The 144,179-nt window shown below is 41.7% G+C and overlaps 1 pseudogene; it reads left to right on the plus strand.

Annotated features, from left to right (window-relative positions):
- The first annotated feature begins 9,479 nt into the window (after positions 1–9,479).
- LOC132416042 (mitochondrial import inner membrane translocase subunit Tim29 pseudogene) lies at positions 9,480–106,042 on the plus strand (annotated as a pseudogene).
- The last annotated feature ends 38,137 nt before the right edge of the window (positions 106,043–144,179 follow it).

Below are 144,179 nucleotides of genomic sequence, written 5' to 3' on the forward strand. Positions count from 1 at the left end.
CCGTGTCCCCTGCGTTGGCAGGCGGACTCTCAACCACTGCGCCACCAGGGAAGCCCCATAAAAAATTGAGCAGAAGGGAGAGAGGGGAACAGAAGACCAGAGCAAGAGTGACACAGGGGAGGTTCCAAGGGAATGGCTTCTACATGCATGCTCAGAGGATGGGTGAGCCCCAGGTCACTGTTCTCTCTGCTGGCTTCCCAAAGCACCCTGTGACAGGGCATCGAGGAAAGGGCCTGATACAGAACCTAAAGAGCCCTGGGATGTACAGGGGCAGAAAGGAAACTATAATGGGGACTACTGCCTTCGAGGGCATCAGCAATCAGTGTGGGCCACGTTCCTCCATCAGAAGGACTGCCCTGGATCTCCACACACAGTCCACACAAGCAAGAGGAAAGGAAGTTGGCACTTTATCCCAGAGCATCTAGCAGGGGCCTCATGGAACGCCACTCTGAACAGTTCGTCTGTCTGAGAGCAAACAGCTCCTCGCTTGTTAACTGCACTTGGGTTCAGCGGTGCTGTCCACACGCAACCAGACGGCGACCCGGAACCTTTCTTCTCCTGGTGCTGAAAGCCAGTGGGTAGATAATTATTCAAGGTCAGATTTTTCCGAGGTGGATGCCAGGGGAAAAAGAAGCCAACCTTAAGGGTGAGTCAATACTTTGCAAACACTTGTTTAAGGATTTCCTAATTACTCTAAGTGGTTCCTCCAGCTCTTGCACTTAAAAGGCTGCTGTTTTGTATGATGTCATCCTTTGCCCATTATCTCTGCAGTCAATTTGCAGTATTAGGAGAGGCAGCTAGAAAATATTTGCAAACATCAACATTCTCCGGTCTTAAAAGATAATCCCCCTTTCAACTCCCTATGAGCGTATCAACGGCACAGTTAGGTTTTCAGATGCCTCTAAACGGTAACACCACCAGCTGGATTGTACAGAAAATCTTTCTTCTGAGGAACTCAAAGAAATTTCTAAGTGGTATCACATCAATCACCGAGCAAGTCCTCAGAGGACTGGCCAGGCAGGTAGTTAGAGGGTAATTAGAAATGCAAATTGATAAGCCCCTTTAAAATAGCTCCCAGAGGCAGCTCCCACCTGAATAAATCTGGTGTAAGATTTTAGTTTAAGGGTAGCTAGTGCCAGTAGGTTCTGACCCATTGGATGTGGCCTTACTTCACTAATTCTTCACAATAACAATAGTATCATTAGCATCTCCATACTGTAGGTGGGGAAACCGAGGCAGACAGAGGTCAAGCAACTTATACAAAGCCATGCAGCTGAAATGACAGCCCCAGAGCTGGAACTTAACCAGATCTGTCTGACTTTTAAAGTTGGCCCTCTCACCCACCACCTGGCTACATAATCTCCTTTCCCTTCCGCAGGACGAGAGATTGTGGGGGTTTTCACAAACACTGCACAGAGGAGCATTCCTCCATAGGCGGAAACCTTGCTAAAGTAGAGGCTTGCGAGGTGAAGAATGCTTTGAGGCCAGACTGCTTTTAAATCGCCGTTCCTCCACTTATTCGCTGGGTGACCCTGGCCAAATTGCTTAACTTCTCTGAGTCTCTGCTTCTTTATTTGTAAAATGGAGATTGTAGTGGTTCTTACCTTGGAAGGTTGTTTTGGAGATTAAATGAGATAACATGTTAGATACTTAACATAGTGCCTGGACCCAGTAAGTACTCCATAAGTATTTGAATAATAATAATATTATTATTACAATATAAATCCTATATATTAGTATAATATATATATATTTATTATTATATATTAGTTATATGTAAGTAATAAAGAAAGATTATTATTAAATACTATTACTATTATTAGGAGATGTCTGGCCTGTGAAAAGAAAGAGGTCATTGTCCCTAAACTCACATTATGCTCTCAGAGGTGCCGCCCAATTAACCCCCAAACTGACACAAGAAGGCTTGGTGGGCACACTCCTGTCTGTCTTTGAGATCTGCTCACCTGATCCTTCACCTCTTCAAAGCTGGGAGAGAAACACTTCTGTACCGCACTTCCTTCAGCCTGGTTCTCCCTCTGCAATCTCTGGACAAGTGTTTACTAAGCAAATCCTCAACTGACTCTACTTTTCAAAGCAAGGAAGCTGTGGTTAATTTCATATGCAAAGAAAGAGCCCAGGGCTCCGCATTAGTATCCTAATTTATGAAGAGTGAAATAAACTCCAGACTTGGCCAGCTGGTTCAGGTAAGGGGATAATAGAATAGCAAGCAACACCCAAGCAAAGTAGCTCAAATTGTATAAAGTAAAATTCAGCAATATTTAAAAGCAATTCAGCTCATCTGAAGCTGCTAAACATTCCCAAACTTAGTAATAACTAAAGCACAGAGTGTCATGAATGAAATGAAAATGTGACCCAGGGATCTCACCATTTATTCAGACCTCAGAATCTGAAAATTGCCCTCTAACTGAGAGGCTTAAAGTTATTACTTCATTCACTTAAGCATTTTACATAAGGCAGTTCTCCGATGATAAATCACATTGAAATTGATTTCGGTTTAAAAACGAAAAAAAAATTCCACATTAACATGTGAAAGCGTAAAGATCTGCAGATCTGAATTATTGGGGTGCTCGTGCTAAAAATGGATGACAAATTGAAAAATAAGCATGTACTCACTTTTGGAAAATAAATCTGGTCCTCAGAACCACCCCTTAAGCAAGGAAAAATAAACTGCCTCTCATTTCATTAAGAAAACTCATTTGCATCAACATTTATACTTACATATGTAATAATGCATGGTCCCAGCCTGAATACAAGGTGGTAATTCAATCAAAAAGCTCCGTTGATATGCTATCATAAACAGCAAAAATGGAAACAGAGCCTTGGGAATAAATCACCCTCTTACTATTCAGCTGGGACCACACTGGCCTATTTTACACTACATGCATTGGTGCAGTATTTCACAAACATAAAAAACTGTCTTTTCCTTTTATTCACTGACATGCGGCTGTTTGAACTGGCAGCTTATGGAACTCCAGCAGGTGCAGGATGGATCCCGGTGGTGGAATCAGACAGCAAACGATGAAGACAATAAGGCAATTAAGATTTTTAAATTCAAATAATCCTAATCAAAATTTAAAACACTTGAAATTTTAATCCGAAGCATAAGGTTTGCACACATACATCTCCATTTGGACAGAAGAAACCCTACTGAAAATCAGCATCATTTTCAAAGCAGCAATATTTTCAGTTGCTAATTAGACATCTTCTCTTGGCTGATCCGATCATTCAGAAAATGTGTAAGTGGCATTTTCCAAGGCTCTACAAGGTTATTTCTTAGATAGAGTTGAGTAATCTTGGTGATGTACTTGCTGTTCCCTATGCCTAGAATCCCCCTCCCCTCTATCCCCATGTGGCTGGCTCATTGCCATTGAACTTCAGAGAGACTTCCCTGATTTCCCTCTCCATCACTAACCCTGCTCATTCTATTACATTATTCTGTTTATTTTTAAATTTATTATAGAAAATTTCAAGCATATATAGAAGTAGAGAGAATAATCAAATAAGTCTGCTGTTCTCAGCTTTAATGCCTACCAACACCTAGTCATTGTTTCAATCTTCTCTGCCCACTGTCCACCCCTTCTTCACGCCCGGTCACTTCAAAACATATGGAACAACCACAATGCTATGAGATTAGAAATCAATTACAGGAAAAAAACTATAAAAAACACAAACACATGGAGGCTAAACAATATTGCTACTAAATAACCCAGAGATCACTGAAGAAATCAAAGAGGAAACAAAAAAAAATACCTAGAAACAAATGACAATGAACAAAACCTATGGGATGCAGCAAAGGCAGTTCTAAGAGGGAAGTTTATAGCAATATAATCCTACCTCAAGAAACAAGAAAAATCTCCAATAAACAACCTAATCTTATACCTAGAGCAACTAGAGAAAGAAGAACAAACAAAACCCAAAGTTAGTAAAGAAAGCATAAAGATCAGAGCAGAAATAAATGATATAGAAATGAAAAAAAAAACAATAGCAAAGATCAATAAAACTAAAAGCTGGTTCTTTGAGAAGATAAACAAAACAGATAAACCTTTAGGCAGACTCATCAAGAAAAAAAGGGAGAGGACTCAAATCAACAAACTTAGAAATGAAAAAGGAGAAGTTACAACTGACACCACAGAAATACAAAGGATCGTAAGAGACTACTACAGACAACTCTATGCCAATAAAATGGACAACCTGGAAGAAATGGACAAATTCTTAGAAGAGTACAAACTTCCAAGACTGAATCAGAAAGAAATAGAAAATATGAACAGACAACTCACAAGTAATGAAACTGAAACTGTGATTAAAAATCTTCCAACAAACAAAAGTCCAGGACCAGATGGCTTCACAGGTGAATTCTATCAAACATTTAGAGAAGAGCTAACACCCATCCTTCTCAAACTCTTCCAAAAAATTGCAGAGGGAGGAACACTCCCAAACTCATTCTATGGGGCCACCATCATCCTGATACCAAAACCAGACAAAGATATCACAAAAAAAGAAAATTACAGACCAATATCACTGATGAACATAGACACAAAAATCCTCAACAAAATACTACCAAACTCAATCCAACAACACATTAAAAAGATCACACACCTTGATCAAGGGGGATTTATCCCAGGAATGCAAGGATTCTTCAATATATGCAAATCAATCAATGTGATACACCATATTAACAAACTGAAGAATAAAAATCATATGATCATCTTAATAGATGCAGAAAAAGCTTTTGACAAAATTCAACACCCATTTATGATAAAAACTCTCCAGGAAGTGGGCATAGAGGGAACCTACCTTGACATAATAAAGGCAATATCTGACAAACCCACAGCAAACATTATTCTCAATGGTGAAAAACTGAAAGCATTTCCTCTAAAAGCAGGAACAAGACAAGGTTGCCCACTCTCACCACTATTATTCAACATAGTTTTGGAAGTCCTAGCCATAGCAATCAGAGAAGAAAAAGAAATAAAAGGAATCCAAATTGGCAAAGAAGTAAAACTATCACTGTTTGCAGATGACATGATACTATATATAGAAAATCCTAAAGATGTCACCAGAAAACTACTAGAGCTAACTGATGAATTTAGTAAAGTCACAGGATACAAAATTAATACCCAGAAATCTCTTACATTCCTATACTCTAACAACAAAAGATCAGAAAGAGAAATTAATCCCATTTACCATTTCAGCCAAAAGAATGAAATACCTAGGAATAAACCAACCTAAGGAGGCAAAAGACATGTACACAGAAAACTATAAGATACTGATGAAAGAAATCAAAGACAACAAAAACAGATGGAGAGACATACCATGTTCTTGGATTGGAAAAATCAATATTGTGAAAATGGTTATACTACCCAAAGTAAACTACATATTCAATGCAATCCCTATCAAATTACCAATGGCATTTTTCACAGAACTAGAACAAAAAGTTTTACAATTTTTATGGAAACACAAAAGACCTCGAATAGCAAAAGCAATCTTGAGGAAAAATACGGAGCTGGAGGAATCAGGCTCCCTGACTTCAGACTATACTATAAAGCTACAGTAATCAAGACAATATGGTATTGGCACAAAAACAGAAATATAGATCAATGGTACAGGATAGAAAGCCCAGAGATAAACCCATGCACCTATGGTCACCTAATCTATGACAAAGGAGGCCAGAATATATAATAGACTAAAGACAGCTACTTCAATAAGTGGAGCTGGGAAAACTGGACAGCTAAATGTAAAAGAATGATATTAGAACACTCTCTAACACCATACACAAAAATAAACTCAAAATGGAATAAAGACCTAAATGTAAGGCCAGACACTATAAAACTCTTAGAGGAAAACATAGGCAGAGCACTCTTTGAACACATAAATCACAGCAAGATCTTTTTTACCCACCTCCTAGAGTAATGAGAATAAAAACAAAAATAAACAAATGGGACCTAATGAAACTTAAAAGCTTTTGCATAGCAAAGGAAACCATAAACAAGGCAAAAAGACATAAACAAGCCCTCAGAGTGGGAGAAAATATTTGCAAACGAAGCAGCTGATAAAGGATTAATCTCCAAAATATACAAACAGCTCATGCAGCTCAGTATCAAAAAAAGAAACAACCCAATCAAAAAAAGAAACAACCCAATCAAAAAATGGGTGGAAGACCTAAATAAAATGGGCAGAAGACCTAAATATGTCTTCTTTCTCCAAAGAGGACATACAGATGGCCAACAAACTCATGAAAAGATGAGCATTACTAATTATTAGAGAAATGCAAATCAAAACTACAATGAGGTGTCACCTCACACCAGTCAGAATGGCCATCATCAAAAAAATCTACAAACAATAAATGCTGGAGAGGGTGTGGAATAAAGGGAACCCTCTTGCACTGTTGGTGGGAAAGTAAATTGATACAACCACCATGGAGAACAGTAATGGGGATTCCTTAAAAAACTAAAAACAGAACTATCATATGACCCAGCAATCCCACTACTGGGCATATACCCAGAGAAAACCATAATTCAAAAAGACACATGCGCCCCAATGTTCATTGCAGCATTATTTACAATAGCCAGGACATGGAAGCAACCTAAGTGTCCATCAACAGATGAATGGATAAAGAAGATGTGGCACATATATACAATGGAATATTGCTCAGCCATAAAAAGGAACAAAATTGGGTCATCTGTAGAGACATGGATGGACTTAGAGACTGTCATACAGAGTGAAGTAAGTCAGAAAGAGGAAAACAAATATCGTATATTAACGCATATATGTGGAATCTGAAAAAATTGGTATAGACGCTCTTATTTACAAAGCAGAAATAGAGACACAGACGTAGAGAACAAACGTATGGACACCAAGGGGGAAAGGTGGGGGTGGGATGAATTGGGAGATTGGGATTGACATATATACACTATTGATACTATGTATAAAACAGATAACTGATGAGAACCTACTGTATAGCACAGGGAACTCTACACAGTGCACTGTGGTAACCTAAATGGGAAGGAAGTACAAAAAAGATATATGATATATGATATATGTATAAGTATATAAGATATATGTATATAAGATATATGTATACGTATAAGATATATGTATATAAGATATATGTATACATATAGCTGATTCACTTTGCTGTACAGTAGAAACTAACACAATATGGTAAATCAACTATACTCCAATAAAAATTAAAAAAAAACCAAAAAACACATGGTTGGGCTTCCCTGGTGGCGCAGTGGTTAAGAGTCCGCCTGCCGATGCAGGGGACATGTGTTCGTGCCCCGGTCCGGGAAGATCCCACATGCCGCGGAGCGGCTAGGCCCATGAGCCATGGCCGCTGAGCCTGCGCGTCCGGAGCCTGTGCTCCACAACAGGAGAGGCCACAGCAGTGAGAGGCCCGCGTACCGCAAAAAAAAAAAAAAAAAAAAAAAAACATGGATGACATCATGTCCTCTCATCTGAAAATATTTTGATGTGTTTCCCTACATAAGACTATGGTAAATAAGTTCCACTTTTATGACGACTCAATGTTAGACAGTTCTTTCTTTTACTGATCTGAAATCCATATTGGCTCAGCGGAGCCAAGCAAGGGCGCCAAGTTTAGAAAGTCCTGAGTTTGGTGCCCATTATCATTTAGGCCATGCCCTAGCCATGCTGTCTAGGGAGGTTACTTCCTCTTTCCTTTCCTCATTTCTAAAATGGGTACCCCCCCAATAAAATAAAATAAAATGGGTACCCCAGTCCAAATTAGCATGCAGAAACTCATCTTGAATCCAGTGGTGACAGACCCTCTCTGAGCCAGGCTCTTGCTAACTTTATACACAGCAGATACTCTTCAAGAAACTTTATAAATATTCCCTCACTTAATCTTCATAAAAGCTGTATGGTCGGGACTATTATTATCCCCATTCTATGGATGGAGAAATAAGGCAGAGAGAGTTTAAGTAATTCATCCAAGGTCACACAGCTGTAGAGCTGGGATTCAAACATGATTAGCTCATACTCTTAACTACTCTGCTATGCTACATTTTAGTAGAAATCTTATGATGTAGTGGGCTCCCAGCCACCAGAAATTTAAGCCAAGGCTGGCCATTTACTAAATGAGACAGGACATGTGAAAACACAAAGTATGGCGTTTACTACATACCAGATGCCCAATCCATGGCAACCAACCTTTCAGCGGATTCCAGCATAGATGCTGGGAGCACTTGAAGTCCCCCAAGGCCCACTGAAACTGATGCTGCTCTCAGCCTCCTGGAAAGGGGTGAGTATAGCCTTGCACGCTCGAGGTCTAGTCTTGCCAGGAGAAAGCCAACAGCTTGGACAAATACCACAGCACAGAAATGATAACAGCTTACATCGTGAAGCACCTGCCATGCACCAGGTCCTGGTCTAGGCATGTTGCATATATGAACTCGTTCAATCCTCCAACAACCTGACTCGGGTACTATTATCATTTGTGGTTTACAGATAAGAAGACAGAGACTTAAGAAGATTAAGCAACTTGCCCAAGTGACTAATTGGAGGAACTTGGATGAGACCCAATTTTTTACCCAATGAGACTGAAGTTAACAGACTCAAATCCTAGTGCTGAAGCCACCATCTCATTTCAAATGGAAATAAAGTGGGCCAGGAGGTTACAGGGCTAACAGAGAGAGAAGGCGGAGGAAGTCAGAGACATTCAAGAACGGTGTGTTCTCCTGTCAGTGATGCAGGGAGGGGCCCCCTTGGCCAGGCCCTGAGCCAGAGGTCCTGGGGGCTGCAGCAGCAAAGAGGCCCCGTGCCTATTTTCAAGGAGCTCAGATCCAGACAGGGAGGAAGGAGACATGGCAAACTCTCTCAGAGAGAAGGAGGAAGCAGCTGGTGCCTTTACAGAGTGCAATGGGGCTTTCGTAGGGCACCACCTCTCGGCATTTCAGAGGTCTACTGCACCTCCAATCCACTTTCCTTCTTCTGACTCTATAAGCAGCAAAGAACAAAGTCAATTTTACAAGTGGAGTTCTGAGTGGCCTCAATATTTCGAAGAGGCTCTATTACCGTGGAGAACAAGAAACGCTCAGTTTATTAACTATATCTCCCGTAAACACAGGCACACGCATGCATGTATGCACGTGTGCACACACACATGCAAGTTTCCATCTCAGGAAAAGGAATCATTAGCACCCATCTTTTTGAGGACCCTTGATGGGATGCTGATGGCCAAGCAGGATGAGCAGAGGTTTATGAGTCTGGACATTTCCACCATCCCCCTGTTTGAGTACCCATTGTGCGTCAAGCACTGGTATTAGGTCTGAAGCTAAAGGTTTAAACTGGAGGCGAGCCCAGGGAGAAGTGAGTGAATGTGTCTATAACCTGCAAGGTCAGTGGAGGCAGAAGTCTGTCCTATTCACTCTTCAGGCCCCCAGGGCCCGCAGTGTCTACTGCCCTGAGTAAGCCAACAGTAAGTGTCTCTTGAACAGATGCATGAAGAGGTAAGTGACCTTGGCCAAGGTCAGTTTCTTCCTTGGTAGCGTGAAGCTCCTACAACCACCGAGAGGGATGCCTTGAAGAAGGATCCAGCATCCAATGTACACGAGAGGCCTCCAGGTTCTCAAGGCGGGATCCATTTCCTAGGGAAAGAATCCGCTTTCTGAAACCGTACAAGCTCACCAGAGCTTCTGCAGAAATAAAGGAATAAACTTCATGGTACGGTTTTTAATTTTTGTTTGTAATTTCTGTCTTGCTTCTAATAAGCAAAGCAAAGCTTCCTCCTTCTCCGACACCCTCCTCGTGGTCTCCCAGAGCATCCCTGAGTTTGTCCAGGGCTCCCCTCTCACTGCAGCTCAGCCCATAGGCGCGCAGCACGGCTCTCCTTCCTCCTTTCACCTCTTCAGCAGATGCAATAAAAACCTTTCACTGGCTGACATCGAAAAGGCAGCGCTGCCTCAACTGCTGGGTAATTCAGGAAGCCTCTTTCTCATTTTAATTGGTTCCCTAATTGGAATGTTTATGGGTTGTGCAACAGCCTGGGATAAAAAGGCCGGGTGAGCAATTACGTGCCTGGCATTCCTATCTGGCAGGAGTTAATAGTTTAATAACAAGAAGGAGAAACATCCCGAAGTTCAGTGGAATGCCATGGTTTTGTTCTCAAGAAATACCTCGATGCAAAACAATCCCCCAAGTCAGAAATGATGTCACGCAGTGCTTACCCAGTAGCAAGCTGGTGCTTTGCGAGTCTCCGGGTCCCTTTTTGATTTAGTGGGACCTGCAGAACGGGGGTTCGCTGGGGCCTGTCAGGTTTATAACTGTGCACTCCTTCACTGGCTGGAGATAAGGGGGGAAGCAGGGCCCCTGATGGGCCTGATTGATTCTCTGGAACGAAGGTTTGTCTTTCCTGGCGGGTTGGATGACTTCATTCTGGTAGATGAGGTCACCTGAGTCAAGGCAATAAAGCGTCTGATATTCACATGAAAGCCAGGGTTCAAAGCAACCTCTGAAGGAAAGTCTCGCGATGCCCCCATCCCCTCCATGCCATCAGGAAACAGCATCTGCGCTAAGACCCTTCTTTCCGTGGTACAATTTTTTCTGGAATGAAACTCGCCGCCCCCCGCCCCAAGCAAACTCTGAAGCCTAGTTGGATGGTTCTAATTTATAAAAATTTGGGAGTGGGTGGGTTGTGCAGAAAAATTGTCCGTAACGACTTGGGCATTTGGCTGAAATAAGCTGAGTGCCGTTTTCCCAAAGGAAATCATATTCTAATTGTTGCCACATCGTGGCAACTGGGTCCTTGGTTGTTTTAAACAAGCTCACTGGTCTCTTTCGGCTCGGAAAATCCCTGGTATCAATTTTCTGGTAGAGAGACAGCAGACTGGGAACACAGCTTTCATCTAATCCTGTAGATTACAAGTAACTTTTTCATGATGCTACTGTACTGAGATGGCATTATCTAAAGCAGCAACACTAACGGAAGGTTTGGATTTGGGAAAGGACAGAAGCAAAATTTTTTTTTCAATACAGGAATAAGAAAAGATGACCTCTGCCTACGATCACAAATTAGAAATCTTTCCCCAGAGGGCAAAGTCCATTTTTGATTTGAGTTTTGAACTGACCTAATTTGGCCCAGTTTTATGTGCTTTATACACATTGGTTCAGCACTTGGCACTTGGTGGTGGATTTGGGTAATTAGCTAACTTCCCCAAGCATTGGTTTCCTTAAATGTAACACAACACCAAGACGAACACTAAATAAGGAAATCTTGTATTTTGTAGAAATGGAGATGTCATCAGATGCAACGTTATTTTGTTTCTCCAAGAAACGAAAAACACTGGTGATGGAACCATATCGCAAAGCTTTCTTATCATTTGGAATTTTTGTTGAAAAAGTATTTTGAAGATTTATCTTGACGTAGACTTTCACCACGTATCACGCTTGGTATTCATACAAAATGGGAGTGGGATATATTGGTTAAGGTAATGACAACCAGGTCATGACCACTGCTTGGCTGGAAGCAGTTGTATGAAGTCATCAAAGGGAAGATGAAACCTGATTCCTGAGATGTTCAAATGGGAAATGATGTGCGTTAGAACTGAGGAGACCCAGGAGCTTGGCACATAGTAAATAGTCAATAAAACACAGTCATTGTAGTATTAATGATTATTCCGGAGAGGAACCGTAATGTAATTGCAAATTTTCTCTTTCCCCACTTTTTATCAGAACGGAGGTTTCAACGAGTTTGATGTCCCCGGACAAAGGCAGCACTCTCCACGGCTCCACACTCCGCACCCCGCGACCAGCCAGGCTCTCTTCCCATGGTTCCACCCAGTCACCTCATTGAACCACTTAGGTCACATGTCCTTTTCTGAAGCAGGGAAATGGGATGTTTTGATTGGCCAGACCTGGGTCATGTGCCCAGTCTGTTGCCAGGGGTTACAGTTGGCCCTACCTAAGCTACAAAGCCAGGGAGTGGGAAGGAGCGGTTTCCCAAAGGAAGATCAAGGTGGTTTATTACCAGAAAAAGGAGACGTAGCTGTGGGACAGTTAAAACCACTTTATTTGACTCAACTCAGGACCCAGGTATCCACAGGTATTTAAGTAGCCACCTTGAGCCCAGACCTCTCCAGGGATTCAGGAAGCCCCTGACACCCTCAAGTCTCTATGAGGAGCTAAACAAAAATTATGAGCAGCTTCGCAGGGGTAAACAAGCAACAGAGCTTCTGTCATCAGGAGCCGGAAGCTCCCTACCAGAGATGGAGGCTCCTGACCGCAAAAGGAGCTTTGCATCTCTTCCTGAACATGCCTGCAAGGATGGCAGAACGAGTGCTGAGTTCTCACAAAAGGACACCCACTAAACTCAGCAAGATCACCACCCACCATGAGAAACAGTAGATTTTTTTCAAACTCATTTGACACAAAACCCTCCTTTTATAGGATCTCATGAAGTGAAGCTTGCATACATCCCATATTGGAAAATGCTAGCCTAAAACAATTGCCCATTTTTCTAAGTTCCTCTGAGCCAACATTTATGGACTATAAATGCCTAGGACATTCCAGGAGCCCTGTTTATGGCTGGGAAAGGGCAGGATTACGGCTCTAGGGGAACCCACCATCCAAAAGACAAGGTGACGGACATTTTGGTGCTGTGATGGACCTGAGAATAACAGACTATGCGCAAGTAGAGAGGCAGGGGTATTCAACAATCCCTGGAAGTACCCTGAAATACTTCAAAGAGGAGATGTGCTTGAAGTGTGGGCATTAAGGGATGAGTGGAGTCTGTCAAGCACAGAGACATTGCAAGCAGAGGGCACAGCACAGCTACCTCTACTCCTGACATAGAGATGTTCCAGAAAATATTAAATGGCATTTGGAATGCTAGAGGAGGCCTCAGACTTGCTTATGCACTTTTCCCTCAAAGCCCCTATAACCAAAAAAATGTCACTACAGGAGATGCTACAAGTTCCTGTCCAGGTAGGAAGGTGGCTTGCCAAACCCCACTCCCTCGGTTGCTTCCAAAAGATGCTAATTGAGTTTTGAAAGGTCTCAGGCACCACCCAGAGTAGATCTCAACACCCATAGGGGCAAGTTTGCTCCCCACAATGAACCTATGTGGTGGTTTTAAAATAGGTCTGCACGTTCATTGACACTTTCAAACGGTGGAGTCTAATTTCCTTCTGCTTGAATGTGGGTCAGACTTAATCAAGCGACTTTATTTTAATGAACAGGAAGTGACAAGTGATTTTCTATGACTTCCGAGGCTAGGTCATAAAAAGCTTATAGCTTCTGCCTAGTTTTCTCTCTCTCTCTCCCACTGCCCCTCTGTTTCTCTTTCTGTCTCTTTTTCTCTGTCCCTCTCTCCCTCCCTCTCTTCTCTTTCCCTCATTATGCTTCTGTTTCTTTGTCTCTGTGTGTGTGTGTGTGTGTGTCTGTCTGTCTGTCTGTCCGTCTCTATTTGCCCCTCTCTTCCTATCCTTCTCTCCCACTCTGGACACTCACTTTTGGACCCCGCCAACACATTGTGAGGACACCCAGGCTACCTGGTGAGGCCATGTGGTGGTACTTTCCCAGAAAGCCCTAGCTCAGGTCTCAGCCAATGCAGTCGTATGTGGAATCACATTATTTTGTGCATTGAAGCTACCCAGATGCAGCTATACAGCCTGATAGGTGTGGTGGTCAGAGACGGCAGAGTAGAGTATGCCAGATAATCCCCCTATCTTTTTTTTCAAAGCTTATTTGTGTGTTTCTCTTATTCTCTATGCCTCATGGGAAGAGAAACCACAGTAAATGCAAAGAACAGCACATTTCTTTGGCGGCTTTGGGGCCTAAGAGGACTCAGGTGGTAAAAGTTATAAGGTTTCACTTTACACAGAGATTAGAAAGTTTCTAGCAGGTACCATGCAAATTTCACCCATGCTCCAAACACAGCAGTGATTAAAAGTACTTAAAAAGGAGTTGGACACCTTCATGGCTCTCGCAGGCCCTCATCTGCATATTAAATCTGCTCTGCTGAATCTTCTCAACTGGAGGAAGTTTCTCTCTCTGCCAGCTCAGCCACTGCCTGGGAGGATTAATGACAAGGCAGCTCCAGTCTAGGCTGGAGAAATCCTGACCATGTCATCTGCCAGTTTCAGCACCTGGCTCCACACAATGCCAGGTGCTGGGTGAAGTCTGCACAAGGAGTGGGGAAACTATTCAAGACCTTCCAACCCAGCTGCCTTTCCACCGAGGGCCGGGTAAACAGTCCTGGAGGCCGCTGCCTGGTGGGGACATGGCAAAGCTGTCAGTTTTCAAGTACACGTTGGATCTTTCTCCTTGCAGGAGGGTAAACTGGGTATACCTTTTCTGAAGTGCGTTACCAGCCAGGGTTGAAATTAGGCCGGTTTTCTTTTTACCTATCAGTTAAGCAGAAAGCTGAACTAACTGGAAAGGTGATAGGCTAAAGCATTCTGGGAAAGGGAGGTTTTTGTCTTCATCGACGGAGGGTTTCTTGCTTCTCAGGCTCTGTGGAGCTACAGTCGTGAGCCAGGAGATGCAGCCCATTGCTGGACACAGCTTGTAAATAAGTCAACGCTGAAATCGTTCATTACTGCAGCAATAAGTGTTGCAGAGAAGTATGGGTATTCTAATGAAGGTGGCTAATAGGGGTTGAACCCACGTGGGGAGAGTCACGATTCCCAACCTTGTCTGAGCTCGGGCCAAAAGTCCCTCCCTGAGCTCCGTGGCATCTGTATGAGACTGCTCACTGCTTGGAAGAAAGAAGGTTGCAGCCAGCCAGCTCCCTTTCTTTAAACCAGCATCGCTATCATTCCCCACAGGGCGTCTTCAGCAAGTGCATGAATCCTCTCTCCCACCCGCACCGTGGTCCACACGAATAAAATCCTAAGAATGGCCAATATATTCTGCGCCAAGTCACAATAGCCTGCAAGAAGAAATGCATAAACTCATAGCTTCGAACCTAGGCTATTTAGCATCCCATTAAAAATATTCAAAATATAAATCAAAATTCATGGGAATAAGTAATATTCAATTTCGAATTTATGGCATTTTAAAATAGGATGATTTCCTCAAATGTGCAATAAATTTGGTTTTGTGGAATTGCACTTGCCACCTTATCATGACAGTTGCTTTATCTACACAGCCCACCAAAGCAGAGTCACTTTATAGAATCTAAATTCACAAATCAACTGTCGTCTTCACTTCACTGATTCATTGCTGATGGGCCTTTCACAAGGTAAAAAAAAAAAAAAAATCCCTTCTGAGTTGACAAGAGTAATAAATGGGGAGCTGAGCACTGCCCATGCATCCACTGGCCTGCTGACCCGCCTGTAGTGATACATGGCAGAATAAACTCATAAACCAGACGCATCTTTTGGCCTCTCAGAATAAATGGAAACAGAAGAGCATTTATGATTATCATTGTGTTTAAGGATCATGGTCCGACCAGAGGATGATACAAACTCAAGGAACATCTTGAAAACAGGAACCCAGGCCAGGCCATTGAGAGTCAAAAATCCAGAAATTTTAGAGAAGTTTTCGCTTTGTCAGTTTTTATGGCCCCTGCTGTCCTGTTGTTTAATCAGGTGAGAGAGTGCTGGTGGAGGACATGTAACAGGGAAAGGGCATCTTTGAGTCTGCAGAGAAAACATTATAGAAACACTAGGAAGAAGGAAAGAAAATGAAGGAAACTGACCAAATTAGAGGATGTGGTCAGATACACTGCAGATATTTTTAGAGCGGCCTGTGTAACAGCTTTTCTGAATGCCAAATTTTAGCCTCAGATAAGCTAAGGAAAACCCTGACATTGCCAGCGTAAGAAATTAGTATGATTGGCAAATACGCAGTGATTAAGTTCTTTCTTAGAAATGTAAACTTGTTTTTTTTGTGTTCTTTTGCGGTACGCGGGCCTCTCACTGTTGTGGCCTCTCCCGTTGCGGAGCACAGGCTCCGGATGCGCAGGCTCAGCGGTCACGGCTCACGGGCCCAGCCGCTCCGCGGCATGTGGGATCTTCCCGGACCGGGGCACAAACCCCCGTCCCCTGCATCAGCAGGCGAACTCCCAACCACTGCGCCACCAGGGAAGCCCGTAAACTTGTTTTTTATGTAGCAAAAGCCAAATCTTTAAAAACATGTCCCCAGTTAATTTAAGCACGGCCCATGCTTTATAAACTGTTTTTTTCAAAAGCACAATTTGTAGAATGGAAATGCATTTTTCAGTTCCTAATTGACAATATTCAAAGCCAAACTCTTAATTGTGTTTGAGAGAAAAGCAAGAAACAGATTCGGGGCATCTCAGTCATGATACAAGCACATGGATTTCAATTTTCTGAACTCAGCTCTGGGACAGAAATAACATGTATGGATTCAAAATGACTAATAAGATTTTGACTATCAGCATCCAGAAATGGATTTCTGCTTGCTAGAAGTATTCAACAGGAGGGACATATTTAAGCAAGTGCTAATTCTGACCTCATATTTAGCATCTGTACTCAGACATTCTATTGAGAAGTTGAATGTGCTTTAAGGGACTATTTTTAATAGTAAAAATAATGCAACATTGTTATAGAAAGGTTGGAAGAGGAAAAGGTCATCTCCAATGAAATCACCCTACTGCAACTATTATTATCTTGTGTATTCACTTTTACCTTTGCATATGTTCACAAGGATAGCATACATATAATTTTATATTTTTTTAATTTTAATAAGTTTTTGTACTGTTTGCTTTCAGGCTTTTTGTAATTATAATTTTAATGGCTACATAATTATCTATCAAATATATGCACTGTGATTTAGTTGATCATCATTTATTTTATAATTGTTGGATATTTAGGCAGCTTCTAAATTATAAATAATTCTCTGATTAATAACTTCTTATTTGTGAATAATATACTCATGGACAGTTAAACTTCAAAGGACTAGTTAAATAGCAAATTAAATACAGCTGAGGAGAGAATTAGTGACTCAGAAGATAGATCTGAGAAAGTTTCTCAGAATGGAGTGTGGAAGCAGAGAAACACGGATCATATGGAAGAGAGATGAAGAGACAGAAAGGAAGGAATCAGAAGATCCAAATACAACTAATTGGAGTTCCAGAGATGAGTATAGGAAGAATTGGAGAAAACATGATGTGTCAGTTGTACATGAAGGCTGAGGGTTTCCTAGAATTAGTCATGAGACTCCAAATAAAAGAAGCACATTAGGGCTTCCCTGGTGGCGCAGTGGTTGAGAGTCCGCCTGCCGATGCAGGGGACATGGGTTTGTGCCCCGGTCCGGGAAGATCCCACATGCCGCGGAGCAGCTGGGCCCGTGAGCCATGGCCGCTGAGCCTGCACGTCCGGAGCCTGTGCTCCGCAATGGGAGAGGCCACAACAGTGAGAGGCCCACGTACAGCAAAAAAAAAAAAAAAAAAAAAAGAAAAGATTTCTGATAATAGATGTATGGATGTAGTTAGATATAGACAAAAAAAAAATACAAGGATCAATCCCTGTTGATTCATGACTATTTATTGACCTTCTACTATATGCCAGGCACTGCATTAAGACTTCAACATAAATTATCTTATCTAATTCACTAAAACAACTCAGCATGGGAAGTATAAACCAGTCCAATTTTATGGATGGAAAATGAGGACCCAGAGAAAAGAGGTGACTTACTTGTCTCTACATCATTAACTGTTGGAGTTAATATTTAAACTTGACCTGGCTCCAAAGCCACATGCTCCTTTCACCATCCCACACTGTCTTGAATTGGTTGACAGACACCGTTATTTCTGACAGTGGCTTCTGGTCGACTTCAGTGGAAGGCTTTTGTGGATGTGAACCTTCTCTGAGCTGTCATCTTGACTCCTCTTTACTCTTAAGCAAATTGTGTGGAACAAGAGTCAGTCAACTTTTTCCTAAAGGATCAGATAGTAAATAATTCAGGCTTTACAGCCATATAGTCTCTGTTGCAACTTCTCAGCTCTGTTTTTTTTTTTTTGTTTTTTTTTTGCGGTACGTGGGCCTCTCACTGTTGTGGCCTCTCCCGTTACGGAGCACAGGCTATGGATGCGCAGGCTCAGCGGCCATGGCTCACGGGCCCAGCCGCTCCGCGGCATGTGGGATCTTCCCGGACCGGGGCACGAACCCGCGTCCCCTGCGTCGGCAGGCGGACTCTCAACCACTGCGCCACCAGGGAAGCCCTCAGCTCTGTTTTTGTAGCATGAATGCAGCCCTAGACAATACCCAAACGAATGGGTGGGGCTGTGTTCCAAGGGAAGTTTCTTAATAAAAACAGCTGGACTTGGCCTCTGGGCCATAGTTTGTGGACCTCTGATGTAGAGGCTGAAAGAATGGCTTTAGGATCTAGGTTGACTGGGTCCAGTCCTGGTTCTACCACCAACTGAATGTGCAACCTTCAGGAAGTTATCTAATTTCACTACGTAAAATTGGGATAGAGTTGTTGTGAGGATCAAATAACTGAATATGGATGTTATTTAGAAACTCATGAAATGAAAAGTATTGTGTGCCTCCACCTTCAAGATTTTTAAAATTAAAACCAACCCAATCAAAAAAATGGGTGGAAGATGTAAATAGACATTTCTCCAAAGAAGACATACAGGTGGCCAAAAAAAGCACATGAAAAGATGCTCAACATCACTAATTATTAGAGAAATGTAAATCAAAACTATAATGAGGTATCACCTCACACTGGCCAGAATGGCCATCATCAAAAAAATCTACAAACAATAAATGCTAGAGAGGGTGTGGAGAAAAGGGAACCCTCCTCCGATGTTTTTGGGAATGTAAATTGGTACAGCCACTATGGAGAACAGTACGGAGGTTTCTTAAAAAACTAAAAATAGAGCTACCATATGATCCAGCAATCCCACTCCTAGGCATCTATCCTAAGAAAACCATAATTTGAAAAGATACATGCACCCCAATGTTCATTGCAGCACTATTTACAATAGCCAGGACATGGAAACAACATAAATGTCTATCAACAGAGGAATGGATGAAGAAGATGTGGTACAATGGAATATTACTCAGCCTTAAAAAAGAACAAACTAATGCCATCTGCAGCAACATGGATGGACCTAGAGATTGTCATACTGAGTGAAGTAAGTCAGACACAGAAAGACAAATATCATATGATATTGCTTATATGTGGAATCTAAAAAAAGGGTACAAATGAACTTAGTTACAAAACAGAAGTAGAGGCGCAGATGTAGAAAACAAACTTATGGTTACTGGGGGTAAGGGGGGGGGTAGGGATAAGTTGGGAGACTTGGATTGACATATACACACTACTATATATAAAATAGATAACTAATAAGGACCTACTGTATAGCACAGGGAACTCTACTCAATACTCTGTAGTGGCCTATATGGGAAAAGAATCTAAAAACAGAGTGCGTACACGTATAACTGATTCACTTTGCTGTACACCTGAAACTAACACAACATTGTAAATCAACTCTACTCCAATAAAAATTAAAAATAAAAAACAAACCAAGATTGAGTTTAGCACTGAATGAACTTCAGTCAAGGCAAGCCTGTGGACTTGAAGATCTCAAAGGAAAGAGCATATTGCTTTGGATCAGATCATACTGAGTTTCTGAAAACACTCTTTACGTACTTAACACAGTACATTTACTGGGTACCAGCTATGTGCCAGGCACGGGACAAGAATGGAAGATGCGAATACCCTGCCGTGCTCTGTGCTAACGTCTGAGATTGAGGGAGCACCCATTTTGGAGATCACTGAAAAAAAACTTTCAGACAAAACAATTATTTTAATTTAGTGCTTTTGTGTTTCAAAACCAATCCACTAAGAAGTGACTCTGAGGTCCTTAAGTACAATTCACGTCTGAATGTGATGCCAATTGAGTTTGGTCATTATAGTTTAACCACCAGGGTATTAATTGAAGCACTAGAAAATACCTCTGGTCAGTTTCATTATCTAATGGCACTTGTGTTTTCTAATGCATCTTAATAAGAGCTGTTGCATATGCATAGACCAGTCTAGATTTTACAAGGAACAGTTTATGCTGATTAAGAAAAATTAAAACTGGCCACGTTCTCCTTAGACTTCAAGTACGGTTATTTTTCCTATTAATTTTTCCAGATATGATGTGTGCTTTAAAATAATGGCTGGATTTCATTGAAAACTATTCATATTGTTTTGTTTATCTATAAAATTAATTGCTATAAAAATTCTCTGCTGGCTTAATTTATATATCTGAATTGAGTTCCCTAGTATTAGTGAGTACAAGAGAGGCATTCCCCTGAATGTTAAATAATTTCTCAAAAAATGGTAGCTTTATACTAGAAATAAGATTTTGTTTTCCTTAACTTGACTTACTTTAAGAATTAAGGATACCATTTGCTAATTAAATTACTCAGTATTGACTCTAAAACTTTTGGTTTAAAACTTGATTTGATAAAAAGCCATTTGAAACATTAGCTCATGTTGTCCTCAGAGTGTGGGAACACTGATATTCCATGCCCGATATACGATCTGGATTCCACAAGATTTTATTTTTGTTTTAAAACATACTGAAAGCATATTTTTAAATAAAAATACTTTAAGCTGTAATCATATCAATGTATTAACTACTGACTGGGTTTGATTCAAATTTATGGGAGAAAAAAAAAAAGGAAACAAGAAATAACAAAGTCCTAACCTAATAGAAAGGAATTGTGAAAAGACCACTTTTCTCAAAGCTGGCCCTCGTTCAAGGTACATATGGTCACATAATCTTTTAAAAAGCACAGTTCAAGTCTCGATTTAATTTTGTAATAGCATAAATGGAATTACACTGCTGATGAAGTTCAGCGCTTAAGCTGAAGCGCACATCAGGCTGGATGAGTGACCCTGACTCAGTGTACTTGGCCAGCAAGACAGCCAGGGCACCTCTATGGGTTGCCTTCCCTGAACTAAATCGCAGTCACTGGGCTGGATGGGATCCTTCTGATTAATGGCATACCAGTCACCTTGTAAACACAATCATAGTGCAAGGTTAATAACTACTCTACAGGAATGGATTATGTACTCTGTTTCCCCTCTTTGTATTTTTTGGGTACCAGGGATTAGCTAATGGCAAAGCATTGGCTCTCATAGAAGAGTTCCAGGGTGAACTCTGGGTGGAGACGGGGTAAATTTTCTAACGCTCAAATCTGCCTGAGTTCTGTAATTTTCTCAATGTCTATCTTGAAGGCCAGTCTCCCTATGGCTACTAAGGAACCTAAGGGACCTCCTGATGACCTTCCTTTCTTTTATAGATGAGGCAACTAAAATATAAGTGCTTACCTTCGGCCATGGCTCATACCCTAGGCAGCTAGAGACTGTTTCTTCTGCTTTCAGCCATGGCCTTTGGGTCAGCACCGTCCTTTGGTGTACAGATCAGCAACCGAGACTCCCTCCTTCTCTGGCACTGTCAACACATGCTTCAGTAATAGCACGTGTCACAGTGTCTTGGTGTTTCCCCTGTAGACCTGGAACTCTTCAAGGGATTGTGTTTTATTGTCTCTGTATTCTCAACGTCTAGAACAGGGTCGATCACATATTTAAAAATGGAACTATGGCCAGAGGGCTGTCTACACACAAGGACAGACCCTGATGCTTTACACTTATTAACTCACGGAGACTTGTTTTTCAGATGAGAAAACTGACTCGACAAAGTTAGATAATCTACCCAGGATCTCATAACCAGTAAGTGGCAAAATGGGATTTGGACCCAAATCTGTCTCCCAAACCCAAGCCCTTTGTATCACACCCAGAAATAATGTAACGTAAGGCAGAAAATGACACATTCCTGCAGGATTTGTATTTGAAGTACCTTGAGACTTGGAAAAGGGATCAGCATCGGTCAGGAAAATTCCTTGGCGTATCTACCCTCCAGGAATTTCGAATAACAGCCGAGTCCAGGAGCTTTCTCCTTGCTGATTTTCCAGTGGGAGTTGGTCCATGGCAGTGCGCTGCACCTTTCTGCCATTAGACCTGAGAGCCATAGGAGATTAGCCCCGGGAGTTTCAGGGGAGGAGCAAGAGAACATTGTGGTCTGCTTAATCAGCAAGCGTGCCAAAGTCCTTTCAGTAAGCCCCAAATAGCTGCGCTAATGCAGGGCAGGCAGCAGCCCATGAGCCACTTAGTGACCGAGCTTTACCCTCACAGCAGTGGGGAAATCCAACCGTGGCTCATGCAGCAAGCTGACTGCCAGAAAGCCACTCGTTGGTCACAGTGCCGTCCCCTGCCTGCCGCCCTGTGCCCTGCTCTCTCCTCAGAAATCACTGAACTGCCCTTCAAAGTCACGAAGCCAATATTTGATCCTTCAACCCCATTTCGGCCAAGTGCATGCTGACTGGCCATGAGCCACGACACCAACTTACATTGTGAAAAAAACTAGATTTGTGGGGATATTTCTGGCCTTTGCGACTGATATCACAAGACGAATGGACACCTTCTCAAAACTTGCTGATGTGGTTTCATCCAGACAAAAGTCTTCTGGTCCAAATGAAGCAGGGTAATTTACAGAGGAACTATTTTTGTGTTTCTGACACTATTACCTTGCCTTTTTTTTTTTTTTACAATCAATGCTTGTGTTCACTTTCTTACTCTTGTTAAAAAAATATCCTCTTAGAAATTAAAAGTCATCTCTTTTCTACTTTAAATAAGATAATAAGAGGTAATCACTCACTATGCTTCCCTTGTTGCTCTGATTGCCAGGAAGCTCCAAATCAAAAAATATTTTTTAGTTGCAAACATTTGCCCTTAGCTTAGATTGAGCCACCGTAATCCTAACTCACCACCCTCTTATTACTCAGCTTTGCTCTTTTTCTGTTCTGTTTACTGTTTCTGTCCTTTTTTTGAGGGGGGGGGGAAGCTACCTATTTCCTTTTTGAAAGGCAGAGGGGTATAAATAATTGAATCATTCTTAACCGCAATACACACTGCAGATAAATGTAGCCTTTCAGAAATGATCCCTCTTTTCACCCTGCTGCTCTCAAATTCCCGATGGCACATGCTTCATCTGAGCAGAGAATCACTGGCTGATTCTGTACCTTGCATTTGGCCTCCAGCCTAGACCTCAGACACACAAGCTGAATTAGGGCCTTTCTTTGAGTACTCAGGAGGATCAATGTCATTGCCACTGGCAGTTCCCTGGCTCCTCCTGCAGCCTCCTTCCAACAGGTTATGGGATCAAGAAACTTTGATGGTTGTTATTACTTATTATGGTTGACATACAAGCATCTGAGAATAGCATCTATTTTAATGTCTGAATTATTTTTTTCTCAAATTAATGGGTAAGATCCTAAAACTCTCCCTATTACAAAAGACGATTTGATGAATCACAAATAAAACCCCTTTGAGCATAAATGAATAAGGTTTGAGCCACTTCGAGTTATTTTTCTTGTCTGATAAAACCATTATCACGTTTACAGCTTTGACAATGCTGAACCACATTCCTTTGATCATCTTATAAAATTAATTGATCTTGCTTATCTGTTGTTCTATTTTAAATCATTTAATTGAGGATATTAAGAGAAGTAATGGTAACAACTAAGGCATTTATTAAGCACTGATGTTCAAACTTGCAACGTGATTTTCATAATCTGAATTTCTCTATCACCAAATTCTTTTCTTGTGGGAATTTACATATAGAGCACCTCCAGCCACAGATAATTTTCTGTTGCTTAACATTCTAAAGGACAGACATACGCTGTGGCAAATCACTGCAGCTATACCTAATTTTAATTATTCTTTTAAATCAGATAGATACCCTGCAGTGAAATTCTTATAGTTAAATAGAAATTAAAAGTTTCTAAAAACCTTAATTTCAACTTCAAATTTAAATGCAAATGAATGCATGGGTATGGAAAGAATCTCCCTCCAAAATTAGGAGGGAATTCTCTAGAAGCCTAGGTTGATCACAAAACCTTATTTTGGTCCCCAAAAGGCCCTTGGGCCCCAAAGCCACTCCATTTTGCACTGCCTGGCCAATGACACCAACTAGATAAGCTGGAAGACTCAGTTTTCCCAAGTGACAGGTGCCCAAGAGAATTATTTTAGTGTGGGTTCCCCTGGAAATAGACCCTGAGACAAGAATTCACGTGTTAAGTCGTAGGGAAGTGGTCTCAGGAAACAGGGCGGTAGAATGGAGGAGTGAGACAGGGGAAGGAAGGCAGCCAGCCAATAAAGGGTGTGTTACTGAGCCAGTCAAACTGGGGCTCCATCCTGCTGGAGAGTATGGAGAACCAGTATAGAACATCCACGGGTCTCAGAGTTATCCTGTCTGATGGGCGAGGGAGCTGAGGTATTTATCCACCACTCCCATCAGTTATTAACGTGAGCTGCTTCTGAAAAGGGTCAACTCCCTGGCACTGAAATCCTTGTGTGTGAACTGAGTGGATGCTTTGGCCTGAGAAAGACCCCAGGCAAAGGGACATAGGGGCTGAGCATCCCTGAGGGCCCTGAAGTAATAAGCCCCCCCAAGCGCCACTAGCATCCACTACAAAGAGCTAGCTTAGAAGTTTCAAACTAGCAGTCCACTGGCTGAATGCAGCCTGCAGGTATGTTTTAGTTGACCCATACTAAGTTTTTTTTAACATTGGAAAGTTTTACCTGAGAATTAGGATTTCTGCATTCTCTTGAAATTTTTGATCTAATTGATCTTGGACAAGAATGGAGACTTTGAAGTGAATTAACTAGCCAATATTTGGTGAGTAAATCATATATACCAAGTATTTACCCTGTGGCAGGCACAAAAGACCCTAAGACTAGGTCCTTATCTTCCAGGAAGTGACAGACCATACCGTGCAACAAAGCTGTATCAAGGCCTTATCTGCAGCTCAAAGAGAAGATGTAGCACAAGCAAGACCAATTCTCAGAGTCTTAGACGACTGCACCAAGCTTCACGCTCCCAGGGACAAGTCTGCCCTCAAGGCCTACCCACATTCTGACAATCGTAGCAAGCATTTATAGAGCACTAGCCGGGCACTCTTTTCAAGTGCAGTGTATGCACTTAGACTCACTGAACTCTCCGTATTTCACATAAAAACCGTATTTCACATAAAAAAGTTGATGCTCAGCAAATTTAAGTAACTTGCCCAAGGTAGCACAGCAGGAAGCAATCTGAATGCAGTGGGATTTGAATGCAGAGGTTGGCCCTTAAGAATTCGACTGCACTGCCTCCCAAAGCTTACCAGATGCAGTACTAAATTCTCTCTCCTCTCTCAGGTTCCCGTTGCTCCCCGCAACTAGAGCAGTCCTTTGTCATCCTGGCATTCTGGGAACCAGCTTCCTGGCTCCCTTGAAGCCTCCTCTGAAATCCTCGTCCACTCCAATCTCAAAGCTTTGCTGAATTCCTTACAGCACTTTTAGTCTGAACTCTACAACCTGACCCTGAACCCCATGCGGTCACCTCCTGTTGCTGACAGGGGTTACAGTTCTAGGGGGGTAGGAGAAAAATACGTAACAGTTGTACGAAACCACAACTAGCAAGACTAAAGTCTCATCCCAAAATAATAAAATACATTAACATATTTTATAGCACACATCCAAGTCAAAGTTTTAAAAGGCATCTGTTTCTGAAACAAATCAGCTTCTTTGCTATTAAAAACTACCCTGGAAGGAGACATTGGCTGTGACATTGGCTCAAAGTGCCCTGAGAAAGATATGCCCTCAATTTTTATGCCATAGATCCATAATGAAGTTTTCAAATTTGCTTTTACTGATTCAAAAAATTTAATGGCATCTGTTCCTGAAATCCTGCTGCTTTGTTTTCCTAATCAACAAAATGTTGCCTTTTCACAAATTATCAAGGTACTCAGGACACACTTTTCTGGACTGTCCTACACCCAAAATTCACAGGGACATAATTCTCTCTGCATAATACCCTAGGGCTCCCTGAAGCAAATTCAAAAGTCTTCAGGGGCAGGTAGGTTATGAGAGCAAGGGAGGTGACCCAGGCACCTTCAGCAAATTGGATGTCACAGGATGGCTCCTCTCATGGGACCATCCCATCTCAGCGCCAGCCAAGTGTTACCCTGCAGGAAGGCGAGTGCCATTCTACTACTGAGGGAAACCCAGCAATTCATATTGTAATCTAAAAGCTCCCAGATTTTAAACATTGCCAACTAGTTTAATTGTACTTTAAATGCAACACAGGCTGGATTCACACTAGTGTGAGCTGCAGGGACCCAGCCCACAGGCCACCAGAACATGGAGTGTTATCAGCAGACAGTCATTATGCGGTTTAAGAGTGTGAACTTGTCACATACCAGTGATGGCAGAGTTTCCAGTCTTGAAATCTACATGTAAAACAAAGGCTGTGATTGCAGAGGGACATTATCCTTCTCTTGGGGGATCTCATAATTAGTCCTTGTGCATTGTATTTTTCCTTCTCAATATGTAAACACCCAAAGGAGACTTGAGTCTGTCGATTGAGTGATTCTTTTCTTCAACAAAAATTTACAGGCACCTACCACATGCCAGGTACTGCTCCAGACACTGGGGAAACAACAGTTAACAAAAAGACCGAAATTCTCTGCCTTTGTGGGACTTACCTCTTAATTCAGAAGAGGAAGTCCACCACCCCCGGGGGAAAATAGGAGTCAGGGCAGGTCCTGGATACAGACACATTGAAAGGATTGATGTTCCTTGGTGCTGAATTCATTGTGACCTGGCGTTACCAGCTGCCCAGTCTGCTATCCACTTCTGCATCAAAATCGGGAACCTCACAGTTATTTCTGGAGCTGCATTTTGCCTACACGTAGCTATAACCCAAGCCAGATTGCATATCAACCCTAGCACTTTCCCTGCTTCGTCCCTGCCTGTACTTTGGAGCTGTACACAGTAGCTTTGATTGTTTCACTGAAAACAATTTAGCAGATGAAATATCTCCCCGCAAAGAATGATGGTCCCTTAACCTGTCCTTTCAGGCTGAAGTCACCGGGAGATGCTAAAGGAGCATGTGTTTTATTGGACAAGAGTCACATCTGCTACCACAGCGGAAACCCAACCTTAAAGCTCGCTGCCTGGCGCCACTTTGAACTCAGTGTGCTGGTGAGATGGCACTGGGGGTAATAGTAAACCTGATAGCTCAGAGCTGAAACACAAGGCTGTACACACAGCAAAATAGCAAAGCGGTTATTTGCTGTGATTATGATCATAACCCAAACACGCGACTCAGACCTTCATTTTGCTCCACAGATGGGCGCATACAGTGTGGGAGTTTTTTAGCTGCTTTTTTGGCTGACAGCGCTAAGACATTTCAATGACACATAGCAAATCAAAGTGACTCTCTCCCCCACCCCAGTTACCATCTTTGCAGAAATAACACAGACTCATGGACACTGCAACAGAACAAGGAGTCAAGGAGTAGTGTATCTACTAAAAGGAATTTGAGAAATTGTTGGTTAAGGCATATCTTCTTTCCTCATGGAAAATACTGGATGTGGACATACTAAGATAAAAAAAATCAGAGTTCAATTTTTAGCTCCATCCATGCTGCATAAACAGAAGGTCGTTTTACTTGTTTTGTGATGTTGATTTCTTCTCCTTGCCATGGGCTGTCCGTGCATCATTCCCACTGCAGAATACACAGCCTTAGCGAGCATCTCCATGGGGGGTGGGGGGGTGGCATTTTATGGCACAAGGAAGCTAAGCTATCTCCCCAAAGTCACACATCAAACATCTCCTCTGTGCCAAGCAGTGCCCTAAGTGCTGAAACTGAGACAGGACTAACACATGGGTCCAGTGAGGAAGCATGAAGCATCACTATGCCGTGGAGTAGAGACTGAACAAGGTGCGGGGAAGCCCACAGGTGAGTGACACTAACTTCAGGGATGCTGATGGCACACCCAGTGCCCTCTGTCTGCAGCAACATCCCATTCTCCTTTTAAAATAATTACTTATTTTTATTCAGGAGCCATTGAGTTTCACTAATCTAACATGGGTACTTGAAAGAATATTGGGTACTTGAAAGAATAGTGTGTATGTTCTGGGGATTTAGGACATATCAGTTAGGAGTTTTTCAGTTGTTGAGTGACAGAAAACACAACTCAATCTACTGAACAAAAAATAATAATTTTTAAATACATTCTTATAGTTAAAAAATTGAGATTACTGCCTTCAGGCATGGCTTGATCCAGTGGTTCAAACAATGTCATTAAGACTCCGTTGATTCCACTTTCCTCTGTGCTGGCTTTACTCTCAGGCAGATTTTCTCATGTGCTGGTCGTGGGCAACTCCAGGCTCACTCTTCAAAGCTCCAAGCCCTGCAGAAAGAGAGAGCTTCTTTTCTCCAAGCAGCTTAAAAAACATTCCCAGGCCTGACTCTCATTGGCCCAAATTGAGTAACACGCCTATCTCTGAACCAGTCACTGGGGCTAGAGGAATGTGATTATTTGATTGGCCAGATCAAAACACAGGCTGAGGGTGGAGTCAACCCCACCCAGACTACCACTGGCTGAGGATACGGGAGGGACAGTTATCCTGGAGGAAAATTGAGATAGTTTGTCGGAGAGGTGATCCGATGAAAGAAACAAAAGATATCCACCAAACTTGGCTAGCTTTTGGAGAGGAAGCTGAGAATATAAGGAACCCTGGGATGGGTGGTAAGGCTGGGGAAAGGTGGGGAGGAAGTCTCCCTGAATTGTTTGTGGTTCATTCAGGAAAACATGTGGGTCATTTTAATTCAAAAGAATTAACCAGAGTTAGCAATTTCCTGTACTGGTCCTCTGAAAAACGACACCAGCCCAACACCAGGCGCTAGGCATTCGATTCCTGCTGCTAGCACGCTGACAAATTGCCAATATACATGCAGCGAGCGTTGTTAAGTACTTCGCATATTTATGCTGACTTCACGGGGGCAATAGATTCCGTGGCGGAGACACTCTTGCATATTTATTGGAAAGGTGCTTTGCGTGGTGTGCTGTGCTTTGCCTTCTGACCTCTCCGTCTCTATTTCCAAGCTTCGTTTAAGTATTGATTTGAATAAAGTCATAATTGCAACAGAAGCCTTTGTAACTTAACTGGAAGTGATCCACTCCACAGTGTACAATGTACCATTTTATGCCATTCCAGATTGTTCTTAACTCTCTGTCGTCTCTGGGTAACTGATAATATTCTGGATTGCTTGGCTTTCTCCCTTTGCAGATGCCAGATGGAATGATGCAGATTAAGAGGGCAAGAATAATCAGGGTTTACAGCGGGGGAGACGGTGACCCCACACGCTGCACTGGACCCAGATTCGCCTGTGGAATTGTAAGCCCTTCCAAACAGCTCCCCCAGTTCAGTGAGAAAGACCTTGGGATCGTTCTTGTCCTCAGTTTCTCCTGTTGGAGAGAAAAGGGGTGGAGGAGTGGATATAGGAGACAAGCCAGAGTCCAGCTGTGTGAAAACCTATGTCAGTTTCAGAGTTTCCCACAGGGCTTGAAATAAACAGCATTTGGAGGTGAGTCACCAGCCAGCAGCCCCAGAGATGGGTCTCCTGATGGATTCATCCTCCACCAAACAAAGATGCACACTGTTCTACGGTTCTAAAGATGACGGGCCATTCGTGGGGCAAGAGTCTGGGCATGTGCCCCCAGGCCTGGAAAACCTGTTCCCCCCCAACGTTGGCCCCCTCGTGACCAACCTCACGGGCTGTGAGAAGCTGGGCAGCATGGAATCTCAGTGTGAGGGTCACTGGCATACAGAGAGACAGAAGCCACAATCCCGGTCCTCTTCAGAGGAATGGGAACCTGGGATCCTTCAGTATTCCCAGTGGGCAGGCGCGGATAGCAGGGGATGGCAGATAGGCCAGGAGTGACAAGCAGGACAATGAAGAAAGAAAAGAGGCTTGCTTTCTGCTTGGAAGTATGCAGTGTTTCCTAGATAGTTCAAGCCACTAAAGGAACAAACAAACAAACAAAAAGGTTAGCTACCTAGATGGGTTTCTGTATAAACTTCTCCCCAGCCCCCCAAATGTTCACCTCTGAGGGTGTTTCCTTCTCTGAGCATTTCTGCTCTTCACGGGCTACATACTCATTTTGCCAGCAAACTGGGCTTCCCTGAGACCAGGTACGGATGCTGCTGGAATCTGCACCTCCTTCCTCCTCCCCCTGCCGCAAGTTTCAAATTCTGAAGCTTGACAACCAGGAGTCAGGGTTACATGCCCTCCGGGGCGGGAGGGGCTCTTAGACCTGGCCTTGAACAAGAGTAGCAAATAAATGTTCATTCAACCTGTTTTCAGGGAGGACACCCTCTTTGTTGGGACCTGGGTTAGGGCAGGGGATGCTCAGGTTTAGATGTCCTCAAAGTGCTCTTGTCTAGTAGAGAAAGTGACAGATGCATCGAGTGCCATGAGAACTGTACACCTCAGTACTATTAGGGGTGCCATTTGTTCAGAAGAGGACAGTGGCAGCAGGGGTCCAAGGAAGAGGTGGGCCTGAGTTGGAAGTGCTGGCAGAACAGGTATGAACTAAGCCTTGAGCCACTTGACAAATGAAGATGCTGCGCCAGGAACTGGTCCCAGTGGTTTGCATCCATGAAATCATTTCATCTCTGTAAGCCTATGACCCAGGCCCAGTAATTATCCCAGATGAGGACACTGAGAGACCAGGCCAGTGTAACAGATCAGGACCCTATGGGGCCTTCCCAGGACAGGCCCTCCCCCATATTCTCTGCTTTAGCTCCTCTCTGAAGTATCAAGATAATAGTATCCGATCCATATTTCCTGAGTTTTTTACAGACGCTAAAACCCCCACCAACAGGAAGATGTTTATTACTTGATGACCCCCAGGCCCCCAGGCCTCCTGGAGCCTAAGGATTGATAATGTTCCCCCCTGTGACACTGCCCTGATACCTCACCGTCAACCAATCAGAGAATCATGCAGGAGTTGATCACGTATGCAGCCTCAACTCCCTTCCCTCACCTGGTCTGTAAAAATGTTTTGCTGAAACCCATTGGAGAGTTCAGGTGTTTTGAGCACTAGCTGCCTGGACTCCTTGCTTGGCCCTGCAATAAACGCTGCACTTCCCTTCCCCACAGCCCGGTGTGGGTAGACCGGCTTTACTGCACGCGGGTGAGCAGACCCAAGTTTGGTTCAGCAACACTAGGGCAGGGGGAGGTCCTGCAGTGAGTACCTCTTTACATTTTACACCCCAGGCACCTTTCCCCACTCTAGTCCTAGCCCTGCACCAAGAGGTTAAATAACTTGCTGACACGGCTGGTAGGTGGCTGAGCCAGGATTTGGATCAAGGCAGTCTGACCTGAGTCTGAGCACACAACCAAGTCCCTGCCCCTCCACAAGTGCTTACGAGCTCCTACTAGGAGCCAGGCACTGCTGTCAGCACTGGGTACAACGGTGGAAAAACAGATGCTGTTCCTGTCTACAATGTGGTGAGAGAAACTGTGTGTGTAAAACTATAGCTATGACACACACACTGCAAAGGAGAGGTCCATGGTGCTATGAGGATAATAAGGGGTATCTGAATCAGTCCAGGTAAGGGCAGGGGAAAACTGAGCTGAGAGCAAAGCCTGGGTAGGAATTAATTAGATGTAGAAAGGAGAAGAGTGTTTCAGGGAAAGGGAATAGCGTGTGCAAAGTCCCTGGGGCAGGATGGAGCATAAGCCACCCCCCCCCCCCCCCCCGCTGCCAACCCTGGCTGGAATAAAGAGAGTGACCTAGTGGGTAGTTACCTGAAGAGGTGGGCCATGCAAGGCCTTGGAGTTTGGTGTTTATCCTGAGGGTGATGGGGATAGGCTGGCAGAATTTCCAGGAAACAAACAAACAAACAAATGGACACAGAGCCCATGTATTTGGGAATCTGTAAAGGTAGTTTGTCGTGTGTCTGGAACAGAGCAGGTTCCTGAGATGAGGCCAGAGGTGGAGGTTTTGGAGGGACAAGGGTGCTAGGGGAGGGCGTACTCTACCTGTAGGCTTGGGGAACTCACCAAGAAAGTGGGACAGGGAGGGATTTGACCAAATTTGCAACAGAGTGAAGAAGAGTGGAAGAAGAGGGACCAGAGTCAGGGAGATGGGTAAGGAAGATGTTCCAAAAGTGAAAGGAAGAGTTGGGGAGAGACTGTCCTAAGGCAGAAACTAAGGCTGTGGATCAGTCACTGGTGACATTAAGGGGGAACAACAGCCAAGATGTGGCCACTAGCTGGAGGTGGAAGATAAGGATGACCACAGAGATAGCTCTCCGAGCTTTTCTAGCTGGGCCATCCTGCTGAGTATTGTTGGTATCCCATTGTGGCTTTAATCTATATTTCCCTGATGAGTAATAATACTGAGCACCTTTTCATATGCTTACTGGTTATTCATATGTCTTCTCTTATGAAGTTCCAGCTCAAGTCTTTTGGCCACTTTTTGGTTTGTTTCTGTTTTGTTTTGCCAATTTAAAATTGTATTGTATTTTTCGTTATTGTTTCATAAGAGTTCTTTATATATTGTGGATATGAATATATGTTTTGTGAATATTTTCTCCCAGTCTGTGTTTGTTTTAATCTTCACAACAGTTTCTTTCAATGAGAAGAGGTTTACATTTTGATTCAAGTTCAATTTATCAAATCTTCTGTTTTATGGTTAGTTCTTCTTGCATCCCATCTAACAAATCTTGGCCGACCCCAAGGTCATAAAGATAGTCTCCTATGTTTTCTTTAAGAAGCCTTACGGTTTCAACTTTCATATTGTGGGCATGGCCTGTGCTGATATCCTGGGAGTGGTGAGAGGGTAAGTGATATGAAAGCTTTGGGATGGTTTTTCTCTTGTAGAATGCCAGCTCATGTCCTGGTTCCATCCACCATAGAGCCAAGGACCTGGTTTCCACTTACTTTCAGATTCCTGCCACTAGTAATCCATTCAGCAATGATGTAAGCACCGTGCCCCTCCAGTCCTGACTTCCGGAGGGAAGAAACAGACCCTGCTTCCCAGGGACAAAATGTGCATGCATTTTTGGTTTATGTTTAATCACTTCTGGCTCAGAGTGTGGTGCTGGTGAAATCTTACTTGCTCCGTCTTTATAAAATATTTAGTCTTTTAATTATATGAACTGCCAAGATTCGGGGGCAGGCTTTAGTCATTTCCCAACTGAGCTCTCAGCACAATCTCTCTGATGGCCTCTTCCGAGCATCTATCACATGTTTGCAATATCTCCAAACTCATGAATCATATTTAAATGCTTTCCATATCCCATAATTCTCCTTTTACTGCTCTATTCAGTTAATTACACTTGCTCCCTATTCATCTGAGACATGCAGTTTGGGGCTGGGATTTGAAGAGAGAAAAAAAAATGAAAACAAACTTCATCATGAAAGTTCCTTCATATTTGGGAGGTTTAATCCAGGTTTGTGTTTCAGCTTGCACTTTGAATTCCTTCTCTAACTACTTCTAAGTAACTCCATCTGCCGCTGGGTTGGTTCCCATCTTTAAACCCACTGGTTGAAATCCCTTTGTACAAGGATCGCCTTCATATTTAATATGTTTCTCACATATCATCATCCTCTCACCCACTCATGTCAACCACAGTCAGGCCATATCGCTCAGTTTCTACAAAGAACTGAGTACATAAAAATGTGCACCAGCACAGCCAACTGGTGAGTAACAATGCTACTTAAAACAACAACAACAACTCAAAATAAAAAGTATTTGCAAATGTGTGTGAATGTGTGTGTAATTGGGGAAAATAAAGGCATGAGTCTAATGCTATTAAAGCTGATGAGACAGAAGCAGAAATATTCACCCAATGCTGGTAATCAGCCCATAAACCTGATATTTCGTTAAACAAATAATGAAATATTTAAATGGAGTATAATCTCTAAAAATATTGAATCACTATGTTGTTTGCTTGAAACTAATGAAATATTGTAAATCAACTAAAATAAGCTGAATTTTAAAAATAAATACTAAAATTAAACTAAGGCGAAAGCTTTATCAGTTTATAGAAATTCCGAGTAGGGATACGAGGCAAAATAATGAAAGCTGATGTCCCTCATAGGGTCTCTGATGCTCAAGTGATCACTCCCTGCTCTCCCTCTGACTCATCTCCCACTACTTTCCCTGCACTCTGCTTTAACCACACTGACCTCCTTTGTTTTCTTCAGATACACTCCAGATACTCCCACCACAGGGCCTTTGCACCTGCAGTTTCCTCGCCTTGGAATGCTCTTCCTGAAGCTAGCTCCCTTACTTCTTTCTGCCTATATTCCAAAAATTGATGAGATCTTCTTGGGCTTTCTTATCTAAAATTTCAACAACCATTACTCCAATGCTTCATGCCCATCCCACTGCCCTAAGGCCTTTCTTTGCCTTAGCACTTGTGACCATTGAGCACAGTATCTTTTTTACATATTTTTTCTTATTTATCATCTTTTCTCTCACTAAAATGAAACTCTGTGAGCAGGGATTTTTGTTTAATTTTGTTCAGTGCCATAGCTACAAATGCGGCCACACAGTTGGTGCTCAGTATATATTAGTTAGACGAACAAGCAAATGAAATCGCAAAAATAGATAATTCTCAATGCAGGGAACAGACTAGTGTGCAGCTGTGGGAGAATCATGAAATGTAAATGTGGAAACCAAAGAATGTCAAAGAAAGCAAAGTTGGTAAGACAAACTGCTGGTTACCAACTCATTGTCCTATCTCTTCTTCCTTTCCGTAGAAAATCTGAGGGGAAAGACAGCATAACAGCCAATGAAAATCTCCATTCCCCAGCCTCCCTTGCAGATAGGATCAGTCTCATGACTAAGTTCTAGAAACAAAAAGTAAGTGGATACTGTTGGGTGGAGTTTCTCAGATACTTCTTAAAAACTTACTGACTCAACTGGTAGGGGCTCTCTTGCCTTCCCCTCTTTCTCCTCCTTCTTTCATAAAACATAGATGTGATGGTTGGAGCAGCAGAGGCCATTATGTGATGCTGGCAAACTTGAGCATGGACATAGCATGCTAGAGATGGCCAAATACATGGGGTAGAGAAGCTTGGGCATGAATTGTCACTGCTGCTTCAACACTGGGCTGTCTTCCTCAGGACTTCATTTTATGGGAGAAAAATGAATGCCTGTCTGGTCCAACTTATTGTATTTGAGGGTCTGTATTACTAGTAGTTGAAAGATATTACTAAGTCAAACTATTGGGCAAAATCAAAATGCTTTGATTTTGTTGAACATTCTGTAGTCACCATGGAAAAATGTCTGTCTATGTTGGCCATGATTTAACAAACCACACTGTTACCTGATCATGAAGCATCTTCTACTCTGATGCCTCACTATTATAACATCCTCTTTCAAAGCCAACCTACTGCAATGGAGTTACACCTAATTCACCCTAGTTTCAAAAACAAGTTATCATACAAACTTGCACTTGTGTTGAAAATGGCAGCACCCTACAATCATCAGAGATGACTCTGAAGTAGCTCTCATTTCCCAAGGCAAGGACTTGATCAAAGGGAGCTTGAATCAAATCATACTAATAGCTCCTTAAGGTGGTTTGAATATTTGAAAGTTAGCCACTTTCTTCCAAATTCAGAAGTTTTGGACTATGCTTTTTTAGAGAAAACCAAACTTACTTGTTTAGTATCCACCTTTTACACATATTTCAGGGAACTGCTCTTTCCCCATCCACTACATATGCATTGTTAGGTGAATATCACAGTCTTAGTAAAATGTAACAGATGATTGGTCCAAGCTGGAGCATCTGACCCAGTGCGGGCCAGTCAGAGCTCTTCTCTAGGATTTTGGAAGTGGAACCAAGATTGGCAGAAACTGAACACGTGTAAACCTGGGAGCTCTTGCTAGTCATGTTTCACCACTCAGAATGAGAAACAGAGAAATCCACAATGCAGACAAAGAAGATATTGAAGCAGAAAGACATAAAGTGTGTGTGTGTGTGTGTGTGTGTGTGTGTGTGTGTGTGTGTGTGTGTGTGTGTGAGAGAGAGAGCGAGAGAGACAGAGAGAGAGACAGAGAGAGAGACAGAGAGACAGAGAGAGATTGGGTGGGGATGGGAGAAAGGAGGGAGGGAGCAAAAAACTAATAAACCAACAAACTTCCTTGGTTCCCCCCCAGGGCAATTTGGATGCCCAGTCCCAGCCCATTCCCGGCTCTTGATTTTCTTGACTTTTACTAAATTCCTGAGGCTTCCTCTAATAATTCACTCTTTTTCACATAAACTCGCTGAAGTCCATTTCTGTAACTTGTAACCAAAACTTAACTACCGCATAAAGCTCCAAATACTCTTTCAGAATTTGAGGAACAGTTGGTGATTTGTGTGTAGTTTCTTAAATGACACTTTTAAGACCTGTATGGTTTAACTTTTATATTTAGGTGTTGATCCATTTTGAGTTAATTTTCCTATGTGGAATGAAGTGAGGGTTCAACTTCATTCTTTTGTAGGTAGATATCCAATTGTCTCAGCGTCATTTGTTGAAGAGACTACTCTTTCCCCATTGAATGGTCTTGGCCCCCTTGTCAAAGATCAGTTAGCTGTAGATGTAATTGAGACCCTTTCTTGCCTTGGCTCTGGTGACTTTAAGCTCACTCTGGTCTCTCTATCTCCTTTGCAGCCTCAACATCTCCCCAGCCATAAAGGCTCAGTCCTATGCATATTTCCCTTATCATGCCATGCTTGCTCCCTGCGTAACGTCTGGCTTTAATTACCATCCATTTGCAGGTGACTCATAAATGTGGATTTTTTTGCTCAGCCCTTTCTGCCGAGCTTCAAACCTGCACATCTGCTAACCTGCATGTGTCTACTTAGATGTCACAAAGTCATCCCAAAGTTCACACGTCCAGAACCAAAGTATGGATCTTTCTCCCCCAAAGCTGGTTTTCCTCTGACCTTCCTTGTCTTAGTGAATGGCACCATCTGTTCTCCTGTTATGAAAGCCAAGAACCTTCTCCCTAACCTCCCATGACTGATCTACCAGCAAAGCCTGTGAATCTTATCTATCTCCCAAATCCATCTAGTTCTCTCCCTCTCCACCAGCACCACAGAATATTTGAGGCCTATGTGGAAAAAAAAAAAAAAACATTATTGAGGAACACAATTTTTTTAAACAAATGAAGTGACAAATCATGTCCATGGATGGGAAAGTTAATATTGCATAGATGTCACTTCCCAATTAGAGGTTTAATTCAGTTCCAATCAAATTAATTCTTCATTTGCACGATCAAAAATGTTTATTTGTTAAGTACTAAGTGTTTATTGGTAAGCACCAAATGACGGGGGAATTTAAAAATTCATCTGCAAATTAAATGGGCAAGACTATGGAAGAAGTTGTGAAAAAGAAGAATAATAAACTGACAAATATGAAAACATATTATAAAACTACAATTATTAAACCAGTATGTTGTCAATGTAAGAACAGACAAAGAAATCAATGGAACAGGACACAGAATTTTAGAATTTCAAATTTTCAAGAAAAAGGAATGCAATCAGCAGTTTTAGAAAAATTGGCTTTCTAGTTAGAGAAATAAAATGTGTTTCCTATCTTATACTATATAAATTCTGAATCAATATAGAGTTACATAAAAAAATGAAAGGATAAGTATCTGAGTAGGATATGAAATAGGTATATTTTTAGGGTAGAAAAGACATTTCTAAGCATAAATGCAAATGAAAATACCACAAAGGACATGAGTGGTGAGCTTGAATGCATAAAAATGGAAAAAAAATGATATTTTAAATGTAATTAAAATAAAAATGTAGATATCGAATTACAGAATACAAAATATATACAAAGGGTTAATATATTTAAACTCTAAAGATGATTTACAAGTCAGTAAGCAAAAATGAAAACCCTAGTAAACAAATGGATAAAAAATGCAAACAGCTGAGTCACAAGAGAAGAAATACCAACAACTGATAAACTAATGATAGGTGTTTAACATCACTAATAATTTTTAAAATACAAATCAAAACAATGACTACTCCCCTCATCAAATTCAAAGAGTCAGGTAAAAGGAAAAATTATAATAGACACATTACTACACTGCTGGTGATAATTTAAATGAATGCACTGTTACTGGAGGTTAATTTGGCAAAATGTATCAGTAGTCTTGAATATGTTCTCTGCTTTGAACTAGCAACTCCACTTCTAGGAATTTTCTCCAGCCTAAGAAAATGATCTGAGATGTACCCAAATGTGTCTAGATAAAGCTGTTTATTACAGTGGTTCCTTTAATAGAGGCCACAAGTTGAAAACAGCAAGCAGGTTTTAAAATGTCTAAATGCAATCCTTAAAACAATGATCACTGACATTTAATAAAATATGTGACGATCATGGTTTAATTCTAAAAAAAAAAAAAAAAAAAAAAAAAAAAAAAAAAATAAAATGTCTAAATGCATTAGGTATGCATATATGATGGAATACTCTGAAGGCACTGAATACACTGTTTTAAAAGAATATTTAATGAAATGGAGAAAAAGAGTTAGAAAAGTATACAGGATTAAAGTGTGGGAAGGAATACAACAAAATGTCATCAATATTTTTTCCTGGAAGGTAAGATTACAGGTGACTTGTATTTACTTGCTATCCATTTTAGCATGGTTTTAGTTTTCTAAAAATTTATGTTTGTTTATTAAAAAAACTTTTTTTTTAACATAAATGCCTTATCATTGTAAATTACTCAAGTAATGAGTTAATATATGGAGTCCTCTTTTCCCTACAATCCCTACGTGCTTCCCCAGGAGTAATTACTATTAAAGGTTGGTATATATACTTCCAGACATTTTTCTATATATTTACATACATAAAAGTAGATGGTAACTAATTTTACAAAGAGAAAAATGAAGTTACTTAATACAAGCAAGACAAAACAAAAAGAATTGGCTGCATATTTTAGTAAATTATCCAATAATTAAAACTTAAAGAATGAAGACTTCCTTGATTTCGGAGTAAAATCATTCACTTCAATTTTTAAATGCCCAGGGGGGAAAAAACAATGTCTGGGAACAATTTTAAAAGTTGGGGTGGTGGGCAAGTTCCGTTAAATTAGCTTATATAAAACAGAAGCAGACTATCTCCTGCCCCTTCTTTTTTTTTATGTTAGAAAATGTTAAACCAGTCCCTGATCTTTCACTAACATTTTTAAGTGAGTGCATTTTTGGAGAGGAAAAGTCATGTGTGAAATACAAATAAATACAAGGGGAAAGACCCCCAGCACAATAGGAGGGCAGAACAATCCACGTGGAATGTCCCTGTCGCCCAGCCAGCTCCCTTCTGCTCCCTCCATGCTGGCGGTGGGCAGCAAGGTGAGGGTGAGGATATTAAACGGTTCTAATCCCATTCTGCTTTATGACTAGCTCAAGAAATGACCTCTAGCGAGATCTGGCCCTTGTTCTATCCAGCAAGTAGATTTTTCTTACAGAAAATAAATTAAAAAGGTGTGACCTTGCTGAAGGCTGGCTGAGAAAATGAGGTACATCTTGTCACGGCCAGAGGAACCTATTTGTTCAATTTGAAAGGCTGCCGCTTTGCTCCGATTAGAAGTTAAGATAAAGGCTGGGGATGAAAAGAGGAGAAACATTTCTAAGCGAGGAAATTAAAGAGCTACATTGGAGACCCTTTCAGCACTACAGTTGGCTTTTTGTGTGGGGTTTATCAGGTCCTATCAGCCACACCTTGTCCCTGTGCTCCAAGCTGTCTCTCCTCCGAGCACACAAAAGCCTGCCATGTAGGGAGCCCCTGAGAAGCCCTCTCCCCGACAGGTATCCGCAGCACTAACGCCCTCCACTGCACGCCGCAGCAGCAGAAAGTGACCCACCTAAATTTTCTTCACTGAATGTAAAAAGACTCAAAGTCATTTCATTGCTTGCACTGAAGGGACCCAGTCAGGAAGCTTCTTACCTTCCCCGCCAATAAATGTATCACATCTAGGAGAATGTCCCCAAATTTACTCAAATAAATGGGCATTGAAATGCCCATAAAAGTTTCAAGCCAACGAAAATTTCCACCCAAAGCCCCTGAAGCGAAGAAACCTTCTTTCAACTTCTCTCTTCGTTTTATAGACATTTTTTATGCTCCAGAATCTCTTTCAACTTTTAAAGTAATAGCTCATACAGGAAAAGAAGCAAGAAAAAACGCTGGGCTTTTCCACATGCTCTAAATTTACATCCAACATCCATTCCCTGGTTCTCTTGGCCTACTGAGGGTCCAAAGGATGTCTGGAGAGGCCAGACTTCTCCACCTAGAATTCACTCACCTTGATCATCTGAGACCAATTCACCTTTCTAGCTTTATCATCCTTTATTCCTTCCCACACTCCAGTCTCAAATATATTTTCCTCTTCCTACGTCTGTATCTTTGCTTGAGCTCTTGGTGCTTCTGGAATTTCTTTCCTCGCTGTATATTTTTTTCCGGTGCCAGCTATCTACATGGTCGTGTGTCTTTATTTGCAGACCATCTACCTGTTTGGGGAGTGTGTCAGTTTGCCAAGCTTACCAAAACAAAGTACCACAGATCGGGTGGCTTACACAACAGAAATGTACTTCCTCACAGTTCTGGAGGTTGGAAGTCCAAGATCAAGGTATCAGGCCTGACGGGGACACTGGAAAAAACAAACACCAGACTGCCACCTTGATCCAACAAGTGCCTGGCATGTTGTAAAAATTCAAAAATGGAACAGTAGGGAGTTCCCGGTGGTCCAGTGGTTAGGACTCGCGCTTTCACTGCTGTGGCCCGGGTTCAATCCCTGGTCCAGAGACTGAGGTCCCGCCAGCCGAGTGGTATGGCCAAAAAAAAAAAAAGAAAAAAAAAAAAGGAAAACAAAGGAAACCATAGCATAAGAGGCCAGAGAACAAGAAAGGGCATTAAGAAGGATGAGAAGGATGTTACCCACATCAAGAAGCTAGAGGCTCACTCCCTGGTAAAAAGGGGTGCAGGAGTGGCTCACCTACCCAGTCCTTATGATGACAATGTGGTGGCCGGGGTCCCTTGGGAGACCTGGTCGTCGGCTGAAGCTGGCCTCGAGCTCCCATCGAGGCAAACGCACCATGAAGCCCGTGAGTTGTCACGGCTCACTTCTCTACCTCCGTGACCCGTGGCTGCACGCACTGCTTCTCCACATCACCAAGAACAGGAGGCTAAGCCAGAGCCCTCACCAAGCCTTGTGGGAGTTTAGAAGTTCGAGGGGCTCAGGGGCAGATAGGGGGGTCAGTCATCACGTCACCCACAGCCTCTCACTAGCTCCATGGCTCTACTTCCCCGCAGCCCTCCTCAGGTTACACTTCCCCCCCACCAAATCTTACCCAGAGCCCCTCCGCCTCCTTCAAGGGCCCTCCAGAGCCTCAATTTCTAGCCCAAGCACTTCAAGTGTTTTCACTACAAGGAAAATAGAGGTGAGATCTGGTGAACAACAACTTCTCCATTTCTTTATCTGGGGACTACGTGAGAATGCCTGGTCTACAGAGAACAAAGTGGAGGTGGGACGGGTGTGCGTTATAAGGAATCTCTGAGTCAAGTCCTCTAGCTGGATTTGTCCTTCACTCTGTTTCTTTAGATGCCACCACACAGGAGGGAGACTTTGCTTTTTGGTTTGAGTCGGACCTTCTACTGCTGGGGTTTTGGGGTACCACGACCCAAAATGAGAGGTTCAGAAGGTAGATCCAACACTCTCTTGCCCCCCCACCCCAGCAAAACACCTCACCTATGACCCACTTCTCCCTTCAGGATCACGTCTCTAAGGTGACAGTGGGGCTCACCCTGACCCACCCAGAGCTGACACTCATTCAACACGTGGTTGGGCCTTAAACAGAACATTGCAGGTACTTTCACAGTCTCTCTTGGCCCATCAAAATGTGAACCAGATTTATTCATCTCGATAATGGAGTCAATACGCTAACACTTCATCAGCTACACTCACACAGAGAACTTCTCTGAGCAAAGGAGGGAGATTTCTTTGCACTGATCTAAAGAGTGATTCAAAGGCAGCTGACTTCTGTTTTCTATTTTCAGTATCCCTTGTTGAAATCACGTTGTAAGTGACCAAAAACCTTGTAGAGGGAAGAATGATGAAGTGAAAGAAGGGAAAAGCTAGGGAGACACAGGCAGGAAGCTCCCTCTTTTTGAGGACCTACTATGTGACAGGTACTAAGGTAACTGGTCCCTAGAATGAAAGAAGCTCCTAGAAAATGTGTTGACTGCCTTTTTCCATCTGAGTTTTCATTAAGTGATTTTTTCAGTTCTATAACTTTGGTTTGCTCTAAAAGGACCTTTGCAACAGTTTCTGTCACGCTTCTTCTTTCTTAAGCTTTCTTTTGAGACCTAATTTTGTATGTTCTAATTGCAAACTCCAGTTCAAGTTCCTAAAACACTCTCTTATAATTATCACCTAACAAATGCAGTGATTCCACAAAGCCCAAACGTGTCTCATTAATTCTCACAACTAAAATACTTTCATTTTTCTTGGACTCTAAGCAAAACGGACCATAAGCAAAGTGTTTGCTAAAATGACAGGTGGAATTCCATCCAATTAAGACATAAATATTTTTCCAGAGGCTAAGCTCACTGCAAAATAATAATCTTCACTCAACACATCTTTACATGTCTTTGGCAAAACACCTGTCTAAAACTGTTAACACTAAATATTTTGGGAGCTCTGTACTTCAAAGACGTCCCTGAAAACGTCAAGCATTGTTAAAATGTTGAAGTAATTTTGGTTAAATGCTTCTGTGACAACTGTCGGGCTTGATTTGTTTTAGCTGAATACATTCTGAATATTGCTTGGAAACTGTGAATTGGTCATTTGCCAAAAGATGAGACTTGGGCTGAAGTCAAAAGAATTACATGCATCAAAGAAATGAAAAAAATGGGGGGAATCTTTGGGTATCTTCAAAATGCAATTTATCTTCTGGGCTGGAAGCTTCAAAAGAACATTCTTACCTATTGATAGCATTTGCAGTAAAACTACGTGTATACAGTAGAAGTCATTCTGATTCTTTTTTTAAATTAACTTTTATTGGAGTATAGTTGATTTACAATGTTGTGTTAGTTTCTGCTGTACAGCAAAGTGAATCAGATATGCATATACATATATCCATTCTTTTTTAGATTCTTTTCCCATATAGGTCATTAAAGAGTATTGAGTAGAGTTCCCTGTGCTGTACAGTAGGTCCCTTATTAGTTATCTATTTTATATATAGTTGTGTGTATATGATTCTTGACCAAATTCATACATATAGAGTCACACCTATAGCTCCTCATGCAGAGAATAAAAAGCGTATTTTAAAGTACCTTGACAAAATCAGTGATTAAGCAATACAAAATTGAGATGTTTGCCTAGGAACTTTTAGTTTGTTGGTTACCATACTTAGAGTTCTTGGAATCACAGAAGAAATACTAAAAGTAGTAAAAACATCAGTGAACATCTAGTCCAACAATCTAGCCCTTCTGCCCCTACTCCCTCCATTTTTGGATAGGTAAATTGAGGCTCAAAGACCTAAAGCCAACCACAGTTGGTTAACAGAAGTGCTTACTGCAAAGAGCTTAAAAGTTTGAACTGATGGGTACGGGTAGTTAGGGAGACATTTATGAAACATATCAACATACGGTAAAAGTGGAATAAAAATGTTGAAAAGGTATACTGAGGCCAGTAAGAAGAACTAAGGTTAACTGGGTAATTATTAATTAATTGGGCCAGGCATTGTGACAAGCACTTTACATACATCATCTCATTTAATTCTTGCATAAGAATGCCCACTTGTCACATGCCACCTCCTAGATGTGTGAAGATGTGGGCTCCTGTCTGGTCATATGAATTAAGAGTAGGAAATGGGTGGTTCCCATTGAGGAAAATCTGAGAGCTGGTACCGGAAGTGGGTGAAAATCAACGCCAAACAGGCAAAATGAACACGTACACACACCACCCCCGATCTCTTAGACACTGGCCGTCAGGGAGAGAGAGCAGGGACTAGAGGGGGGACTAGAGAGGGTACCTCGAGCGAGTACACAGGAGCTGAAACAGTCAGGGGTGGGAAGCTGAGAGATGTAGTTTTCAAACTTCAGTTACTACAGAATTGCCAAAGGAGTTTTGTTAGAAAAGCAGATTCCTGTACTCCGCTCCCAGAAATTCAGCAGACCTGGGGTATGAGGATTCGCATTTTAAACTGCTCCCCTAAATGTAATGTAGGTCAAGACCTGTGAACTCTATGTCAAGAGATGTTGGTTTAGATCCTAGGAAGGTAGACCAATTATTAAGTATTAAACGAGTTTCACTAAATCCAAAATAATCGCCAGAGGGAGTCTTTAAAACAAGCAAAGCAGATCTTGGCAATTGCTCTCTTTTTCTCCTTCAGTAACCGCACCTCTCACTACCTCTTGGGCAGTGCCAGGTGCTTACTAAAGGCTCTGGGAGATGAGGCTCTTCATCAAGGCGACTTGCTGAAGGCTGGTTTGTCTGCCAGTAACACAAAGACAGATGGGATTTACAAACAGCTTTGAATGCCCGATCAGAAAACCCTGTAGCTTATTATCAAATGTATGAGTCTGATAATGGGAATATAGTATTTTAATGAAATAAGAGGGGTTCTAAAATCTTTTTTAAAAGAGAGAGAAGAAAAGGAAAAGAAAGAAAACACCAACACAATTAGGAAAATATTTAAAGAGTAGAAAAGTAGAAACAATGCACTGGAATTTGAATCCTTCCCTCTTCCCCCCTCTCCTCCTTCCCCCTCCCCCCTCCCCTTTCCTCCTCTTCTTTCTTTTCTCTTTTTGTCTTTCCTCTTTGTTAAATGCATCATTGGTAGATATCCAAGCACAGAGCCACAAATCTTTTTAAAGTGTTCCCCACAAGGGTGACAGGGCAGGAATCTCAGGGAAGGTCAACCCAACCTGAGTCCTAGGAGAGCCTACTCCTTGAAACTTGAAACTTGCCAAGTGCTATCACTTCAAGGCACACAGACCTAAGAGGATTAAGGTAAGTATCCCTCCTAAAAGCTTGAAAAAACAAAGATTAGTTTTTAGCATCACAAAGAAACATATATTTATATAGGTTCTGAATGAAAGGAAATATGTTAAGACTTTTGGAGTCGGGGTGGAGGTGAGGAGAAACACTGTGGATGGAAAAGATAAATCATCCCCAAGCAAGAGAGAGAACTTTGCTACATAATTATCCACGGTATATGAAGAAATAGATCGAAATTGAGATTTATGCAAAAGTATTATAATAAGACATGTACTGCAAAACCTTAGTTAGCTTAATTTACTAAGTGAGCATTTGTGATTAGACCAAACTGTGGACTTTTTGTTTCTTTCCACTGTATAAGAAGGGTGGTGAGGGTTATTAGGATAATTAATAGTTACGTCAACAGAGCAAGAAGGACTTGTTCACCTTCGAGAAAAAATACACTTCTTTTCATAACTTCAAAAATACCTTACTATATAATCATGATGGAGTAAATCACTTACATTCTTTTAATCCTCAGTTTCCAAAGTAGTTTGACTCAAACAGTAATTAAAAAAAGTTTTTTGGGGAGGTTGCAAAGCCATTGAAAAGTCTAAAGGAATCCATGAACCTCAGGAAAATGCACATATATGCAAAATTGTGCATATCAGCCTTCCGCATTGGAAATAGGTTCCTCTCATATAGTCATCAATAAGATCAATTTTTGTCAAAATTTTGTCTTTCATTTTTTTCCCAGATGAAAATGAATGGCTGCTTCCCCCTCCTTCAGAAGGAAACAGATACAGATTACACAAATAAAACAAAAAGTAAACTTTAATTTTGCTTGAAAGTAAATTTCCACTGGAAGGTTCTTTTGTTTGGATTGACTGCGAGGGTAAATCTGTGGATGGGTCTTCGACACAGCCATTCACTGACATCTGACTCATTTCATTTCTTGTTCATTCTGTGAGGGACACAGGCTGACAATACAGAGGCACAGTCATGAACAGTGGCAGACAGTGTCAGGATTCCTGTCGCTCCTGTGGCCGGGTAAGGGTGAGGCTAGTCAGAGAAACATCAGAATTCCCCAAGACTTAAAGTGGAATGCGTTTTACATCAGTCCCTTTGTCAAGTCAGAGAGGTCATCTGTGCCAGGACCTGCCTCGTTGACAATAGCTACAGCAGCAGAAGGTTACGTATTTCAATGTTAAGGCTCCCTGAGCATAAGAAAATTTCAAAAAGCCCTTATAGCCTTCCAGGTGTCCATCAATCTCCATCTGCCCCCAAACTGACGAGGATTTGCCACCATCAAGTGTACTCGTGAGGTCATTCCAACTAGCACTGACCAGGTGCTCCCTCATAAGTCCTCCATTCCCAGATCACATGTTAAAAGTTTCCCTCTTAGAGCTGATGAGTACATTGGATGTGGGCAATGTCCCCTCGCCCACTTGAACTGTGAGTAAAGTAATGGCATATTCTACAGCAGATTTCATCTTAAAATTGAAGAAACGGGTAAATTCTCCACCACCAGTCCTCTCACCCAGAGTAGAAGTATGAAGCCTAAAGGGTTCGGAGCTTTTCTGCAACAGCTTCCATAACAAGAATGGCAAGACCTTGAATTAAGAGATTTATCTTGTACATTTGATCTTTTAAAAAAATCTGCCAAGGGGCTTCCCTGGTGGCGCAGTGGTTGAGAGTCCGCCTGCCGATGCAGGGGACACGGGTTCATGCCCCGGTCCGGGAAGATCCCACATGCCGCGGAGCAGCTGGGCCTGTGAGCCATGGCCGCTGAGCGTGCGCGTCCAGAGCCTGTGCTCTGCAACGGGAGAGGTCACAACAGTGAGAAGCCTGCGTACCTCCAAAAAAAAAAAAAAAAAAAAAATATGCCAAGAATGCCAAGACTTAAAGAATTTCTTCCAAATTGTTTTGAGAAAGGGCACGTTTCTTCTTCCCAATGGTAATCAAGTGCATGAAGATTTACCCCTGGAAACTAGGGAACTTCAGGATTTTGGAGCAAGCCTTCAGTCTGTTTCCACTTTCTGACAAGCCCCCTGGAAAGGTGGTGAACAGAATCTAGCTCTAATATCACGGAGACTCTTCCCTGTGGTCGACCAGATGCCTGTCAGCATTGTTGGCCGACTGTTTTGACACTAGTGGAATCCTGTGAAAAACAGCAGCAAGTTAGGATAAGGTACAGAACTTCTTTATTCGCCAAGTAGCAAAACCAGATGAGACGTCAGCTTTGCAGGTGTACAGTGTCTTAGGTCAGATTTCCCCGTAAACCGTCCCTGGCACGGGGACATGAATGCAAGCAGTTTATTTTGGAGGTGATCCCAGGAAGCACCTGTAGGGGAGTGGGGAAAGGAGTCAGGGAATGGAAAGAAGACATTAAAGGGTGTATCATCAAGCTGGTTACTGCTGCGGGCCACTCGGGTGCGGTCCTGCTGGCAAATCCTGGGAGAGAGTGGAGAACTGCTTCAGAATTGTCCCCAGTGAGGGATATTTAAGCATCAACCCCCATTCATCACTGGTTGGGGGTTGTTCCCCTGGAGACACTAACTTCTCCAGCATTTTGATCCTGCCTGGTGCGTGGGCTGAGCCTACTCCAGCATCCAGAAAATATTTTCAGCTTGAGAGTGGGAGGTGTTTACAGCAAGAAGCCATCAGAATTCAGGAGATGGTGAGTCATGATACGGGCCAAGGAGATATGAGAAGGGCATGGACAGGGTCTGCTACACACAGATACTGTGAGTTTTCTTCCAGGTGACATTTGCACCATTTCCAAGAGGCTGTTGCAATTTCTAGAAACAGGTTCACCAGCAATGAGTTTTCCTTGTTGACACCATCCTCTATATAATGGACAAAAACAAGACTGTAAAGAGGACATTGCTAATCTCCTCCAGTCGTTTGATGAAGGGACACAGAGTAGCTGGGAATTCCTCCATGTTCTGCTTCAAAATAGTGGAAAATGGATCAGTGATTCTGGAATGGGTGATGTCACTTGACTAAGGCAGTTCTACCATTTTATTCTTCCTTCCAAACCATACCCTAGCTCAACCATTTCCAAGACACGTGGCTTCAACAAGGCTGCCGCAACTATGTCGATTATTTCATTGATGCTGGAATAAGCAATCTCATAGGATGCTTTGAAACAAGGCAGGTTTTGGATGGAAATAATGCAAGTTTAGGTAAAGTTCCAGTATTTTCAGAACAAGTCTACTTTCCACTTCACACCATTCGGCCCAGAGAATTTTCAAGATGGACAGAGGGAAAATACTCCTTTAATTTGTTGGCTTCATGCTTCCAGTGGTCCAAACCTCACTGCACAAGAAGTACGGCTTTTTACTATGTCCTGTCACAACCAGTGCTGCAAGTCAACTGGTCTCATCGTATTTTCTTTTCTTTAACATTTTCCAGTTTAGGTGTGGCCTGACTGCATCAGGCCACACCTAAACTGGAAACAATGTGTATGTATCAAAACGTTGGAAGATCTTAATTCCTATTGATGGGGGAATAATCTCAACCATGATGATCAACACAGGTTACTCTGATCATGTGAAAGATTGCTTAGCACACATCTTCCATCTGCCTTATTGCATTCTGGGCAGAGCACACTTCCCCACCCCATTGATCTTGGGCTGGGCCATGTAACTCACTTTGGCAAATAGAAGTTTGGACATGACACTAGCAGAAACCTTATGTGTCTTGTGTATCCTGGTTAGGCTCTTTTGTTTCTGCCATTCTCTGTAAGAGAAACACATTCTGGGTAGCCACTGGCCCAAAGAGGATATATGGAGGACACCTGAATCTGACCTTGGAACTTGGCGTCATGAGCCTGAAGTCCAGCCTAGTCCAATCAAGTTGCAACCAATGCCCAAAGAATGAAATAATGCTGTTTGCAGCAATACGGATGGACCTGGAGATTACCACGCTAAGTGAAGTAAGTCAGATAAAGACAAATATCATATGGTATCACTTATATGCAGAATCTAAAAAAAAAATGATGCAAATGAACTAATTTACAAAACAGAAACAGATTCACAGACTTCGAAAACAAACTTATGGTTACCAAATGGGAAAGGTGGGAGGGGAATGACAAATTAGGAGTTTGGGATTGACATATAAACACTGCTATATTTAAAATAAATAACCAACAAGGACCTACTATATAGCACAGGGAACTCTGCTCAATATTCTGTAATAACCTAAATGGGAAAAGAATCTGAAAAAGAATAGATATGTGTATAACTGAATCACTTTGCTGTATACCTGAAACTAACACAACATTGTCAATGAACCATAGTCCAATATAAAATAAAAATTAAAAAAAATCACAGAGATAATGTCTATAGAAAAAGAAAGGCATCAATACAGCACATGTGCAAAATCTTTTTACAGATTTGCAAAAAATGCACAGACCAATGGGTGACAAATAAATGCTTGTTATTTTAAGACACCGATTTTGGGAGCGGTTTGTTATGCAGCATTATTGAAGCAATAACTGACTCACATATTACTGTCTTGTATAAACTAGCATCCTTTAATCCCTCACACTTGCTCAGAGTGAAAAATATCTTGATACAGCTGGATTTAAAACTTTTTTCCCCCAAAAAGTCCATTTTTCAAAAGTAACAAGTGTACTCAAGAAAATATAGTATTTTTAGTGTGTTTTATTCTAACTTCAACCCCAAATTATATGATCTGTGAGAACGGGCCTGTCGTTCTACTCTTCATTTTGGTCATTGGCACTAATTTACAATCCATTACAGTGGCATTCCCCCAGCTGATGCCTTTTGATGTGAACTTTTTCAAGTTCCATTCCCTTGTCGTATAACCTTACAACTCCTCACTCTGCCACAGTTTAATTTGTAATCAAAATTATGAACTAATGAAATAACACGTCTTGTTTTAATAGGATGGTTTCCTTGTTTGTTTTCAAAATTACACCAATTTGCCATTTTACCAAATTCACATCTTTTTTTTTTTTCTAATGAAAGCTACATCTTCACTATCACAATTTGAAATGAGAGGCCTCCTGGACTTGTTGCCTACAATTAAACCACAACAAAAGGAAGCTGAAGTCATTTCACTTTTCATAAGGCTGTAATTATTCTTTAACTATTGGAATATGACATCCCTTAGGAGCTAATTATCGAAAAGCTCTCATCACACATAGGAAATACACAAACAAATCCTTCAAGCACAAAGTAAATGTTCAACATTAAAGAGCTGAATCCAGGAAGTCATACCAATCAGTTGGTCCAGCTAATTACTAATCTGATTTTTGGAGTAGTTGCATCAGATAATTATGACGACTATTCATAACATGAAAAGCGCAGCCTTTGACTGACTTTAATAAAGATCTAGCTGCAAGAAAAAATGTACTTAAGAACCATAACATAAAATTTGCATTGCAACGGAACCAAGTGTGGTAGACATTTTTTAATAGAAAACATTTCACTCATCACATGATAGATATATTTAATATATCTTTTTGTGGATGTCACATTGAAAGGCAAAGCGAGCTATTATATTGATATGATTTCATATGAGCCATGCAGTACTGCTTAAAGCCCAATTCATACTTTAAAATGTGTATTGTAAAATGCTTTTCTGAATCATTTAAGATTCACACTAGATAAATACAGCATATTAAAGGTTATGCTCTGGATCATATTCTAAAGGAATCAAAGTCAGATTTATATACATAATGTGGTGACTCCTCCAATCAACCTTTTTTTTTTAATTTTGTTTTTATTTTTGGCTGCGTTGGGTCTTTGTTGCTGCGGGCAGGCTTTCTCTAGTTGCGGCGAGCAGGAGCTACTCTTCCATGGTGCACAGGCTTCTCATTGCGGCAGCTTCTCTTGTTGCGGAGCACTGGCTCTAGGCGTGCGGGCTTCAGTAGTTGCAGCATGCGGGCTCAGTAGTTGTAGTACGTAGGCCCTAGAGCACGCAGCCTTCAGTAGTTGCAGCGTGTAGGATCCGTAGTTGCGGCGCACGGGCTCTAGGGTGTGTGGGCTTCAGTAGTTGTGGCTTGCAGGCTCTAGAAGGCAGGCCCAGTAGTTGTGGCACACAGGCTTAGTTGCTCCGCAGCATGTGGGATCTTCCTGGGGCCAGGGACCGAACCTGCGTCCCCTGCATTGGCGGGTAGATTCTTAACCACTGCACCACCAGGAAGTCCCACTCTACTCATTCTTAAATGTATTTCTATATCAGGATATACAACTTCTTCTCAATTTTTAAATGGTTATAAAACAAACACTCTCATATGCTGTTGACGGAAATGCTTATTGGTACAACTTTTTCAGACAGCAATTGGTCAATAACTATTAAAACTAAAATGTCGGGGCTTCCCTGGTGGCGCAGTGGTTGAGAGTCCGCCTGCTGATGCGGGGGACACGGGTTCGTGCCCTGGTCTGGGAGGATCCCACATGCCGCGGAGCGGCTGGGCCCGTGAGCCATGGCCACTGAGCCTGCGCGTCCGGAGTCTGTGCTCCGCAACGGGAGAGGTCACAACAGTGAGAGGCCCGCGTACCGCAAAATAAAAAAAAAAAACAAAACAACAACAACAAAAAAAACTAAAATGTCTATACCCTTTTGACCTAGCCATGTACCTTCTAAGATTTTTATCTTGTAGACAGACTTGTATTAGCACTCAAAAATAATGTATAAGGATGTTCATTACAGCATTGGAAGAGTAAAAAAAACGAAAGAATAAATAAAATAATCTAAATGCCAATTCATAGAGGACTGCTTTCTGGTAAATCCATACAACAGGATACTAGGCAGCTACTGAAGACACAGAGAGAGAAGAGACCTATATGCACAGTTATACAAAGATGTTCAAGATCTATTAAAAATGCGTGAAAAGCAGCAAAGGAAACCATAAACAAGACCAAAAGACAACCCTCAGAATGGGAGAAAATATTTGCAAATGAAGCAACCGACAAAGGATTAATCTCCAAAATTTACAAGCAGCTCATGCAGCTCAATAACAAAAAAACAAACAACCCAATCCAAAAATGGGCAGAAGACCTAAATAGACATTTCTCCAAAGAAGATATACAGACTGCCAACAAACACATGAAAGAATGCTCAACATCATTAATCATTAGAGAAATGTAAATCAAAACTACAATGAGATATCATCTCACACCAGTCAGAATGGCCATCATCAAAAAATCTAGAAACAATAAATGCTGGAGAGGATGTGGAGAAAAGGGAACACTCTTGCACTGCTGGTGGGAATGTGAATTGGTTCAGCCACTATGGAGAACAGTATGGAGGTTCCTTACAAAACTAAAAATAGAACTACCATATGACCCAGCAATCCCACTACTGGGCATATACCCTAAGAAAACCAAAATTCAAAAAGAGTCATGTACCAGAATGTTCATTGCAGCTCTATTTACAATAGCCCAGAGATGGAAACAACCTAAGTGCCCATCATCGGATGAATGGATAAAGAAGATGTGGCACATATATACAATGGAATATTACTCAGCCATAAAAAGAAACGAAATTGAGCTAGTTGTAATGAGGTGGATAGACCTAGAGTCTGTCATACAGAGTGAAGTAAGTCAGAAAGAAAAAGACAAATACCGTATGCTAACACATATATATGGAATTTAAGAAAAAAAAAATGTCATGAAGAACCTAGGGGTAAGGCAGGAATAAAGACGCAGACCTCCTAGAGAACGGACTTGAGGTTATGGGGAGGGGGAAGGGTGAGCTGTGACAGGGCGATTGAGAGTCATGGACATATACACACTAACAAACGTAGTAAGGTAGATAGCTAGTGGGAAGCAGCCACATGGCACAGGGATACTGGCTCGGTGCTTTGTGACTGCCTGGAGGGGTGGGATAGGGAGGGTGGGAGGGAGGGAGACGCAAGAGGGAAGACATATGGGAACATATGTTTATGTATGACTGATTCACTTTGTTATAAAGCAGAAACTAACACACCATTGTAAAGCAATTATACCCCAATAAAGATGTTAAAAAAAAATGCGTGAAAAGGTATAATATATATGGTGTAATCCCATTTTTGTACCCTAACAAGGTAAGCATATACATCCCAGATAAATGTCCATACAAATATTTTCCATCACTATGTTTGTTTATGCATGTGTATGTGTGAGTAAGAGTAGACAGATGGAGAGATAGAGAGATCTCTGCTTCCTCTCTATTTCCACTGTCACTGTCCAGTTCAGGCCATGGTCACCTCTCCCTGATAAGGTCAACAGTTTCCTCATTGTCATCCTGCTGCCTGCCTTGGGTACCTCAGGTCTCTCATACACCCAGGGACCCAAATGATCCATCTAAAGTACAAGTGGGTCCATGCCACTCCTTTGTTTAATGCTGCTCGGTGCTTCCCCCTCTCCTACCAGATGAACCCAACGCCCTCAGGCTCTAAGTTCATTGAGGGCAGGGACTGAGCACAAGACCTGGCACGCAACAGATGGGCACTGATTTGAATTAAATAGAAGAGAGAGGAATGTGAGAGTAACTATACTTGGGCATGTAGAGTGGGGAGGTCTTCATTTGGTTCCTGGTCATGTAAACTTTTTAAATATCATCAAAATATTATATATTAAGGTTAGAAAATTTGTCAAATACACAAGTTAGTCAAATGCATACTGTAATTCACAAAACACTCATTCACGTAATAAATATTTATTAACCACCTCTTGTGTGCTGGGTACAGTGAATTACAGTGGGCTGCAAGGATCAGGTAGACAAGGACTCCTTGCAAAGAAGTCTGCAGGGGGATTTTACAATACAAGGCCCAAACAAAGGGAAACAATTATGGCCTTAAAAAAACCAAAAAACAAAAAAGACCAGGTAACGTATGTCTGAGCCTACCAAAACAGGCTTCAGGGAGGAGGTGAGGGTACATTTGGGTAAGGTTTACACTTGGGTAAGATTTAAGTGCAGAGATGAGAAAGGGCTCCCAGTTTGAGAAAAGGCTCTAATCAAAGTTTTCCCTGAGGTAGGAAAACTCACCTGGGTATGGATAGTAGCAAGGATGTGGATGTGGCTTGAGAACGGGGATGTGTTTGTTTTCTGCTGCTATGTTAAAAATTACCACCAAGTTACCAGCTTAAAATAACAATCATTTATCACCCCACAGCTTCTGTGGGTCAGAAGTCAGGGCTCAGCCTCGCTGGATTCTCCACTCAGCACCTCCCAGGGCTGAAACCAAGGGGTTCCTCTGGGAGCTCCTCTTCCAGCCTCATGTGGTTGTTGGCAGGGCTCAGCTCCTTGCTGTTGTGTGACTGAGGTTCCTGCATCCTTGTTAACTACTGGCCACAGACCCCTGCCAGCTTCTAGAGGCCACCCTCAGGTCCCTTCCTCATGGACCCCTCCATAGCCCCTCTCACAACACAGCAGCTTGCCTCTTCAGGGCCAGCAGGAGAATCTCTCTGTCTTCCAGAAGGATCGGTCCCTCTTTTTAAAGGCTCACGTAATTTGGTGAGGCCCACCTAGGATAACTCTCATTTGATTAACTCCAAGTCAACTGATTAGTAACTTAATCACATTCACAAGTTTCTCCCATACTCAAGGGGAGAGGATTATACAGGGCACATATATCGGGATTGGAGGCAGGAGTAGGAACCTTGGCAGCTGAATTAGAATATTTACTACCACAGGGAATTCCCTGGTGGCCCAGTGGTTAAGAATCCGCCTTACAATGCAGGTGACGTGGGTTCGATCCCTGGTCAGGGAACTAAGATCCCACATGCCGCGGGGCAACTGAGTCCACGCGCCACAACTACTGAGCTCGCATGCCTCAACTAGAGCCTGTGTGCCACAAACTACAGAGCTCACGCGCCCTGGAGGCTGCGTGCCACAACTAGAGAAGAGAAAACCCACACGCCACAACTAGAGAGAAGCCTGCACACCACAACAAAAGATCTCACATGCCTCAACGAAGATCCCGCATGCTGCAACTAAGACCCGATGCAGCCAAAAATAAATAAAATCAATAAATGAATAATAAATAAATCTTAAAAAAAAAAGGAATATTTCCTGACACAAGGGGTGATAAAGGGATTCGAAGAGCATTAGTTCTGGGGAGTGAAAGTGTCAGATGATGAAGGAACTTGATTGCAAGACAAGGAGTTTGGAGACTGAGAATTTTTAAGTTGGATAGTAGCATAATGAGAAGTAGAGCGGAAAAAGGCAGTATTTTTTTTTTTATCAGAACTCTGTAAAGAACTTGATAAAGTTATTTTACTGGCATGTTAAAAATGGAAAAGTTTTAGAGCAAGGATGGGAACTCAGTTGCATTAATTCTGATCAAGTGGTAGTGGCTGCCTGGAGGGCTGTGTTGGGAGGGTTGGGGCCATTTCTGGGCTTCCCAGGCAGCAGTGCTGGGATCGATTGGCAATGTCTGTTAGGGTGAGGGTGGAGACGAGCCATAGCTCTGGAGCTGAGGGTTGGCCACCCTGGCACTTGAGAGAACAGTTTCAGACCTTGTATGTCTGCAAAGGAAAACAGCAAGTCTATTTTCCAGGATTCTGTGGTTTGATCTAGCATCCTACAAAGCAAATGCAAAATAGCAAACATTAGGAAGCTCTTCAAGCCTTCTCCAAATGTCAGGAGCTAGAGCAAAATACGAATAAATTAATCCACTGGGAGCTTTTGCTATTCCTTCCTCTCTCTCAGTGAAAAAAAAAAAAAACAGCTCCAAAATTCAGGAATTTCTAGCAATCTCTTTAAACACCAGAAAATAGGTCTGCCAGGCAAAGAATTAAAATGCCCTTGCTTTGGACTTTGATGATGCATTCCAAGGCTGCATGGAGACATGTGTAAGGAGAGTGATGAGAAAGTTAATCCTCTAATGATAGGTCTGAGGCCCAGAGGGGAGCTTCATCACAGGGTCATGTGTGGATGCAGAGGGGAGGATGTCAGCTTGGCAGGACACGCACTTACCTGCCCTCCACCGCTCAGGCTCTCCCGCCATCTCTCACATGCCTAGGAGCAGCCTTACGTCTTCCAACTCAGCAGCAAAAATCCCAAGAGACTGATATTGTTTCCTATAAGTCCAAAAGCTGTACCCTGGGAACTTGTTGCTACTCAAGAGAGTGCTTAAGAAAAAGTGGCTTCAGAGCTGGAAGCCCTGGGGGGCTTCTGGCTCTAATTTTTAGTGGGTATTGTAGATTAGATTACTGTTTGATGGATAGTCTCTCTGGGTCCCATTTCCCTATGTCCTTGGAAGGAACCTTCTGCCCCTCGTCCCCATGTTGGGCTTGATCGTGTGCCTTGCATTGGTCAAAGAGACGTTAGTGGTTTTGATAGAGTTAGAGGTTCAAACTGCGTTTGAGACATCGGATTTGCCCTGCCATCACGATGAGAAAAAACATATCGAGACTAGCCCCTGGTCCAACAGGATGAAAGGCGTATGGCGCGGACCTGAACCCAACGGCAGCTTGGAGTTAAGCCTGTAGTAGCCCAGATGACGTCATGAAAGCTAACAGATGGGTAAGCAGGAATAACAGATGAGTTTTGGAGTGGCTTGTTACAAAGTTATTGTGACAACAGTTGACGGGTGCAGTAAGTACTGAGGCCTTGGGGAAGTTCCTTTTCCTCTACCTCGGTTTCTCCGCACAGTAAAAGGATACAGTGATGGCGCCTCCTTATAGGGCTGCTGTGAGCATCAACAGAGACAAGGCATTTAAGTGGCTTACTGTAGCAACTAATGCAGAAGAAGCACCTAACAAGCATAGTTTGTCACCATAGTTAAGAGAATGAACTCTGGATCCAATTTTGGGGGTTCAAATCCTGGCACTATGTGTGTACTATAGAATGGGGTGGTGGGGAGAGTCAAGTGTGAGAGTAATTTCAAAACCAAGGCCATGTCTACACTAGCAAAAGTTCTAAATCCGGACCTCCTCGTTCAGTTATATATTCTTGCCACCATACGTCACAAAGGCCCTACTATAGGCAAGATCTTGGGATAACTCCCGGGCACACACACTTACATGGTCTCTAATCTTAGAAGTGTTCCAAGACATGGGAGAGGCAGGGGTGAGGTTCCAGGGGCAGAGAAGAGGTGCCTGAGGAGGGGCTACAGACCCAGGGCGCACGCAGCACCAGTTCCGGGGCTGGGCTGCAAGAGGCAAGTTGCTCTTCCTGAGGCTGTGGACTGAGGAGTTGAGGACCACTGAAGTTTGCAAGAAGTTCCAGAAACTCTCATTCCAGGGATATAAATATCCAGCACCAACTCAATGCTGGTGGCTTAAAGCTCCAAGTCGAGAATTCAGACTCAGAAGGAAACAGGCTCCCCAGGAGAACACTCAGGGACAAGCCAGACGGTAAGTCTGAGCTGGGTGCTAGGTACAACTCCAAGGCTGGACATTCAGACTTAGAAGAAGCCCAGTGAGCAAGTAAGAGCTTTGACTCTGCCAGACTGCCTTAAGTTCAAATCCTGGTTCCAGCACTTGCAAGCTGTGTGACCTGGGGCAAGTTACGTAACATCTCTGAACCTTAGTTTCCTAAGCGATGTTAGGAAAATAGAGTTATTACTAGAACTCATCTTCTTGGGTCCTTATGAGGATTAAAATCATTAAATATATAAAATCCTTAGAATGGACTACAGTACTGCCTATTATTATTATTATTATTATTACAGGCTCAAAACCCCATGTCTGAATCATGTGAGCCAGAGATACGTGTTTTATAATTCAGAATTTTTCAGATTTTAGAAAAGAAATATGACACACATAAAAATTATAGAAAAGAAATATGGTGCAGATAAAACGATTTTAGAGAAGAAATATGGTACACATAGAAAATCACAGCAGGATCTGGGGCTGTACTCTGTAACCAAATACATGAATATTTATGTAGTGAAATATGTGAATATTTAGATCAAATAAGAACTAGAAATAGCTTCATGGCAGTTCAGGTCAGATTTTGCTACCATATAAGATTTTTTAAAAAGCAAAACAAACAAATGATACCAAAAGCAAAACTCTTTGAACTTCTAGAGCTCCAAGGATTTGGGAAATGCAGAAAAGAGATTGTGGCTTTTATCACTGGAAGTTACGGAGGCTGCGTAAGTGTGTCAGGCCAGGAGTAGGGGGCAGAGAATGGTCTCCACCCAAGCTGGTCGTGAAAGGCTGTATAGGAGGCAGGCTTGGAGCTGAGAGCCTCAAGGATTGGCAGGGTTTCAAAGGCGAGACTGGGCAGCAACACAGGAATCCAAGCCCAGGGTGTATTACTCAGAACTTGTCAAGAGGTAAACTGAGGCTGCATTGTGAATAGCATTGAATACCAGGACAAGAATATGGGCTTTATGTAGTGAGCAGGAGATGATTTCATTGGGATTGAATCTGGCGTTTCAGACAATTTCTGCCCCTGGTACGGAGCCTGGCAGCTCTTTTAGAGATTGATGGTCTCAAGTTACACCCCTGTTCAGGTGGCGACCATGCTCTACAATGCCCTTTCGTTCACCTTTGAAGTCTTACTCAGCAATACCACCCACTCTGGGACACACTTTGCCTGTCACCATGGTGACAGACACTGCCAGCTCCCCACCCATATCACCTTGGCACTCATACAGAAGGATGCTCAGTGAGACCACCGGCAAATCTTTACCAAGGGCTCTTTCTGGCTGCTGGTGTACCCTGAGCTTGTGCACAGAGTAAACTGGAAATGCAAAGAGTTAAGACCTTGAGAAGCAGCCCTTAACAGTGATGGACAGGGCACTGAGGATACATACCCCAATTCCCTCACCCTCAGGTTAGGATAACACGGAAGCCTGATTGCCACTGCCTCTTAGAATTCTCCCAGGAAAATGGGGCCCCGATGTCCTTGGCAATAACCTTCAAGGCACCCCGTGTTGGCTTCCTGCCCTTTTTGTCTGACTCCTTACCCTGTATCCACATTTCTTGGCATCACCTTCCAAATAAACTAGTTGCACTTGAGTCTTGTCTCAGGGTCTGCTTCTGGGGCAACTTAAACCAAGTCACCACGGTTATAGGAGTGGCCTCTATGCTGGACTGACTCATCCATGCCTTGCTTCATGGTTTCCACTAGGAGAGGTTAAGCATCTCAAGGAGAGGAACTTTTCATTTGCCTGTGAATCCCCATGGTGCACTTAGAGGGTAGACATCAAACAATGTTGACTGTGGATTGACTTGGAAAATTAGGTGAGTTCCAATTACTTGCAAGTAGCTAAACGCCAGCAACGACTTCAAGGGACAAAGTTTAGCTTCTGGGTTTTATTCACTGGTTCTCTCACTCACTAGCTTGGTGATCTGCAGCAAGTCCCTTAATCTCTCTAAGACTTAGTCTCTATCTATGAAATGAAGATGAGAAACTTTGCCCCTTAGAGCTACTGTGAGAATTAAATAAGATCATGTATGAAGCACCAAGCTTATTTCCTGACTTTCCGAGTTAGTCATAGCTTTAGACCCATCCTGTTCCCACATATCTTTCCTATACATAACCAATTCCTCAGAGTCATGGCCTTGAGGTTCTTTTACCTGCATACCGAAGTGGGTTCAAGTCCCCATGCACATGATCTAGTGCATTCTACCCCCTAAACAGAAAATTTCCATCTTTAAATGAAGACTTTGGGGCAGCGTTTCCATCTTTCATCAGCAGCCTCTGATATAGACACATGCATGCACATACATACAAACATGAATGTATTCTTTACAATGCACCTTCTCAGCTGCTTCTGCAATTGCCACAAGGACACCAACTCAACACTCTGCTGTTTAACCAAGATAACATTTATATCACCAAGAGTAAAAAGATTCCTAAGCTTGGACCCTAAGAATTAGATCTTCTCGCTCTGTTATCATCATCAAACATTTCGCAAGGTGTCATGACACACACAGCCCTAGGCTAGGTCCTTGGATGCCCGGAATAATCCAAGGAAAGGTGGTACCTGTAAGGCCAGCAGGTCCGGGGAAGGGCCCAGGGAGCCAGACGGAACCCCCGCCAAAGTGGCTGATGCAACCGACACCTGACATTGCCACACCACTCGGCCCCGGTCTTCCCGCTCGCCGAGGGGCGGAACCAACGACTCTGAGGCTGATGCAACAGACACCTGACATTGCCACAACACCCGAGAGATTACCAAAAAAGGGCTGCTTCACACAGCAAGCACCTCCCCTGTGTCCATCCCTATGAATTTTGTTCGCGCCCGCACCCGGGCGCGACTTCTCTGGCCCCTTTCCCTCGGACCAGTGAACCTCGCCCGGGAGCGTTCCCAAATAAAGCTTGTTTAAGCTCTCCTCCGTTTTTGGTGCCGTTCCTTACAGTACCCATGAAGCTTACCAATGGAGATTGTAAACACCACTTAAATGACATCCCACAGTCAAGCAACATATAGTATCTACCCGTGTAGTGTGTGTGTGCGCGTGAGCGCATGCGCGCATGTGGAGATGCACGCTTGTGCAGGCGCAGGCGTAGATCTTACCTGTCTTGCTTTCCTAGTCCTCCTGCATGCAAATGTGGAGCCAGAAGACAGTTGAGATGAAGTACTAAGAGTCAGCATTCTGGTTTCTAGTCCTAAAAAGAGTAGAGAGCCGGATAGCCCTGAACAGCTCCCTTTCTGGACCTCAGTTTCTCTACCTGTAGGAGAAAGTGAAAGTGAATGTTTTCTAGGACTCTATTTATAAAGACCTTGAGTTTAGAAAGTTAAATTCGAGAAAAATCTGAAGGCAGGAAGATACTACCACGTGATTCCATATTTTTTTTCCTTTTGAAAACACCCAACTGAAAACTGATTTGTTAAAAAAAAAAAATAGTCTGTGCTATTACACCCACCATGCCTTCTTTATGAACTGGAGTAAAGAGGAGGGATTTATTTGAAAGTCAATAGACTATTTACAGCTCTACTGTAGGTGCTAGTTTAAATTCAACATTTTGAATGGGGTAGAAACAATCACATCGGAATTTGACCAAGGATACATTCATATGTCAGTTTAATGCTCCAGCTGTTTAATCAAAATATGAATAAAAGGGCTAAAGCCCAACAAGCAAAAATATCATAGTTGTGGGATTCAGCGATTGCTTCCCCATTGTCAACCAATTACTGTGTAATTTCTCCCTGTGACTGAATAAGTAACTGTTAGCAAATAATGAAAAGGCAATTACAGCGACACTTTGTTCCTATTACTCCCTTCATATTATTCCGGCTATAATTATTGTCAGAGCTGGAGGTTTACTGTACCATGGAAGCAGCACCAGGAAAGGAAATGGAATGGGCTGGTGCATGGAAAATTGCAAATGTCACAGCTACCTTCATCGCCACTGTTGGACTTCTGAGATTAAAAAATCAGAGGAAAAAGCTCTCCATGTGGGTTATACAAATTCTCTACCTCAAGCTGTTGTTGTGACGGGGGAAGTGGAGATGGAGGTGAGGGTGGGGGGCAGGCAGGGAATCAGGCACGATGTTTGTTCTTTTTTCCTGTGTGTAATTCCCAAAGGACAGTGCATTTTCACCACAGTCTGCCTGAATCCAACCCGTGGACTCTTCTTTTAGCCTTTGCTTCTCATTAATTGTCTCCATGCTGGTTCATAATGGGGAGTGGCATATAAATGATGCATTTTATGGGGTTTGATCTTTCTTCAGAGAGGAAATATGCCACATATGGACAGATGTCTGAAAGAAAAGGATGACTGTTCCCTCTTTGTGCAGTTGCTGGGACCAGTTCTTAGAAGGTGATTTTCACTGATCAATATACCTTCCATTTTGACTTTATTTTTATTAACCAGAAACTGTAAAAATAAGACCAAAGGGATGGAGGTATGGCCCTCATATTTTTATCTCTTATTTATTTAGTGAACATATCCTGACTACCTACCATGTGCAAGGGACTGGACTAGGATCTGAGAAATCAAAGAAGAGTGAGACACAGTCCCTGACCAGAAAAGACTCCATCCTGAGGTATTTTCACACCCAAATAAATGTCTCTCTGCATGAAAAGCAACTTGGCATAGTTGAAAGTGTGTAGAACTACATGTTTGAAGATCTAGATTCTAATTTCAGCTCTACAACTTACTAGCTGGTTTACCTTGATGTATCAGCTACTGCTGTGTAACAAACTATCTTCCAAACTATGTGGCTTAAGGCAACAATCATAAATAATTAAACTCATGAATCTGCAGGTCAGTGGGAGGCTCTGCTCCAGGTAGGGCTTGGCCAGGGCATCTTATTTGGGGAAGCTTTGCTCCAGATGTCTCTTACTTTCCTCCTTGGAATAGCTGGCCAGCCTGGATTGTCCTTATTGTAACATCCAAAAAGCAAGAAAGCAAGCAGAAACATGCAGGCAAGCACACCAAGCACTTTCAAACCTCTGCTTTAGCCATGTCTGCTAACATCCTATGAACCAAAGCAAATTACATGGTCAAACACAGAATCAGTGGTTGAGGAAATATATTCTGCCTCTCAATGGGAAGAATTTTAAAGATAGATGGCAAAGAGGATGAATACAGTTAGAGGTGAAGAGCTGGGGGAATTCACACAATCAGCTGGGCTTGGGTAAAACTCCATGCCTCAATTTCTTTGTCTGTAAAATGGGGGCTCAGTTTACCTGCTTTAAAAGACCGTTGGAAGAACCAAAAGAAACAAAGAGCATTAATATGCTCTGACAACTATAAAGAACTATGGCTATATAATTTATCATCGCTCTTATTACTTTCTACTTATTTTTATACCATAAATATTTTACGATATTTTTTTAGATCAAATTAGAGATTCTTCATAAACTTCAAATTTAAGTTCAGCCATCAGATATTCTTTCATTCATCAGAGGTATTAAAATGGAAAATGGAAATTAGTTATAGAGTCTATTCATTTTTGTTTTACTTGTAGAACAGGTCACTTCTCCAAGACCCTGATCTGATTTGAGGGCAGACGGAATCTCAAAGCTTTTGTTCTTGCTTCCTGTGGCAGGCAGTCAAGAGATTCCCCTGTGTTTCAGGTAGAAAAAATATATGTATATATATATAGGCTATCAAGCTGCTTTGGCAACTACTACCCTTGGGTTATTTTTGTAGCTAAAGGAAAGCAGGTTATGAGGGACTGGTTGGTCATAAATAAATAAGCAAGGATATACATTTACAAGGACAAGAGAAAGGCAGATTAGTAATACTAAAGACAAAGGTGCAATAATAATAATAAAAACCCTCAGAAAGTCAGATCTGGGTTTGAATCCTTGCTCTACCACTCAATAACTGGCTTATTTAGTTTCTTGGAGCTTCTGTTTCCTTCTTTGTAAATTGAGGATAGAAGATCTAACTCACCGTGTTCTTGTGAGGACTAAATGAGCTATAAAAGATGTTAAATCTCCCTAAATAAATATATACAGTTGACCCTTGAACAATATGGGTTTGAACTGTGCCGGTCCACTTATATGTGAATTTTTTCCCACTAAATATGTACTACAGTACAACTGACCTTTGAACAACATGGGTTTCAACTATGCAGGTCCACATACACAACAAAGTACACAGATTTTTTTTCAATGACTACATACTACAGTACCACGTGATCCATGGTATCTGTATTGGAGGGCCAACTGTAATGTTATACGTGAATTTTTGAATATGTGTAGGGTTGCCACCCCTAATACCTGTATTGTTCGAGGGTCAACTGTAATTCCAACCAATGTCCTTGTAGGATTTTCTACTTCATTTGTATCTAAGGGAGGGAGCACCACCCATCGATAGGGAAAGTACAGATTATTTGGTAAAAGGAGAAACTGACTCATAGCATAGAGAAAAAGTTGGATTATACATCACACCATAGACAAAAACATAAGCACTAGATAAATTGGATGAATTAAAGACTGAACTGATGAACAGTAAAACTTAAGAAATATAGTAAGCAGATAAGATAAATGTGCTTGTGACCTTGGAGTAGATAATGATTTGTAGTCAAAACCCCAAAGAACAAATGATATAGTGGGGGGAAAAAAAGATGCGAAACTAAAAGGATATGAATAGGTGTTTCCCAGTAGAGAAAACAAGAAGAGCTAACATATTTACAAAGTTCATGTGCACTGATAGTCAGAGAAAGGCAAATTAGAACAAGATTGTGATGTGGCATTTTACACCCTTCAAACTGGAAAAAAGAATTAGACGATCAGATAATATTAAGTGATGGTGAGGATGTTAGGAAACAGGAACTCTCCTTCATGTCCTGCTGGCGGGGGGTTAACTGCTACAGGTATTTTGCAGAGGAATGAATCTGGCAGTAGTTAGTGAGTAAAAATGCACAGGTCCTAAGATCCCAGGACACCCTCTGCTCTGGGGTGTCTACCCCAGAGCCTTTCTCCCAAAGTTTCACAGGAAGACGTGGATGAGGTCTGCTTTTGAAGCACTGTTCAAACTGGCAGAGTTGGAAATTCAGAGGGGTCCATCAGAGGCGGAACGGAGGAGTAAAATGGTCCACAGTCCCCTATCTGCAATTCTTAAAAGCTCTGAAAATATGAAAGTTTTTCAAAACTTTGGCACAAACTTATTTGGAGGCAGAACTTGACCTGAACTGACATGAGGCCCCTTAGAGTCTCTTCATATTCCACTTAGTGTAAAGATTCATACATTTTGATATAGAAATATATTAATGAGTTTGATAACAGCGTGGTGCCCAGGGCTCGCAGAATGAGATTGGTAGTCCAATGCCACCTAATTTTAGCACAGATACAGAATGTGTTCCAGGAGATGCACATATCAGTGTATGGAGGGGCGGATTAGAAGAGCCTCAACTAAATTCACCAGCAAGGATGCATGTACGTGGAGTTAGAGATCTGGAGTCAGGATAGGACACAGAAGGGGAAAATAAAAAATGAAATGAAATAGAAAATAGAATAGAATAGAAAAAATAAAATAAAGGTACACCTAGCGTGAACTGGAGGAAAAAAATAAAATAAGGACAATAGATCATTGTGGACCAACAGTTCAGCTGGGAAGGGGGATTTCTATAGCAGTTTCTATCTATATTATATGCTGTTTCATTTTTGCAAAAGTCCCATTCTCCAACATGATAACTTATGAATTTTTTTAAACCTCTGTCCTCCCTATAGGTTGGGCACTTAGAATTTGGGGCTTGAAAGTTATGTGTTAACTGGAAGTCTGCTGCAGCCAAATAGGGCCGCCTGGAGAGAATCCTGATACTAGGGATGTGTTTTCTCCCCATGGGCAGCCCATGCGAACTATTATCCAGCCAAAAGAGTACTGGGTTTATGAGTAGACTTGCCTTCAACTCCCAGCTCTCTCTGCTGTGCAACCTTGGGCAAGTCATTTTGCCTTTCTGAGCTTCAGAACTCCCTACCTGTTCCTTTCTCTTTCTCTCTCCCGGGGGACCCCCTGTAATGGAGCCATTCTGGGTTTCTTGCAGGTGACCAAAAACACAGCACCCCACCCCAATTTCTCTGCTAGGAGAAATCCCCAATTACCTTTCGAATTAGTGCAAACCTCACTTCTGCTATGAAGTCGGTCCCCCTCTGTTCCTACTGCATGTAAGATAGACCTCGCTTGGGACATTTTCCAAATATTATTTTGTTTATCTGAATGCATGACTGTTTTGTTCATAAGAGTATGACATCTGGAGGGCAGGAACCATACCTTACTCATCTCTATAACCCTGAGGTCCAGGACAGTATCTAACACATAGTAGGTTCTCACTTTGGTGAACAAGGCAGACACGTTCTTGCCTTCAGGCAGCCTGAATCTAATGGGAGAAGCAGATTCTGAGCAGGCAGTTGTGAATGTGATGGGCTTTTCAGAAAGGGAGCTTGGGGTGGGGGGCGGCTTATAACTGTGGCAAAATGGGACCCAGCTATGAAAATACAGCTATTTACACAGGCATCTAAAATAACACCTCCCTTCCCCAATTTTCTCCTTTCTTGATTCACCATAGACTACAGAGTTTCCATCTTCCAGGTCAAAAATTGACCCAGGGAACTGATCACCCTGGCTTTCCAAGCTACATAAATCTAGAGGTCGAGAGAGGGAGCAGAGCAGGTCACACATGCCCAGGAGAAAGGGAGCCCCAAGTTCCCTTCAGACTAGAAATACCCTGAACCTTCCCTACCCCAAATCAGCTGTCATTAGGCTCTTCCCAACACTTCCTGTAATTTCTCCCTAGTTCCCAAGAGAACATGCCACATAACATAAAATAATAATACTACATCTAAAGGTAAAAGGAAAGACATCATTACCAGATTAATACATCGTGAAAAAATTCACATTTCTGATAGATAAGTTAACAGTGCATTGGTGATTAAATTAATTGCACGTGGCGAACAGAAAGATAGCTCTTTAATGCATGTTAAATATTAACAATTTGAGATAATAGGAGTCTACAGGTCTCCTCTTTACAGCTTCCTTTGTCAATGAGATGTACTTTTGGGCCGAAGGATGAGACAGTTTGGAATGTGCTAGCCTCACCCAACGAAGGCCAGCGCTGCCCCTCACCACACCGGAGCCACCAGCAATCAGCTTAATCATAACTGACCGGAACCAAATGGATTCAGGCAGCCGTGCAGACTACTGAGTTAAAAAGTTTTATATATCAAGAGTCTGAATGCCAACTAAATCAAAACCTTTCAAGGCAAATCAAAGGGCCAGCAGCCTTCTCCCTGCTTCTGTCAAAAGCTTTGTTTCGCCATTTCCTCCCAGGGCTGTCACGAGGTGGCCTCTTCTGTGGTTCAGTTCAGCCTCATCTGGAGGCATCCTTACATGTCCCATTATCCTCAGAAAGTCAGCCCATCACCTTTACGTGAAGAGCACCAAGGGGTGGCTTGTGGGGTAGGCGGGGAACAAGAAGAAGCAAAACAAACTGATTGATTGCAAACCCAGCTATGATGTCAGCATGAATTAATGTTTCCCATAGGCATGCTAATCAGCTCCATGACATAATAACGGCTTCTATTACACCGGTGGGACTTCAAAGTTTTTCCAAAGATAACATAACACAACACTTGAAGCCCCAGGAAACTTCCACCGCACTTTTAGATGTTTTATAAAGTTACCAATCTTTTCATTGCTCGGGAAACAAAAAAAAGCTGAAAGGAAACAGAATATTGAATTTGGGATGAATCAGGGTTGGAAAGTGATTTCATTACAAATTCCAAATGTTCAAAGAGATAGTGGCAATTAAAAAGCTACAAGAGGTCGCTATTCAAAAGCAGCTCTGTGCAAACTTTTCTCAGGCAGGCAGATGGGCACAATTCCCAATTCGGAAAAAAAATTCTAAGTCTGTATGAAAGGTATTTGTTCAAATGAACAAATGAACCCACAAAAAGTGTGTAAGACAGGAAAGCACGGAGATCAAGGTTTGTGTCTCTGTTCTGACCTCTCCTAGATATTTGTCTTTGGGCCAATTATTTAATATTTCTGAGACTCAATTCCTCCTGGATAAAATGGAAATAATGATACCTACCTCACAGTAGAGTTGGGAGGTCTAAATCAGGGACTGTATTCACAGCACTGCATCAAGGTGGGCTGCCAGTAAATGTTATTATTATTATGCTTATCAATAAACATTTGATACCTCTCTCATTTACTCAACAATGATATGTGATTACTGCTGCTAATAACTAATATCCAGCATTTACATAAGACTTCATACACACGTCACCCTTCTAAGTGCACCCAAGCCGATGAGCTAGATACTATTGTGCCTAATTTACAGATGATGCAGTGGAGGCACAGAGAGGTGTAAGTTACCTGCCTGAGACAGCACAGATGAGACATAACATCTGGATTTCAAACCCATGCCATCTGGCTCCATTCTGTATTCTCAGCTACGACCTTCTCCATACATGTGCACACAAGAGGACACACATGTATACTCACACACATACACACACACACTTGTGCACCGCCTGGAACACATCCTGCAGGTGTCTAACCACCCCCCGTGATGATTACAGACCCGGTTTCTGCAGTTTGACCTGCCTGGGTGTGAGGCCCAGCTACTCCACTTACTCAGTGTGACCTTGCGTAAGTCACTTAACCTTTCTGAGACTCAGTCCTCGATCTGTGCAATGGGAATATTCATAGAACCCATGAGAGGATACCTGGGAAGAGCGTAGCATGGTGCCTGAACTTGACAAACACCTTGATAAATTTAGCTATCATCATTTTTTTTGTTGTTGGCTACGCCACTCGGCTTGTGGAATCTTAGTTCCCTGACCAGGGATCGAACCTGGGCCCGGCAGTGGAAGCACGGAACCCTAACCACTGGACTACTGGGAATTCCCAGCTATCATCATTATTATAAACAAATATTGTTTATAATATTTCTATCTCTCTCTGTGTCTCTCTGTCTCCATCTCTGTCCCTGTCTCTCTGTCTCTCTCTCTCTCTCTCTCTCTCACACACACACACACACACACACATACACAGACACACAGGCCAGTGTCAATCACAGGGATATCTGGATGGAGCTTCCAGAAAGGGACGCACCAGGCACAGGTATTTGTGCTAACAGGGATCCCCTTGGAGCATCTGAAAGTTACAGAGTGAGGAGGAAGGCAGGAAGAGAGGCTGCTGCTCTGTCTCCCAACCGGACGTCCCCTCCTCTCTCAGATCCTCTCCCTGGCCCCATCCGGCAGCTGCCTACCCCCTGGAGTGTGAGCACATCCGAGGGATCACCCACCGGCAGATTCCCGCCGTGAGGTACAGCCCGCCACTCAGGCCCTGCTTGGAGGGCAAGGCTTCCATAGCCTAGAGGTCCCCGGAGATATGGAGGGGGGCCAATGCGGGTGCCATGTCACCCCTGCAGGCCCACTAACTTCACATTTTTTTTCTCAGTATTTTTAAGTATTTTACTTTAAATTGTTTTAGTGTTATCAAACGCTACTTTTTTTTTTTTTTTTTTTTTTTTTTGCAGTACGCGGGCCTCTCACTGTTTTGGCCTCTCCCGTTGCGGAGCGCAGGCTCAGCGGCCATGGCTCACGGGCCCAGCCGCTCCGCGGCATGTGGGATCTTCCTGGACCGAGGCACGAACCCGTGTCCCCTGCATCAGCAGGCGGACTCTTAAACACTGCGCCACCAGGGAAGCCCTCAAACGCTATTATTTTTTATTTGTTTATTTTTACAATATATCCTCATAGCTTATTTATTTTATACCTAATAGCTTGTACCTCTTAATCTCCTCCCCCATTGTGCCCCCCCCCACTGTAACCACTAGTTTGTCCTCTATATCTGTTGACTTGACATTTTTGGATGGGTTCCTACTAGATAAGGAAGCCTCAAGGGCTGCTTACTTGCATGGCCTCCTCTCAGCACCCTGGCTGTCAGATCTTCATGTTTATTTGGGGAGGAACAATGAGCACCTGGCTTCTTGTCTTGACAAAATGTGCAGTCCAAAGTGAAAGTGACCCCACCGCCCACTGGTGTTCCTGTCGCCCTGTCGGCTCCATACAGCAGCCGGAGTCCTAGACCTGAGGAAGGACACGAGGGAAGCAGCCGCGTAGCACAGGGAGATCAGCTCGGTGCTTTGTGACCGCCTAGAGGGGTGGGATAGGGAGAGTGGGAGGGAGGCCCGAGAGGGAGGAGATATGGGGATATAGGTAGGCATATAGCTGATTCACTTTGTTATACAGCAGGAACTAACACACCACTGTAAAGCAATTATACTCCAATAAAGATGTTAAAAAAAAAAAAAGAAAAGAAAAGAAATAAAGGAGAGGAACAGAAACTAAATGAGAGGGCAGGAAGGACAAAGCAAAGAGGTGAGTAGAAAAGACGGAGCTGCTTCTGGGAGAAAACGCCCTAAGTGTCTCTAACTGTGACCTTGGCTGTTACCCATTTAACTTAGTTTATTTGAGGCTATTCCTTTGAATGAAACCAAGTATCAGCTACAATTTTGCCTCAGAATTTGCCGGTATCTTCAAGAAAAGAATCCTGATGGACCCAGTTTTCTTTTTGCTCCTGACAATTTTTTAATGTGTACGTGTATTCCCCTTGATTCATTTACTTTCTTCCAATTTTTTAGAAAGGGCAGAATTGGGGAGAAAAAATGGATAAATTAAAAACAAAAAACTCTTATGACTTTCCTAAGCTTAGAGGTAACCAGTTGCTGAAGCTGAACTAAATTTGGTACCTGAGGCATTCGTGCAACAGATTATTATCAAACACTGTCTCTATCTGGGGACCCAGTGGTCACACAGCCCCTGTCCTTAGGTTGCTTATGCTCTAGAGGAGAAATGAAATGCAAAACAGAGTGGTGAGTGCAGTGGTAGACACATCTGGGGACACACCTGCTTGGCCTTCCTTCTGATCTCAGCCAGGCCTGGGTGGGCAGTGCCTGGCAGATTGCTACCAACCTGAGGGACACACAGCTTCGTTTTCTGGGTGACCCCAACACGGCAGAAGCCCTGGAGAACTTGCTCATCCCGTGCAGCTGCACAGCTGGGAAGGGCAGGGAAATTAGCAGCTCCCAGGGCAACCCTCAGCCAGTGGCAACTGACCCAGGGGATAAATGCTTCAGTTCCCATCCTCCAGGCACTCATGCTGGAGTCATTCCAAACACTCCCCAGGAGGACCCAGTGGAATCGAGCTCCTGTTGCCGACAGCAGCAATTTCAACAATGCCCCCTAATATTGCTTTTCTTCCCTCCCGGTTTCACTCTCCAGGCTCCCTCATCCCTCTACCCTGGGGTCACTTTCCAAATACACTACCTACACCCAAGTCTTTGTCTAAAGCGTTGCTTTCAGGGGAACTCGAGTCAAACAGGGTGATCTAGGAGTTCACTCTAAGGGCATCAAACCTAGTCACAGGGCATGGAGGAAGGCATCCTGGTGATGTGTAAACGGGACACTGGATGTTGAGTGCAAATAGAGATTCAGGGAGAGGGAAGAGGTGGGAAAGTAACCCATGCAGAAAACACAAGTAGGAGCCAGAAAAAAGCATGACATGTTTGTGGGACTGCGATTAGTTTAGACAGAAAGTCCACCCGCATTGCATAAATACGTTTATGGAATCAGATGGAAGGATTCTTCCCTGTCCTTGATGGCAAACCCAAGAGCTACCTCTTTGACATCCCAAATAATCATACGAGCTACGGCAAATGATTTTTTTAAACAAAGCATATTTGTCTGTTGTAAAAGATACACGAGAAAGCCTTTTGTATGGCAGGTGGAGGCCTTTGGATTGCTGGGGCAGAGAAAGCAAGCAAAGACCATAGCAAATCAGGGAGAACCTCTCTGAGCCTTAGTTTCTTCATCTGTAAAATGAGCCCATATGTCTCAGGCAGAACTGAGTAACTGGTCTCCAAGGTGTCACAGTACAGATAGTACAACCAATCCAGTCTGAAAGAAGAAATACGTTTGGCCAAACCTTTTTGGACCAATATGATAGACGATCTCCATCCAGCCATCTCTTTGAAACCCATTCGTAAACAGATTCCAACAAGGAAGATATTCTGATTTAACACAGCAGGGCTAGGAAGGGGCATGGGGGTAAAAGGCAGAGGGGTTGGAAGTATAATTGTACATTTTGACATTAAATGAATTACATGGAAATTATATGCAAATCATTATGTAAATGTGGCATATGTTGTTTTCAAGTTAACAGCTTGGACACTTTTAATAATTACAGCATTTTTCAGGGTGAATTAAGAGCCCCAATAAACTATATTTAGAATCCACTTCAAGTGAACAGGATTTAATGGCCTTTGTTTTTCATTTAAGTGGCTCAGGTTAAGAGAGAAACTTGAAATTCTCTCTCTTCGCCCTATAAAGGCCACTATATATCATACAATATTCTTTTGATGACAGTGACGATCTATGACAATTAATAAGCACATTACTGCCGAAAGCCTTTGAAAATATGGACTTTTCAAGAGAGCACTGCTTTATCTTATTTTTTCCTTTTATACCTTGTGAATGGACATAAAAGATTAAAATGAAATATCCTTCTCTCTATTGCATTATCCTTCCATAATCTAAGAAAAAGAAACCATCACATCACATCACGTCATGAGATGTCCTGCCAGAGATGCCATTGTTCTCTCAGAGAGTGCAGGTGACTGCAACACCTCTCACTTATTTCTTCACCTAAAAAAGAGATACTAGATTTGCTCATCTTTCTTCTTCACTTTTGCAAAACTTCCTCAAAATGTTTATTTTCTGAGAAAACTCAGCCATGTCTCATGCAGGGTAGGTACAGCTAGTTCAACTTCCTTTGCAGACCTCTATTTCTAGGAATATTTTGGACTAGATAACCTGAAGAATCTCTGATCACAAAATCTCTAGAACTACTGGGTGACATATAATTAACATCCTTTTAAATGCAGCAAAACTGAGCTCACAAAAAGAAAAAAAAATCAGCGAAATTCCCAAAGGCTTAAAACAAAAAAGGATCTTTCTTTTTTATTTTTTTTGCGGTACGCGGGCCTCTCACTGCTGTGGCCTCTCCCGTTGCGGAGCACAGGCTACGGACGCGCAGGCTCAGCGGCCATGGCTCACGGGCCCAGCCGCTCCGCAGCATGTGGGATCTACCCGGACCGGGGCACGAACCCGTGTCCCCTGCATCGGCAGGTGGACTCTCAACCACTGCGCCACCAGGGAAGCTCTCTCTCTCTTTTATTGTGTATCAATATTATTAGTCTTTCCATCTTCAGAGGGAAAGTACTTAAGTGACTAGAAAAAAGGAATACCTCTGAGCCTGTGTAATGCCAAACTGAAGGAGTACAAGGGAAGTAAAAAATTCCAAGTATTTGGCCAACAGGACCTCAAAATGATGCATTCGGTTTTCCACTTTCCATCCGTATCCAAAATACCGCATATTTACGCAGATATTTACCATTTACAAAGGAAGAGCTCAGGAAGGAGGTTCTTTTTTTTTTTTTTTTTTTTTTTTTTTTTACTGCTGGAGTCCATCACTAGAAGGAGAACAGGAAAGAAAAATAGAGGAAAAAAATTGGAGAAGGGTTGGGGTCAGAATCTGCCAATTATCTGATTGTATTGTCTATACAATTAATTTCAACATTTTTTCCCCCAAAGTGTCTAAACTGACTGGATGTTTGAATATCTCACAAGCACTGCCACAGAATATTTTGCAAATCACCTGTACTCTCACACCTGAGCCTTGAGATGCTGGTAATGAAGTGGGTGGGGTATAGTCCCCTATCCTTTCAGAAGTTTATCCTACTTCCTTAGCATCCACGTTCAAGCTAAAGTTAAGAGCCAGGTAGACCTGAGTTCAAATTCCTGCCCCACTAATTATAACCGCATACCCTTGGACCAGTCTTTTTAAACTCCCTGGGTCACAATACCCTCATCTATAATACAGATGAGCCAAATAAAAGTTAACTTTGATAAGTACTTCTTAAGTGCTAGATATCGTGCTTGGAGGCTTAATCAGTTTCTGCATTATTTACAGAGGTGTCACTACTGTCATCCCTAGGTATTTGCAGGGCACTGGTTCCAGGACCCCACTCGAATACCAAAATTCACGGATGCTCAAGTTCCTTACATAAAATGGCATAGTATTTGCATATAGCCTATGCACATTCCTTCAACAGACTTGTTATCTCCAGATTACTTATGATACCTAACACAATGTAATGCTATGTAGTTGTAAACACATGTAAATGCTATGTAAATAGTTGCTGGTACATGGCAAATTCAAGTTTTGCTTTTTGGAACTTTCTGGAAATTTTTTTTTTTTTTTTTGGCTGCGTTGGGTCTTCGTCACTGTGCACGGGCTTTCTCTAGTTGCGGCGAGCGGGGGCTACTCTTTATTGCGGTGCGCGGGCCTCTCATAGTGGTGGCTTCTCTTGTTGTGGACAATGGGTTCTAGGTGCGTGGGCTTCAGTAGTTGTGGCTCGCAGGCTCTAGAGCACAGGCTTACTAGTTGTGGTGCATGGGCTTAGTTGCTCCACGGCATGTGGGATCTTCCCAGACCAGGGCTCGAACTCGTGTCCCCTGCATTAACAGGCAGATTCTTAACCACTGTGCCACTAGGGAAGCCCTTGGAAATTTTTTTAAAAAACAGTTTTGATCCAGGGTTAGTTGAATCCATGGATGAGAAACCTGCAGATACAGAACCTGTGGATACAGGAGAATGGCTGGATTTATAGATGTTCTCGCATTAAGCCTTACAACCCTTTGAACTAAGGAGTGTTATTTCATTTTACAGATGAAGAATCAGGGTCAGAGAGACCTGTTCAGGCCTTAGGGAGGGGCAGCCCTGGGATGCCAGTGTGGTGGTCACATGATCAGCTCATGGCCCCCAGGAGAGGTGACTCTAAAAGCCAGAATGGATGACCCAAACTGATCACCTTTCTGTGCCCTTAGCAGCCAGCTCTGCAGAGCAGAATTTGGTCCTATTTAGAGAGGTGGTAGATTTCTTCACATAAGCTCCCATCTGTAGGACACTGGTACTTTTAATATCTATATTTACAATGGTGTTGAGGATAGGCACCAGGCCTTACATATAGAACACCTACCACTGGCAAAACGCTATGCCAACGAATCTCCATGCCTATTGAAGAAATGAAGCCAAGAACGAAACTCCAACACTCTCACAAATACTTGTCCGTGAAACAAAGATTAAGTACCCAACTGGTCACCAGGCAAAGAGCAGTGAAGTTCCAACATAGCAATAAGACCCAGCCAGGCATGTCACTGGCCTCGGTGGTTTTTCTGCACATGGGGTACAGAAAAGTGAAATTCAGGTTCCGCTATAACAGCCCCAGGACTATGTGTGGCCCCTGGCAGATTCCCAAGACCAAAGCAAGAAGACAAATGGTAGAATAAGAGATTCCCAGAGCTCGGTCTGCAAATTCCCAGAACATTTTTATGAAACTATCAGAAGAACGCCATATTTTTGCAAGAGAGTATCTTGACAAATGAGAACATTCCACTTAGGATTCAACTATTTATCTCCAAAGAGAGAATTTACAGAAGAGTGAATATATGCTCTCCATATTTATGTGTGTTTGAATTATGTGTGTTATGTGTATTGAATTTTGTCATAATTTAGCATCAAAGGCCCAATCTTGACAGTGGTCCATATAATATCTAGAAAGGCAGCAACCATTTTGTAACCATGAGGACAGAAACTACATATTTAGAATGGGAGAGTGGAGAAGCAGAAAGAACTGGGTCCATGATGGTCACGTAAGCAACTTTATCAACTTTGGACTGCCTATCTTTGGATTTTGGTGTACAGGAAAATAAATTCCTATGTGTTGAAGTCAGTATTAGTTGGGTTACCTGTCATTTGCAACTGAGCACATCCCCAACTGATACACATCTTTATAGTTATAAGGCTTCAGTAGCATTAGATAAACGAGAAGCGTTTTGGAAACAGGAGCAGTCTACGTGAATATTAATTACAGTTATGGTAATGCTAGTGGTAATGCTATGGCTAAGGGGGGATATGGGGAGAAAAAAATGGAGAAACAAGGATTCAGATAATTTCAACTTGGGTTGACTATCTGTGACCACCAAGGTTCTCAATAGCCAATGAAGAAGTGTCTGGAATTAGATTTGCAGGGACTATTCAATTTTCAAATTTACCACATTTGTAAATTAAGGAAGTCGATATTCTTATTTTACCAGCTTTCCCAATTTTCTTAAAGTCTCTTAAAATCATTTAAGATGAACAGCTTTCTAAAATGTATGCTTAGCCAACAAGGACCTACCACATAGCACAGGGAACTCTGCTCAATACTCTGTAATAACCTAAATGGGAAAAGAATTTGAAAAAGAATAGATACATGTATATGTATAACTGAATCACTCTTCTGTACATCTGAAACTAATACAACATTGTTAATCAACTGTACTTCAATATAAAATTAAAAATTTTTTTAAAGATATTCCCAGATAAACAAACAAACAAAAGGTATGGTTAGCAAAAATCTTTCTTGTGAGTCCATTTCCCTTTTGTTGACTTATTTCTTCCTGAAAATTTTTCCAAAAAATACCATATTCTGCAAGTTAAGAATACTTGTTTTATATATGAATATTTCTAAATAAAATACAACTAGAATGTTCTCTGTTTCATATTCTGTATGTATTAATGTTTATTCCTTTGGTATCAAAAAATGAATAAGTGTAGCAATGGGTCAGAAAAATGGAGAAATTCTGAAAAGGCGGGAGCAGCTGTGGCATAGTTTTTAAATCTCCTCAATTTCCAGGATAAAAATAGAGAAACTAGATGAAAAAATCAAAGACCTATAAACAATATTGGTAATTACACTGTGCATCAAGTACTCCCAAGAACCCCCCCAAAACTAATGCGTGGGGATAAACCACTAAAATTCTAATGTGTGTGTCTTTTCCACACCACCAAGCAACTCTGGGAACCAGCTGGGTGTCCTACGATTCAACTCAGTTCTGACACTGTCTACCTGGAGATACCTGTCAGATGCTACAGCTTAAGGGCTCAGTCCTACAAGACTGACACCGCCGAACTTCAGAAGCCAATCATTAGTCCAGACTGTTACCTGTGCTTTTGACCAACCTGCTATAGATTAGAGGTTGCAATGACCCCCCCTTCTTGGGTTTGAGTAATTTGCTAGAGTGGCTCACAGAACTCAGAGAAACATTTTGCTTGCTGGATTGCCAGTTTTTTAATAAAAGGATATAACACAGGAACAAACAGATGGAAGAGATACATAGTGCAAGGTATGCGGGGAGGGAAGCAGAGCTTCCACGCTCCCTCTAAGCACGTCACTCTCCCCAAATCTCCATGCATTCACCAACCTGAAGCTCTCCGAACCCCATCTTTTTGGCTTTTTATGGAGGCTTTATTATACAGGCAAATTAATAAATCACTGACCCCTCTCCCCTCCCTGGAGGTCAGGGGGAGTGAGATTGAAAGTTCCAACCCTCTAATCAAGTGGTTGGTCCCCCTGGCAACGAGCCCCCATCCCTTGGTGCTTTCCAAAAGTCACTTCATTAATGGAAACTCAGGTGTGGTTGAGAGGGATAACTTATGAATATCAAGACACCTTTATCACGTAAGAAATCCCAGGATAGGAGCTTTGCGCTGGAAACAGTGATGAAGACCAAATATACATTTCTCATTTTCAATCACAATATCATAGCCACCAATGGCACTAGGCCTGTGCAGGAAGAAACAGAGGGAAGCAACAGAGCATCCGATGAACCTGGAAACAGAAGAATCTCAAAATACCAACAGTGTTCACTAGCAAGCAAGGAAGACCAATATGAGAATAGCAGCTCAAACTGGAAGAGGTTTTGCCCAGTCTAACTGTGGGTGAATAGGAGGGGTTCACACTAAGCAGTGAAGAAACTGCAGAAACTTTGCTCCTTTCAACATCCAAAACTAGTATGCCAGGACTCCCTTTCAGTAGAGGACCCTCATACTGAGGAATAACTGGCAGAAACAGATTCATAAATAAGTAGGAGTCAACACACACAAAGGAAGGAGAAGGTCCAGATAAATGTGAAGGAGGGAAACAGGGTCAAGAAGAGTCATCATACTTAATACTATATAAAAACACCAGGAAAGGGAATTCTCTGAAGTTATAAAAGCTACCCGAAACTAAACTTCTTCCAAAAGATCAGAAAAATAATTCTGTATAAAAATGATTGACAGATATGTACCAAAGATGAATCTCATACAAAATTATCTTAAAAAGAGTAAAAGGGGCAGAAAAACATTCCTGCAGACAATAAAAGCTTGCCAGAAATATATGCTCACAAAACCAATCAAAACTATAAACTTTATTTTAAGATGAGCTAAAAGACAATAAGAAAATATGCACAAAAGAACAGTATTGATCAGAATTTGAAAAACTTGGAGATGAGACAACAGGAATAAGAAGAGAAATTTAAAATTATTTTCAGAAATGAAAATTAAACTAGAAGGGACACAAGTATGAATAAATATGACAGATTATGCCCTAAGATAAATAGATCAAAAATATTAAAAATATAAATGAAAGTAAGGAAGAACTAAAAAGGGTTTGAAATAAAGTGACAAGTATTTAAGATAGGCAAAGACTATCCAACAAAGGAATAATAAGAATACTTTCGAACAAATACTAGTATTACATTGTAATTCAGAAAAACTTTACTGAGGAAAACAAGATTTGAAACTATACGTTGAAAGAATACACTACATAACTGAGACTATTGACCCAAAGCTACCAACATTAAGACATACTCTAGTAAATAATGGAACATACAAAGAAAAAAGAAAAGATGGAATGAAGGGAGGAAGGAATGGGAAAATCCTTTAGACAATTAGGGAAAAGAACAAGTGATTTATAAGGGAAAGAAAATGAGACAGTTCAATGACAACATTTTATGTCAGAAGAAAATGGAGTGAAATATTTAAGAAATTCAAGGAAAGAAAACATGAGTCAAGAATTTTATATTTAATAATAGTACCTTTAAAGTGCAAAGGACATAGGCAAATGTTATCAACATACAAGATCTCAAAGAATATTGTTTCCACGCGCCCTTCCCATGGAAGTTTCTATAACGCGAGCTTCAGACAACCAGCTTGAGAGGCATAAACACAGGGCTGTTTGTAAGCTTTAACATATAGTTACTTGTGGAACTAAGACTAAATGAGGGTTCAAGGGGAAAAGCGTATAATTTGTAAGGGCTCTCATGCCCGGGCATTGTAGCTATCTATAGTACAACTATAAAACAGGAAGAATGAAAAGACCACATGGAAAAAAATTTTAACTTTTCTCAATAGTTATATTGGTGGTACAGTGTTAGTATTGTCCTGAAACTGTTGTGTAATTTGGGGTAAAGTAAATGAGTAATATGGGATGTTCTGATTTTTATCACTCCCTGTGTCCCTGAGAACCAAGGTTCTCAGTGTGGGGAAAAGGGGGTGTACAGATATATTACAGAAGAGGCTAAGTTAACTTAAAAAAATCAATAAAAAATAACAAAAAATAACTGGGGTCTTGAATTTGAAGTGGAATCATTAGTATAAACTCGTGAGCTCTGTTGATGAGTTCTAAAGATGACTGTCCCTAGCACGAAGATTATGATCTTGAAATACATTTCCAACTAACTGAAGAAACCAGGGCTTCTTGGAGAAATGGCTGCTCTTATGTCTGGGGCAGGAGTGTAAGAGGTGAGCCAGGAACACCTTGTCATACCAGATACCCAGAAAACTTTCAAGGACTTGGGTCATGTGAAAAGGACTCAAGAGCCGATTTTGAAGAGACCAACAACAGGACAATTTAAGCTTCAAAAACAAACAAACAAATGCAATTGATTGAATCCCATCAAATATGTTTAAATTCTTGAGATCATAATGACATTTTACAAATAAACATTTTAGAAGAGTTTTTAATTTACAGAGAGATTGTGGAGATAGTCCAGAGAGTTTCCATATGTCCCACACCCACTTTCCCCTATTAACATCTTACATGAGTATATTTGTTACAATTAATGAACTGATATTGATACATTATTTTAAACTGAAGTCCACTAACATGAACTATCTCTCCATTTATTTGAATGGTCTCTGATTTTTTTTCATTAGTAGTTTGTAGTTTCCCACATATGGATCCTTCATATGTTTTGTTAGATTTATACCTAAGTATTTCTTTTTCCTTTCCCTTCATTTCCTTTCCCATTTTTTCTTTTCCTTTTCTTTTATTGCCCCTTCCTTCTCTTCCCCTCCACTTCCCTTTCCTTTCTTCCTTCCTTCCCTCCTTTATTTCTTTCTGATGCTCAATTTGTTTCCTCTTTTTTGATGACAATTCATAATGATATTTTTAAAGACACCGGTTAGTCACCTTTGGAATGTAGGCGGCCAATTCATTATCTTGGAAACTCATAAATACAGGGGGAAAACTAAACCTTTATCCAACCTTTCGTATATAAACTGTGCCACTGGGCAGCCAAATACAGATGAGAGCAAGCATCTCTTTACATTCATGTTGCTATTAAATGGGAAAAATTATAGAGTTAAAATACTATCATTTTATAAACTCAAATGAATGAAAGGATCCAAGCATTGCATGTCTAAGGCTGCTAATATCATGAAATAGACACACACCCTCATGTGCTTTCCACGGAAAGAACACACCACCAACTATATTCTTTCTAAACAGATCACACGTGAGTCCAAGACAGCCTCTGGGTTCCCTTGCAGGAAAGATAGCAGAAGAGGAGCATGCTAAATGGCACCCTGAATTTGCAGTCAGCACAATCCAGACTGTGGGAAACTCTCAAGTCAAATGTCCCAAGTTTTTTCAACAGAAGTAGTTAAAGAATAGAAAAGGATGGACAGAAAACCTATAGATTGAGAGAAACTTTAAAAACGTAAAATGTCTTTTAAAATGCGTAAGACTACAGTGCCTAGGGATGTCCACTTAAAACCATAAAGAAATGCAAGGAAGTGACACAAAAGTCAGGGTTGTGGGGAGGAAAGATGCTGTGATTAGAATGGAACACATAAGAGGTCTTCCAGGGTGACTGGCAAAGTCCTATTTCTTGATCTGGGTAGCGACTGCAAGGATGTTTCTCTTATAATAACTCTTTAAACTATACATTTTTTGGTGTTTTTTTTTTCCTCTGTCTTATTTTACTTTAAAGCAGTTAACCAAAAATAAAGGAAGCAGAAAGAAAATGGAGTATTCTAGTCTTCAAGAAAAGCTCAAGTAGTGATAAGCAAGTTACATCCACTTACGAGTCCTGAGTAATAAGTTAAACATTTTCACTTCACATAGGAGCCAACAGTATCGGATTAGGCTCATATAGCCCTCTACAAAGTACACATATGCTGTTGCTATTCTGAAATCCTAAATAGATACTTTGTGACACTTCACTGTAATGATTATTCAAAGAAATTAGCAAGTGGAGGGAAAAAGAAAGAGAAAGAAATTAATGCATAGAAGAAGCCCAAATTTGGCATTCTCTCCTTTTGTTTTTGCAAAGATGACTCTGAGAGATTTTTTTAAAATCCAGCGAAATTGCAAACATCTCCACTACAGATGATCAAAGCCCTTCCTATGGGATACTACTTCATAACTGAATCATGCAAACTGCCGGGAAGTTTATACCCAACCTACATTTTCTGTGATGTTAACCTATTATTCCTGGCCCCCTTGTGTACTTATATTATTCTCAAAGATATCTTTAAATAGTCCCTTACCTTCCATCTTACCAGTCAAACAAACATGTACAGGAGAAGAGGAATGCATAAATAGTCTCTGCTCATCTATTTGCAGTTCAAAAGATTGGCCCACAAAGGGGAAAAAAGAGAGTCGAAATTTTCTCTTTAGAAGTGTTTAGACATTCACAGGAGCCAAGACAAAAACATTCATTGCAGAGGGAAGACACAGCAGCTTTTTCTATGTTATGGGCAATGACTATACTGCTGGTTTTTTAAGACTGGTCATAATTTTGCAAACTCTTACAGATGCATAATAACTGGCATCTTTTCAGAGATGGGAAAATCCGTATTCTAAATTCTGGTATATGATAATCTCTTTTTTAAAAAAATATTTATTTTATTTATTTATTTTTAATTTTTTTCGTTTGTGTTGGTCTTAGTTGCGGCCCACAGGATCTTCCTTGAGGCATGCAGGATCTTTCATTGCGGCACGCGGGCTTCTCTCCAGTGGTGGTGTGCGGGTTTTCTCTTCTCTGGTTGAGGCGCTCGAGCTTAGTAGTTGTGGTGCGTGGGCTTAGCTGCCCTGCGGCATGTGGGAACCTAGTTCCCTAACTAGGGATGGAAACCGAGTCCCTTGCATTGGAAGGCGGATTCTTTACCACTGGACCACCAGGGAAGTCTCCTCTGGTGTATGATAATCTCTTAAAATGGATTCATCTTTTGGGTTTGGATTTAACTTAGACCTTAGCTAATGCCTCCCATTCTATAGATGGGGAAAACTGAGGGCTTGAGAAATGAATGGACTCTCCCAAGGTCAAACAGCAAGATAGTCAGAATTGGGATTTGAATTCAGAGTTCTTGACTTGACTTGTTTCTATAGTGTCTAAGCAAATAAGAAATATTTATCAAGTAACCTGGGAATGGCGTAGGAGTTGGGGAGGAGTTTAGAATTTCACTAGTAAGGGCTGCCCTTGGGTCATGTGATCCCCTGGGTATCAGGGACTGAAAAGAGACAGCCCTTTTGGGCTCTCGGAAGGAGTGGGTAAGCCTAGGAAACACATGTTCAGAAAGGACTGAAGGATCTACCTTTTGGTAATTGAGTCCCCTGAAAGTCAGGGACCATAGTACCTGTGGGATACACACACTCAGTGTCACCACGGGACAAATGAAGACAAAGGATGGAGAGGCTCTATCCCCAGGTAAAAGTATAGCCCTGGGACAGAAATAGTGTCACAGCCAATTCCATTTTCAGGACCAACCTGGGAAGAATTGTGAATCCCTTAAGATCTTAGGTGGATGTTGACAGAGCTTGGGGTCAGCCGGCTGCCATTTGGAATTATCTGGACGACTAGAAGAGAGTATTTCACCAGTCTCCTCTGGTGGCTGAAGGAGTTTTGGGTAACATGTACTACATAATTATGTTAGATTCTGAGACCGCGAACTGAAAAAATTTCACCTCTGTCAATAGTGTACAATCTTCCTTCCACTCCAGGGCATCCAGAAAGTTAAATGTTATCAGTGGGAAAATTGCACATATTAAAATCTTTCCAACTTTAATGTTGTTCCAAAGGAAACGACATCATTTATTTCCCTGTACTTTGGAAGGAGGCAAAATCCCTCCAGGTTAGAACCAAACAGCTGCAATTAGCCAACTAATCTGGACAAATGAGAGAGGGTCTGTGTGCCCACATTACCCAAATAATTGGAACTTTGTAGTCCTGGACCCCCAAATAACATCGATCTACGTATGAATCTTTGTGGTCATTCTACTAAAGAAGACAATGTATTACACTATAATTTGGGGAGATGGTCTCTTTTTTCTTATTTTTTGATGTTAGATCGATTGGAAACCCATGGTGAGAGAATTCCACATGGGTAAGGGAGAAAGAGGTCCAGTTAAATAGGAAATTCTAACAAGCTGCTTGAGTGAGCACTGAGGCATGCCGGGATATTACATGTCCACAAAGAAAATATTAATTTTAAGCTCAAAGAAAAGAAATAAAAATGGGAATTTAATGGATGGGGGAGAATAAGAAAAAAGTGTCAGGATATTTATATAAACTGTCACGCCTGTGTTTTCGTGAAGGCTCTTGCCCTCTAAGCAGTCAATCAACACTCTCTCTGATCACAGACTTCGCTCTGATTGAGTGGGGAGATGTCAGCCAGGGAGAAAAACATGTGGAAAATCTGCGAACCATGTGTGTCATTCCTGATGTCAACATGGAAGGAAACATGGGAGAGACCTAACATTTGTGCATTTCCACTCCAGCTCCAAGGATGCTAAAGGGCACTGTTGGCTTTTAAAAGTATGTACTCCTGGGCTTCCCTGGTGGCGCAGTGGTTGAGAGTCCGCTTGCCGATGCAGGGGACATGGGTTTGTGCCCCGGTCCGGGAAGATCCCACATGCCGCGGAGCGGCTGGGCCTGTGAGCCATGGCCGCTGAGCCTGCGCGTCCGGAGCCTGTGCTCCGCGACGGGAGAGGCCACAACAGCGAGAGGCCCGCGTACCGCAAAAAAAAAAAAAAAAAAGTATGTACTCCTTATCACCATTGTTCTTGTTGTTGTTTTTATGATAATGGTAATGATGATGAAAATACACACCATTCCACGTTAGCCCAACATAAATAAAACAAGACCACCTGGTGCCTGGGGACTAATGGATCACCAGCAACGTGTGCGCAAGTAACTGTTTGGGAGTTTAACTTTGTGTTTCTTGGCGATGGAGAGCTGAAGACAGACTCTCTTTTGGAAACACTGGGAATTTTTTTTTCGAGTCTTATCTCAAAACCTCTTTCCTGACAGGGTATAGAATTCAAGACAGCTTCAGACTAAGAGGTCAGGGAGAGCACCCGTCGCAGTTTTGTTTAGGGAATCATGTGTTGGCACGTGTGTTGGGGTACCAGAGAGAACAGCGAGCTGGTTGAAGCAGTATCAGCACTTAATCTGGGTGACACTGGAAAAGCCACTGAAACTTCTGAGCCCTGGTTTCCTGCAGAGTGAGAAGTTTGGCCTAGAGCAGCACTTCTCATAACATAATATGCATACAAATCACCTGGAGATCACGTCAAACTGCAGATCCTGGTTCGAGAAGTCTGGGAAGGGATCTGTGATTCTGCATTCCTAATAAGCTCCCTGATAATGCTGGCCAGGAACCACTCTTTCAGCGGCAAGGGCTTAGATGATATTTACAGCAGACGTCTGCTGCTTCTGTCTATCCAGCATGCAAGGATTAGAGCATCTTTGTTCTCTAATCAATTACCTGATTTTCTTTTGGAGAACCACACACACTCTCTCCCTCTCAATTAGGGCACACAGATGGGACTAATGTTGACCCCAACCCTAGCTCTTGGCATGGGCCCGTGTCTTAGGCCTAAACAATGAGGGCGCTTCATCTCTGTGACTGGTTCATACATGGGCATATGACCCATGGCAGGTTCATATAACCTGGGCATATACCCATGGCAGAGCTTTTGCTGCTGCAGCTACCGTGAAAGTGATGCTGTCTTACCTGGGGTCACTTAACTATAACTAGGATATTAGTCAGAGACTCCAAGAAGCCACTTTATCACATCGTGGTAAACCCTGCCTGAAAATACTTAATAGAGAAGAGAGCAAAGCTGAGAGACCCAATGGCATCATTTGAACTCCTAGATATAGCCATGACTGCAGACGAGATCCCCGGCTTCTTTAGTTATACAAGCTAGTCATAAATGTAACGGCTATAGACATGATAACACGTACAAATTGCCGCTTCATTATCGGTATTTTCTCCATCACTTTCTTAATACAGACCAGAGCAACATTTCTGTAAAGAGCCAGACAGTAAATATTTTAGGCCTACGGAACATACAGTCTCCGCAGGAACTACCCAATTCTGTGGCTGTAGCACAAAAGCAGCCACAGGTAATATATAAACAAATGAGCGCGCCTGTGTTCCAACAGATTTATTTACTAAAATAGACATCCAGCCCACAAGCTCTAGTTTGCCAACCCTGGTCTAAGACAATTAACAAAGCCTTGATTTGTAGTATCTGCCAGTTTCCATGGCATAAATACCTGCACCATGGCTGGTGGCAAGCTACCAATGTAATGTCACTGCATGCAGAGCTGGGAAAGGATGAAGCACCAGGTCACCATTATATAGTCTCTACCATAGAGATACGGTAGAGATAACTTCAATAACAAAGGTAATAGTAAAATGTGGTAACCCTCTATGACCTTTTTGAACAGTTCGAAAGTGAAACAGAGAAATCAGGGTCCAAAGATATCACAACAGTAGATCAAAGTTTGGAAAGGGATTAACGGCATCTTCATGAACTGCAGTTTAAAATTCCAATGTATTAAACAAGTCCTTTTTGAAATGGTAATGCTTTGTACCTGAGTAGAAAAGACAATTAAGATAATGTGTTAATTTTCCCCTTGAATCTGACAGTAATATTTTGATCCTGTTAATTATCCAGAGAACAGTAAATGTATATAATATGATAGCTCTGTGCAGAGCTGACATGCTTTCCCTGGTTAAGTAGGCACACTTATCCTATAATTAGCTGCTTGGAATGCAATTTCCATTCCTCCCTGAATACACCCACTAAAAAATAAACCAGTGTGGCGGTTCAGCGCTGATCCAGCCTGGTTTTCCCCCTGGGAAAGTGGCCAATGATTATTTACTAAAACTTATCCTCCTTTCAAAACTATCAGAAAATAGCAGTCTGGTTGCTAATGATTTCTGGCAGGTGAGGGTTAATCAATGCCTTCAGATCACCAAAAGACCATGTCATTACAGCCCCAGCATGCTTGCTTTCTCCAAGGGATAAACTTATTGATGTCACTAGCTGAGCATTTTAATGAGAGTTCATTTCAAAAGGGCGACCTTTTAAGTGGGCAAGTCAGTCCACGAGGCGGAGAAATATGGACCCCAAATTATTTTCATAAACTGGCAAATAGGGTTTTTTTTAGCTAATAGTATGAGGTTCAGAACGATACTTTCTTTGGAAAGGAAATTGTGGCTGGTTTAATCATGCATTTTACAAGATGTTTTATACATGTATTTATTCTTTTAAAACAACACACTCCAACACCTCTCCAGGAAGGCTGATAAAGGAGGTGAGTTCTTCCACTAGGATGGTAGCATGTAGGCTGTTACACAATGGTAATCTACAGCTCCCCATTGTATTTAACATGTTCTGTAAAAGCACAAACCATTTCTATCTTGTTTTATTCCTATTACATGTCTGTGTATCCAATCTCCTCCAGTATTTTCAACAAGCGTGTTAGGGTGGAAATAACACTGGGTCTGGGGTCAGAACATCCAGGTTCAGGTTCTAGCTCGTTCTATTTCTAATCGCGGGACCTTGAAAAAGACACACAATTTCTCCAGGCGTCAGGTGTCCACATCTGTGAAGAGGATCATTGGGCCATCAAGGAAATACTTTCTAAAACACTGTACAGGGGTAAGGAATTGCTATTTTTGCCTTTGGATCCCTACGGAGAGGGTCTAGTTTATAACAGATGCTTTCAGATCTGCAGAATAAATAAATGCATGAAGGGATGCACGCATCCCTTCGTTTAATAGTCTTCAGACTTCAGATGAGGCTGGGTAGTAGATAGTTTGAGATCATGCACTCGGGGGAGCCTGGCTGCCTGGGTTTGCATCCCAGCTCTGCTACTGACTCAATGGCTGTGTGACCTTGGGTGAAATTACTTCATCTCTCAGGGCCTCAGTTCCTCATCAGCAAAATGGGAGGGTGGTAATAGCTCTTCACTGGATTGTTACAAAGGTAAAATGAGTTCATATAAGTTAGTTTCTTGGAGCAATGCCTATATAAGTATGAACTATTATTACTTTCATCATGATGTAGAAAATTTACCAAACAATATACTATGTTCCATACTCAGCACTTAATATTTCAGACCTATTTTTCCTGGGAATATGACACTAATAAGAAAATGTAGCTTCTCCTCTGAAGTTTTGCCTGGACAGTCAGGCCTTCATGGATGTATCACCAACCTCTTGGTGGTCATCTGCTCTCCTTTTTCTTCTCTCTGTGGCTTGGATCTGCTCATGGGATCCACTGCAAGGAGCACAGGCAAGCCTGGGGCTTAGCTAAGACCAAGGGATTAGGGTTGCGCTGTCTTGATGAATAATGACAACAGTTGAAGTTCAAGTTAAGCAAGCTTTGTCGAGGTTGGGAATAATAGGATCACTGTTTCACAGACCAAACAGTTTAGCTGTTTGTTTTACTTTAATGCCCAAACATGGGCTTGCCCCATGTTCCTGAAGAAGTCCAGCCACTCTCCTGGGGCCCTTTCTTCAATCAAAGCCAAAGCTTCACCTCTTGGGCCTGTGGTTGATGGCCCACCCTCTCCCCTGAGGAAGCCTTAGGGGTATCTTTAGCCCCTCCTCCAGGGCCCTGTGCCCATAGGGAAGGAACCCATCATTGACACGCCTATGATGTCACGCTCGCGTGTCCATTCATCCAGCATTCATTCATTCCCCCTTCATCTGCAACATGCCTGCATTCAAACAGCCCTTCACTCCAGCTTTTGGTCCTCCCATCGCTCATTCATTCACACGTTCACTGGATACCTTCTGTGTACCTGGCACCACTCCAGGCCATGGGAATACAAGAGTGAACTAGAAAAAGTGCCTGTCCATGTCAAGTACACATTGCAACAAGCTCCCAGATGATGCCCATGTGGCTGGACCACAGACTATGCTTTGGGTAACAAGGCACCAGATAGCAGGGTGCTGAATGCCGCACCCTCAAAATGAAAATGGCTTTTCTCAGACGCATGCATCTCTCAGGTGGTGATCGGTGCAGTAATCGGATCGAAAATTATCAGGCACGGGGAACATTCCCGGTCGCCCGAGTTCACCCTGCCTATTCTTAAACTCTCCTCCCAGGGAGAGACTATAGAAGGATGCTTTTTCTTGACCCATATTTCTTACTGTAAAACTAATTTGTGATAGAGGACCCAGATGAGGGCATACTTTTAGGACAGAGGGAGGTAGCAAGTACTCCTAAAATCACACCCTTCCAGCAGCTCTTTATTCCGCCTCTCAGTGAATATTTATTTTCTCCCGACCCTGCGCCAGGCATTGTACAATCTAGGAATTTAATGGTGAAGAAGGCAATTCAAACCTCTGTTCCCACAGACCACGGGGAAGCCTGACCTAGCCTGGGGGCTCAGGAAAGCTTTCCTCATGAAAGCAACCCTTGTATTGAGACCTGAATGCTGAGAAGGGTTTAACCAGGCAAAGGGCAGCATCTGCACAGAGGGCAGAGGATGTGCAAAGGCCCAGTGTGGGAGGAAAGGGAATGTGTTTGAGAAACTGAAAGGCAAGAATGGAGAAGACAGCAGGAATGTGAAGATGGGACTGGAGATGCGACTGGAGAGGGTCAAACCAGGCAGATCTTCTTAGGCCCCATTAACGCCTAGGGGTTTCATCCAAAGAGCAATGAGAAGCCCTTAGAAGGTTTAGAATAGGCCAGACAAACACAATAAGTCACTCTGGCTGTTGTGATTTCAAAGGCCTGGAGGGGACCAGACTAGCTCTAGGGGGTCACTGGGGGCTCCTGCAGTGGTCTGGGCAAAGAACTATGGAGCTGGGGCTAGAGATGATGCCTGGAATCAAGAAAAGACCTGAGGAAGGGCTGCCCTTGCCCTCAGGCCCATCCTGGGCTGCACCTCCCCCGGTACCCTCTGCCCAGATCAGCTATGCTCCATCCCATCTTCTCCCTTCCAAGGCAGAGACCGGCGCCTTTCACCCTAGCAATTCTCCCTGGAGTCTAGTCCAGCACTTGGCTCAGCCCTGAGGAACAAGCGATCCGGATAATGAGATAAAACACAGAAATGAAACTGTTCGAGAAACTGCAAAGCAATGAATGAAATGATTGTTGGGTTAGTATAAATCGAATGTGCAAGGGCTGAAAATCCACAGAGTAAAGATGTGATTCAGAGGTGCTGAATTATTAACTGGAAACACATAGGGACTCTTATACAAGAGGCCCTATAATCCCCAGGAAGCAAACTGGTCTCCCCTAAGCCAAATATGGCCCAGAGGCCTCTTTTGTTAGGCCTGCACGGTGCTCACTAATATAATGATTTTTTTTTTTAATTTTAGAGTTGAAATTAGATGCCAGTGTTTAAAAGAAAATAAAACATTGAGAGATTTTTATATTAAAAACCTGAATTTCCAAATCCTACTGGGGGTAGCGAGAGCCAAGCTATACCCATCTGGGGCTGCACAACAGGATCTTCCCTCAGCCTGGGCGTGTGTCCTGCTTTCCAGTTGCCACAATCTCCACTGCTCCCTACTGCCTCACAACACAGAGGCTGGTGTCATTTGCTATATGTCATCACACCTGTGCTGTTTTGTTCTTAGAGCAAACAGAACTGTGACCTACTTCTCAGCCCCTTGTCTCTATCCTTGGTTGAAAGATGAAAGCTAGACAGAGACGGTAATGTGTTTCAGCAAAAAAAATCAAAGCAAGTAGGTTTTGATGGGAAAGGGAAGACTTTTTTAAGTATCATTTCATATGCAAAGAAAGTATATCAGTCTTATTTTCTCGTTTTGGAACCTGCCTGCACTTGGGTTTGGAACTGCTGATCCAATCCAACTCTCTTATTATATAGATGCACACATGGAGTCCAGAGAGGTGCAGCAACCTGCCAAGGATCACACAGCATTAGAGAGCAGGTTGGGACTAGAACCAGTAGGTGGAGGGTACAAATCAGCAGATGGGAGGGGGGGGGAAAGGAAGGAAAGGGAAAGGAAAGGGAAAGGAAAGTGACTGACAGGTGGGAATAACTGAAGGACTACCTGGGCAGAGGGGGGTTAAGTGCCTGAGTTAGTGAGTGGAGGGGCAGGAAAAGCTGGAAAAGAGGGATGGGAGAGAGGAGGGTTCTCAAAAGTCCTGAATCCAAGGTTCTCTCTGGGGAATTAAGACAAAGGTGATGGAGAATGACCAGTGTTACTTTGGCAGCAGCAGGACATACAGTAAGTCCAGCAAGGGTGCCCCTGCAGTAACCATGGTAAAAAAACAAGGAGAACCTGCCCAAAATGGTATTTACCAGCACAGACCCCCGTAAGTGGATGGGGATGATGAGGAAACTTGATCTAGCTCAAGTCTAACAGGCATGGCCTGGGAAGTCCAGACTCTGCCTTTTGCCTCTTTGGGGGTCAGCACTGTCTGTTCACCCTGGGACTCGGGTTGGAACGGACAGAACTGCTGGGACCTCAGTTAAGTTTGTTCTCTCTTGTTCTTGGTCAGGCAGACTCCTAAAGGGACACTTAAGACATCTGAAGACCAATATTCCTTTTAAAGCAGCTAACTGGTTGGAACAGCCTCCAATGTCATGCAAAACGTGACTTTCTTCACTACCTGGTTAATTTTTAAGTCGAGACATGATCATAAATAATGGAGACAGAGGACCATCTGTCACTCATGAGTTTCTCAATTGAGTTATTATGTTTGAAATTTCAGTTTGACAGAGACTAAAACACACAAGCTAAGGGCAACAAACAAAAGGACCTATAAGAGGTATATGCTCCCAAATGTTTACTGCAGCATTATTCACAATAGGAGACAGGGAAGCAACCTAAATGTCCATGGAAGGATGAACGGACAAAGAAAATGTGGTGTATACATGCAATGGAATATTATTCAGGCTTAAAAAGGATGGAAATCTTGCCATTTGCAGCAATGTGGATGAACCTGAAGGACATTATGCTAAGTGAGCCCAGAGCACCCATAACAGTTAACTAACCCTCTCAACTTGTCTTCATAATCCTAACAGCCTATCAAAATGCAAGCGTGGTATTTGTATTCAAACTACTGCATGATTCTCAAATTATATCATCCTGCTTATAGTTTAAGTTCTAAAGGCGTCAAATAATTTAAGGGATGCTTTCATTACAAAGTGGCATTTGTTTGCAAGTCTCAAATCCCAAAAGATCATTTTTCCCAGAGCCTCCAACTAGGGTACATAGTATATTATTCATGATTACGACCATAGCTCTGGGTTATCAAGAAAGGTTAAAACCCAAGAAAAACAAACAGAAAGAAAACAAAAAGAAAAGAAAGGAATGTGTGACTATCAAAACCTATTGAGAAAAAAATTCCCAGCTCTTAAATCTAAGAGCTAAGGTCAACTCGTCTAAGGTCGAGGTATCTGGAAATTTCACTCATGTGAAACATCTTACTCCCACTGATGCCAGATTAAGGAGGTCTTCTTTACATTATTGCAGATGAATAAAGCACTGTTTCATTGCTTCTCAAAGCATTTGTAAGAGTGTGGTGACAGAGGAAATGTCCGCATTTGAAAGGAAGTCTTAAGGGGTTGTGAAATCTCAGGAAGGTTCTTAAATGACCTAACCAGATGTTTTGAAGTCTGATACACCCTTAACCCAAACTGAAATTCATAAAAAAGTCAAAAGCAATAGAGTCAAATTGATTCCAAAATGCCTTTTCTAACAAATTTAACTGTTTACACCAAATGACTTTACAAGGGCCTCATTCCAACTGGGAGAGAGTATACAGTCATGGAAACAATGGGATTCATCATAAAGTTTGAAGAGGAACTGAAATTAAAAATTCGGGTAAGTCCTTAGTGCTGGCTAAATTAAGAATCCACATTTCTGAGGCTGTATGGAATCATGGTTAAGAGCCAGAGCCTATAGCCAGACTGCATTTTGATAAGCTGTTAGGACTATGACTAGCTCTACCACTAGACTCCTAGCTCTGTCACTTGCTAGCTGGGTGACTTTGAGAAAGTTACTTGACCCCTCTGAGCCTCAGTTTTCTCAACTGTAAAATGGGAATAAAAATGGTACCCACTTCACTGGGATGTTGTATGGATTAGATGAGATAGTAATGTGCCCAGAGCATAGTAAATGATCAGTAAATTTTACCTATTGGAATTATTTTATTTTTTTAATATTAGCAATATTATGTAGACAATGAAATGACAGGGAAACTGGGTTTTTTAATATTTAAATGTAAGACATTTAAATTTTAAAAAATATTATTTCAAGGAGGAGGAAGAGAAATAAGGTTGTCTACACCTCTCCACCCAAGAAATAAAAATCCTGAGGTAAAATGTGGTTCCTTTAGTTGGTTTGTTTATTTTGTGGATGGGGAGTTATTTAAACCCGTTAAATTTGAACGGGTTTGGTTTGGTACACAGCATTTGAGACATGCACCAAAAATGTATACGCAGAGTCACACAAAATAGTACTGAGTTGCATCCACTCCAGGTCTAGCCCAGGGTTCAGAGGACCGTACAAAGTCTAAAGAACACCAGGCTGGGGTCTGGAGAACTGACTTGCCAGGTTAGTGTGATACTAACAAGACTGCTATCTTGAAGGGTGACCCTGAAGAATCAAGTCAATTCTGCTCTCTGGATTTCAACTTCCTAGTCCACAAAATGAGTGGGTTGAACTAAATGACCAATAAGGTTTCTTTAGGCTGTAACTGCTTACATGAAGCTGTGGTCTCTGTTCCAGGGAGAGACTTGGCTCTGGACTTGACCTCTGGCAGCACTACGGTTCTGGTCCAAAGCCAGCCACACACTCCATCTACACTGGATGCCTCCTCAATTCCCGCTGTTGGTCTTGAGGGACCCAGGCAAGAGGATGTGAATGGACAGTCCAAACCCATGGCCCCTCTGGGAGAAATCACTCAAGTACGTGCCCTGCTGCTTCCAACTCAAGTCACAATCCCCGGCACACGCAAAGCCCTGCTTATCCCACTGGAGAGGAGGGTGGGAACCACTTTATTTAAAGCAGAGCTGAAGACATAAATATTCGAGAAGCAATAGCTCCTTATTTTGGAGGACTCTGGAATGAAAGTCCAAGGTAGAAAAACAACACAACAACTGCTAGCATTTCCATTCTGAATAGACAATATATGCCAGGAGCTCTGAAATAAAGATAGTGTGATTCGTTTATTATTCCTTCTCTTTAAAACCTGCATTAATTCTGATTTCTATTTAAATAAGAATGATTAAATTTTATCAGCTGAGATGGAAATATTGTGATAAACACTGGCTCGTGGCCAAACTAATCTCCCAAGCCCACAGCTTACGGCCATTGTCTTGTATAGATATTTGAATGGCAATGGGCTTTTATCAGTATTTCTAAAGGCACTCATTTAATTATGTGGTTGTAAGGATTTTCAAAACCCAAAAGAATACCATCAATACATATTCATTTCTTGGATTAATTCAACATTAACATCAGAAAATATTGTTATTTAAAGGATGCTAGTACTTGGTTTTGCTTTTGCAAAAACTGAGGCATCCAGTTCTGGTTGCAATGGTGTCTTTTAAAACGTTCCCTCGAACTGAAACTAGGAAAATGCAATGCACAGTGAGGTAAGGCTGGAATTTAGAATTATAGGGATTAGAAGGAGGACTCCACAAAGTATTCTTTAACAAAGAATACTTCATAGAGGTTGGACTGTAGCAAGGAAAAAAAACAATCCCTGAACTAGGAAGTTTGTACACATGTGCGGATCTTGTCAATCAAATGTAATATATTTGAAAGCCTCAGGAAAAAAAGATTCAAGGGCAGGGGCTGTCTAGGTGTTTCCTGCCCCAAATTTCCATACCCAGAAACTTGAGCAATCTAGATTTCATCACCATAGGGGATACTGCGTTTCTTCAAGAACTGATTAAAAGATACAAAAATACACCTGACATGTTTAGCGTTCATGTTTCCTCCAAAGTAGGTCTTTATTTTTCAACATTATGATGAATCTGTTTGGGAAGCAAAGACTCACACTCTACCTTAAGCTTGGGATTTCTTCTTGTATCAGGTTGGCTGAACGGGACAACTCCATTCATTGGAACTGCGACCCACATGGTTTGTGTCTGCAAACTCAACACCTACTACCCTTTTTCTCGTGTGTCTTTCAATCTGACCAAACCACCAGGCAACTCCTCCCGTGCTGATCATTTGAGGGGAGCCAGGTAGAGACGGGGACTAGATAGGGAGGGGAGGAGAGAGAAGGGGAATGGAAAACGAGCCAGTTGTCAATCTTGTTAAGACGGATCTATTTTTTGGGTTACCAACTGCCCTGGTCTGAGGGGTTTCCTGGGATGAAGAACTTTGAGTGCTAAAACCAGGACAGTCTAGGGAAAGCGGTTGGTCCCCCTATACTATTTATCTTTTGGCTTAAGCTTCCAGGTCAAGCATTCTAAAGGTTCAAACAAGCTGGGAAAGAGGAGATATTTAGATTTGGTTGAAGATTACTGAGAGGACCACCTGTCACAACACAAATGCTGACTAAAACTCGTAGAGGACATGTATTTTATAGAATCGGGGAGGTAAAGAGGACTTTTAAAAACAATTTCCCTGGGCTTCCCTGGTGGTGCAGTGGTTGAGAGTCTGCCTGCCGATGCAGGGACACGGGTTCGTGCCCCGGTCCGGGAAGGTCCCACATGCCGCGGAGCGGCTGGGCCCGTGAGCCATGGCCGCTGAGCCCGCACGTCCGGAGCCTGTGCTCCGCAACGGGAGAGGCCACAACAGTGAGAGGCCCGCATACTGCAAAAAAAAAAAAAACCAAAACAATTTCCCTCAGAGCATGCTCAGTAGAACACTAATTCCATGGGATGGAATTTTAGTGAAAAATGGTTTAGAGATCAAATAATGCTACTTAAAAAGGTTCCTTTATTGCAGGACTTATCAGAGCCTTGAATAAGCTAACAATCATTGTTCATTAACATGTTTGACCACAGAATCCTCTTTCCCAAGGAGCATCTTAGGATAGCAGTATTTGGAAGATCCTACTTTAGGAAGCACCACTCTAGGCCAAAGTCCTCATTTTAAATATGGAGAATAATACTCCGGTTTGTCTAGTTACAGGCAAGGCTGGTGCTACAGCAGTTTTTCAGAGTTTAATGTGCACAAGAATCACCTGGGCCTCTTGTTAACCTGCATGTTCTGATTCCACAGGTCTAAGGTGGGGCCTGAGATTCTGCATCTTTCACAAGCTCTCAGGTGATCTTCACGCTGCTGGTCCATGGACCACACTTTCAATAGAGAAGCAAGTCTCCTAAGTTTATGCTTGTCCCACTGCCTTGTAGCCCCTTTGTGAGTGGAACTAACTAATTCTCCTATCAAAGCAGCACCCTTGCCTTATTCTGGTTTCATTTGCTGAGTTGATATCTCCACTTCTTCAAAGCTACTCCCTGTAGTGATAGGACACATCGAGATTAAGGAAGTATTTCCTGGACCCTAAAATAAATTTTCTTTTTGCTCTATTATAAATTAGAAACAGATAAAGCTTGTCACTAAGTGGTTTATTTGGAGGCTCTATACAGAAATTTAGATCAAAAGTTATTTGAAATCATCGTTTAACTGAGTCAAATCAACAAAGGACACTTTCCATGACCATTTCCAGGTATTTTTTAATTGTTCTTGGAAAAACATGGTATGCATCTAATGAAAATGTGCCCAGTAATTGTGCAACTAACTGGCTATTGCCATCATATGAATAGACAGTGACTAGCAGATGCTCACTCAGCATGCGGATTTTATGCTACAAGGAAAACGTACCCACCCCGATACTTCAAAAGCTTTTGTACCTGCATGTGTACAATCCTCACATTATCGCATCATATTGTTGATGTTGCCAGGAAAAGTCAGCTTATTGAGATGGTATCTATGTAACAGCCATATGACTTGTCAATTTAGGGCAGGGGAGGGATGGGTAAGGAGGAATGATCCAAAAGGAAGAAAAATGACTTGCTTATTGACGAAATTTTTACTTTGCAACAAATAGTTGTGACATAGTTCAAAGGACAGATGATGTCTGTATCTTCATGACACTGAAGCCAACCACAGGTAAACAGAGCATGCTGGGTGGTAAGCGGTTAGAATACTATTCCTGTTTACAGGCCAGCCTCTCCCCACAAAAAGCTGATCTCAGACATTTCACCCAACCTGGCCAGTCACCCCAGAGATCTCAGCCAGAAGGGACTGAACTTCCCAGGATCCAGATGACTGAAGGGAGAAGGGAAGGCAGATTCTACTGCCTGGAGACTCAGCCCCTGGACACAAGAAGCAGATTCTAAGTCCAGACTGAAGGCTGGGGAGCCTTCACCTAACTTTTAGTTCCCATGCAGAGCGGGACCTCAAAGTCCCCACATTCAAGCTCTATCTTTGCTGCCCACTAGCTAATGCATCATTTTTCGTCTCCTCCCTGTGAAGTGGGAAATAGCAGTCACTGTCTCACAGAGTTAGGAAGGTTAACTGAGAAAACTGCATATATTACTTTGCATGTATTACAGGGCAGATGTTGACAAAGCTGAGCTATAGTTTTTTGGTTTAGGTTTTTTTTTTCTTTAATTACAGTAAGAAACTTGAGATCTACCTTCTTAAAAAATTTTTTTAGATTTATTTTATTTATTTATTTATTTTTGGCTGCGTTGGGTCTTCGTTGTTGCGCACGGGTTTTCTCTAGTTGTGGTGAGCGGGGGCTACTCTTTGTTGCGGTGCGTGGGCTTCTCATTGCGGTGGCTTCTCTTGTTGAGGAGCATGGGCTCTAGGTGCGTGGGCTTCAGTAGTTGTGGCCCACGGGCTTCGTTGCTCCGCGGCATGTGGGATCTTCCTGGACCAGGGCTCGAACCCGTGTCCCCTGCATTGGCAGGCGGATTCTTAACCACTGCGCCACCAGGGAAGCCCCCTTCTTAAGGTTTTAATACAGAATTGTTCACTGAGTTATGTTTTAACAGTCAAACTTACATCCCATTTTGCTGGTTGCATACATTCTGATCATACATTTGTTCACACATTACATGGGTTCCTACTGAGCACCAGCCTTGTGAAACACTGGGAAGTCAAGGCGAAGAAGACACTAGCCCTGCCCTCAAGGATCTCTTGTGGGTTCTTAGGGAGGTTGACACTGAAATCAACAATTATGATACAGCAGGATGACTTGCATTGGGAGGAAACGGGGTGGTGGGTGTGGGGGAGCATCTCACCAACCCCTGCAGGGGAGCAGTGGGGAGGAGTCACGGAAGAATGAGGAAAGATGTCCCAGAGAAGGAAGCTCTCTGATCCCTCCTCTGTCTCCTTGGCTGGATCTTATTCCAATGCCTGAAGCTATGCACAGATCCCAACCCGATCCCTTCTCTTCTCAACCTCGCGCTCCGAAATGATATCATCTCTTGTTCCACGTCTATGCTGCTGACCATCAGGTCTGCATTTCCTACCTTGACTTCTCTCCCAAGGCTCAGATGTGATGATCAGATGTGATGAGCTGGGTTCTCCAGAAAGGAGTAATGCCTATGAAAGATAAAAGTGGATGCGTTATTTAGTCACTGCTGTGTAACAAATTACCCCATAGTTACTGTGGGTCAAGAATATGGCTCAAGTTAACTAGGTACTTCTGACTCAAGGTCTCTCACGAGGCTGCAATCAGTGTCAGCTGAAACTCTGCTCTTATCTAAAGGCTCAAATGGAGAAGGATTTGCTTCCAAGGTCACTTATATGGTTATTGACAGAATTCAGTTCCTTGAAGGCTATTGATCTGAGGCCCTCAGGTGACTATTGGCTGGAGTCTACCCTAAATTTCTTGCCTTTCCATAGGGCAGCTCACAATATGGCAGCCTGCTTCATCAGAGTGAGCAACTGGGGGAGAGAGCAAGAGAGCCCTAGGGAGACCGAAGTCACAGAAATGACTTCCCATCGTTTTTTGGCTGATTTCCATTTATTAAAAGTGAGTCATTAGGTCCAGCCAATAGCCAAGGAGAGGAGATTACACAAGGGCGTGAATGCTGGGAGACTGGGAATCATTGGGAACCATCTTAGAAGGGAGACTGGTACAAAGGAGGAAGCAAGATTGGACCACAATGCAGAGCTGATACCAGTGAAAGGAAAAGTGGGGAGGAAGCAGGATTAGGAAGAAAGAGCCTCAGAACATAATGTTCATCCGATAAACTCTTAACCAATTCAACAGGAAGCTCCAGAACAATGGTTGCCGTTGGTGGAGTTCTGCATGGGGCAAAAATGGCCAAGACCTAGAGACTGCCTAGGAGGAGCATGGTCTTGGCTGAAAGCTGAGGTGGATTCTGAAGGCCAACAAATAGAGGCTTGAGGTAACTGCCTTCTTTGTAGCTGAATGGCAAGTTCTTTCTGGAAGGGAGATGTGAGTGGCACACCTTCCAGGCCCCCATCTCCACCGCATGTAGATCAATGTTTTGTACAATCTAGGCACTCATCAAATGCTTCCACCAAATTATCAAGTGCATAACTTACTAATGATGCTTATTTAAAATATCAATTATTTATTATTTGTGCAAGAGGAATATTCATAATCACACTGAGACAGTAGCCAACTGATGAACCAGTTATGCAGTCAACTAACAGGGCTGTCTAACCCTTTGCTGCATCTTCAAAAGTTGAGTTCTTTCCTGCTTCCTCCAAATGACCTTGGCTTTGTGCATACAGCCTTAGAAAAGAGGCCTATGTGGACCAAGGTAGTTCTAGATCAATGGGTTTCTCTGACTCTTGGTTTTACAAGCTTTCCACTGAGAACAGAAATGCCCCAAAGTGCTGATGGTTGGATTGTGATCATGCATCTCACCTGTGGGAAGGACTTCACACACCATTAAACACCAGGAGAACATATATTATTAAATCTGTCCTCCTCCATCAGGTCTTCTCCACTAAAGGTTTGCTAAATAAAGGTACCATTTAGCCAAACCAATCTTCACATGCCATATCCTGGGGCACCCTCTCTAGTGAAGTGTAACTACGTTGTAATATCTCGTGAATATCTGTTTAATGTTAGTTGCTCTTCTAGACTATAAGCTCCACGAGGGTAAGCACAATGCTTTGGATGTGCAGCATTTAGTACGGGTCTGGCAAAAATGCAGGGACTCGATGAATGAATGAATAGTGAGATGCATGGCTCTTTGATCTGTTTTGGGAATCTAGATTTTCGTGCATCAAACTTGGTCTGGGAAGGAGGTGCCCTTGTATTCCCGTGCTCCTTGTGAGGCCAGACAGAAGAAAGCTCATCTAACTCCAGGGCTCTGGAACAATGTGCCCAGTTTGGTCAAGTTGATGGTCAGGTTACATTCTGTTGCAATTTTGCATGTTGAAAAGCTTTCTAAAATATATTAATCTAGCTATCCTGTCAACCGATATTCATTAAGCACCTACTGTATACCCATCTAAGCAATTTATGGCTGTTGGCTGACCGTCTCTTTTTACCTACTTATCCATTTATTCTCCTTCTCACTTTTATGTACTTTATCCATCCATATATCAATTCATTTATTTTATTTTTTATTTTTTTATTTTTTTTGCGTTACGCGGGCCTCTCACTGTTGTGGCCTCTCCCGTTGCGGAGCACAGGCTCCGGACGCGCAGGCTCAGCGGCCATGGCTCACGGGCCCAGCCGCTCCGCGGCATGTGGGATCCTCCCGGACCGGGGCACGAACCCGCGTCCCCTGCATCGGCAGGCGGACTCCCAACCACTGCGCCACCAGGGAAGCCCTATCAATTCATTTATTTATGCACACTTTACCTTATTCCAATATGTATTGGAGGTGGTTTATAGAGATCCATATAATATACCACTATAATATAAATTATGAGTAGGTAAAAAGGAAAAGGAAAAAGCATAAACTCATTATGTATGGACTGAATCACTAATCATTCAAACTCTTACTGGCAAAAAAAGTGATGGACTGGACTCTACGGATCACAGCAGGTGCTCAGGTGTAAGATACTGGGGCAGATCTACCATAAAAAATTCTTTGTGGAGCGTTTTCTTCATTTAACCATTGGAATAAATCTTTCTCATGCTTGTGTGTGTTTTAAAGGGCTTTAAAGATTTCAGGTAGCTCATTCATTCATTCTTTTTTGTTGTTCTTATGTTTACTAAGCACTTACTAAGTGCTGGGCACCGTGCTAAGTATCATGGTCTAAGAAAAAGGGTGCTGAGCGCATGTGTTTTTACTGTTAGGCTCCAGGTCTGAGAGTTATAAGTCCTGAGTTCTCTCATGGCTCTGGGGTTGCTTTATTGTGTGACTTGGCTGAGTCTATCCCAGTCTCTGGACCTTGAGGTCTTCATGTGAAAATGATGGACTAAGTGAATATTCTTAACTAGATCTAAAATTAACTAATATAGGACAGGCTGGATTGAAGCAAGTCAATTCAGCAATTCTTTTGGTCCCATCCCATTCCTCAGCATAGCTCGAGAAAACTGACTCCTGATCAATGATTCCTGGAAGCTGTATTTTTAGCATTTTATCCTCAGCTGGCATGCACATCACATGGAAGTGTTCCAAAACCCCAAAGTGATGTTACCTAATGAACCCTTTCAAAATATTGTGACCTAAAGAATAGGTGCTTCTATCATGGAAGTGAACTCTCAGAATACACAAGGATTTAAATGCCAACATCCTATTTTAAAAAAAAAAAAATAACCAGCGCTAACTGAGCTTTGCCGACCGGCACTCATCTAAACGTGTGATAATGCATCATCTCATTTAGTTCTGGCAAAGCCCTATGAGACAAGTTTTCATTATTGTCCCCATTTTACTGATAAGGAAACTATGGAGCAAGAAGGTTAAGCATTGGGCTTCCCTGGGGGTGCAGTGGTTGAGAGTCCGCCTGCCGATGCAGGGGACACGGGTTCGTGCCCTGGTCCGGGAAGATCCCACATGCCGCGGAGCGGCTGGGCCCGTGAGCCATGGCCGCTGAGCCTGCGCGTCCGGAGCCTGTGCTCCGCAACGGGAGAGACCACAACAGTGAGAGGCCCGCATACCACAAAAAAAAAAAAAAAAAAAAAAAGAAGGTTAAGCATGATAACTTATGTCGCAGACCGGAGATGTGAGCCCAGGGAGTTGGACTCCAGATCCAGGCTCTTCCCTCTCACTTGACCACACATCTTTCCATCCAAAGACATCCAAAGACCTGTAGCCCGTAGGTGCTCTGTTATCTTGTGGCTTACTTTTTAAAAATGCCTTATTACCTATAATCTGTTTCTGATGCTTCTAGCTAAGAAAATAATCTCAATGTAAACAAATATGAGAGATTCTTTTCAGAACGGATTTCCAGCTCCAATAACGTGATTTTGATTCGCAACAATAAAGTGCATAAAGATACTTTTACTCTAAACCTAGAGCTGGCAAACTTTTTCTGTGAAAGGCAAATGGTAAATCTTTTAGGCCCTAGAGGCCATAAGCTCCTCAAATCTGCTATTAGAGTGAGAAAGCGGCCAATATTTAAACACGTGATCATGGCCATATTCCAATAAAACTTTATTTATGGATACTAAGTTTTGAATTTAACGTAATTTTTATGTGTCACGAAGTACTCTTTTTCTGATTTTTTTACAACCATTGAAAAACGTGAAAACCATTCCTACCTTGGAGGATGAACAAAAACAGGCAGGGAGCTGGATCCAGCCCATTGGCTACTGTTTGCCAATCCCTGCTCTGAACTGCTCACTGACATCTGATTCAACCTTTGGGAACAAACAAGGCTTTTCTTAAAAGAAAAATAAAACCACTAGACACTCGGTTTTCTAATTTCTTTGCAATATGAATCTCTGTTTTCTTGGTCAAAATGTGTCCTATTTTCCTAGAGATTTAAAATTCTACATCAATAAATATTTAACCGTCAAGAAAGTTAAATTCCCCTTCTACTTCGGCTGTCAATAAGTGGAGTTCAGGACCGTTGTCTATACTTGTTACAAAATTCAAGACAAAGTAAAATATATATTCCCAAATATCTACAAATGCACACATGAAATATAGGTGTATTTTAAAGAATAACCTAACAGAAAGTACTTTAAATTTCACAGCCGCTGCTAATGCAGGCAGCTAATCCTATTTACATTCATATTAGCCTTGGTATCTTTTTCCCTAAGATTTACCTATTTGTATGCCTGCATGAGTTAAACTGCCTTTTGCATGATATCAGTACTTTTGTAATTTAAATCTATAAAAGGCAATTTCTTTTAAATATACTTCCTAACAGTGGGTGAAAGAGGCACCAAAGTTATTTGAGGGCTGTACACCTCGGTGAACATGTGTGCTGAACTCCAGGCAATATGCAGAATGTGGGAATTAATCTTATACTGTAGGAACGGAATAGAAAATGAAATCAAAGCTGAGAAAGAAACAGCCTTTGAAAAGGACCACTTTGCCGTTATCGAAGGAAATGGTGTGTTTTAGAATTGGTATTTAGACAGGTGAAACTTTCTCCCTTTCTGTAAGAGTGGTGAAGACTGTTTGCTTTCTTCATTGTGATATTTTTACATCCCAAATAACTTTAGCCACCTGGTAAGCAAGTTTTACGATTTAATGTTGGTGTTGGCTGATAAACAGAACACAGTTGACAATTTGGTGACCAGGGTCAATTTTAAGGTGCCCACTGTGACTCCCCATGGAACATGGAAGCAGTGTAAGCGGGTACGTATTGCGGGGCTAGGGGTGAGACTCCAAAGATACAGAACAAAGTGTATCCAGCTGGAGCTACATTTTTTTCTTCATATAATTCCTATGAAATGTTCACCCTCACCATCTCCAGTTGACATAAATGAGATGCAAGTAGGTTAATGTATAATCTTGCCCCAAAGAAATAGTTTCTTCCAATATGTAGGGCACACACATCAACATGCTTCTTTTCTAAGCAGGGCTGGGATTTTTTTAGCAAAATTCACTGGGGTTGGGAGGGCGGGAGGTGAAATCCGAGGGGAGGGACTTCCAGATGCATGCCCTCACTTCTGGTTACACTGAGCACATCCTCCCAGGAGAACTGGCCCTCGGGTTCACTTCCTCTGACGCTGTCTCCCAGAGCTCACCAGGTCATGGGCTTGAAGGAACCCATACCAAATTTCAGTCTCATGTAGAAAGTCTTCCCACAATGAAGCCAGGAAAAGACACAGTTCCAAACTGCGCATCCAAGGTAGTGGGGCTGGTCAGACTTGGGGCCTGAGACCTGCACAGAATTAGCCCCAAGCTTCAGATGCACCTCGGGAACGGAATGTCCCTCCATTTAATCCTAAACTTCGTGCTATTCGCCCTTCTCCAACTGTAATGTCTACAGAACACCATGTATCTGGATGGAAATGGGGCATTTTGTTCACTACCCAGATAATTACACAAAGCTTCAGCCACTGGTTCATGACTCCTGAAGAACCCTCACGCACACAAGTACACACACACACACACACACACACACTCAACCAAAATCCACCACCCTGAAAGGAGCCATTATAAATGTTTCATGTGAAACTTTCAAAACCCATCAGACTCACCAGAGTTTTCAAATTAACTCCCTTATTGCCCAAGGGATCGCTCTGAAAGAGATTTCTCCAGCCTCAAATCTCCTGAAGAAAATTCTGAATTTGAAACAGAATGCAAATAATGCGTTTTGACTCCCTAATCAACAAATGGGATCAACTTGAATTGATTAAGAACCTTTGAAATTAGCTGTCTTTAATTCTCTCCATGGCCTGCTGCTGGTACTCTGAAGATAGGAGGGGAGTGTGTGTTGGAAAGTTTGGTCTCATTTTTTTTCAGAGCTCATATAATGGTCTTTTCTTAAAAAAAGAAAACACGTTTTAAAAATTTTAATGGTGACACAACTCTAAGAAAGCAAGCATTCACCTGGTGCAAATATATGGCTTTTCATGAAGTACATTTCCAATAGTTGGCTGCATGAAACCTGCACAACTTTACTGAAACAAACAAAAATCATAAAATCTGAAATGAATGTATAAATAATATGCAACTGTCTAGACAGTATAGGTCACTTGCAAAGAGAGCAGGTAGGGAAAAAATTGTCCATCAGTCAGACAGCCATAACTGATTCTGATGCTAAATAATGGTGGAGATATTCAGCATTCTCTCTATGCGAAAGGCTTCGTTGAGCATTCTCCTCTTCCCCAGCCAGTGGCCTTCTGCTTATCTAGTGCTTTATGCAGTCTGGAAAACGCACTTACTATTTAAACATTAAAATTAATGCCCAAAGAACAGCAGTTGAGCAAGGCGGGGGGAGGGGTTGCCACTGACCTGTGTGATTGGCCTTTGGTAAAGCAAAAATAGCCCTTCTAGATCAACAATATGAGATTTCCATACCCACAGAATCTTAAACAGATGTAGTTATGGAAACTTTAGGCTAGCAAAAGACCCAAACACACACACTCAAATTTCATGGAACTTTTTTACTCTCCAGTAATAATGTGTAAGAATAGATTCAGGTCCTTAAATAGTGTACTTTTAAAAAATTTATAATAATCTGTGTACATAGCAAAAAAAAAAAAGGCTTGAAACTCAACCAAATGCGTTAAATAATGATTGCAGTTTTTAGCACCCTGGAATGTGATAATCTCAGCAGTCACAGAGCAGGGCGATGGCTGCTACCATCACTGCCCTCCCAAACTATGAACACAGGCGAGGTTCATCAGCTTGTGCCTAGGGGTGGGCGTTACCAACCAGCTGGCTTGGCAGCCCCATGGGCCCACACTCTCTTTGCGAGAGGAACCCAAAGTGAGGCTACCATGAATTAGGCCTAATGCCTGCAGGAGGAAAGATCCCTGCTCACCTTGCCAGGGAGAAAGTGGGTGGGCAGACAGGTGTCGGCCCTGCTCTGAGCTGAGCAACCATACTGGCCAAATGCGTCAAACCCTTAGGGAAGACGATGATAATAAAATAAGAAGAGTAACAGCCGCCATTTATGGAGCGCTTACTACATGTCAGACACTGAGCAATCGTAAAGTCCTGAGTCTGGAGGACTGTCTCATTCCACCCTCACCGCAATCCTAGGGAGCTGCTCTGATTTATTATCCTCATTTGACGTCGGAGAAACTTGAGGCTCAGAGCAAATAACTTGCCTGAAGCCAAACAGGAATAAGTGGCTGAGTGCAAGTTTGATTTCAGGTTCCTTTTTTTTTGCGATACGCGGGCCTCTCACCGCTGTGGCCTCTCCCGCCGCGGAGCACAGGCTCCGGACGCGCAGGCTCAGCGGCCATGGCTCATGGGCCCAGCCGCTCCGCGGCATGTGGGATCTTCCCGGACCGGGGCACGAACCCGTGTCCCCTGCATCGGCAGGCGGACTCTCAACCACTGCGCCACCACGGAAGCCCTCCAGGTTCCTTTAAAGCGAAGCTCACCTCTTTCCCCGCGTGACCTTTTGCCTCTCCGGCTGCCCCCCCTCGGGGCCGACTTTGCCAGGAGATGCTGCGGGCACCGCGCCCCTGGGGCCCATAGCACAAGAACGTCCGCTTCTTGCAAGAAGCAAGATGCATACTTGCACTATGTTGGCATAAAGGCAAATATTTCTCTTCTACGCAAGCAGTCGTAAAATCTCATTTTCTTTTCTTTTTTTTAATTAAAAAGGGGCCACGAACCGCAATGTTGGCGCTAGAGCAGAAGAGACTCCCCCGGCCTTCCGCTTCGCATACCTGGCCAAGCTGAAGAGAAGGGCGGTGGCCGCTCCGGAGGGATTCTGGTCCCGAAGCCGCGGAAGGGAGGGCGACGCTGCGTCTGCGAAGCCCGGCAAGTGGGCGCGGTTGGGCTCTGGTGCCCTCGCTCCGCTCTGGGACTCCTCCGAGGCCTGCAGGGACACGGCGGCCTGCTGCGCCCTGGCCTGGAGCGATCTCTCGAAGCGTCGGGGACCCTCCTTCCGCTGGCGGCCGCCTCACGCAACGCGACTCGGAAGCGTCCTTGCAGCAGCCGCTCTGACTTCCGGGTCGCGGCCACCGGTGCCCCGTGAGCCCGGGCCTCTGCTCGCTGGTGTATGAGACGCCCTTCGACGCCCAGGTCAGCCTCCACCAGGCCCGCTGCCGCTACCTGCAGCCCTGCTGGGCCGACTTCCTGGACCGGATCGCAGATGTGGGCTTCGTGGGCCGCTGGTGGCTGCCGGGGTACCAGATGCGCGACTGCGACCTCAAGGCCCACGAGTTCCTGCACCTGCCGGCACATGTGCACGCAGTCGGGCCCCACCAGCTGTACCCGGAGGCCAACGAGCGGCTCTTCGATGAGGAGAAGCCCAAGTCCGTGGTGCTCACCGCCTATCACGTGGTCCAGGCACTGTGGGAGGAGCAGGTCTTAAAGCAGGAGAAGAAGGACCAGGTCGCCCTGAGCCAGGCCGACCCGCTGGTGCCATCGGAGGTCGCGAGATGAAACCCAGTCCGGCCTGGGTCCGGACCGGCCTCTAAACCCCGGCAGACGGCTGGCCTGGGACTGTGCAGTTGGTGTGTTCAAGCCTCAGATGCAGAGTGATAGAAATAAATTACGTGTAGTGTTCTCTCCCTGGGATTTCACAAAATTGCGGGCCTCTGTCTGATCTGTTCCTTGTGAGGTGAAGCTAATTCATAGAGCCTTCTTGGTCTGGGGGTTGGGGAGAGCAGAGCGACATACCATGTCATGCTTATCGCTGCCAGAGTCGGTAAGGAGCCTCCGACAGAAATAAGCCTTTTTCACTGGGCTTCACGGTTCCCCTGACTGAGGTATCACAGTTGTTAGGTGACTCCCAGACTGTCCTAAGAAACTTCAACTTTTCATTTTAGATTTTGAACTGAGGGCTTTCCTGGTGGCGCAGTGGTTGAGAGTCCGCCTGCCGAAGCAGGGGACGCGGGTTCGTGCCCCAGTCCAGGAGGATCCCACATGCTGCGGAGCGGCTGGCCCGTGAGCCATGGCCGCTGAGCCTGCGCGTCTGGAGCCTGTGCTCCGCAACGGGAGAGGCCACAACAGTGAGAGGCCCGCGTACCGCAAAAAAAAAAAAAAGAATCCGCCTGCTAATGCAGGGGGCACGGGTTTGATCCCTGGTCTGGGAAGATCCCACATGCCGCGGAGCAACTAAGTCTGTGCGCCACAACTACTGAGCTTGTGCTCTAGAGCCCTCGAGCCACAACTACTGAGCCCGCGTGCCTAGAGCCTGTGCTCCTCAACAAGAGAAGCCACCGCAATGAGAAGCCTGTGCACCGCAAAGAAGAGTAGCCCCCGCTCGCCTCAACTAGAGAAAGCCGCACACAGCAACGAAGACCAAACACAGCCAAAAATAAAAACAAATAAATACATTTAAAAAAAACCACCAACAACAAAAGAACTGCCAGCGGACATTCTGGAACACCGATCTCAGTCATCTACCTTTTGGTTTTAAATTTGTCAGACGCCCTTGCTCAGCCCTTCTCACTAGGAGCAGTGGCGGCTGGCCCTGGTCACCTGAGGCCTCCCTCTGCCATCTCTCTCTTCCAGCAGGTCTCTACTAGGTCGGTCCTGAGACCAGGACCATTTCATCCTCCCATCCCTTCCTCCTGGGCTGCCAGTGTTATTTATTTTCAATGCCTTTGATACATTTCCCTCTTGTTTTGACCAAGCAAACAGCACACATCTGCTGCCACCAGGAGGTGTCAATAGTTCATACTGCTCAATTTGTACGCCCCAAATCCACTGTAGGGATGATTTTTGCCATGCCTGTATCTCAAGTTTCAATTTCAAAGTATTATGCTGCGTTCTTGGCATTAAAAATTCATAGGTTGAATTAAAGATTTATTTTTAAGGGGGGTACCTTATTATAAGGCAAATCACGTTCTTTTCATTTTAGACATATTGGCTATTACGATTTCATCTTTTTTGCTAAAAGCTCAATTACATCAATATCACTCGAGACCCTCCAAACACTGAGCTGAAAGCCAGGCTTCTCAGCAGCCAAGTGCCTATTGCCCTGGAAAGATTAACTTTTCTAAGAACGAATCCCATCCGCCTGATGCAGAGTTATCTCCCTAATAAAAAGCTGATCGAGTTACACCTCTGCTTAAAATCTCTGCCAGCTTCCTGTTGCTTACAGAATGACGTTTAAACGCCTTCTTCTGTCTTACAAAGGCTTCCACAGATTGGGCCCAGCCTGCCTTTCACTGTTCCTGCGGCACATTCCACTCTTCTTCACACGGAAGGAGACCAGGACATGCCAAAATGTCCTGGTCTCCCTCACCCTTCAACCTTCAACCAAGACCTCGGTTCAATGTGCTTCTATAATTCAGTTTACCTGGCCATATGGTAAAATATCTATTACGTCCATCCCTCCCCCCAGACTGATTTCCCAAAGATAGGAACTGAGCATTATTCCTATCTGTAACCCCAGGTTCAGCACAGGGCCAAGCACACTGCAGAAACATTAGTAGGTGAATGAATAAATGATTGCGTTGAATGAATGAATTCAACGGCCCAAGAACTCATACGCAACAGAACATGACAACAAAATCAACAACATCAATGTTTCCAGTCTTACATTTAGTAAGTATAGAGAAAACTAGTATATACAGGGAATCCATTCCCTACCTTTACTAAGTCTTCTAAGACAGGCTGTTACTACAGTAAGTGCTCAGGAAATAATCCAAATGGTCCAAGGCTTTGGTGGAGATCAGAGCTTCCGAGCTGTGTGTGCTGGGTAGAGGGCAGGTGCTTGGGAGAGGGAGAAAAATGTCTCGAAATGGGTGAGAGCCACCTGGGCTGGTGTGAGACAACACAAGAGGCCCTTCTTAGCAAGAAAGGGCTGCAGACTTTCAGTTGTTAAGGATGAAGAAAGTGACAAGGACAGGAACCTCTGGTGAAGGGGTAGGCATGATGGAAAGGGGGATTTCTAGAAAAAGCCAACCATGGCTCTCCTGACTTAAAAGCAATGGGAGGGCTCCCCTGGTGGCGCAGTGGTTGAGAGTCCGCCTGCCGGTGCAGGGGACACGGGTTCGTGCCCCGATCTGGGAAGATCCCACATGCCGCGGAGCGGCTGGGCCCATGAGCCATGGCCACTGAGCCTGCGCATCCGGAGCCTGTGCTCCGCCACGGGAGAGGCCACAACAGTGAGAGGCCCGCGTACCGCAAAAAAAAAAAAAAAAGCAATGGGAGTGGCTCCTTTGAAGGATGAAAATGCTTTTACTCAGGGACTCAATTCTGAAGAAAGTTTTCAAAGTGCTGTTTTGAACTGTGAGACGAAAGGGCAAGGATAAAATACGTGGAAAGTGGACAGCTATTCCCTAATGCTGCTGGTCCCTTTCTCCCCTTCACTCGCTCCCCAGAGGAGAAGGAGCTACCTGCCTAGTTGGCCTGAGCTTGGCTCGGCTGGTCCTGGCTCTGTCTCAGGGCTGTCTGCCTGGAGGGGGCATCTCCTCTTGCTTCTGCACGCACAGGATGAGTTACCTTGGGCCTGGCATCTCCTTTCTGGAGGCAGGTAGGAAGTCCATTTCTACCGGTCTGAACTCATGAGATTTCTCAGATGGGAGACAGTGACCCTATCTGCCGTTGACCAAGGAAGTGTCTGCTTTACAAAGGGGCCGTCCTAATACCTTGCCTTGGAGGAGGGAGTGAGAAGCAAGATGTGGAAACCCAATTACTGGGCCACGGATTCCAACCACATGTTCTAATTGAGTGAGGCCAGCAATAAAGACGACATTTTGATCTTCATCTATCTGATGCTTGTAGATATTTCCTGATTAATTCTGAAATTTGAGGGGAAAGGATTTCAGTTCGCCACTTCTGAAAACCCAGCACGCTGCTTATGTTCTTTTAGCTCTGAATTAAGTGATGGGCCCCTGGACCGCTCTCTGCAGGAACCCAGGGAAAGAGCTCTTTCTTCAGCTGACACTTCTGATTTAAGGCGTCTGCCTCATTTGATCTCATTTGGGGTCTCCATTTACAGTTCCAGGGGAGACCCCTGAGTTTCACAATAGCTGGAGGTGTCAGCCAGACCGAGGGGTGACAACAACCACCTAACCAGAAGGAAACACACAACCTTTGTGAGCTATAAGCTGAACCGAATCCAATTGCTCATCATACTCAACCTGAAATACCTCGGAGACATTGTAGGTTTGGTTCCAGGCCACAGCAATAAATCAAATATCGCAATAAAGTGAGTCACACGAACGTTTTGGTTTCCTAGGGCCTGTAAAAGTTATGTTTACGCTATACTGCAGTCTATTAAGTGCTCAATAGTGTTCTGTACAAAAACAATGTAGATACCTTAATTAAAAAACATTATCGTGGGCTTCCCTGGTGGCGCAGTGGTTGAGAGTCCACCTGCCGATGCAGGGGACGCGGGTTCGTGCCCCGGTCCGGGAGGATCCCACATACCGCAGAGCGGCTGGGCCTGTGAGCCATGGCCACTGAGCCCGTGCGTCCAGAGCCTGTGCTCCGCAGCGGGAGAGGCCACAAAAAAACAAAAACAAAAAAACCCCACTATCGATAAAAAAAACACTCACCATCATCTGAGCCTTTAGAGAGTTGTAATCTTTTTGCAATAGTAACATCAAACATCACTGATCACTGATCACCATAACAAATATGATAATGAAAAAGTGAAATATTGTGAGAATTACCAAATGTGACACAGAGACCCAAAGTGAGCAAATGCTATTGGAAAAATGGCGCCCACAGACTTGCCTGATAGGGGTTGCCACGAACCATCAATTTGTAAAAAACACAACATCTGCAAAGGTCAATAAAGCGAAGTGCAATAAAACAAGTTATGTCTGCAGAGAGATACTGAAGGATCATTCAAACAGAACTGAACTAGATACTTTCTTAAAAAAATAAAAGACCTCACCTACTGCATCAAAAGAAAATCAAAGCTTCAAAATACTTTCTGAATCGAACTATTTCATTCTCTTCAAGTATCAAATACCTATCAGGTAATATTTTTTTCCCAGCATAGAAAAATATTCAGCAAATTCAACCATGTTTATTGCTTCCCTCTCATCCTTTAAATTTCTCTAAATTAACTTACCTTCCCTTTTGGTTACCACCTTTCAATTCTGTTTCAACTTTAACAGTATATATGCATGAATGGTCAATAAAAGTAGTCAAAAGATTTTATCTGTGTTGGTATAATATTTCATGTTTTTTCAAAGAAGAAATGTTGAAATTCATGGCTGAAGCACATGTGATGATGGAATTTCCTCTTCTTAAGACACTTTAAAGAATTTTTGAAGGATGATCTTTTAATAGATTGCAAGTGGATAAAACCTGTCCCATTGCTCTCCAGGTAGTTGGCCTCTGGGGCTTCTAGTCCTGACTTGTACACTGCTCAGTAGAGTACTATTTATATAAGAGGGTTGGAGAGTTGTATGCCTGTTCGGTTATTTGTTCATTAGCTGATTCATTCATTCATTCATTCAACAAATATTCAGTGAGCCCCTCTGTGATAGGCCCATAGTGGGTCGAGGAAATTAATAGTAAATAAATCATAGCCATCCTTTGAATTCACAGATTAGTAGAGAAAACAGAAACCTCAGTGGATAAATCATCATAGAATAAGGACTACAGAGAGGTAACAAGGAATTCTGAGAACTTTTTATGTTTCTGATTAATGGTAGTGTTCATTTCTTTTATCCATAGTTGAAACATCTATTTCCAGAGAATTCTAGTTCAAGGAAGTAAGCTTCTCAACTCTATTCAACTGCATTCTGTCATGCAGGAGGTACGTCTTAACCTCCCAAGGACTTCTGAACTGTGTCAGCTACATAACTGTCGGTAGGATGGGCTATGGTTAGAAATGACATGAATAATAGGCATAGCCAACTGCTCTGCACTTACTTTGGGCCAGGCACTTTTCAAAGCACTTTAACTCATTGCACCCTTAAAACCACCCTGTGAGGTAGATCCTATTGTAATCCCTGTTCAAAAATGATGAATCTGAGACACAGAGAAGGTGAATAACGCCTCCGAGCACACATAAAGGGTTAAGCATATACTTTTATTTACTCAGTGAAATATAAACTTGAGAGGGTCTCTGAATTAACTCCCTGCCATTGGTTCCTTCTCTTTCATAAAAATAATGAGCAAAATTTAAAAGCAAACAAACAAAAAATCAAAATAATCATGCCTCCTGAGTTTCAGGGTTCTAAGTTAATAGAAATGTTCTGTTTTCTCAAAAATTGAACTTTTTATCTTCTATGAATACTCTCATTTAGGCCTAAAATATACAGCCTGTATGATTTTTAAAAAGCAGCAACTTGAAATCTAATAGATAAAAATTTATATTTATAAAAAACATATAAATTATATAAAAGTAATAATCTAATCTTTCTTGCAATGAGACAAACTAAATTTGAAAAAAAATCAGTGAAGTTCAGGGCCCTAAATTCATTTAAGAAATATGCACATAAAATAACTGCAAAATCACAGGTTATTCAAGAAAAACCAAAAGAACAAGGCCTTCCCTTGCTTGTCAAAGATACAAGAAGAAAGATTTATTGAATGCTAGTGAAATAAAGATTTGAGCATTCATTCTGCCTGAGGGACTGTATCTTAGTTTTCATGCCTAAAATCCTCACAACCGAGACAATCCTTTGATTAAAACATTGTCTGTAGGAAGCCCCTGCACTCTATGGGTTACCTAAGAGGAGAGGAAGCTCATTATAACATATTAGCATCTTGTGATAAATTATAACAGCTTAATTTGTCAAAGTAGCCAACTACAACCTTGGAAAGCATTCAGCAGAGATAATAAAAGAATAGGACTAAGGAAATGTGAAATTTAATTAATGATGAATCATTATGGCTTTTCATGGATTTTTGACCATACTATTTCTTACTGATTTGTGAGAGCTCTTTGTATATGTTAGTGAAAATCTGCTGTTTTTTTCCCCTTAGCATTCCTTCTCCCTTATTCTGATAACAGAATCTCTCTGTATTATGAAAAATTCATCCCAAGTAGTGTGTTTTGCACTGACCTACCCCTTTCCCTGCCACAAGGGTAGCACATGATCCATGCCTGGGCAGAATCATCAGTGGGTAACACACTAGAAGCCCAGAACAAAAGAGAAACAGGAGCAAAAGAGAAAGAAACCTTCCTTCAGCTACAGGGGTTATTCAGTGATGGACCTGTGACCCAAACTGGGTTAGAATCCTTCCAAAAGCTTCTGTGCTGGAGCGATCAGAGAAGCAGCACTCTTTCCTGGAGGAGTGTTAGGTTGGTAGGATAGGAGAGACCGGGCTACAGGCAACCAACATGGCTTCCTTATGATGGAAGCTTCAGGCCTCTCCATCCCTGGGCTCTCCAGTTACAGAAACTAGCAAATCCCCGTGCATGTTTCAGCAAGTTTGAGCAGGACTCTTCAGTTGAAAGCAACCATAAAAAAGCACATATTGAAGGTATTAACGTTTGGTCTGTCACATAAGCAGTAAGTGTTTTCTCCAATTGTTTGTTTTTTAATTTTGTTTAAGGAGGTTTCTGTCATATGGAAGTTTTTTGTTTTTAAGGAGTCAATCCTTTTCCTCTTTAGTGTCTGGCTTTGATGATATACTTCAAACATCCTCCTTAAACTCCTTCTCTAACCAAAATTAACAAATGTAATAGTTATCTATTGTTTTCCTTGTACTTTTCTGGTTTTGTCTTTACATTTAACCTTTAATCCATCGTGAATTTGTGGTATGGTAAGGTGTGTAATAGGTAGTCATTTTTATTTGCACATAAACATCAGTTATCCTAACGTTATTTGGTAAACAATCCAATCTTTTTCTCGTTATTGCAACGCTGCCTTTACTTTGTCCCAATCCATACTCATGCTTTGGTTTTTGTCTTGGCTCTCTATTATCTTCCATCAAGGTACCCCTCTTCCTGTACTAGTTCTGCACCAATGTTAATTAGTGGATTCTTGGGGAACTCCCTGGTGGTTCAGTGGTTAGGGCTCTGCGCTTCCACTGCAGGGGACACGGGTTTGATCCCTGGTCGGGGAACTAATATCCTGCATGCCACACAGCGCGGCCAAAAAAACAGGATTCTTATACCTGGCAGAAGAAAGTTCACTCTTCTTGCTATTCTTACACATTTAATTCCATATTAGTTTTGAATCATTTTTTTTAAATATCATAAAAACCTTGCTGCGGTTTGCTTGGGACTGTACATGTGCATGAATTGAGAAAAGCAGTATCTTTATTATTTTGAGTCCATCCATGCAAAGATGAGAGGCACTCTTGAATTATTAAAGTGATTTTCATGTCCATCAGTAGAGTTTAATAACTTTGCTTATATTGGTCTTGGGCATTTCCTATTTTTGTTAATTTTAAAAATGGTATTGTTTTAACCATTATATTTTAAAAATAGTGTTTAATATTATGTAGGAAAGCTATTGGCTTTACCATTAGGATGGTAAACCCTCTTGGTTCCAACAATTCTCATTATTTCTTGGGTTTTTCAGGTGGACAATTCCAATAACTGTAAATAACAATATTTGGGGCCACCTCCTTTCTAATACAGAAACCTTATTTTTTTTATTTTCACTAATTATTTTGGTGAACACTTGCAGAATCTTGTTAAAACATTTCACCCATAACGGGACATGATGGTCTTGTTTCCAACTGTAATGATAGATTCTAGAGGGTTTCAATACTAAGATATTGATTTACTGGTTTGAGATTTATATATATGATAAAATTGTCATACCTAGGTTAAAGAAGTATTCTATTCCAATTTAACTAAGTCTTTTTTCTTTTTTGCCTTTAATTTGTTTATCATTGAGGCAAAAATCTACATGTAAATGCACAGATCTTACTTTTTATAGTTTGATAAGTTTTGAAAAATTTGCATACAGACATTTCTATTAGCCATTTCTAACTCACACTTCTAAAGAAATACAGAACATTTCCATCCTCCCAGAAAGTTCCTTCCTATTTTCCTTTTGATCGCCATCCACACCCTGATTTCAAGGCAACCAGTGCTCAAATTTCTGTCACTATAGTTTTTTTCATTGAGATATAATTCATATACTATAAAATTAATCCTTTTAAAGTATACAGTTCAATGATATATTCACAAAGTTGTACTATCATTACCACTATCTAATTTTAGAATATTTTCATCACCCCCAAAAGACACTACATACCTATCAGCAGTCACTCCCCACTGCCCCTTCCTGCCAGCCCCTGGCAACTACTGAACTACTTTCTGTCTGTATGGATTTGCCAGTTCTAGTGCTTTCATATAAATGGAGTCATACAACACATGGCGTTTTGTGTCTGGCTTTCAGTTACCGTAACGTTTTTAAGGTTTGCCTGCATTGTGGCATGTATCAGTACTTTCTTTTTATTGCTAAGTAATATTTTATTGTATGGATATACCACAGTTTGTTTACCCACTCATCAATTGGTGGGTATTTGGGTGGTTCCCACTTTTTTTCTACTATGAATAATTCTGCTGTGAGCACTCGTGTACGAGATTTTTTTGTAAACCTATGTTTTCAATTCTCCTATGTATCTTGGAATATAGGTTAGTTTTGCCTGTTATAAAACTTGATACAAGTGGAATCGTGGTTCTCGTGTCTGACTTCTTTTTGCCCAGCATAATGTTTTTGAGATTCATTCATGTAGGTTGTTTCTTTTTGTGCTGTGTAGTATTTTATTCTATGAATATACCACAGTTTGTTGATCCAGTCTCCCAAGGATGGACTTTTGATCTGTTTTCAGTTTGGGGCTATTATGAATAAAGCTGTTATGAACACTCTTATACATATCTTTTTATGAACTTATGTTTCAGTTTCTTTAAGTATGTAGCTAGGCGTTGAATTACTAGATCATAGAGTAAAGGTATGTTTAGCTTATAAAAAATTTCAGTGTCTTCCAAGTGGTTATACCATTTTAAATTCCTACCAGAGATAGATTCAAATTCTGATCACTCCACATTCTCATTAACATTTGGTATGGTCAGCATTTTAAAATTTTATCTATTTTGTGGGTGTGAAGTAGTATACCATTATGGTTTTAATTAATATTTTTCTGATGACTAATGAATTTTTGGTGTGCTTTTTAATTACTGGTATCTGTTCTATTGTAATTGCCTGTTCAGGTCTTTTGCAAATTTAAGAAATTGTGTTGTCCTTTTAGTAATGAGTTATAAAAGATTCAAGTCCTCGATACTAGATACAAGTTCTTTGCCACATATATTTTCTGTGAATATTTTCTCCCAGTCTGTAGCTTGTCTATTCCTGTACTTAATGATACGATTTGATAAGCAGAAATTTTTAATTTTGATGAAATCTGATTTTTGTAAATATTATGGTTATTTCTACCAGTGTTCTTTCTAGGAAGTCTTTATTTACTTCACGGTCATAAAAATTTTCTCCTATGTTTTCTTCTAGGAACTTTATAGTTTTGGTTCTTACAATTAGGTCTATTACCCATCCCAAATGAACTTTTTTATACGGACTGAAGTAAGGGTCAAGGTTCATTTTTTTTCCATCTGGGTATTCAGTTCCTCCAGCATCACTTGTTGAAGGTTTTTCTTTATTGAATTCTTTCAATGCCATTGTCAAAAATCAATTTATTGTGATAATACAGGCTTATTTCTGGAATCTCTATTGTGTCTCATTGACCAGACTATTCTTACACTATTCTTACACTAATAACATACTATATTGATTTTTCTAAATTAAATATAGTTGATGTACAATGTTTCGTTAGATTCAGGTATACTACGTAATGATTTGACATTTGCTTATATTATGAAATGATCATGATCAGTCCCATAGAAAGTTACCACAATATTATTGACCATATTTCTAATAATGTATACTACATCCCTGTGGCTTATTACATAAACGGAATTTTACACCTCTTAATCCTCTTTATCTATTTCATTCACTCCTCCTACCCTCCCTCCCTTATGGCAACCACCCATTTGTTTTCTGTATCTATGAGTCTGTTTTCATTTTGTTTTGTTCCTTGATTTTGTTTTTTAGAATGCCATACGTAAGTGAGATCATGCGGTATTTGTCTCTCTCTGTCTGACTTACTTCACTTAGCATAATACCCTCTAGATCCATCCATGTTGTTGCAAATGACAAGATTTCATTTTTTATGAACGATAAACATATATACTACATCTTCTTTATTCGTTCATCTACTGACAGACAATTAAGTTGCTTTTGTATCTCGGCTATAATGCTGCAATGAACACTGGAGTGCGTATATCTTTTTGAATTAATGTTTTTCTTTTCTTCTGGTAAACACCCAGAACTGAAACTGCTGGATCATATGGCAGCTCTATTTTTAACTTTTTGAGGCACCTCCATAATGTTTTCCAAAGCGGCTGCACCAATGAACGGTCCAAACAACAGTGTGCAGGGATTCCCTTTTTCCCACATTCTCTCCAACACATGTTATTTGTTGTCTTTTTGATAATAACCACTCTGAAAGGTTTGAGGTGGTATCTCGTGGTTTTGATTTGCCTTTCCCTGATGATTAGTGATGCTGAGCACCATTTCATGTACCTGTTGGCCATCTGTATGCCTTCTTTGGAAAAAATGTCTATTCAGGTGCTCTTTCCTATTTTGTAATCCAGTTGTTTTTTTTTTTTTAATGTTGAGTTGTATGAATGCTTTGTATATTTTGGATATTAACCCCTTATTAGATATATTGTTTGCAAATATCTACTCTCATTTGGTAGGCTGCCTTTTTGTTTTGTTGATAGTTTCCTTCACTGTGCAATGCTTTTTAGTTTGATATAGCCCCATTTGCTTATTTTTGCTTTTGCTTCCCTTGCCTGAGAAGACATAGGCAAAAAGTATATATGTATTGCTAAGACTGATTCTAAGAGTGTACTGTCTATGTTTTCTTCTAGGAGTTTTATGGTTTCAGGTCTTATATTAAAGTCTTTAAGCATTTTGAGGTGTCTTTGTCTTTGTTTTTTGGTATATGGTGTGATAAGGTAGACCAGTTTGATTTTTTTTTGCATGTAGCTGGCCAGGTTTCCCAATTGAAGAGGCTGTCTTTTCTCCATTGTATATTCTTGCCTCCTTTGTTGTAAATTAATCAGCCATATAAATGTGGGTTCATTTCTGGGTTCTCTATTCTGTTTCATTGATCTATATGTCTGATTTTGTGCCAGTACCATACTGTTTTGATTACTGTACCTTTGTAGCATAAGGAATAAGGAAGTGTGATGCCTCCAGCTTTGTTCTTTGTTCTTCTTTCTCAAGATTGTTTTGGCTACTCAGGGTCTTTTCTGTTTCCATACAAATTTTAGAATTATTTATTCTAGTTCTGTGAAAAATTCCATTGGTATTTTGATAGGGATTGCATTGAATCTGTACATTGCCTTGGGTAGTATGGTCATTTTAACAACATTAATTCTTTCAGTCCATAAGCACAAAATATCTTTCCAATTGCTTATATTGTCTTCAATTTCTTTCATCAATGTCATAACTTCTGAGTTACCTCCTTGGTTAGATTTATTCCTAAGTATTTTATTCTCTTTGATGCAACTGTGAATGTTTTCTTAATTTCTCTTTCTGATAGTTTTTTCTTAGTATATGGAAATGCAACAGATTTCTGTATATTAATTTTGTATCCTGAACATTTACTGAGTTTATTTATTAGTTCTAATAGTTTTTTGGTGGTGTCTTTAGGATTTTCCATATAGGTGACCTTTGAACAATATGAGTTTGAGCTGCACAAATCCACTGATATGTATATTTTTTCAATAAACGTACAAAAATATACGTGCAAGAGTTGTATTGAAGTGGATAGCGTATTCTTACACAGGCATAGGTGAGTGACATTCCATATAGAATTAATAATGTGCTAGTTTTCTTACTGTTTTATATCTTCGTTTTCAAAGGATTACCTTACTGTACAGTGTGCTTCTCTCTCTCTCATAATTGGAGAAACTGCATATCAGCCTCTCATCACAGGTAAGTGGTTTTCTAAATAATGTAACAGTGTTTCCAGTACTGTATTATGAATATGACTGTAATATTGTGTGTCATAAAGAAAATTTATAACAATTCATTCATTAGCCTATACGCTAGGCTACCATGAAGCAATTGTATCAGTTACACTAGGCTAACATAAAGCAATCATATTGCTGCTTCTTTGTTATCAATGCATGAATCGTTATACTTGTAAAGAAATATGAATTTCTTTTTCACATTATCTTTTCATTTTTGCTGTCTGCTATTAGTAATATGTATAATATCTACTGTGCTTTGTATCATATAAGCCAATATTGATGTAGGTGCTGACAGATAGACAATTCATCTTGTAAATGGATGACATAAACTTAACAGTATTGAAAATATATAGTACAATACTGTAAATGTATTTTCTCTTCGTTAATTTTCTTAATAACATTTTCCTTTCTCTGGCTCACTTAATTGTAAGAATACAGTATATAGTACATATAACATACAAAATATGTGTTAATTGACTGTGTTATTAGTAAGGCTTCCAGTCATAAGTAGGCTATTGATAGTTACGTTTTTGGAGAGTCAAAAGTCATACACAGATTTTCAGCCATGCAGGGGGTCGGCTCCCCTAGCCCTTGTGTTGTTCAAGGGTCAACTATGTATAGTATCATGTCATCTGCCAATGGTGGTAATTTTACAGCCTTCTATCCAATTTGGATTCCTTTGATTTCTTGTCTGATTGCTGTGGCAATCCACATTTGCTCTGATACCTCACTTTTGCAGCATATGAAGTTCTGACTTTTCACCAAGGCAAAAACTACCTGTACTATTTTTCTTTTTGACCCTACTCTTCCCTAACCCCTGGATTCATGTGTTCCTAAGTCTACCCAGGCCTCAGCACAACAAACTTCTTAGGTCTACTTGGAATTTTAGTTAAACACCTATTTTATCCTGTATTTCTTGAGATTATATACAGAGAAAAGAAAAGGAAAGTGATATTTAGTGAGTAGAGTGACAGCAAAATTATTAAAACAGATGATTTGATTTTTAATTTCAAGTTTAACATACACACATATAATCATTGGTCAAAAAACTGAAACAGGTGATGTAATAATGACAGGGTATAGAAAAAGGTACAATGATGATTTTTTTAATGTAAGTATGGTAAAGTTAATGCTACAGAGTCTGGTGAAAGCCCCCCTACAGTCTTACCACCTCAGTGTAAAGTCTTCTGAAATCAGCTTTCTTACCTTTGTCTCATTTCATTTTTTCTTCCCTTCTCAGAAATATTAAATTTTTGGTCAGTTTGCCCAAGATGGCCTCTTAGCTTTGTGATAAATATTGTCAACTCATGTGACACTTAATTGCATTGTTACAAATTTTGTAATCTCTACGTACTCTCTGATCTTACCTGTAATGGGGTTCTTCGTAGACCTAAGTTTTAAATTTTCAAAGTTGGAAACCCATCATTGAGAGTCACAAATGTTGCTGAACTCTAGGGTAGGATTTGGAATTGGTGTTGGAAAAGAACTTTCCTTTTCTTCAGGGAGGTCCAATTTAAAGGTGTTTTAGTCAACAGCGTTTATAGGACATATACCTACCCATTGTTCTTGTCTAAAGTCCTGAATTCACAGAGTAACCAAAATTCAGACACTTCACCTCAAGGGGCTGAGTGCTCTTCTTGGTAACATCTGTGGTGTGTTTGAACAGAACTGTGCTGCTTAGGGGTTATAAACCTCTTTTCTCATGATGCGCCAGAGATGTGTCTGTGTTCTAAACTAAACATTTCTCACAAGAGATTCCAAATTATGGGGATGACCCAACCTCCCATTCATCTATCAGGCCAAGAGATTGTGACAAGAAACTGCATGGGTTTGATACAGAACAACCCATGTTAGACTCTTGGGGTCCCATACATGATGTCATTTAAGACCAAATGACTTTGAATCTGGGAACAGTCTTGTGGACTTCTGGGTTTGTCTTGTCCAGGCCATGAGGATTTAATGACATGCTAATGGAGGAGCACAGGTCTTTCCCAGCAAGGTAAGAGGTCTTCCTGTTAGTAATGAGGCTGGGCAGGGAAGGAGGCTGGTCTTAAACTAGAGGAAAGAGGTCTTCCTCTCTCTGAGGCCAAGAAAAGTTGGGTCTGGGATCTAAGGAAAAAGCATCCTTGGAGGTGACAGGGATGGGAAGAACCAGCTTAGCCAAGTGGAGCTAGACCAATAGCCAAGAGGAAGCCCTAAGTGAGGTAAGTCAGGGCTGTGGGTTCAAGATGAGACATCTGTAGGGTGAACAACTTGTCCAGGTTTGCCCAGGACTGACACAGTTTTCAAACTAAAATTTCCCAAGAACTCCTTTAGCTCTGGGCAAATTAGGATGCTTGGTCGACCTAGGTATTCGTCGAGGGTTCCCCTTCATGTTGTACTACCGATGCCCCCAAGACTTCAGTAAAAACTGGTTGGAAGTCCCAGCTCTCTCCTAGCTGTGCTCTGGGGAATAAAGACAGGGGCACGCACCAACGTGTGAAGAGAGAGCTGTGACCACCTGCCCCAAAAATGACACCCCAAATGCGGTGAGAAGCAGTCTGCTGAGACGTTGAGTATTAACCAGGACTGGTTAGAGGAACACATAAGTGGTCTTCACAGGTCCCAAGAGAAAGATGGGAAGATGATAGTGATAGGACAAAGGCTGGACTTCCTGTGGGTGCGTAAACTATAATTTGAGCATTGAAAAGAAGTATTGACCTTGAAGCTGGTAAACTTGGGGACATCTGGGTTACATATATTTTTAGACATCTTCCTATATTGTATGGAAAAATACATGCCAACCTCAGAACTGATTTTCCATTCATTTCTTTGGTACCAAATATATGTGACATTTTTCGTTCCTAATGCCAGGTGTTCCAATGTAGAATTACCTATACATTAAGCTCTTCTTCAGTGGAAAGAATTAGACAATAGTCTTAAGACCTGCCTCTACCACTTGCTAGCTTTAGGACCTTAGGAAAACTTCTTAAGTCTCTGAAATGTCACTTTCCAGTCTTTCAGATTTACTCAGGAGAATTAAACGTGATAATTTCTACCAAGCAGGGCCACCACATTATGGAATCCATGGCCCCTTGCCACATTGCCTTTGGGGGCCCCTTCTTCCATAAAGAAAGGATTAAAAGACAAATATAATCCAGGTGCGATTCATTGTTATATTCATTATTATTATAATAAATTTTAACTTTATTATATGAATTGATAATGGATTATTATTATATCATTGTTTTCTTCTGACTTTAAAAGAAACCAAAACATTCCTGTGGCCCCTAGGCACTGTGCCCTACTGTGGCTTGTGAGTCAGCCCTGATGTCAAGTGCCTGCTATGGGATAAGCACGTAGTAGGTGCTCCACAATTTTTATTCCCTTTCTCTTCCATGGCACGTCAAAAGAAAAAAAATTTCGAAAACTTCAAGTGGCAAATTAAAATTCAAGAAATAAAGTCAAAAGAAAATGTTCCCCAAGCCAGTGGATATCTATAACAGCAGGTTTCACTTATAGTGAATATCACTTTACTGCTTTTAACAAACTTCAAAGAAAATGTTGTAAGGCCATTCATTCTACATGTCTGTTTCACATCAGTCACAATTATATCCCAGCTTCACTTCTCTCCCCTTGTTATACCTCATAAATTGTATAACTAGAATGTATGTGTAGTGTATGGATTACATTAGGAATTGTCAGAAGTAGCCTGATAGTAAGCATTTGCAATCACCCCCCTTCTGGCATCTCTGAACCCCTCTGAAGGTATGTGAATACGCTGCACCCCCAGTAACGGGGGACAAAAACACAGATCAGGGAAGGGACCCTACGTGCTTAATAGCTCCTCCAGAGAACTGAAATTGTCACTGTGATGTTTAAACAATAGTGCTACGGTTCTACGACAAATATGTTGCTTACCTGTTGAATGGTCATACAAAAATACAAACAAAAATCAAATTTCCACTGAGAGTGAAACCTTGTTTGTGGTAAGTAGGGACAATGCAGGTTTCCAGAGCAGGTTAGTTGAGCCCCAGAGAGGTCCTTCTGGCAGCGAGGAGTGAGATGCTGTTATCCTATAAGAAACGCTGTCTGCCAAATGTCTCTCAATGCAGGAAACTTCTCTGGGCTTCTAGTTTGGTTGTCCTCTGCTCTTTTCATTTATGGCGAAGACCCCTGGGTGTCAGCCGCCATCCTTCGCATAAGGAAACAACTACAGAGATGAAATGGCAAACTGGGGCCTCTCTGGCAACCATTTGGACAGCAGCAGAGAAATTCACCTTCTCCCCAACTTCCCCACCCCCAACCACGGGTCCTTTCTCTTCACATTGTAAAGAACCAAGGAAGTGACTCATCCGTGGCCAGCAACTTTTTCTGTTTGAAAGTTGCAGTAAAGAAAAAAAGTTCTATGGGCAAAGAATACAGATTCCTTGTTCTAAATGAAAGCGCTTTAATAGATTTATATTTATCATTCCTGTTGCATTTATAAGATCATTGAAATTCAAGACTGTCTCATTTATCTCACACTGTTAGAGAGAGAGCTGCTTCCCACATGTGCGTTTCCTGATAACCCAAGCTTTCTAGCCTTTGAAGCACCAGCACTTGTTAAAGTTGAATCTTTTTTTTTTTATAGAAAAATGTCCAAAATGTTACACATGTCTCCCAGCCTTTTAAAACAGACTTTCCTGAAACATAATTTAGCCTTTGTTGAGGGTCATCCTACGGTGTTATGCTAATGCCTGAGAGGCATGATGGTGAAAGGACTCTGAAATCAGACAGGCTGGGTTCACGTGAAACTGATGCTGCCATAGTGACCAAGAAACCTCGGGCACTTACAAATCTCTCTGAGTGCTGCCACAGAGATGGGAAAAAACCTGCCGCTTCTGAGAGAGGCTGAGAGTGTTAAGTGACCTGCTACACATTCAAAGTGTTCAGCATGATGCTTGGGAGATAGTAAGCATTAAAAAAAAAAAAAGTGTAGTAAAAACTAAATGTACGATAAAATAAAGAAAATGAATAAGCAAAATAAAAATGTAATGAAACTGTAATAAACTGAAAAAGTGTTGCTGCGATACAGAGATGGCTTCAAAGGCTTTTTAGTAAGCATCATTAATTCCACCTATCCAAAATGGCCCCAGATCATAATGCTTTTTGAGTTCCTTACCTTCTTATCACAGTTTTCCCTTCTCGTTGGGGTGAGTGCCTACCTCTGGTGACATCGCCTCTAATATTGTGCTCTAAACATCCTGTGAGATGGGAAACCACATAAACAAGTTGGAAAGAAGTGCTTTAAATAAGAGCAAATGAATTCTAAAGTATGGCTTTAGGTAGGTTTTTTTTTGCGGGGGGATGGTGGGAAACTACAACTTTTAATGCATTATATTAATCAGGATGGGCTAGGTTTTGCTGCAGGAACAAAAAAACTGCAAAATCTCAGGGAGTTTAACACCTCAAAAGCTTGTTTCTCATTCATTTTATGTGTCCACTTGGGTTGCAGCAGAGCTCTCCTCAACATGGTCATTCAGGGACCCAGGCTGGCAGAGGTTCCATCTCAACATGTGCCTCCCCATATAGGGGAAGGTGAAGTGATGAATTGTTCAGTAGGTCTTACAAATTCTGTAGGAAACGAAATATGTCTTTATGATAACATTTTATTGGCAAACATAAATAGCATGGCCACACTTAACTTCTAGAGGGCAGACAAATGCAATTCTATTGTGGGCTGGCAGCGGGATGGGAGAGAACTGAGTTATCTCATGCATGGTTTTGGGTTTACATATTTTAGGTAATAATAACCCCAGGCCACGTTTACTGAGTGCTTTTACTACGTTCCATGTGCTGAGCTAGGTGATTTCCAGGCAAGAACTATTTTCCCTTTCTACCCATGAAGAAATTAAGACTCAAACTAGTTAGGTTGCCTATTCATAGTCATAAAGATAGTAATCGCATGGTTAAACTGATCTGTCTGACACCAAAGCACATGTTTTTAACCAACTTTTTCTGAATCTCAAATATATTCCAGATCACTGAGATTAATCAATAACTTTGAAATAAGTGACTTTTATTATTGTTTAGTCAGTGCAATTTATCCACCAAAGAATGATCAAAACTTGCTTGTTCATTTTCTTTTCTTATTGCCTTTCCATCAGAGGGACTGCTTTCAATTGAACAAATACATTCTTTACAACGTGTTTAGCTGTAGAACACGCCATGAGGGATTTCAGGGCAGGGTATCATAAACACCACAGTTCTTGACCTCTGAGATTCTATAGTCTTTTACGTTAAATACTGAATAAAAGAAAGCAATTAAAAGGAAATAGAAAACATAAATGTAAGATAGTTATGTACAAATAAGAGAGAGCTAAACAGAATGTAATTATGTATTATGTGCTACAGACAGTCCTATTTGCTGTTGTCAATATTGGGTGATAGGAAGAAGGGTGTTTAAGGACAGGCAGGATTTGGACAACAGAGATATGAATCCTAAAATAAGCCAAGGATTATAAAAAAATGGGGAGACTGGCCTGATGGAAATAGAAAATATGTGTTGAGAGGTGGAGAGGGAGCTAAGCTGGCTGAAAAATAGAGGCAGGTTATGAGGGACCTTGAATATCAGGGAAAATCCTGAACATATCCCAGAGGCAAAGGGGACAAAAAGGCTTGTTTCTAAATGTTTTTAAAATGTAGACCATTTCAGATAAAGTTGACGTTTCCTTTACCCCCTGCCCCAGCCCCTCCTGGTGGCCATCGCCTCTTCTCTCTCCCAAGAGGAAACTACTATCATGATTTGGTGGACAGCATTCCAGTTCATATTTTTCTTCTACTTGTATGCAAATTATGCATTCCATTTCTGTTCTGTTATGGCTACCCTTATAGTCATGTTCACACCTAAAATGAAGTCTAGAATTAATCAATATCACTTACCTCCTTCTAAATAACATGTTTTAACTCTGATCTGCTCCCCCATGTTCCATGGTTTTATACTTACAAATTTATTTTTCCCTTATTTTTAAACACATAGGCATTTTAATTTGTATTATCAAGTGTTTGTTTATATTTACCAACATATTTATCCATTTTAAAAATACTTCTTGCATCCCACTTTTTCTTTTCAAGGTAATATTCTTTCTTGCCAAAGTAAATCTTCATGTACAACATGCCAGAGTACTACTGGTCAAAATAGTCATTTGTGTCTGAAATTGACTTTATTTTACTTTCATTCTGGAAAGACAGTTTTTCTCTCAGCAATTTAAATGCATTATTCCTGTGCATTTGTAACTACATTTATAACACAACAGCCATGTTCTGCCAGCTATTTTTGCTTTGAGAAGTATGCCCTCAGTCTAAATGTCATTCATTTGTAGGTACATTTGTGTTTCTCTCTGGTAGTTTTTAAGGTTGATACTTTGCAGTTGAACTAGTGTTTAAAAGTAGGTTTGTTTTTAATTATACTGCATGAGGCCAGGTGTCTTCTTTAAAGACTCATGTCTTAGATAATGGAAATTATTGACTACTATCTATTTGCTTCTTACTCCCTTGTTTTTCTGTTTGGAACCCTTAATAGACATAGGTAGGACCTGCTCATTTGATCAACTTTCATATTTTTCATCTCTTTGTGTGTTAAATTCTGGGTGATTTCTTGCAATGTGTCTTCCAATTCACTTAACCTCTCATCGGCCATCTCTACCTTACAGTCCAACTGGTCTATTAAGTTTTTTATTTCAATTACTATATTTTTCATTTTTAGAATTTTTTCCCCAAATCTGCCCTTTTTCAAATAGTTTTATTCTTGGTTTGTGACTACTATTCCTTTCTCCATGTCTTGAAATGTTTTTTGTTTTTACTTACTTTAAAGTCTTTTTTAGATTGTTGTTCTATTATTTCCAGTTCTTGAAGTACAAGTTCTCCCATTTGTTCATCTGCTGGCTCCACTGCATTGTGGCTGGCTTTCTTCTATGATTTCTTTTTTTTCATTTCTCTTTTTTTCTTTCCATAAACTCTTGCTTAAAGAGATGAGATTGAAAGGGGAGGCCACAGAATTTTCATGTGCCCTAAAACATCCTTTTGGAGCATTTTTACCCTTACCAATTCTGGACAAGATTTTAGGATAATTTCTTAGTTTGGGGTTCCCATAGTACATGAGTAATCAGAATTCAGGCCTCATACAACTTGTGGAACAAATTTCCCTTTTTTTTTTTTTTTTTTTTGGTGATTCCTATTACTTTCACAGCCCCAAGAAAATTAGACACTTTCCTGCAATTCCCCTAGGCTAGCAGAAGTTTTCTCTAGTTCCAGATTCAGAGGATACTAGATAATCTCTTCAGGACCCCTGGCTTTATGCAGGTAGCCTGGTTCCTGATTATGGTCTCACGGAGCTCAGACCTACATAATCCTGCTCACAGAGCTTCAAAGCTTCAGCTGCTAAGGTCTCTCTCTCCTCCTGATTCACATGTGAGCATTTTTATTTCACCTCCCTCTTATCACTGTAACTTTGAGTATTCTCTTTGTGCTTGGCACTTGAGGGTTTTTTTCCCCTAGTTTTGAGTTTTAAATTGTATTCAAAATTGAGGAGGGGGTATATTTTCACCAACATTCATATATGTGTGAAGTGGGAGGGTTCCTTTTAGCTTTTTTTTTTTTTTTTTTTTTTGCATTAGGTCAGGTTGGCGCTATTGAACTGCAACCATGGAAATATAATTTCAAATTAAAAATACACAGGATCTGGCACCTGGTTATGTGGAATTGATCTAGTTTGCATCCTTCCTCCCCCAAAAAAGGAGGTATTGAGACAAGGATTTAAGAACAAGTCATTAATATGGGAGGTGAAGGAAACACCAGTAGGGACATGAAGAAGTTAGGGGAGGGAAAGTAGTCAATAAAGGGTGTTATCAATCCAGTTACTATCCCAGGCAAATGGAGTTTCCCCTGGGGAAACTCTGAGAGTTCAGTGATCTACAAGGCATGAGGAAGCTGTGGTATTTATACAAACTACTGCATGTCATTGGTTGAGGGATGCTTCCAAAATGTAATCCACCAAACTTTCCAGCTTGCCACATGGATAAGTTTATATATTTAGTTATATACTGATGTGCAATGAATTATCCCAACACTTAGTGGCTTAATACAACCATAAATATTTATTACCTCATATTATTTGTGAGGGTCAGAGATTTTGGAATAGCTTAGCTGGTGGGTTCTGGCTTCTGTTTCCTCATGAGGCTGCAGTTAAGAAATCGGAAAGACTTTCATTATCTAAAGGCTGGACTGTGGCTGGAGGATCTGTTTCTAACATGATCCACTCACATGGCTGGCCAGTCAGGGCTGGCTTTTAGCCGGAGGTCTCAATTCCTTTGACCCCTTGAATGTCCTCAGGACAAGGTATAGGGCTTACCGCAAAGTGAGTGATCCGGGAGGGTGAAGCCACAGTGCTTTTATAACCTCCTCTTGAAAGTCACACTATCTCTCCAACCTTCCATTTGAGAGGAGCGAGACAAGTCATGAAACATGGCCCACATTCAAGAGGAGAGGAGGGAGGCATGTCAAAGACTGTGAACATATTTTAAGCCATCACAGTAGGCAAAGACAGCCTCAAGCAAAGAATGCAGGTGCCTGTGGAAGTCAGGCAGGCGGAGGCAGTAAGGGCCAAGGGGAATGGGTGGGCACCAACGTGCCCTCTACAAGAACAAATAAAGATAAGACCCACCCATTTTCCAGGCTTAGGGAAATAGATTTGATTGATGGGGGAGTTGCAAAGTGACATCTTTGCGAAGGACATGGAGACAGAGATGGGTGAAGATTTGGGGTACTTTAAGTGTCAATCTGCTGCAACCACTAAGAAAGGAAAAACAGTACCAATTAGGTTAAGATTCTCCATTGATTATCAGCTGTATCCCAGTTTTGGGGACACAAGTATGAGAGAAAAGTACATCTTAGAATCAGCAAGTACAGAAGTTGCACAAAGAATTTCATATTTTCACATATACAACTGTTGCAAAAGCAAACACCTCTAACTTTTATCTTCCATCTTATATAGAGATCATTAAAAATTAAGCATAGGCAACCGTGTGATACGGAGTTTTCCTTTTTAGTTGGCCATGTCCCCAAACCTGAACAAATCACTAACCCTCTCTGAGCCTCAGTTTTCACATCTGAAATGTAGATAAGGTATTGCTTTGATTCTCCTACAGATCAATTCAAAACTGAATTCAAAATAGCTTCAAAATTAAAATGTTATCAAGATACAAGGTGCTATGAATGGGCAGAAGAAGCTATAAAACTCACAGGCAGCATGAAAGAAAATGATCATTTTCTCCTTGAAAGCTCAAGAAAAACTAATTCCTCATGCTGCTAGTCAAACTGGAATTATTCCTGCATTTTAAAGAAATTTCACTGCTTAAAGGCATCAGGGGAAAAAATGGGAAGTGGTGGGTAGGAAGTTGAGGATGGTCCTATACAAACAGATCCTGCACATAAATAAATTAAAGCCCCAACTGTTCATTTTCTAGCTGGTGCAATAATCCTAGGCCCAGGAGAGCCACATCCCTCATTGGCTGGAGCGAGCAAGCCTGGTTATTGTTCACACATGGCCGTTTCCTAATGCTGTCTGTGCAGCCATAACAGAGAACTTGGGGCTGTCAGCCAGAAAAACCCAGGCTGCCACTTGGGGAGCTTGAAAGCTCCCAGTATAAAGAAGTGACACACACCTCAGCAGGTCTGATATATATTCCTTTCTGCAGAGGGCAGTGGAATACATTCCCGGGCCATTCATCTTGTTGCTAAAATTAGATCCTGCTTAGAAGGAATGATATATTACTGATTACATAATAAAGATAGCTATATTTCTCATGAGAAACAGAAGGGAGAGATATAGTTAGGCACAGGGCAAATATATCCTTGATATGAAAAATGGATTCATTAAGTATTTAATCTTTATACTATTCCTGTGAAATAAATGCACACATATATCACACGTGTGTTAAAGTGACTTGATAATTAATATTGTTACACTTGAGAAAAATCCTGGCCCTCCATCCTGAAGTCATGTCATGAGTTGGAGAACACAGGCCAAGGCATGCCCTCTGCCGAACTCTGAATGGGGCGGCTTGGCTGCGCTCTGAAAGCCAAGGGAATCAGAGGGTGAGTCGTGGGTTTGCATCGAGATTTCATCTTATTTTGGTGAGGCCCAGCGGGAGTCACCAGGGATCTCCTGGAGTAGATGGATCACACATTTCTAAGCGTCACGGAGAGATAGCTGAAAAGAGCCCATGTACTAAAGGGCCTCTGGTAACTGCGTACAGCCTTCATGCTCTGCTGTTTACAAATAAACCTTCTCCCTCCACATCTCATCTCATTCTATTTCCCTCCTCCAAGATCCTTGCCAGAAAGGGCAAACCTCACATTTTTAAAAAACCCGTAGCCGCGGTAGAAGAATTTCCAGACATCCTGGTGATGATATTCCAAATTAAACGTGAGTGCGTTTGGTTGGAGTTTAAACAAACATGCAGATTTGTAGCACCTCAGGTGTCAAAGATCAGTAAAAACAAATCTGAGTGAAATAAAAGAAGAAAATAATTCTAAGAATAATAGCTTGGAATAATAGCTTGATCTAACTAAAGATTATTCCAAAGAGATTATGGTCTGGAGAAAAACACTAACAGGCTATCAGGGGTTAAAAGCTCATTACTTGTATATTTATTTTACAAGAAAAGAACATAGGTTTTGTAGTCAGATGGACTTCAGTTCTTCTCCTGGCTCTGTCATCTCCTAGCTAGATTTACAGACAAGCAAGTTAACCTCTTTTGAGCTCTTCTTCCTTATCAATAACATAAAAATCAAAATCCTTTAACCATACTGTTCTAAAGACTGGCTGCATGCACAGCACCAGCATGGTGCCTGGTGCAGAGCAGGAAATCAACAAACATTAGTTCTCCTCCATTCTCCATTAGTCCATCCACCTTAGAGGAGCACAGAAGGGTAATGCCAGAAAGTTTTTCCCCCTCTCAGTGATAAAAACTGGTTCCTTCTACTCTACCAGGCTGGAGGGTAAGCAAAAGTTCTAGAGAGTTAACAGGGGCACGTTCATGGGGAAAGTCCTTGCAGTAGTCAGGATAGGCTAGGCTCTGCTGCAGTAACAACAACCTCTGATGCTCCGTGGCTTAACACAGTAAAGGTTTATGTCTCTTTCATGCTATTTGTCCACTGTGAGTCAGCAGGTGGCTGTGCTTAATTTAGTCACCCAGGGACCCAAGACTACCGTTTTTTGATGCCACCATCTCAATGCAAGGTTGACAATTCATTGTCACAGGAAAAGAGAACACCAAAAAAATACAGTGGTGGCTCTTCATGGCTTCCACAAGGAAGTGACGTATGACACCTCCTCTCGTATTGCAAAGGGGCAGGGAGGTATAATCCACCCAGGTGCCTGGAGGAGAGGAAATTCAGAGAGTTGCTTCTGCTGTGCCAGAAGCAAAGGGATGAACTGGGTGTACGTCGTACAACCGAGTCCACAGAGGCTCCCAAGAACCACACTGCGGTCGCTCTAGCCCTGACTCCCCCATTCCTTTCCTGGGAGGAAGCAGCTTTGCATGGCGGACCCCCCAGTGTTTGCCAGGATCCCATCCAAGCCCGTTCTCTCCCCTGGTTCACGCTTGTGAGCAGCACTCAAGTTGCCATTATTAACTTGTCTAAATAATTCATATACCTTTCTCGACTCGCATCCAAGTTGCCGAACTTTCGGATGCTTCATGGCAACGTGATCACAATTGTCATTTTGTCACCTATTTTCACCTCAGATCAAATTAAACTCCCTGTAGAGCTGATGTTCACACAATTTTTGCTTCTTCCCCAGAAATGCTCAGTCCATATCTCCCTTATTTGCTTCCCATCTGTGGCTGGCTGACTGCATTAATTGGCCCCCATTTTTCACCCCTCCCTGTGTTCAGGCCCCCTTGCACATAGCTTTGCACAGCCCCCTGCTAAGGGCGTGCAGTTTATTTCTCCAGGAATTCAAAGGCCATGTTGAGGGGCCATGTTCAAGGAGATTGTCCCACTGGGGCTTTGGCAGCTTCTGAGTTTGCCAGACTGGGATGAGCCAGGAGGGAGCCTCCACTGTGATTCTGGGTGGTTCAATCTGTTGGAAGCCAGACCCCAGCTGGCGGCTTGGACAGAGGGAATAAGGCCCTGAGTCCATGAAAAGGAAGCCAGCAGGAGCTAAGCAAAGAGTAGCCAGGCACAGAGGAGCCGGAAAAGGTCTGGGCTGAGGGTTCAGGAGGGCAGCTGGAAACCAATCAGGAAACTGAAACAGGGCAATTCCCTGGTGGTCCAGTGGTTAGGACTGCGAGCTTTCACTGCTGAGGCCCGGGGTGTAATCTCTGGCTGGGGAGCTAAGGCCTAAGACCCCGCAAGCCACGTAGTGCGGCGGGGAAGAAAAAAAAGGGAAATCGAAACAGGGGACCAGAATGGAGGAGAGGGTGCCGTGGTGGCAGCGCTAGGCTCTTTGAACACTGTTGAAGATAGAAAGACCAGTTCCGGAAACCACCGGCAGAGAGGGGGACCCTAGGTTCTTTCCAGGTTCGGTCAGAGCTGGATGAGAATCAGGCGCCTCTAACTGGCAGGCGTGGGGAAGGCAGGGTGACAACGACTACCCTGGTAACTTCCTCTTCTCAAGACTGGACTACAGCAGCCTGCTGATCCAGTGGCTTTCACCCCTGGCCAGCTCGCCTGGCACAGTACACAAAACACTAGTGCCTGGGCGCACCCTCCAAGATCCTGATTTGATTGGTCCCGGTTGGTAGGATAGATCATTATTAATAACATACAGCCGGGGTGGAGAACCGCATACCTAATCTGCCTGTCCCCCAACCCTCCCTCCCAGGGCAGACCTCTATACTTGTCCTTCTAAACCACAGTTTAGTTAGGCACTCTACCTTCAATTCTTTAAAGAAAAAAGTAAATTTTCACACACACATATACAAGGATGAGAAAAACATTTTTTCTGAGAGTAGATTTTTAATCTACTGATTATACACACAAGTTATTTAGATTTAGAACCTGTAAGGTAACCAAACCTGGGCATTTGCCCCTAGCCATATATTGGCATGCCCTCCAGAATAACGATCTGAGTCTAAAAAGACAAGGAGTGTATTCCAAACCTTGAGAGTACTTTGCATTAAAGAGATTCCTTAAAAGATTAATTTTAAAGCAGATCATAGCAACTTAAAGTGACAAAATATTAGCTTATCAATATATATATTTCTATCTATTCTTCCCAAACGCTGGAATTCTAGGGCTCTTAATAGTCTTATGTGCTAAAGAGAAAATAGAAGAGCATGCCAGGATGCACTGATGGGGGTGTGATTCTTTGGGATCTGAGATCAACGCAGGCCTCTTGGGGAAGGTGCTGTTTGATTTCAGGCCCGAGGGAAGGAAGGTAGCAGTTATGGGACCATCAGTGGAAGAAAGATGTCCAGGCAGAGGGAATCATCAGTGAGAAAACTCTGCAGAGGCTTCTGGCTTGGTGATCAACGAAGAAAGGCCAGAGTGCAGCCTCTTCAGATGCTACGCACAGCAGTTTATTATCCAAAATGTGGAGCACCCCGACCAGCTGAAGGGCAGAAATGAATACCACAAAATCAATGAGGAATAAGAGTTTCAAAGTACCATGAACAAGCGTAGCTGGTGCTACAGACAGTATGCTGGGGACGAGATTATGCGCTTTTGCATAACATTTATCAAGAACAGAGAATGGCATGGCCCTGCTCGGTTTTCCCTAGGAGTGATATAAAATAATCTTTTATTAATCTTATTTTAAATTTGTTACCATTGTACATGATCTCAGAAGACCAAGTGGAGAACATTTGATATAAATCAAAGGAATAAATGAATATGAAAGAAAGGCAAATTATATGCCCCAATAAATACTTCTGCCCATTCTGTTATACTATAAAGCATTTTGTAAATGTAAATATTGTACATAAATGTTAAATAAATATATTAATATAATTTCCTCTGGGTTTTTAAAAATAAGAATCTCAGTAGGCAAAGAGTTATTTCATATTTAAAAGTTCTCTCAGGCCCACATTTTCCAGCCTCTAACAGTTACCACAGGGAAGCCATTATCACAGTAGAGACAATGAGGCTGATGCTGGAAAGCCTGGGGTTGGGGGCAGACAGACCCAGGCTCAAATTCCTACTTCGCCATTTAATAATTGTGTGACCTTGAACAAGGGACGTAATCTCTCCAAGTCCTTGTAAGGGAATATGCAAAATGTGATGATTCTTTTCACTGAAAATTGTTGTTGGAACAAAACTGGGTTCTTCTGAGAATATGGCACAGTGGTGTGGCATCCTCAGGTTCACTATTACCGTCATCATCTCATCAGAGGGCATGGGTGTGCGCAGGCATCTCATACTCACGAACTTGGAAAAACACAAGACTGGCTCAGGATAGAAGAAAACTGTGGCGTGGCGGCTCCCCTCCCGTTCGAAGATTTGTAATGGATGACAAGCCCTCTGTAGCTTTATCCATCAATTCTCTCTGACAATTAAGAATCCAGGAAGGATGAGCTCAGCCTGTTGCCAACTGGTTGTCTGTGTATTTAGCCTAACCAGTTTGGCTTCTTCTTTTTTCTTTTTTTTGGCCACGCTGCACAGCTTGTGGGATCTTAGTTCCCCGACCAGGGATTGAACCCAGGCCCTTGGCAGTGAGAGTGCGGATTCCTAACCACAGGACTGCCACGGAATTCCCTGGATTCTCATTCTTGATTAAGGAATTTGACAATAATCTTAAGAATGGTTCTGGAGAGAATTCTTCCTGCAACAAATTGTCACCTGGAAACTCACCCATCCGTACAAACAGGAATTCAACTATACAGCAATTAGTTACTTTGGAGAACTGCAAAGATTAATGTTATTCATGACGGAGAAAGATATTCCACTTTAGGCATACTTCATATGCTGCTAGCAGGGGTATAAACACATTTTTTCCCTTTTCCATTCAAAATAAAGACAACGAGTGCATTAATTAGAAACAGTAGGATTTATTCTAGGTAACAACTCAGAATATAAATGGAGAGATGAAAAGGACTCCATAATCCGGAGTCATCTATCACTACCTCATCTGCTGGTGAGGTTACACTCCTAGATTTCCAGTGCTGTCTGTCCTGAGTTTATTCTGCTTAAGCTTTGGACCCTCCATTGAGTGACTGATCAAAACGACCGTGGCCTTGTGCTTCACCAGAATAACCATGGCTTCCTCTGGACAACCAGTGGTCCTTGAGGGCTCAGAGTCTTTTTTTTGGTTTTTTTTTGCGGTACGCGGGCCTCTCTCTGTTGTGGCCTCTCCTGTTGCGGAGCACAGGCTCCGGACGCGCAGGCTCAGCGGCCATGGCTCACGGGCCCAGCCGCTCCGCGGCACGTGGGATCTTCCCGGACCGGTGCACGAACCCGTGTCCCCTGCATCGGCAGGCGGACTCTCAACTACTGCGCCACCAGGGAAGCCCTAGGCTCAGAGTCTTTTAACCAAAGGGTGGGCTGTTTCTTTTATTGACATCATTAAAGACCTGTGTATCAGGATGACCAACTTTGTTCTTTGTTGGACGAAAAAGACACACAAGGTTAGCTGCTGTTACTGATTACTAAATGATCTTATAAACACAAATTCTCAAGGGTCTAGCATGGGTGCAAGCACACTTAATATTCAAAATACGAGATGGATTATGTAGAACAAACAAGCTGTTTGTTTGATGGAAAAAAAATAATGATCCCAGAGTGAGAACTCCGGTTCAAGTCTGAGGTTGATTACTGAGCAGCTATGTGACCTTGGGCATGGTCATTTTGCTTCTCAGAATGTATTTACTCATCTATAAAATGGGAATGATAATATTTATTTCAGGTTCCTCGTAGCATTGTGGTGGAAATTAAATCACATGGTGTATGTGGAAGTGCTTTGAAAACTGCCAGAGGAGCTGCTGTGTAAATGGTATCATTATTACCAATTTCTAGGAATTACTGAACACCATATCCTTAGACCATATCGGCAAGCTGACACCTGACAAATGAGAACGCATTACTGTGTCATATTCCATTGTCTCTGGCTGTTTTCATCCTCAGCTGACAGGGTGGGCCTATGGGGTCCTGTTAGCATAAATCCTTGGTAGAGGGCATTTCTCTAAAAGTAGAAAGAATTTCTAGCTCCTGTCCTATCGCACCTCTTTCCACACGCTCATATAGTCAAACAAACACCACTCAAAATTCCTGAAGCAAGAAAAGACAAACACAGGAAGCATATAGATATCTCTGTTTTAGATTTCCCCACTTTTGTCAAGATTCTTTACAGATCAAAATGGCCACAGCCTCAACTCCTGAAATCTCTGTAGAATAATAACTATTTATCTATCATTTGTTGAGCACTTCCTGTAGTTGTTCACAGTGTGGAGTATCTTATTCAATCCTCACAACAAACATATGAAATACTGTTACTGCTCCAAACTGAAAGATTGGGAAATTGAGACTTGGAGAGGTTTAACAACTTCCTGAGGTCACACGGCTAGCTCCTAAGTGGTAGAGATGGGACTAGACTCTAGGTCTGCTTGGTTTCAAGGTACATGGTCTGACTATAAAACTCTTAGAGGCAAACGTAGGCAGAACATTCTATGACATAAATCACAGCAAGATGCTTTTTGACCCACCTCCTAGAGAAACGGAAATAAAAACAAAAAAAACCAAATGGGACCTAATGAAACTTAAAAGCTTTTGCACAGCAAAGGAAACCATAAACAAGACGAAAAGACAACCCTCAGAATGGGAGAAAATATTTGCAAATGAAGCAATGGATAAAGGATTAATCTCCAAAATATACAAGCAGCTCATGCAGCTCAATATCAAAAAAACAAACAACCCAATCCAAAAATGGGCAGAAGACCTAAACAGACATTTCTCCAAAGAAGATATACAGACTGCCAACAAACACATGAAAGGATGCTCAACATCACTAACCATTAGAGAAATGCAAATCAAAGCTACAATGAGGTATCACCTCATACCAGTCAGAATGGGCATCATCAAAAACTCTAGAAACAATGCTGGAGAGGGTGTGGAGAAAAGGGAACACTCTTGCACTGCTGGTGGGAATGTGAATTGGTACAGCCACTATGGAGAACAGTATGGAGGTTCCTTTAAAAACTACAAATAGAACTACCATATGACCCAGCAATCCCACCACTGGGCATATACCCTGAGAAAACCATAATTCAAAAAGAGTCATGTACCACAATGTTCATGCAGCTCTATTTACAATAGCCAGGACATGGAAGCAACCTAAGTGTCCATCAACAGATGAATGGATAAAGAAAATATGGCACATACATACAATGGAATATTACTCAGCCATAAAAAGGAACGAAATTGAGTTATTTGTAGTGAGGTGGATGGACCTGTCATACAGAGTGAATTAAGTCAGAAAGAGAAAAACAAATACCATATGCTAACACATATACATGGAATCTAAAAAAATGGTACTGATTAACCTAGTGGCAGGGCAGGAATAAAGATGCAGACATAGAGAAGGGACTTGAGGACACAGTGGGGAAGGGGAAGCTGGGACGAAGTGAGAGAGTAGCATTGACATATATACACTACCAAATGTAAAATGGATGGCTAGTGGGAAGCTGCCGCGTAGCACAGGGAGATCAGCTCGATGCTTTGTGACGACCTAGAGGGGTGGGATAGGGAGGGTGGGAGGAAGGTTCAAGAAGGAGGGGATATGGGGATATATGTATACATATAGCTGATTCAATTTGTTGTACAGCAGAAACTAACACAACATTGTAAAGCAATTATACTCCAATAAAGATGTAATATATATATATAATCTCCAATAATTGAAAAAAATTAAAAAAATAAAAACACCAAAAAAAAAGTACATGGTCTGACTACTACATTACCAAGTTTTTCCTGAAAATTTTTTCTATTGTTACTGTTTTGTGTAGAACCTACTGTTGGGATAGGTGGTTATAGAGCACTTAGACTTCCTTCAGCCTCAAACCAGATACTGTCAAATGATTCAACTTTCCATCCAACAAATTCTAGGTACTGCCCCAGGGAGGGAGTGGTCATAAGCTATGAGTGAATCCCGTCCCTTAATCCTGAAGAGCTTCCAGGTAAGGATAATGAATCAACTACAACAACTTTCTCCCTAAGACATGTTGATGTGCATTGAATTAGGAAAATTCCTTCAAATTAAAATACAAACTCATGAGGATTTTCCTCATTGTCTAAAAAAGATTCACCTTAGGATTTAATTTCATTCATTCAGTCCATGAAACAATAAATATTTGTTAGGTATCTATTAGGAGTCAGTCCCTGTGCTAGCCAATCTAAAGATAATATTGCATCTATCAACCCTTTGTTTACTCACAGCCATTCCAGAAATACTAGAGAACACCTAACATTAATACATGTTCACTCTCAGTTATCCATCTTGACAGAGAAAGAAGATAGTTGGAATAAAAGGTATATCTATATCTATATATCACTGTGACCAAGAATTTGAGACTCTTCCCACTTTACACTTTTACAAAGATCTTTTGAGCTTATAAACAATCCTCTTAATTTGCTCTGCGGAAAAAATATTTATAACAGTACAGTAGCTAAAATTAGGCTGCAAAAACAAGAGGTAAAGGGAGAAGTGAAAGGCAGCGTGGGTCAGCCAGAAGCTAAGTATACTCTTGAATAACCATCAGTGTTTTTAATGAGTTTTTCATGGTTTCTGACCACCCAGATCAAATCAAGCTTTCACCTTCCTGAATGATGGTACGACTTTGTACCATTAAGCTTATTTTCAGACTAGTGGGGGCCTTCTCTTAGAGAGATGTAAACTCCCTGAAGGAAGCAGCCCTGCTGTATTTCTTTTTTGTTTGTTTTTTTTTTGCTGTATTTCTTTATACCTCCGCAGTGAACAAAACAATTCTGGTCGCATAACAGGCACTAAATATGTTCTTACTGATTCATAGATTAAGACTCTTGGAGAGGTAACAGTAGTACACGAAGGATTGCAGAGACCAAAAACAAAGGTATTACCTAAAAGCCACCATCTTCCAATTTGTTGGAGGTAGTCAGAATACATGTAGTGGTTAAGGAGCCAAGTTCTGTCATTTTCTATTTCTGAATCTTTGGAAAAATTACTTAATCTTCTGTGCCTCAGTTTATCTTCATCTGTAAAAATGAAAAAAATAAGGATGTCTATATTATAAAGCTGTTGTGAGAATGAAATTAGTTACTACAGTAGCAGCACTTACAACACTTAACACATGATAAGTGTATAATAAATGTTAGCTATTATTATTTGTGATTCTTTTATTTTGCAGAATGTAAAAGTCCTTTAAAATTAGAAAATATGATATAATAGATTGATTTATTTCAAAGATAATAGGAAATTTAGTTCCTTACCACCACTAACCTTAATTTAAATAACTAAACTCACACTTGACTTCCAGGTAAAGATGGTAGATTGACTATGTGCATCTCCTTTCACTCCTTCCCAAGACCACTAAAATGGCAGAAAACAATCTTTTAAAGGGATAAACCCACAAGGATTTGGAGAATAAGAGGAGAACAGCAATGAAGTTTCTTCAGTCAGACCCTCACATCTGTGGAAACTGGATTTATAACAATTCTGGCATGGATTGCAGAACAGTGGGGAAGGATAGAGAGTGGGTGGAAAAACACAACAGAGCATCCAAGAGATACGATATAATAACAAAAGGTCTAACCTGTGTGTAATTGGCATCCCAGGAAGAAAAAATAAGGAGAAATAATACACGAGAATATTCCAAAATGAATGACAGATATGAAACAACAGTTCCAAGACATTCAAAGAACACCAAGCAGGATAAGTGCTACCCTACCAAAAGTACTCCCACACCATAGGCATATTATATACAAGCTGCTGAAAACCAAAGGCAAAGGAAATTATGAAGGCAGCCAGTGAAAAAAGACACATACCATAAAGAGGAATAAAAATTAAAGATAAGAGTTACAGTAGACTTCTCCAGAAACTACACAAGACAGAAGATAAGGAATGAGGTCTCTGTAGCTGAACAACAACAAAAACCTGTCAAGTCAGAATCCTATACCCAGCAAAAGTGTCTTTCAAAAAGGAACAAGAAATAAAGACTTTCCTGAACCAAAACCAAAAACCAAACCTGAGCGAATTCATTGCCAGTAGACCCATGCTATAAGTAATATTGAAGGAAGTTCCTCAGTCAGAAGGAATATAATAGCAGACAGAAGCTTGAATCTACACAAAAAAATTAAGAGCACTGTAAATGGAATAACTAAAGGTAAGCGAAGTTCAAAATTTACTTTTTATTATTTTTAATTGCTCTGAAAGATAATTACCTAAAGCAAAAATAGTAGTATTGTGTATTTACAGCATATGTAGGAGTCAGTATGTGGCAAGAATAGAAGAATGAGAGGGAGAAATTGGGGATATATTGTCTTTGTACTAGACATGACAGGATATTATGTGAAAGTGGACTTCAATTAAATAACAGGTACATTGTAAACCCTAAAAGTACTAAATTTTTTTCAAAAGAGGTGTGCATGATAATTCAATAGTGGAAATAACATTGAATCATGAAAATGCTCAATTAATCGAAAAGGAAGCAAAAAGAAAGGAAAAAAGAAACAAAGAACAAAGGGAAGAAACAGAAAAGAGCTGGTTAGATGGTAGATTTTAATTCAACCATATCAATAATCACATTAAACATAAGCCACACTAATTCAAAGATAGATTGTTAGATTAGATAAAAAGCAAGGCCCAACTATATGCTGCCTACAAGAATACCACTTTAGATATAAAGAGATAACTAGATTAAAAGTAAAAGAATGAAAAAAGATATTCCATGCAGACACTACTCAAAAGAAAGCTGAAGTTGCTTTATTAATCTCAAGGTAGGCTTCAGACAAAAAATATTACCAGTGATAGGCTTATTACAAAATGAAAAGGGATTCAATTCTCCAAGAAGACAAAAACATTAATGACTTCATGCCTATAATTTCAACAACTTAGAGCAAGTGGACAAATTCCCTGAAAAGCACATCTTCCCAAAATTAGCACAGGAAGAAATAGAAAAATGCAAAGAGCTTTATATCCATTTTCAAAATTAAATTCATAATTAAAAACCTTTCAACAAAGAAAACCCCGGCCCAGACGGCTTTACTCATAAATTCTATGAAAGGTTTAAGCACAAAACTAATACCAGTGTTATACAAACTCTTTGAGAAAATAGAAGGAAATGCTTTTCAAGTAGTTTAATGAGGCCAGCATAACCCTGTTATTACAACCTGACAAAGACATTACAAGAAAAGAAAATTATAGACTAATATCCTACATGAATAAATATACAAAGTCCTCAAGAAAATATTAACAAATCAAATTCAGCATTATATGAAAAGGATAAATGTTATTAATAAATGGAGCTTATGCCAGGATTAAAGGTTGGTTTTACGTTATGAAATCAATAGTTCTAATTCATTACATTAACAGAATCAAAGAGAAAATAAAATCTCAATTGATGCAAAAACATTTTTGAAAATGTCAAAAAATGTCACACCATTCATAAAAAAAACCTCTCAAAACACTAGGAAAAGAAAGGAATTTCATCAACCTGATAATGGGAATATATGAAGAAAGAAGAGTTAATGGCATACTTATTGGTGAAATATTGAATGCTTCTTAGTTCAGGAACAAGGTACCCACTGTCTCCATGTCTATTCAGCAGAATAGTTGAAGCCCTTTCTAGCACAACAATGTAAGCAAGAAATAAAGGAATAAAAATTTAAAAGAAAGAAGCAAAACAGTCTTTTTTGCAGTTGACATGATTGTATATATAAAACATTCTAAGGAATCTACCCCGAAAACTACTAGAACTGAAAAGTGAATTTAGCAAAGTCACAGGAATTAAGGTCAATACACAAAGTTTAATTATATTTCAAAATTATACCAGCAAATTATTAAAAAATGAAATTTAAAAGCAATTCATTTACTATTGAAGGAATAACATAAAATATTCAAAAATAAATTTAAGAAAAGATAGGTAGGGCCTTCCCTGGTGGCGCAGTGGTTGAGAGTCCGCCTGCCGATGCAGGGCACATGGGTTCGTGCCCCGGTCCGGGAAGATCCCACATGCCGCGGAGCGGCTGGGCCCGTGAGCCATGGCCGCTGAGCCTGCGCGTCCGGAGTATGTGCTCCGCAACGGGAGAGGCCACAACAGTGAGAGGCCTGAATACCGCAAAAAAAAAAAAAAAAGAAAAGATAGGTAGGACTTGTATTCTGAAAACTACTACGTACTGCAAAAAGTTATTAAATAAAAAACTTAAACCATATAACACATTTAGGGATGGGAAAAATTAATATTGCTAAAGTATCCGTTCTTCCCTAATTGATCTACAAATTCAGTGCAATCCCAATCAAAATTCCATGAGGCTTGTAGTAGAATTTAACAGGCTGATTTTATATGTATATGAAAACACGAAAGATTAAGAATAGTAAAAATAACCTGAAAAAGAAGAAAAGATTTGGAAGACTTACACTACCTGCTTTTAAATTGTGCTTAAAAACCACAATGATTGGGCTTCCCTGGTGGCGCAGTGGTTGAGAGTCCGCCTGCCGATGCAGGGGACACGGGTTCGTGCACCGGTCCGGGAAGATCCCACATGCCGTGGAGCGGCTGGGCCCGTGAGCCATGGCCGCTGAGCCTGCACTTCTGGAGCCTGTGCTCCGCAACGGGAGAAGTCACAACAGTGAGAGGCCCGCGTACTGCAAAAAACAAACAAACAAAAAAACTCCACAATAATTAAGACACTGTTACTTGTATAAAGATAGATATGCAAGTCAGTGAAGCAGAATAAAGTTCTGAAGTATACACACACACACACACACATACACACATCCAATGGGGAAAGGAAAGTTTTTACCACAAATGATGCTAGAACAATTGTATATCCATATTTTAAAAAAGAAAGAACCTTGGCCTCTACTTCACACCATAACACAAAAATTATATTTAGATAGGAATCTTTCATGTAAAATCTGAAACTAGAAAGCGTCAATGTTTTCTAAAAGAAAACATAGAAGAATATTTGCACGAACTTGTGGTTGGCAAAGAGTTCTTTGACAGGATACAAAAAGCACAAGCCATAAAAAAAAATCATAAGATGCACAAAACCAATATTTAAAATTTCTGCTCATCAAATGATACCATTAAGAAGATGAAAAGATGAAACACAGACTGGGAGAGATATTTGCAAAGCTGATTTCTGACAAAGAACTTCTTATCTAGAATATATAAAACTCCCATGAATCAATAATAAAAAGATAACCCAATAGCCCCAAAATGGAAACAACTGAGCATCAACAAGTAAACTGATAAACAAACAGTAGTACTTTCACACAATGAAACATTACTTGGTAGTTAAAAGGAATAAATTTCTGCATGAATCTCAAAGATGTCACTTTGAGCAAAAGAAGTCAGGCACAAAAGAGTGCCTAATGTGTAATGCCGTACAGAAAGTTCTAGAGCAGGGAGATCTAATCTACGATGAAAGAAATAACAAAAGTGATTGCTTCATGGATGGGGACTGATTGCAAAGGTGTATAAGGGAACTTTCTGGGGTATTGCAAATGTTCCGTAGTTTGGTATACAGTTACGTGGGTACATTCATCTGTTAAAATGTATTGAAGTGTACGTTGAAAATCTGTGCATTCATTGCATATAAATTATACTTTGGTTTTAAAAAAGAGTAATTAAAAGAAAACCCACTGGGACTTCCCTGGTGGCTCAGTGGTTAAGAATCCGCCTGCCAATGCAGGGGATGCGGGATCGAGCCCTGGTCCGGGAAGATCCCACATGCCGTGGAGCAACTAAGCCCGTGAGCCACAACTACTGAGCCTGCGAGCCACAATTACTGAAGCCCGTGAGCCTAGAGCCCGTGCTCCGCAACAAGAGAAGCCACCGCAATGAGAAGTCCACGCGTAGCAACGAAGACCCAACGCAGCCAAAAATAAATAAATAAATGTGTAAAAAAAAAGAAAACCCACCTTCATGGTAAGTGGAAGAAGTGAATCACAGCAATGATTCCATGTATGTAACATCCAAAAACAGGTACAGTGAAACAACCTATTTCTCACTGTGAAGTTATTTTTCTAAATAATCTGCTGCAGGAAATGAAAGTGGTTGTCCGTGGCGGTAGGGGTGGGAGATTGGGGACATGGCTATTTTTGGTCACAAAACCTGGAACTACTTGACACTTCAAAATCTGTGCATATATAACTTCAATAAAAATAGAGAACAAAAAAATCATACCTATTTGCAAGTTCATGATATTAGCTTCAATAGAGAATTGTTGACATTTGCTTTAAATAAGAAATTATTTCTGATGGGTGAATCTGGCAGAAACTTCAGGCTGTTAAGTCCAGGAGACAGAGTTCATTTGCTGGTGGTTGTATAATGTGGGCCACCTTGTTACTAGGCAAGCATAAAAGACAGCGGGGGAACTCAGCACACCAAGTGTGACAATACACTGGAAAAGGGGGCATTAAATTAGGGTAAGTGAGTAGAATGG

The sequence above is a fragment of the Delphinus delphis genome, chromosome 20 (genome assembly GCF_949987515.2).
Source record: "Delphinus delphis chromosome 20, mDelDel1.2, whole genome shotgun sequence".
Classification (NCBI taxonomy): domain Eukaryota; kingdom Metazoa; phylum Chordata; class Mammalia; order Artiodactyla; family Delphinidae; genus Delphinus; species Delphinus delphis.